This window comes from Prunus dulcis, chromosome 1, assembly GCF_902201215.1.
Source record: "Prunus dulcis chromosome 1, ALMONDv2, whole genome shotgun sequence".
In the NCBI taxonomy this organism is placed as follows: domain Eukaryota; kingdom Viridiplantae; phylum Streptophyta; class Magnoliopsida; order Rosales; family Rosaceae; genus Prunus; species Prunus dulcis.
Window position 1 is genome coordinate 9,885,593 of NC_047650.1, and position 135,231 is coordinate 10,020,823.

At 36.6% G+C, this 135,231-nt stretch overlaps 20 protein-coding genes and 1 non-coding gene across 30 annotated transcripts; 13 read left to right on the forward strand and 8 right to left on the reverse strand.

The window, feature by feature from the left end:
* Positions 1 to 5,419: 5,419 nt before the first annotated feature.
* On the forward strand, positions 5,420 to 6,151 carry LOC117614233. The gene has a single exon (XM_034342973.1). It carries the CDS (start codon positions 5,486 to 5,488, stop codon positions 5,939 to 5,941), a length of 456 nt encoding a protein of 151 aa, XP_034198864.1. The 5' UTR covers positions 5,420 to 5,485; the 3' UTR covers positions 5,942 to 6,151.
* LOC117614232 (glucan endo-1,3-beta-glucosidase, basic vacuolar isoform) lies at positions 6,124 to 7,669 on the reverse strand. Its single transcript, XM_034342972.1, has 2 exons — positions 7,498 to 7,669; positions 6,124 to 7,297 (listed from the first exon to the last, which is right to left on the reverse strand). Exons 1-2 carry the CDS (start codon positions 7,595 to 7,597, stop codon positions 6,288 to 6,290), a joined length of 1,110 nt encoding a protein of 369 aa, XP_034198863.1. The 5' UTR covers positions 7,598 to 7,669; the 3' UTR covers positions 6,124 to 6,287.
* Positions 7,670 to 14,117: 6,448 nt separating this feature from the next.
* Positions 14,118 to 27,731, forward strand: LOC117623423 (bromodomain and WD repeat-containing protein 1). The gene is made up of 24 exons (XM_034354401.1): positions 14,118 to 14,441; positions 15,182 to 15,542; positions 16,776 to 16,930; positions 17,262 to 17,501; positions 18,390 to 18,499; positions 18,573 to 18,650; positions 18,772 to 18,878; positions 19,802 to 19,896; positions 19,987 to 20,102; positions 20,320 to 20,423; positions 20,509 to 20,586; positions 20,745 to 20,823; positions 20,977 to 21,145; positions 21,300 to 21,370; positions 21,944 to 22,024; positions 22,112 to 22,182; positions 22,588 to 22,684; positions 22,843 to 22,902; positions 23,448 to 23,502; positions 23,589 to 23,989; positions 24,080 to 25,963; positions 26,277 to 26,849; positions 26,976 to 27,034; positions 27,195 to 27,731. Exons 2-24 carry the CDS (start codon positions 15,196 to 15,198, stop codon positions 27,409 to 27,411), a joined length of 5,247 nt encoding a protein of 1,748 aa, XP_034210292.1. The 5' UTR covers positions 14,118 to 14,441; positions 15,182 to 15,195; the 3' UTR covers positions 27,412 to 27,731.
* A 227-nt stretch (positions 27,732 to 27,958) lies between these two features.
* On the reverse strand, positions 27,959 to 30,304 carry LOC117623433 (DNA-directed RNA polymerases II, IV and V subunit 9A). Its single transcript, XM_034354414.1, has 4 exons — positions 30,144 to 30,304; positions 29,941 to 30,016; positions 29,191 to 29,349; positions 27,959 to 28,373 (listed from the first exon to the last, which is right to left on the reverse strand). Exons 1-4 carry the CDS (start codon positions 30,170 to 30,172, stop codon positions 28,293 to 28,295), a joined length of 345 nt encoding a protein of 114 aa, XP_034210305.1. The 5' UTR covers positions 30,173 to 30,304; the 3' UTR covers positions 27,959 to 28,292.
* Positions 30,305 to 30,979: 675 nt separating this feature from the next.
* On the reverse strand, positions 30,980 to 33,151 carry LOC117613829 (zinc finger CCHC domain-containing protein 10-like). Its single transcript, XM_034342418.1, has 2 exons — positions 32,930 to 33,151; positions 30,980 to 32,116 (listed from the first exon to the last, which is right to left on the reverse strand). Exon 2 carries the CDS (start codon positions 32,000 to 32,002, stop codon positions 31,217 to 31,219), a length of 786 nt encoding a protein of 261 aa, XP_034198309.1. The 5' UTR covers positions 32,003 to 32,116; positions 32,930 to 33,151; the 3' UTR covers positions 30,980 to 31,216.
* Positions 33,152 to 34,994: 1,843 nt separating this feature from the next.
* On the reverse strand, positions 34,995 to 37,203 carry LOC117614740 (outer envelope pore protein 16-2, chloroplastic). The gene is made up of 7 exons (XM_034343637.1): positions 36,905 to 37,203; positions 36,690 to 36,741; positions 36,319 to 36,393; positions 36,115 to 36,146; positions 35,752 to 35,785; positions 35,490 to 35,557; positions 34,995 to 35,380 (listed from the first exon to the last, which is right to left on the reverse strand). The coding sequence occupies exons 1-7, from the start codon at positions 37,043 to 37,045 to the stop codon at positions 35,237 to 35,239; spliced, it is 546 nt and encodes a 181-aa protein (XP_034199528.1). The 5' UTR covers positions 37,046 to 37,203; the 3' UTR covers positions 34,995 to 35,236.
* Positions 37,204 to 38,774: 1,571 nt separating this feature from the next.
* On the reverse strand, positions 38,775 to 49,739 carry LOC117626871 (serine/threonine-protein phosphatase 4 regulatory subunit 3). 3 transcript variants are annotated; one of them, XM_034358661.1, is made up of 24 exons: positions 49,412 to 49,739; positions 47,398 to 47,478; positions 47,156 to 47,255; positions 46,959 to 47,043; positions 46,821 to 46,870; positions 45,908 to 45,987; positions 45,678 to 45,737; positions 45,385 to 45,484; positions 45,210 to 45,287; positions 44,997 to 45,064; positions 44,795 to 44,863; positions 44,634 to 44,711; positions 44,459 to 44,554; positions 43,970 to 44,040; positions 43,729 to 43,806; positions 43,525 to 43,618; positions 42,888 to 42,986; positions 41,496 to 41,680; positions 41,292 to 41,406; positions 40,657 to 40,788; positions 40,466 to 40,573; positions 40,286 to 40,395; positions 40,082 to 40,189; positions 38,775 to 39,991 (listed from the first exon to the last, which is right to left on the reverse strand). In XM_034358661.1, the coding sequence occupies exons 1-24, from the start codon at positions 49,454 to 49,456 to the stop codon at positions 39,460 to 39,462; spliced, it is 2,622 nt and encodes an 873-aa protein (XP_034214552.1). In that variant the 5' UTR covers positions 49,457 to 49,739; the 3' UTR covers positions 38,775 to 39,459. The 3 variants fall into 3 exon arrangements, with proteins under 3 accessions (XP_034214552.1, XP_034214561.1, XP_034214568.1); XM_034358670.1 differs by lacking the exon at positions 44,795 to 44,863; XM_034358677.1 differs by lacking the exons at positions 44,459 to 44,554; positions 44,634 to 44,711; positions 44,795 to 44,863.
* A 1,642-nt stretch (positions 49,740 to 51,381) lies between these two features.
* On the forward strand, positions 51,382 to 56,175 carry LOC117616079 (dihydrolipoyl dehydrogenase 1, chloroplastic-like). The gene is made up of 15 exons (XM_034345281.1): positions 51,382 to 51,918; positions 52,531 to 52,677; positions 52,803 to 52,937; positions 53,133 to 53,241; positions 53,357 to 53,481; positions 53,782 to 53,907; positions 53,992 to 54,072; positions 54,429 to 54,491; positions 54,589 to 54,663; positions 54,744 to 54,822; positions 54,933 to 55,033; positions 55,211 to 55,324; positions 55,429 to 55,542; positions 55,644 to 55,715; positions 55,815 to 56,175. Exons 1-15 carry the CDS (start codon positions 51,616 to 51,618, stop codon positions 55,860 to 55,862), a joined length of 1,692 nt encoding a protein of 563 aa, XP_034201172.1. The 5' UTR covers positions 51,382 to 51,615; the 3' UTR covers positions 55,863 to 56,175.
* A 3,169-nt stretch (positions 56,176 to 59,344) lies between these two features.
* Positions 59,345 to 60,101, reverse strand: LOC117620561 (60S ribosomal protein L29-1-like). Its single transcript, XM_034350668.1, has 3 exons — positions 59,990 to 60,101; positions 59,766 to 59,869; positions 59,345 to 59,662 (listed from the first exon to the last, which is right to left on the reverse strand). Exons 2-3 carry the CDS (start codon positions 59,865 to 59,867, stop codon positions 59,579 to 59,581), a joined length of 186 nt encoding a protein of 61 aa, XP_034206559.1. The 5' UTR covers positions 59,868 to 59,869; positions 59,990 to 60,101; the 3' UTR covers positions 59,345 to 59,578.
* Positions 60,102 to 61,025: 924 nt separating this feature from the next.
* LOC117637831 (GTP-binding protein SAR1A) lies at positions 61,026 to 63,634 on the forward strand. The gene is made up of 3 exons (XM_034372869.1): positions 61,026 to 61,417; positions 61,516 to 61,647; positions 63,118 to 63,634. Exons 1-3 carry the CDS (start codon positions 61,289 to 61,291, stop codon positions 63,436 to 63,438), a joined length of 582 nt encoding a protein of 193 aa, XP_034228760.1. The 5' UTR covers positions 61,026 to 61,288; the 3' UTR covers positions 63,439 to 63,634.
* Positions 62,096 to 62,230, forward strand: LOC117616909. Its single transcript, XR_004584252.1, has one exon. It is a non-coding gene; the product is annotated as a small nucleolar RNA snoR83 (small nucleolar RNA).
* Positions 63,635 to 64,483: 849 nt separating the features above from the next.
* LOC117637826 (GTP-binding protein SAR1A-like) lies at positions 64,484 to 66,314 on the forward strand. The gene is made up of 3 exons (XM_034372855.1): positions 64,484 to 64,935; positions 65,037 to 65,168; positions 65,677 to 66,314. Exons 1-3 carry the CDS (start codon positions 64,807 to 64,809, stop codon positions 65,995 to 65,997), a joined length of 582 nt encoding a protein of 193 aa, XP_034228746.1. The 5' UTR covers positions 64,484 to 64,806; the 3' UTR covers positions 65,998 to 66,314.
* Positions 66,315 to 66,452: 138 nt separating this feature from the next.
* LOC117637799 (calmodulin-binding transcription activator 5) lies at positions 66,453 to 75,281 on the reverse strand. Of its 4 annotated transcripts, none has more exons than XM_034372835.1 (14): positions 74,992 to 75,281; positions 74,784 to 74,906; positions 73,914 to 74,039; positions 73,316 to 73,431; positions 72,366 to 72,454; positions 72,184 to 72,229; positions 71,633 to 71,771; positions 70,855 to 70,956; positions 70,708 to 70,757; positions 70,099 to 70,515; positions 68,597 to 69,291; positions 67,660 to 68,206; positions 66,921 to 67,229; positions 66,453 to 66,834 (listed from the first exon to the last, which is right to left on the reverse strand). In XM_034372835.1, exons 2-14 carry the CDS (start codon positions 74,833 to 74,835, stop codon positions 66,787 to 66,789), a joined length of 2,736 nt encoding a protein of 911 aa, XP_034228726.1. In that variant the 5' UTR covers positions 74,836 to 74,906; positions 74,992 to 75,281; the 3' UTR covers positions 66,453 to 66,786. The 4 variants fall into 4 exon arrangements, with proteins under 4 accessions (XP_034228726.1, XP_034228710.1, XP_034228719.1 ...); XM_034372819.1 differs by having other exon boundaries at positions 70,699 to 70,757; XM_034372828.1 differs by having other exon boundaries at positions 70,699 to 70,757; positions 71,633 to 71,765; positions 74,992 to 75,160.
* Positions 75,282 to 80,641: 5,360 nt separating this feature from the next.
* Positions 80,642 to 82,696, forward strand: LOC117615460 (chitinase-like protein 2). The gene is made up of 3 exons (XM_034344541.1): positions 80,642 to 81,085; positions 81,534 to 81,693; positions 81,922 to 82,696. Exons 1-3 carry the CDS (start codon positions 80,698 to 80,700, stop codon positions 82,346 to 82,348), a joined length of 975 nt encoding a protein of 324 aa, XP_034200432.1. The 5' UTR covers positions 80,642 to 80,697; the 3' UTR covers positions 82,349 to 82,696.
* A 3,049-nt stretch (positions 82,697 to 85,745) lies between these two features.
* Positions 85,746 to 89,625, forward strand: LOC117632361 (acetate/butyrate--CoA ligase AAE7, peroxisomal). The gene is made up of 3 exons (XM_034365816.1): positions 85,746 to 86,038; positions 87,302 to 87,892; positions 88,429 to 89,625. The coding sequence occupies exons 1-3, from the start codon at positions 85,823 to 85,825 to the stop codon at positions 89,323 to 89,325; spliced, it is 1,704 nt and encodes a 567-aa protein (XP_034221707.1). The 5' UTR covers positions 85,746 to 85,822; the 3' UTR covers positions 89,326 to 89,625.
* Positions 89,626 to 93,987: 4,362 nt separating this feature from the next.
* On the forward strand, positions 93,988 to 98,683 carry LOC117629140 (putative beta-D-xylosidase). Its single transcript, XM_034361649.1, has 6 exons — positions 93,988 to 94,671; positions 96,180 to 96,461; positions 96,559 to 96,728; positions 96,815 to 97,263; positions 97,355 to 97,768; positions 97,868 to 98,683. The coding sequence occupies exons 1-6, from the start codon at positions 94,261 to 94,263 to the stop codon at positions 98,467 to 98,469; spliced, it is 2,328 nt and encodes a 775-aa protein (XP_034217540.1). The 5' UTR covers positions 93,988 to 94,260; the 3' UTR covers positions 98,470 to 98,683.
* Positions 98,684 to 99,849: 1,166 nt separating this feature from the next.
* LOC117620821 lies at positions 99,850 to 102,779 on the forward strand. Of its 2 annotated transcripts, none has more exons than XM_034351062.1 (7): positions 99,850 to 99,985; positions 100,283 to 100,344; positions 101,840 to 101,902; positions 101,992 to 102,039; positions 102,122 to 102,184; positions 102,313 to 102,380; positions 102,491 to 102,779. In XM_034351062.1, the coding sequence occupies exons 2-6, from the start codon at positions 100,294 to 100,296 to the stop codon at positions 102,373 to 102,375; spliced, it is 288 nt and encodes a 95-aa protein (XP_034206953.1). In that variant the 5' UTR covers positions 99,850 to 99,985; positions 100,283 to 100,293; the 3' UTR covers positions 102,376 to 102,380; positions 102,491 to 102,779. The 2 variants fall into 2 exon arrangements, with proteins under 2 accessions (XP_034206953.1, XP_034206961.1); XM_034351070.1 differs by lacking the exon at positions 99,850 to 99,985 and adding an exon at positions 100,008 to 100,138.
* An 819-nt stretch (positions 102,780 to 103,598) lies between these two features.
* On the forward strand, positions 103,599 to 104,640 carry LOC117616820. Its single transcript, XM_034346249.1, has 4 exons — positions 103,599 to 103,756; positions 103,895 to 104,010; positions 104,115 to 104,340; positions 104,437 to 104,640. The coding sequence occupies exons 1-4, from the start codon at positions 103,681 to 103,683 to the stop codon at positions 104,553 to 104,555; spliced, it is 537 nt and encodes a 178-aa protein (XP_034202140.1). The 5' UTR covers positions 103,599 to 103,680; the 3' UTR covers positions 104,556 to 104,640.
* Positions 104,641 to 105,566: 926 nt separating this feature from the next.
* On the forward strand, positions 105,567 to 109,604 carry LOC117616389 (AMSH-like ubiquitin thioesterase 3). Of its 2 annotated transcripts, none has more exons than XM_034345695.1 (14): positions 105,567 to 105,837; positions 106,296 to 106,360; positions 106,457 to 106,532; positions 106,627 to 106,824; positions 107,019 to 107,116; positions 107,214 to 107,319; positions 107,399 to 107,445; positions 107,667 to 107,997; positions 108,152 to 108,241; positions 108,328 to 108,390; positions 108,656 to 108,730; positions 108,830 to 108,892; positions 109,028 to 109,080; positions 109,196 to 109,604. In XM_034345695.1, exons 1-14 carry the CDS (start codon positions 105,739 to 105,741, stop codon positions 109,368 to 109,370), a joined length of 1,539 nt encoding a protein of 512 aa, XP_034201586.1. In that variant the 5' UTR covers positions 105,567 to 105,738; the 3' UTR covers positions 109,371 to 109,604. The 2 variants fall into 2 exon arrangements, with proteins under 2 accessions (XP_034201586.1, XP_034201587.1); XM_034345696.1 differs by having other exon boundaries at positions 105,568 to 105,837; positions 107,670 to 107,997.
* A 1,711-nt stretch (positions 109,605 to 111,315) lies between these two features.
* On the forward strand, positions 111,316 to 113,691 carry LOC117637100 (transcription factor MYB111). Its single transcript, XM_034371894.1, has 3 exons — positions 111,316 to 111,505; positions 111,651 to 111,780; positions 112,577 to 113,691. Exons 1-3 carry the CDS (start codon positions 111,373 to 111,375, stop codon positions 113,445 to 113,447), a joined length of 1,134 nt encoding a protein of 377 aa, XP_034227785.1. The 5' UTR covers positions 111,316 to 111,372; the 3' UTR covers positions 113,448 to 113,691.
* Positions 113,692 to 114,243: 552 nt separating this feature from the next.
* Positions 114,244 to 119,080, reverse strand: LOC117637086. Of its 3 annotated transcripts, none has more exons than XM_034371880.1 (6): positions 118,827 to 119,080; positions 117,714 to 117,838; positions 117,539 to 117,597; positions 115,608 to 117,434; positions 115,260 to 115,413; positions 114,244 to 115,162 (listed from the first exon to the last, which is right to left on the reverse strand). In XM_034371880.1, the coding sequence occupies exons 2-6, from the start codon at positions 117,832 to 117,834 to the stop codon at positions 114,495 to 114,497; spliced, it is 2,829 nt and encodes a 942-aa protein (XP_034227771.1). In that variant the 5' UTR covers positions 117,835 to 117,838; positions 118,827 to 119,080; the 3' UTR covers positions 114,244 to 114,494. The 3 variants fall into 3 exon arrangements, with proteins under 3 accessions (XP_034227771.1, XP_034227761.1, XP_034227754.1); XM_034371870.1 differs by having other exon boundaries at positions 117,714 to 117,922; XM_034371863.1 differs by having other exon boundaries at positions 117,714 to 117,928.
* Between the last annotated feature and the right edge of the window lie 16,151 nt (positions 119,081 to 135,231).

Below are 135,231 nucleotides of genomic sequence, written 5' to 3' on the forward strand. Positions count from 1 at the left end.
CAAGAGATTCCTTCTCTTTCATCATCAATATAAAAGGGATGTGACATGCATGCTTATATATTATTCTCATCACGTTTTAAGATAAAGCTAGCGGACAAGGCAAATTATCAACCTCTGTACTTCATTTTGAGCCTCCGATTAACCTCCAAACGATTGAGACATAATGACAAATTGTTTCTGCTTTCCCAAAACTAATCCAGACGAGACTTCCGTAACCAAAAGAAATTATCGAGAGCCTGCTCCTAACATTAATTCTAATAGTCCCAAAGGAAAGGGAACCAAGGCTTTCAACTTTCGCGGAAATGATCTATGCGACAACAAAGGCGACACCGTCGGAGTATTCAACTTTGGCAACAAGAAGACCGAGGGCTGCAGCGGTACTGACAAACAGGATGGCGGCTCCAATATTAATTCTACTTTCAACTTTGAGGATAACAAAATTCAGAGGAACCAAGCCAAGAAAATTGTCGGATTTTGTGACTTCGGCAACGAGTATTGATCATTCAATATCTGGCGCTCGTAGACCTCTTTTTCTTTTTCTTTTTTTAATAATGTATCGTGCTATTTTAGTCCTTATAATATTCAACAATATTAATAAATATAAATTTTTGACTTAAATGGTCTTTGAATTTACACGCGCGTTTCAATTAGGTTCTCAATAAGACAAAAGTCCTCAATTCATTCGTTCCACATATTTTATGTGATGCCTATATGAACTCCACATATTTCTTTTATTCCTTAATTTATTGCAACTAAAAATTGGACTATCATGCTTATAGAGACACCAAGAATCTTTCGGTAGAGCATTAACCGAGTCTATTATTCTATTCACATGTATATGTTTTAAAGTATTTTGAGAATTTTGTTTGCTAAGAGGATAACGTCTGTTAGGTACCGTTTGGGCTCCTCCTTTTGGGGCCCTTAAATATTTCACTTTTGTATCTTTTCTTGTTAGAGATAATATGGAGGAAAAGAGAATCAATAATGGTTGAGGAGAAGTGGTGAGGTGGAGGAGAAATGAAGGAAAATGTATGAAACAAAAGTAGAAAAAGAAAAATTGTACAATATATGTATATTTTTCCTACATCCTTCCCACCACTCCTTTCAGATTTCGAGTCTTTACATAAACTCCACGCATTTATTGGCATTCCCCGCTATTCTTCTCTTTACCCTTTATATTTCTCTTGTAAAAACCATATAGTTACAATCAATTTGAGCTTTTTTGTTTTGGGCTTAAGACCTCATTTTACCCAAAAAAATTAAATAAAATAAAATCATCAAAAGAGAAGATATATATGTACTCACAAGATGACACGGACACGATATTCATTATTAGCTTGGATGTTAAGCTAAGACTTCATATTTATTCCTTCCACTTTCCATATATATGAACTACAATCTGCCTAGAATAGCATGCCTAAATTCGGACTGTAGGCAAACCAATCTAGTTTCAAGCCTCCAATCTGCCACAACCAAACAAACACAATTATCAAACTTGCCCATCCCACTATGTACGAGCACTGTAGTCCAGAGTCAATGTTGTACAATACCAACTGTGTTAGTAGAACTAATCCTGGACTACCTTATCCTTATCCAGGTTATCCCCCTGCACCTGCACCACATCAACATGTGGTTTATTCTCCAGTTCCTCCTGCCCCTCCATATCCATATCACGGTCAATATTATACTCTTCCAGTTCCTGGACATGGCTATCACTATCCAGCCCAGCTTGCTCCTGCTGCATATGATCCTCCTCCTAAAGCCAAGCCCAACAAAAGCAAAGCTGTCAAACAAACAATCTATAAAGTTTGCGGTAATCCAGTTACGCAAAACAAAGGGGATAACCACAGGATTTTCAACATTCGCATTAGGTGCGGTCGTCGGGATATAAGTAATGAAGAGGATGAAGAAGAAAAAGAAGAGGAAGTTGAATTCGAGTATTGTCGTCGTGACATGAAAGATGAAGAAAAAGAAGAATGATGAATCAATGGATGAATTAAGGCAATGCGTTCTATATGTTAATTTCAGCACTTCAAGTAGACCATAAAAGTATCTGTTGTTCCGTGTGTTTTTCATATGTTTTTTGGGGGGGTCAAAATGTGTTTTTCATATGCTAGATAAACGTTTATGTGAACTTGTATATATAAGTAGATTAATTATGTCATCTGACAATTAAAAAATTTAGAAATTATTGTTTCTTGATTATACCCTATGCATGAGTTGAGCTAGCATGGAAGTTGATATCTAAAATTTGACAAATATCCAGAAGGCTTAGGGATAAAGTACATAGAAGAGAACAAAAACGGTTATGCATATATGAATTGGACCAAAACAAGTGGGTTAAACAATGCCCCTTTTGCGTTAAGGATCCGACATTACATTGCCCATGCAATAAACTCAAATAATTAGCGGATGAACTCCAAGATGCTTACGAGAGGCCCAGATCGGCTCTGTTTGGTTCTAGGAAAAGAATTGATGGAAAATCAATCCCCATAAAAAAATTGATGCAATAATATACTAAATTCACACACACTACACGGATGCTAAGACTCAAACTCAAGATCTTACATGAGGAAGTAATTACTCGAAACTACTATATTAGTGGGTCATTTACTAAATATTTATTGGTCATGACCATGAAAAGAAAACATAGTTTTGCGTTGTGGCGAAAGGGCTACAATTGTAACTTTAGCATTAATTAGTGTAAAATGCATTTTTACATGCCCAAATTCTGATCTACCATGTCTATGCACTTGCACTGGCCGGCTGGATAATGATGATGAACCCACTAGCTAGTAGCTAGCACATGATTCTGTACACATGCATGATAGAAATAAATGTTAGGAATATTCAAATTCTGAGTGTATAGCTTGGGAATTAAGCGAGCCCTCTATATTCCTACTTTCTCATCAACCCATGCATGTGTATATAAAAGACTTATAAGAATGCTAATTTCACTAGAGCAAACCAAGTTTGAGCCTGCAACTGACAAAATGTCGGACTTTGCTGCTGTTAATGGTTATTCAGGTTATAATTATGGTCCTCCTCCAGTCCCTAATTATAATCCTGGATACTATAATAATAGCTATCCCTTATTAGTACAGTCTGCTCCACCTGCTCATGCTCCATATCAACTGCATGGATACCCTAATAATAACTATTATGCTCCTCAGCCTCAGCCTCAGCCTCAGCCTCCATCTAATTATGGATACTATTCAGCACCGCAGCCTCAGCCTCAGCCTCCATCTTATGGATACCATCCAGCACCGCAGCCTCAACCTCAGCCTCCATCCCCTGTTGCTCGACGTCCCAAGGCCAAGAATGGAAGAACTGGCGGCAAACCAAGCAGCAGTGAAGTTTACACCATCTCTAGGAATCGAATAAGTGGAAACAAAGGGGACCATCATGGAATTTTCAATGTTGGCAACAAGCATGGTCGTCGTGACATTGATGAAGAAGAAGAAGAACAGGAAGAAAATTGAATGCACGAGTTTAGGAAATATATATATTTATATATGTAACTTCTTCTATCTCTTCCTTGCCAAAATATATATGCGTTAAATAATAATTAAGAGATGATATACTACATGGTCCGAGGTTTATAGACCTCCTCAAACTTAAAATAAGACTACTTATCTACTGTACTTTTAACGACAAATTCTTTAACTTGGCTGAGCAGCTTCACTTACTCCACCTGAATTACGGGTACCATCACACCGAAAAATTAATCATCTCCCTCACTTAGTTAATTTATAGATTGCTAGAACGAAAATTAATTTCAATGAATTTGAATATATAAGATCAGAAATTTGAACGGGTGGATGTGGCAGAGTCTTGAAACTGACTTACTCTAAACAATCTATTTAACAACTATACGTACCCAAGAATCTTGATGTATAATCAAAATCTAAAGTCACTAAACCAATTAACAACTGCAGAGAAGTGGCGGACTTATTAAGGCGCAAGCCCTTATAGGAAAAACTATTGTAGGTGCTTTAAATTGTCCATCTGTTTAGCTGGTGGTGGTGCACTCTAGGTGTTCGACAAAATGACACAGCCTTTGAACTAGGCAAAAAAGGAAAAAAAGAGAAGGAAACTGGACTGCAATTCATGGGCTTTCAACAACATGCTTAAGCCTGAATTTCGTGGGCTTTAAAAAGACTTTAAACATGTTTTTCTTTTTTATTTAAACAAGAATTGCAAAAGGATTTTAAAAAGAAGGAAATCAATTCGTTTGTTATTGCTGCGTTTTTTTTCCTTCTTCACCAAAAGTAAGCTTGCTGTGCTGCCCTTTTTTTTCCTTCCTTCATTTCTTCTTCTTTTTTTCGTTTCTTCTTTCTTCCCCATCACCCCCCCTCTCTTTTTTTGTAATCTGCTTCTTATTTTATTTTTTCTGATTTGGCTCTTTTGATCAATATTCAATAGCAAAGTCAAGGAGGAAGAGGCTACGCGACACACAACTCAAGGTATAATTAATATAATTTTTTTCCTTGATTCAAAATTTTTTTTTTATATAAAGCTTTTAGTCTTTTCAGAATTGCACATCCGCTAAAAACTTCATGGGTCCGCCAAACTCCATGATGAAAGTCGATAGCCAAAATTATTATTGTTATGGTAAGGGGCTTATAGCTTAAGTGGTCACATGAAGTCATAGGGATGGACGGTGAGGGATTTTGGTCCTCCATGGATGGATGGTGAGGGATTTAATTTTAAATTTTCGAATAACTAATTCATTCACTATATATCTTTGAGAATTCAACTCTTACCATGTTATATAATTTTCAATTAAGTGGTATATAATTCTTACCATATTATCTGTGTACACTCTTATAGTGATTATTATTTTTTAATAAAGCATCTATTCCAAAAAAACAAAAACAAAAAAAAAACAAAAAAACCCTAAAAATTAAGTTAAAAGAGGAGGTCTAGCAAATCCACAGAATAAGTTCAAAGAAGTAATTTGAATTGAAGTTACTTTTGTAATTGACCAGCCAATTGCCTAGATCACTTGATCGTTGCTGAGTCATCAGACCCGGATCGTTCCAACTCGTCAACTTGATTATTACTATTTTTTAATATTATTTTAAAATAAATGTTTTACTCTTGTAATTGTGTTAAAAAGATCTATCATTCCTAACACACAACTTTTAGGGGTTGAAATTTGAACGAAATTTCTAGAGACATTGGTGTAATTAAGTCTAGTTATTATCAAGCTTTTGAGTGTTGCTATATATAAATCAAAATTGTGTTCTTTGATAAATGAGAAACTTATCTTTAGTTCCACCTAAAAATAAAAATAAAATAAAATAAAATAAATCTTTTGAATAACGAGGAGGGAGGAGATTGTAATTTGCATATATGTGTTTAAAATATAACCTACCATTATGGATGCTCTTAGAAATATATTCAATTGGGAATATCATAACATATAGCTTGGCAATGAAGCTGACACTTATATTCGGATTCCTTCACTGTAACCATCTCTATGCATGATGATGTGTTTAAAGTGGACCAGGCATGCGCTCTTCGGCTTCCAACAAACACAATGACATTTAGCCATATGTGGAAGGCGTTGTGCTGGCGCAACAACAACAACGACACTCCAGAGCCATCTTCCAAATACAATCCCAACCCTCCAGCTCCTGCTGCTCCTACAAAAGCAGCCCCATGTACTAATCCTGCAGCACATGATCATGATCAACCAGATGAGAGTGATGAGGGCTTAAAGCCACCACATGATAGTTCCTCCTCAGGTGCTGGGCTTGAAGATCAACCAGCTACAAGCCCCTCGGAGCCCAAGGGTGACACAAAAAAGAAAGGGAAAAAAAAGGGGACTGCTGGGAGATCAGACTGTGATACTTTCGACGTTCGTGGGAATACCATTACCGGATGCAAAGGCGGTAAGATCGGAATTTTCGACTTTGGCAACACCTATACATGAATCAATCAAGGCTGAAAGAAAAGCTGTTGATTATATGAAGACGAAGATTAATTTATTTGTAGAATTAATCATGGGAGATTAATTAGTTAATTTGGATTTGGGTCTCTCTGTAATTTTGATAATCTTGTAAGTTGGGTTGGGTGTTTGTGGATATTGATGATCTTGTAGGGGCTGCTAGTATCGATACGAATTTTCTTTCGGTATTGCTGACCACATGTTTTACATAGATAGAAGAAATAGCACTTACACATGCGATAAAATAAAATAAAATAAAGAGTTTGCTGCTCACTTCTCTTATTTTAATTTTTAAGAACAGCACTTGGGGATCGAAAGAAACCAACGGTAATTACATGTCAGTTTTAAGGGTATTTGTAGTATTATACCCAGCCGAAGTACCGAAATTGAGGTTATACTTTGGCTCTTTAGTTGGGAAGAACACCCCAAAGTGTCTCTCTGTCTCTTCACCTAGTTTGTTATTCTCATCAAACATGGCAAACAAGTAAGTCTCTATGGATCTTTTAGGTCTCTTTGGGGTACCCTCTTTCACATGCCGAATCAAATTCGAGTAATAAGTCCTAGCATTATCCGTTGATGCCCCAAACGCACCTGCCGAAGGCCACCCACTTTCCGACACAACAACCTCCAAAGAGCCTCCTCCAGCTCTCTCAACAGCAGAGTACAAAGCGTCCAGCATTGCATCAAACAGGTTTTGGTACCCTTTATCACCATCCCATGCCATAACTGATGGTGAAGTGAACAAAGCATAAGGAAGAGAAATATCTCTAGGATTTCCAATATAACTAAAATATGTATAGATGTTAGCAAGTAGTGGTGATTTGGCATAAACCAAGAACCCTATAATTGGGTCCAAATAAGCTCTCACATCGCCGCGAAAAGCGCCTTGTGACGGAGGGTAGGAGTTGCCTATCAATCCCGTCTCTATGGCAGTTGAGACCTTGATTTGGTCTTGAAGGCCAGCTGATCTGATTGCATTGTATATGTTCTTCATTGCGGGGAGGACAAACTGAGCCAGCCTAGTAGTGTCTCCATAAACCGGGCTCACTTCGTTTCCAACCGCAATGTATTTGAATCTCACGCTTTGCCGGAAGTTCAAGACATTTGTTTGTACCCATGTTTGCGCTTCGGAAGGGTTGGTTGCGAGGCGTTCAAGGTCTTGGTTTGGGACACCAAGCATGAGCTCGATGTTGGAGCCTTGAAGAGCTTGTAGAGCGGATTGGTTTGGATCGTAAATTCTCATTTGTTTGATGTTGTTTGATTTGTAAAGAGATATAACTTCTGCGTGGGATGGTAGATTGTTGCCCAGCATTCCATAACATACACCTACGGATTGTACACCTGCATATATAAATATACGTCAGGAAAATTTGTTATGTGCGTATACGTACATCAATACATTACTTATGTACACATATTATACATCAAGAAAATTTTTAATTATAGGATATATATGCATCTATTAATCAACATTGACTAGTATTTTTCTCTAATATGCCAAAGGAAATATATGGCAAATTGAATGAGGTATACGCTCAGACCTGTTATACCAAGGTTCGCCACCAGGAGCCCCAAAAGAAGCATTATAGTAGTGGTGAAGGGAATGGACGTATTGCTTGTTTTAGAGGTGGCCATGGCCATTGATAAACGAACAGCAGCAAGGCAATAATATTCAGATTTCGGGTTTCAGCTGGCTAATTTGTGTTATGTTATCTCCATTTGGGTTTTATTTATAGATATCATGATGAAGCTAGCTCTCTGTAGCTAGCTAGCTTGCCTGAATATAAAATCCATCTGCATACTTATCCTCCTCTGAATTTACTTTTCAAAATGGCCCATGGCGTCGTTTCCTTTTATTAGTTTGTGGTACACATTGACATTGTCTGCTGATAAGTCTTGGAAAGTACAAGGTTTTTCTAAGGTTTTTTTAGGTTAACCACATGACATATTTATTGACATTGTCTCCTATAAGTCTTGGAAGGTAGAAGGTTTTTCTAAGGTTTTTTAGATTAACCACATGACATACCTTATTGACATGAGATATGTTGGCTACGTAGGCAAAATTATTTTAAAATATTCAATGTTAGTTAAAATTAAAGTGATTCTCTGTGGAAGTGATAATTGACATATTCAAAATCACTCCCAAACGAGCTATCGTTTGTTTAGTGTTGAATGTTGGTGATTGGCAACATGTGCGCATGCACCTATAATACAGAAAACATTACGTGACAAAACATCTAACTATCTTTTTAGTTAATAGCTTTGTGCCTATATTAATCAATGCCATTGACTTTATCACTTTAATTAGCGCCACCATCAGGCGGCTAAACTTCAAGCCTTCAAGAAAAGGCCACTGCACCTCTTTGTTAGTACTATTGAAAGACATACAAGTGGAAGATGGCCTAAAATACCTAACAAAGTTAATTAAGTCACAGAGAGGTTCCTTGACCTAATTGACTCGTCTTTATCTCTTACAGTAATTAGTGATCAAATTGATAGAAATTCTATAGGATAAGTAGATAACACGACAAATAACAAAGAATGTCACTATGATTAAGGGTTGTTTAGAGTAGATTATGAACTTGGGCTTGGTTTTTTCAGGATATAACTCAAATTTCCATATTTCATGTGCTTGAGTTAAGGTTTTTTTGGGCTCAAATAAAGATTAATAAACAGTGCTTTTACCCAGACAACTCAAACTTTTAATTTATGTCATTTGTTAAAGTTTACAAAAGGCTTATAACTCAAGTGGTTGAGAACATTTATTCATGAACTCGAGGTTTTGATTCCTCATTCTCTGAATATCGTTTTTATAAAAATAAAAAATAAAAAATAAATAAAAAGGGATATAAAGCAGGGCTTGGTCTCTTAGTAGTGGGCTTAGTTATTTATATTCTCTTGACTTGAAGGCAAAGTTTGATCCTTTAGGCTCAGATGGGCTTGATCCATTCCCAATTTTGGCCCAAAGAACATGATTGCAAAAGGTCTCGCCACAGCATGTAGCCCAACTTAAATAAGTCGGAAATAATTTTCTCCCAAATTTGTATTGCATTAAATCCTTTCGGCATTAAAGAAGAATACTTAATGAAAACACAATAAAACACAAATAATACTACTCTTACCATATTTGTATATCACATTTTCATATCTTTTTTTTTTTTTTTTTGAGGACCTTTCCTATTGAAAGGGGCGATAGCATATTAAACTCACACACACAATACGGATGCTAGGATTCAAACCCAGAACCTTGTTTGAGAGAGTAAATACTCCAAATCACTACACTAGTGGGTCCTTTGCATTCTCATATCACTTTATGTGGCAGATGATGTGTACAACCACATCAATTAAAAAGTGCCAATAAATCATAAAAGAAAAGAAAATATTCAATTAATTTTAATTGATGTGGTTGTACACCTTATTTATCACATAAGCTGGTATATGAATGTAGTAAGAGTAGTACAACACTACGTATCCTTTTTAAGACTTCTTTTCATTGTTGTGGATAACAAATCCACCACATACACCAATACATTCATGACTTTTGAAACAAAGGTTTGCAATACTAAATCAAGCAACGAGGACAAACCAATACACCAACCTTAAAGATAAAGGGACTGACAGCTATTCGAACCAGGCATGACCAAATTTCCCCCTTATATGTTATACAAGTTATAGCAACTTAGAAAATAATTTCATTTTGCAAGAATTGTTCATCAAATTTATAAAAGTTTGTAGATAGCACAAGCATGTACCTTTAGACACTTCTGAAAGATACAAGAAGAAGCATATATGCAATTCTCATCCAACCAATTTCATTGTAGGAGATGATCTGATTACTTGCTAGTTATTAATTGTTGTAGGTTTTGATAACTCATTGATCCATATATGTTAATGTTTTGAAAAATTGGTATGACCAGGGAGGCGCCAACCAAAGCAAGACTTGGACTTTTAATGGGTTTCGCTTAGAGATGTTATGGGAAAAGTGAAGCTTCTAAGTGACAAGTTATTTCTAAATTGAGAACTTCTTACATGGTACTAGAGAGCTTAGTTCATTTTAATACGTTTATTTTAATGTAGTCATATTGTAATTTCAATACTATTTAAGTATATAATTGTGTTATTTTAAATTATTGTATATAATTGTATTATTCTAGTGGATGTATAATTTCTTATTGGTTTTATATGTATTTTTTTTAATGTTAGAGTCATTCTTTACAGCTTTTGTTGTCAAGGAACTGCATTTTTTATATTAGTGTCTTATTTCTTGACGGTTAAAATAAGTCATCAAAGAGCTTACCAATGTCAAGAAATACGTAAGTTGACAGTTAAAAAGCGTCAAGGATGACCATAAGTTGACGGTGTTTGCAATATCGTGACAGCTTTATTTGCCAGGGAAAATTTTTTCTTGATAGACAAAAAAGGTCAAGTATGTGAGTACCGCTTTCCTGACAGTGGCAATTCCAACCGCGAAGCTATTATAATTAAAGAGGAAATTGATAGGAGGGACAACGCGCTGGATTTTCCTGTTTCAAATGCAACTATGCTAGGGCGACGAGGGCCTCCATGAATTCAAAGGTATTACCAACTTCAACAACAGCTTTCATGTGGACGACGCGCGCCTTGATAAAATCAAAGCTAATTAAGGGAAACATGCACTGCGAAGGCGGCATGAGCAATTTTTTCGACAACTGGAGATGGCAAAAGGTCATCATTCGGGGCAATCAAATGAACAGGAACAGGGGCAAGCCTGACGGATTTAACAAAAATTTTAACACCTACTGAATAATAGTCTGAAAGCATTTATGTCCAAAAACAAAAAACTCAAAGCATTCTGTTGGTTTAGGATATTTGTTCTGTTCTTACAATATCATGCTTGTGTTATGTTTGAAGCTATGTTGAAAGAGCAATTTTTTTTAGTACAAGCGAGATAGTCTAAACTAAACGGGAGGGTGTTCTCACACACACACAAAACTAAGATGTCATGGGAGTTTACACTTGAGACCTATTGTCTACAAGTCAAACCACTTTTTCATTGGGTTAGACTCTGTTAGCTTAAAAATATATATATTTTTGAGTGTTAAATATCAATGTCTTTTGATATTAATTATTAATTATTAATTTTCATATTTATTAATCACCATTTATTATTAAACTATGCTTTTTGTTGTTGTTGAGAAATGATTAAAATGGACCAGCTAATTATTACTGTAAACTATGTTTTTTATGTCAAATTGTTCAAAAAATTAAATTATGAAGTTATTTAAAAAGATTAAATGAAGAAAAGTTGTCCATTTATAAGAAAAATTAGACTTAAACCATTCTTAAACAATTTAATAAAGTTGCAGACTTAATTTTACTTAAATGTTGAAAAGTAGGTGGCATTCAATTCAAAATTGGGTTTTATTTAAATGTTGAAAAGTATGTGATTCTAACACATAAGTATAAAAATAAAAAATAAAATAAAAATTGTGACACAGTAAGAAGGGCCTAGTTCTTTACTTTCGCCCTGGGCTCTCAAAAACTCAAGGCTGGCCTGATGACACTATGATTAAGTGCCTATTTGGCATTGATTATTTGGGCTAAAAAGTGATTTATGATAAAGTTTTTGAAGTTTACCTCGTTTGGTAAAAGACGAGATAATCACTTTTGAGAGAAAATATATGTCGATGACCGTGATTTTGGAAAGCAGCTCAAGGGTTGATTTTATTTCAGCTTTCGCACAAAGCAAAACACGGAACTGGTGGTGTTTAATGAATTCTAATGAAGTGCCTATAATATCCTTGTTAACTTTCATAATTTACATGATATATCCCTCATCTTCTTCCAAACCAGCACGTTCCAATATTCTTCATCTTCTTCCCACATAGACCATCTCACAACGTTTCAAAAGTGAAAACCTCTCAGACCTTACTTTCTTAACTTCCTTAAATCCTCCAATAAACATTTTGATAAAGCAACCCATTCCAACTCCTCCCATTTTCATTGACAAAACATTATTGCACACAACAAATTTAAATCTTTGAATAATTTGATAGACCAATAGAGGGTTTTTCATCAATAAACTTCAATCAGCCAAAGAGAGGCATAACTCTCTCTATCTACCACGAAGTCAAAGCACTAGGTGGAGAGTGGATTATTTTTGGATGCTATAGTCAGCTAGGGTGCGGCCATCCTGGAGCTTTTGGAGAGCCAAGATCAACATCTGCTGCTCTGGCAGAATACTCTCCTTGTATTGGATCTTGGCTTTGACATTGTAGACAGTGTGGGAGCTTAGGGTGTTGATTCTTAAGATCAAGGTGGATCTGTCTGTGGGAGGGTGGGTCAGGTGAGGCTAGGAGGGAGAGGGGTGCATATAGGGTTCTGTTTTACTTTTTTAAAAAATGTTATTGTTTTAAGGTATCTCTCAATAAAATTATTTAATAAAAGATTTGTATAATTGAAAGTGAGAATGTTTTGGCAAAAATAAAAGTGAGTTTGGTTTTTTTTTTTTTTTTTCAATATCACCAAACACTTAAATAACAAAAATAATTTCAACTTCGTATCATTTCTAATCATTATACAAAGCTCACATCACTTTCACACAAAAAATTACCAAACACTCAGAAACTGATTATTGTACCAATATCACTTTTTACAAAAAGTTTACCAAACACCAAACTGCTTTCTTTCACAGCTGATTTATCTCACAACAAATCTGACAGTGATTATTTTTACAGCACAACAATGCCAAACTAGCCCTAAGAGTGGTTTAGTGTAGATTATGAACTTGGGCTTGGTTTTTTTTGTGATATAACACAAATTTTCATCTTTGATGAGGCATAAATTAAGGGTTTTTATGGGCTTAAATTAAGTTTAATAAGAGTGATTTTACATACACGTAAACTCAAACATCTAATTTATGCCATTTGCTAAAAGATTGTATGGTGAGGGTGTTACATATGAACCATAGATGTGGACCTTCATATTAGCAACATGATTCATCTAAATAATAATTTCATTTAAGTTTAATGAAATGATCATGTGACTAATATAGAAGTTCACATAATAGGTCCATATATAACACCCTCACTAACTAATATAGAAGTTCACATAATAGGTCCATATATAACACCCTCACTATAAAATTTCGCACTAACTTGTATATTGTAGTCGACTGTCAACTAGGCTTTGTCTTCTTTTATTTTTTATTTTTTTTTCAGGTGAGATGGGGGCCAAAAAGGCCAGAACGAAAAGAACCAAACAACCGCTACTCTAGGCCTCGCCAGGCTGCAAACATCAACAAGAAGGCTATCACAAACAGAAGGAGGCGCCACCAGCTCAAACCTACGAAAGCCAGGCTTTGTCTTTTAAAAGTGGGCTTAGTTTTTATTCATTACCATTTTGAGCCCAAAGAATATGATTCCTCCTTTATAACCCATTTCACTCACGTTGGGCAAAGGTCTCACCCTAACATTTAGCCAACTTAAATAATTTATGGGAACTTCATGGAGGATTTCTTGAATAATTCGGGAATAATTTTCTCCCAAATTTGTAATGCATTAAATCCTTCGGGAATTATGGAATAATACTTAATGAAAATATCATGTCATGAAGTGCATTTTATTTCATAAATATTTGTGAATTCCCACACAAGAAATCTAATATTTGTGAATTTGCCTTCATCCTTCAGTAAATATTGTTAATACAAAGCTACCCAAAACCAACAAACATATATATATATATATATAATTTATTTAAATTATATATTTCAAATGTTCAACAAAAATTATCAATCCTGGCCAAAAAGAAAAGAAAAAATATTCCCTAAAAATAAAGAAAAAGAAGCACCCAAAGGACAACCCAGAAAACTAGACGTTGTAATAGAGAAGGCAATAGGGCATACAGATAATCCTACGTGCATGACTTGCATTATAAACTTTTGAATTATGAATATTTCTGTGTCATGCAGTAACAAAGTACGATAAATTTTAAAAAACCGTACGTGAGTAAGTTTTCGTAACGAGAAAAAGTGAAAAAAAAGTACACACGACAGGGCCAATGGAAACCTAGGGCGACAATACGACGTCGTCACACGTTGCACCGTATCACGCATGCGAAATATTTTATAATTTTTTATTTGACCGAAGCATCTACGGAAGTAGAGTGGGGCATAAAGGTTAAAAACGCCTCGTTGAACCCCTTGTATCTTCTCTCGGCTTCCCTTCGCTCTCAGAAAGAAAGAGACTGAGGAAAAAGCCCAACCAAAAACCCACAGAGCTAAGAGCTCCCTCCAAGAATCTAAAAAAATCCCCTCCTCTCGCACGTGCTGCACACACACTCTCAAATTCCCATCTTTTCTTTTTAATAGAAAAAAATTGAATTGATATTTGTTCTTGGTTCCAAATTTCTGATATTTGTAAACTCTCTCACCTTTGGATCCCCACTGCTTTTCATCAAATCCTCCGGGCGGCGCCACACTACTCTCCTGAAACATGTCATCTTGAAGGTACTCAGAGAAAGATAGTTTCTTTTTTTGAATTTATTTGGTGTAATTTGGTATTTTTGTTGCTCTCAGAATTTAGATAAGGGGTTCTGTTATTCGGTATGTTTTGGATTTTGTGCTTTTTTTTTTGCTCTCTTTGTGTATGTGTGTGTATTGAATTGTAGTGCAGTGCAAAAGAATTGAACTTTTAGGGTTTTTATTGGTTGCCACAGAGGAATGCATTATGGATTCTGGAATGTAAGGGTTTCATGAGTGTAGTATGGAGTTTTGTGTTTTCTGGGATTGCCTATCTGGTTAAATGAATTACATGACTCATTCGGCAGGTCAGTTCCCCCCCGGGTAATTTGAATTGGTTATTTCGATGAGATTTAATTTTGGAGTATTGAATAGGTATTCCAATAACTTCAGTGCTATCTAATTTAGGTATTGCATATATGGTTTCGTGTGAATGGTAAAATGGTTAGATGCAGTGGGACTTGTTTTGCATTTTACCTTCTGGTTTAGTTTAGGGTTTTGGAGTTTGAGACTTAAGAAGTGTTTGCTTAGCTAGATGTTGTTCGTTGATGCGCTAAATCTTAGTAAGACGAATGCAGAATCCATGTGTACCACTTTGTACCTTAGCCATCTTCACTTACCTTGGTTTAAAAATAAAAAAATAAAAAAGGAAAATTGCTGCTTCTTGTTAAATACATTGTGTTTGACAGTGATGATTGCATAGTAAATGGCTGATCCTTTACTTGTAGGTTTTACAGGAGCTATGGCTCTTCAAAAATTTCCTTCTCGTGATGCACCTTCTGTTACTATGAAACCTTTGAGCTTTCTCAGTAAGGTGCATGACAACAATCGATCAGAGGATCTAGAGACAAGTCCTGCTAAGGAACCTGATGTGGATATTGACCTCAGAGAAGTGTATTTTCTAATTATGCATTTTCTGTCAGCTGGACCATGTCGTAGAACTTGTGTACAGTTTTGGAACGAACTTCTTGAACATCAACTTTTACCTAGAAGATATCATGCTTGGTATTCAAGAAACGGCCTACACAGTGGGGATGAAAATGATGATGGAAAATCATTTCCATTAAATTACAACATGTTGGTCCACAGGTATGTAGCATGCTTTTTTTATAAATCTCTCTTTACAATATATATAGGCAGTTTTTAGGCAATCTTCTTTATGTTTCCCTGCAACTTATGATGCTAAATATTAGGTGGCATTAATTGATTACTTCTGGAAATAAGTAATAATCTATTATTGTTGCTCTGTTGCTAACTTGCTAGGGAGTTCTGGTGTTTTGCTTTTCAGTTGTCTGGTGTTGGGGATCTGCATGGTGTTTGTTTTTAGTACGCCTTGTAATAGCGCAGTCTGGAAGGTTATTCCTCATTGTAGTATATGGTGTTTACGAAGTCAGAGGAATACTTGGACCTTTGACTTTGCCACAATGTTTAAAATTTGATAAAATTAAGTACAGTGATATATAATATATATGTATATATATTTGTATATACAGTAGTACTTTTTTTTTTTTGGCAAATATAAGATCAATCAAGTTTCTTCATCATATATTTGTTAAATATCAAAGTAGTACTCAATGATCCTTATTGAGTCATAACTAAAACTCTTGTCTTCCATCTACTGATGAAAACATTGTTTCATTTATTAAGTAAACTATACATCTGACGTGTTTATTTATTATTCTTGTATTTAAAATATAAAGGAGGTAACTAGTTTAAAGCACACATCTGACTATCCTAAATAGAGACCTACTTCTAGCATCCGCTTAGTGGATATAGTAAATAAACATTTTGAAATACTCCTTTCATTTCATATTATTATTCACTATTTATCTTTTTTTTATAATTTTAATCATGTTGTTTTAACAAAAACAATGAGAAAATAGGCACATTATAAGTCATGTTACAATTTTGTTTCCCCCGGAGAAACAATTCACCAACAACGCAAACAACATGAGTTTTTTTAGCGCTGTTCATGACTTTTGGGATCATGTGAAACTATCCAGAAAATAAGGTCCTCTTTTCACTTCATCTCTATTCAAATGGATGCAAGTTTGGCATCTTGGTCTTCTACCGAGGATGTGTTGGTTTCTATAGATTCTAGATCTTAGTTTCTTTTGGCGGTCCTCTTTCTATAACCTCAATGTATAGGCACCCTTTTTCTTTCCCCTTATAAAACCTAATTGTGCCTTCTTGTTCTGTTACATAATTCTATTCCAGCATTCATCATGCCAGTCATCATAGTCTGTGAAGAAAATAAGCATGATTGTATTATATTTTTGTTTTTCTATATCATTTTATTGATTCCCTTTCACTGTCGTTTAGGTATCCTCACATTGAAAATGATCACTTGGTAAAGCTTTTGAAGCAATTGATTTCAAGTACAGCCCCACCATCAAGGGGTATGTCTGGAGGAAATGCTCCAAATGCAGCTGATGTACCTACTCTCTTGGGGCAGCGTTCATTTTCACTTCTGACCTGTAGGTGACATTTATTTAAGCTTTGAGCTTTTAATTCATATTCTTTGTGGTACCTTTTGTTGGATGAATTGTCTAGTAAGTGACCAATGTTTTTCTTTTTTTTTTTTTTGTTTGCAATATGTTTCTTATAATTTATTTCAAGTTTCAATACTGTTATCATGTTCAATCATCCATGCATTGGGGGTTTGAATGTGTTTTCCCTCTCCTTTTGGAAGTTCCATCTGCAACATTTGCATGTGTTTTACTGTTATCATCATCATTTTTCATTTGAACTCCTGCAAAAGGTACATTTTCCCATTGTATTTAAAAAGGAACAACTTCTCCCTTTCAGATGAAAGGGATCAAGTAAACAAAGAAATGAAACGCCCTCCTGCTCACATGCGTTGGCCTCACGCGAAAGCTCATCAGGTTCATGGGCTAAGCTTGAGAGAAATTGGAGGAGGATTCACCAGACATCACCGTGCACCATCTATCCGTGCTGCATCTTATGCCATTGCAAAGCCGTTGACCATGTTTCAGAAGATGAAAAATACTACAAGGCTAAGGGGACATCGAAACGCTGTTTATTGTGGTATGTGTTCTCATAAAAAAATCTGAGTTCAGAACTATTATCTAGGTACATTTGGAAGTTTAGCTTACATGTTTTTTTTGGAGTTTCTTTCTTAAGGGCACAATTTTTTTTGTACCTCCAACATTGGAGAGATTTCTGTCATGTTTAAATTCTTAATATTCCGATCTTGAACTATTAATGTTTCTGTCAATTTCTGTCTACTCATCTGGAGAGAAAATGAGATTTGTGCTTTGTTTACTTTTTAATATTCCAAAAATATCTTCAACTAATGATTGTTGCTTAATTTCTGTCCAGACAGCCAATAAAAAATGAGAAAGATAAAAAAAAAACACTTCTATAATCTATTCTCCTCCTCATATCCCTTCTCTTTGCTGGTCATGTTTTCTTGGTGATTCATTTCATTTTGGGAATGTGCTATATAGCTTATTTGAGAAACTGTGGCTCTATTCATCTGGTACTGTAATATTTTGGGAATGCTTAAAGATACTAAGATACTGGCAATATTCATGTCAAAGTTTTGGCTGACATCAGTAACCTCTGTTCTTATGTACATAGATTTTGGCTTGCTACATTATTCAGCTCTATATGATTTGATAGTTAATTACCAGCATAGGATGGGATAATACATTCTCAGTGTTTTTAGAATAGAAGGTTATAGTCTTGATTATGGATTTTCAATCTAAGTACACATCTTTAAATGGTGTGAATCCCATTCTTGTATGACGTTGAACTTCAGTTCTATCTTCGTATAGTTTCTTCTTTTTCCTTGTTCGATTTAACTAATATTGTGAACTTTTTTCTGCTGTTTCTCTCTATCAAATTTGTAGTGCACACCTTTAAAATGTGGTATAGTTCTCATGGTGGTTTATTTGGACATGAATGATGCAGCAACATTTGATCGCTCAGGGAGATATGTTATTACTGGTTCAGATGATCGCCTAGTGAAGATCTGGTTAATGGAAACTGCATTTTGCTTGGCCAGCTGCCGTGGACATGAAGTAAGTTGTTATTGGCCCCTCAAAGATTACTTATCCATTTTCCCCTTTAATTTTACTCATTTTATGCTTTAAGGGAGACATCACGGATCTGGCTGTGAGTTCCAACAATGTTTTAGTGGCATCCTCCTCAAATGACACTATAATTCGAGTGGTAAGGTTCATCTGTGTCTAAATATATAAGTTTTGTTCGTCGATTTTGCATTTTACGTTCTTTTTTTAAACCTTTGCTGGACACTCAGTGTTAACTTACTATAAATTTTCATGTTTACTAGTGGCGCTTGCCAGATGGGCTGCCAATATCAGTGTTGCGAGGACATACTGGAGCTGTTACTGCCATTACATTTAATCCCAGGCCAGGCTCCATGTACCAGCTTCTATCGTAAGGCCAATTCCTCTATCAATTTAAATAAATTTTCATGTAGAGTTTCTAATTAGCTTTAAGTAATTTACGCTTCTGTCTGACCTTGCTGATCCTTATGTTGATACTGGTTTTTCTTTGGGAGTCTATCTAAACTAGTGAATGCATGGGGAATTCATTTTCATAATTTTTTTTTTTTTTTGTATGTCTCCCTTTCTTCCCTTTTTTCAGTTTATCACCTTACCTACATGTTTGTGTTGTTCTCTCTGGAAATGTTTTTGGGAGTGTAGAATTTCGAAGTCTCTTATGATCAATTTTTGTTCTCTTTCATTTATTATTTATTTAGGCCTTTCAATGTATTGTCTGGTTCATAGGGTGCGAAGTGTCAGCAAAAGTGGAATGTTAGTAAATTGGACATCAGAGATTGTAACATTGCTGGGTTATTGAGATAGGGATCGTGGATTTCATTGTTCTTTGAGAATTACTATGCTTTTGGTTGAGGGAAAAAGGCGACAGTTTTGAAACATTGCTTTTTAACGGGCAATTTTTGTTTTTGTTTTGACTGACGAGGAAATGGAGAAATTCTTAGAATAAATGCAGGGTGGAGGTGGATATGTTGAGGGGTAATATCACAAGAAGGTTTCTTTGTGACATCAGTTTCTACTGTATATTAGGAAATACCTTCTTTTTTTTTGTGCTCCATGTAGGTTGGCTGGCTTCTGTACTAAAAGGTTCTTTTCCATTAGCTGTGCAGCGATGATAGTTGTTAAATTTATGCATGCATTTTAGCTGGACTGCTTATTCAATATCATCGTAGTTTTTTGTTAATGAATGTGAATATTTTATTATGCTTGTGATGTGTTTTTTGTGGACAACTATTATCTTATAAATTGTTAAGTCTTTTTCCATGTAATAACCTTGTGCTGTTCCCTTGTCTTTTGCAGTTCATCTGATGATGGAACCTGTAGGATATGGGATGCCAGGAATTCTCAAGTGAGTCCAAGGATATACATTCCAAGACCTTCAGATGCTATAGTTGGTCAGTTGTTTCTCTACTGCAGCTAAAATCAACTAACTTATTTACTGGTGAAAGAGTACTTAGTGTGGTTGTGTAATTGCTTGGCTGCAGGGAGAAACAGTGGTCCATTCTCCAGCACTGTCTCACAGAGCCATCAAATCTTTTGTTGTGCATTTAATGCTAATGGAACATTCTTTGTCACCGGTAGCTCAGACACTCTTGCAAGGGTATACTAAACCTCTATGCTCCTTGTTATTATTTCTGCAACCTTCTGTTTAGTCGCTATCCTCACTTTTGCATTCAGTAAAATGCAAATATTGCGCCTCTAGGAGTAATGAATAAACTCATGAATTGTATCTGAAAATTTTCAGTGTGGTTCAGATATGAATCAGAAATAAAGCTATCATCTATATATTTCTACTAATAATAGCTAGCTGGTTGTAGGTGTGGACTGCTTCTAAGCCAGGCTCAGATGAATCAGACCAACCAAATCATGAGATTGATGTGTTATCTGGCCACGAGAATGATGTCAATTATGTACAATTTAGGTTAGATTGTACTGGTAGTTTGCCAATGATATATATGCATATATCAATCTTTGCATGCTGATTTATGTTGCTTCATACATTGCAGTGGTTGTGCTGTAGTATCTAGATTCATGGCAGCTGACACCTCAAAGGAAGAGAACATTCCGAAGTTTAAAAATTCGTGGTTTGTTTTCTCTTCTTTTTGATTGTGATGTTAAATATGCCTTGATGAGTTCGAATGTTTTCCCCTATCCTGGTGCCCTTTTAGCTATCTGTTCTATATTTTGCCTTGGGGAAATAATATCACTACCAGTAATGCGCACAATAAATTTAATTTTCCAGGTTCAATCATGACAATATAGTTACTTGTTCTCGCGATGGCAGTGCAATTATCTGGATTCCTAGATCAAGAAGATCACATGTAAGTTTTTGGAAAGATAACTTGTAACTTCCTGTTCTTCTAGCCTGCCCTTTTTCTCAGAAAGTTTTCAAATGAAACAATTGTAGCCACCTTCTTTCTCTTGAATTTTTCTGCTTTAAATAGAAAAATCATATAGCTAATTTTATGTTCCAGGGAAAAGCTGGTCGTTGGACGCGGGCATATCATCTGAAAGTTCCCCCTCCACCAATGCCTCCTCAGCCTCCACGAGGAGGCCCTCGCCAGAGAATTCTTCCAACTCCTCGCGGTGTTAATATGATTACCTGGAGTCTTGACAATCGCTTTGTCCTTGCTGCTATTATGGGTAATTACTTTGTTGTTTCTTACTTATTGTCTATTTATTAGTATATTACTGATATGCATTAGGTAGTATTTTTCTAATGCCTATACAAACTAGGATTAAGTTAAAGGCCTTAAATTCTTTAGTTTAAGAAATACATATTCTTCTTGTGGTGCAGATTGCAGAATATGTGTATGGAATGCATCTGATGGTAGCTTGGTGCATTCACTGACAGGTCACAGTGAATCTGTATGTGGCTCATTCTCTTTGTTCTCGATTGCCCTTTTTTCCCCTCTCTTTTCCAGTATTTTGTTATTTGACCTTGCAAAGAGAAGCATGGTGAATAGACTGAGTTCAGTAGTGTGTGTTTCCACAAGTGGAACAAATATATATCTGGTACCATATTAGTTTTTTTTTTTTAAACATGACACAGAATTGTTGTGGATACTGTCTTTGGTGTTGGTTAGTCTTTGATCCTAGTGCACACTGTAGTAATTAAACCTGTTTATTTATTATTGCGTTACCTACAATGTCTTAGTGCTGCAGAACAACTGTGGCCTTTTTACATAGGGGACTGGTTTTGCTGTTTATTGTTTGCCCAATATCCTGCTTTAGTATTCTAGTCTTCTAGCTGGTGTTCATGAATTGGTTACTTATGCTAATATTGCCTACCTCTACCTCCATTACACACATGTTCATCAATTGGTTACTTCTGCCACTCCTCTTTTGAAGATATCTTTAGCTGGTTTGTTGTTTGGGTACTTTACCTATCGAACAAGTAAAACTTAAATATCTGATATTATTAACTTGTGTTCTTGATAGACATATGTTCTGGATGTTCATCCTTTCAACCCCAGGATAGCAATGAGTGCTGGCTATGACGGAAAAACAATTGTCTGGGATGTGAGTTTCCAGTTTCCTTATCATACTTGCAATTTTTATTTATTTATGTTCTATGGTTTTGAATGCTTTGTGGACTTTCAATTACAGATATGGGAAGGCATGCCTATCCGGATATTTGAAACGTCACAGTTCAGATTGGTAGATGGAAAGTTTTCACCGTAAGTGAAGATTGATTTTGGAAATTTTATACCCAACTTATTGTATTGACATTAAAATGTTATCTATTTTCTATCTAATTATAATTGAATGGAATCCTGTTTCATTGGTACTCAAATTGGCTATATGATATCTTGCTCTTGCTCATCAGAATATTATTGAAACTGCCTCCAGTTTTCTGTAGTATTTTCTGCCTTAGCTTTCCATAGTCCTATGTAGCTTTCAACCTTGTGACGCGTTGAATCCTCACTGCCATGCTGATTAGTCGTTTTTGCTTCTCATTTGCATGGCAAATCCTATCATTTCCCCTATCTCTCTTTTCTTTCGAGCTTGTATTTCTTGCAATATGCTTTTGCCTTCCTAACTATTTTCCTGTAGTTACAAAGGGTTCTTTCTCTGTAATATAGGGATGGGACATCAATTATCCTCTCTGATGATGTTGGCCAACTATACATATTGGACAGTGGCCAGGGGGAGTCGCACAATGATGCAAAATATGACCAGGTATGGTTGTCCCCTCCTTTTTAAAAATTTAAAATTTAAAAAAAAAAAAAAAAAACTTAATACTGAATATTTGGTTATAATTTTACTCAATGAGTTGGGGGATTTCTTTTACAATTTTTTCCCAAGTGGTACTTATTGCTGGTGCGCTTCTTTGGCAGTTTTTTCTTGGTGATTATCGCCCAATCATTCATGATAGCTTTGGAAATGTTCTTGACCAGGTTAGTTGGCCACTTTCACTGTCGTTCTTAATTGGTTTTCTGTTTCTGGTTAGTTCAAGGAGATGAATAAACTACATAAGCAATAATTCAATGGTAGGGAGTGTTAAATGAATTGTGCTGCACTTTACCTCACTAGTACCATAATAAACTCAGGTGAACCTGTCGTGTCTGTTCCTTTTCATGTCTTATTGATCCATACATAAAGGCCCTCATTTAGCCGCATTCCATGCATGACAAAGGCTCTTTGGATTCTTTATTTTTCTCTCTTAGTTATGCATTCACTCTGTGTGTGGTCTCAGTGGTGGTTTTGATGGATTGGTAACTGCATGCAGAGGACTGGCTGAGAGAAATTAGTTTAACTGTTCGGGATAGTAGGACCAACTTTCAAATTTCTTAGAGACTTGATAGTTTAAGTGAGCCAAAACCCAGTGCCTGCCGTTCTATAATAATATAGATGTATATGCATGATTGACCTACCATAACTTCGTTCCAAATATATATTTGCAATGCTTGTTAGTTTGAATTATCTGCAACATTTGATTCAGGAAACTCAGCTTTCAGCATACCGGCGGAATATGCAGGATCTACTTTGCGATTCAGGTTTCTCTCTACTCCTTTTCCTGTATGAAATTTATCTCTTCTGGAAAGTTTATTTTCTCAAGCACTGGTTTATGGTGAAAACCTAGGCATGATACCATATGAAGAACCCTACCAGAGTGCATACCAGAAAAGGCGATTAGGAGCTTTGGGTTCTGAGTGGCGTCCTTCCTCTCTAAGACTTGCTGTTGGGCCTGACTTCAGTGTAGATCCGGATTTCCAAATGCTACCTATTGCAGACTTGGATATGTTGGCTGAGCCTATGCCAGAGTTTGTAGATGCCATGGATTGGGAACCACAAAATGAAATGCAAAGTGATGATACTGATTCAGAGTACAATATTACTGAAGATTATTCTACTGGAGGGGAGCAAGGAAGTTTAAGTTCAAATCCCTCTATTGATCCAGAGTGCAGTGAAGAAGACAGCGAGGCTGAGGATGCTCAAATGGATGGACTTCGTAGGTCTAAAAGGAAAAAACAAAAGGCTGATGTAAGTTCTCTGTCAATAACAAATTATAGTTTAGTTTTGGTTAGGACCTGCTTGAATCTGCTTTAATGTTCTCCCTTTCTGTTTCCTCAGGTTGAAGTCATGAGTTCTTCTGGAAGGTGTGTCAAAAGAAAGAATTTGGATGAGTGTGCTGGCAATCCATTCAGAAATAATAGAATGAGGAAATCTAGACATGGCCGAAAAGCTTCAAGAAAGAAATCTTCCACATCAAAGTCATTGAGACCTCAAAGAGCTGCTGCACTCAACGCTCTTACTCTATTTTCTAAGATTACTGGAAGATCTGCAGATGGAGAAGATGAAGATGGATCAGAAGATGATATGTCAGGAAGTGAATCCACCCTGCAAGATTCAAACATTGAGAGTGATGGATCTGATAAACAAAATCAGCCAACCAAACATTCAAAAGGAAAAGAGGTTTCACTGGATGAGTCTGAGGACATGGTTAAACCTAATGAACGTCCTGAATTTCCAATAAATGCTGGGAACAGGAGGAGATTGGTGCTTAAATTGCCAAGACGGGACTCAAATAAGCTTGTGTCTAGAGAAAGCACAGTACATAATTGTGGTAATCAGGATGATTTGGTTGACCAATCATGTAGAGTACCTCAAGAAGCAACTGAAGCAAACAACAATATAAGCTCTAAGGATCCAGGGTCCTCACCTGGTGATGAAAAATGCAGCATATTTGGAACAGCAGTGGGTGGGCAATTATACAAAGTAGAAAATCATGTAGATTTGACTGAGAATTACAAAAATGGGAGAATTAGTTGGGGAGGGTCCAGAGTGCGAACATCTAAGCGTCTGAGGTCAGGAGAATCCATGTCATTGGATGCACTTGCCAGAGCCAGTGCAACCGTCGTTGGTAACGAAAAAGAGTACACAAAACCTGAAAATGGTTTTGGAACCATGTCACCTCAATCAGAAAGCCAAATGTATGGAGATACAATGGCTGTAGGGAATGAGGAAACCATTGGAGCTAGTACCTCTGGGGGCCTTAATGGTGAAACCAATGCCAAAGAGCAATCAGGTTTTAGTGAATGCAAGGATCATGATCAATCACCTAAATCTGTTCACATGGCTCCTTGGGATGCAAGCACTTCCTCATGCCTTGATAAGGACAGGACTATTTTCTCTCCTGAACAAAATGAGAAGCTCACAACTGTCTCAACAAAATTGAGGTTGAGGAGGATTTCAAGGGATCCTAGTCCTTGCAAACAGGAAATGTTCTCTGTGGTAGAGAACTTGGAAAATGGTAGATTTAACACATTACATGAAAGCCTTTCAAGCATGGAACAGGATCCAGTTGTGCCGGAGGATGATGGAACCCCTAATTTTATTCCAGATGATAGATACAATGGCTCGCGAGAATCAGACAATCAATCTGATAAGAATGTCATTTCTGGTATACATGAATCAGTCGAGTCCCATTTAAATAAAAACAAAATGTTCAGTGCTGTTTATAGAAGGGTGAAACCACATAGGGGTAGAATTAATTTAGAAGGTGATAGTGGCGTCAAGGAAGAAGGCTGTTTATATGCTTCAAATACAAGCAACCACAATCTCATTGCTGGAGTGGACTTTAATGATGACTCAGTTGATGGAGGTCGCAGGACACGGTCCATGGGGTTGAAGGCATCTGCACGTGATCCAAGTAGTGTAGATCATGATGATAAGATGGGCCAAGGACATGAGCCAGGTTATACATTTAGAAGTAACCAGAAAAGTTCCATGGACAAGTTTCAACTTCGGAATGAAGAACAAGGATCAAGTTCAAGGACAACAGTCGGATTGAGGTCTACTAGAAACAGAAGAAGCAGTTACCGTGACATGAATCCAATGGATAGAAGGAAGTCGCATCAGTCAGCAAGGAAAGTATCATGGTTAATGTTGTCAACACATGAGGAAAGCTCACGATATATTCCCCAGTTAGGGGATGAAGTTGTTTATTTGAGACAGGTTTCTTTATAAATTGCTGCTGGTCTTTTTCCCATTTTATTTTTCCTTTTCAGGGAGCGGGTAGGTTGGTTTTGACATGAGATTGTGCCTCATTGCAAACCTATGGCTTACACTAAGCGACCTACACAAGTCGCATAAACAGCATCTCTGGAAACAGGGATATAGCTGTGTATGCTTTACCGTCCCAGGGCCCTACATTTGCCAGAGCTTGTACTGGAGTGCCCTTTTTTGTTTTGGTTTTGGTTGTCATGTGAATGTTGATTATATCGCATAGCTTGGTAAACTCCTTTTTTTCTTTTTCCTTTCTTACCAGGGGCATCAGGAGTATTTCGAACTTGGTGGATTGAGAGAAAACCCACCGTGGACATTTATAAAGGGGAGAATAAGAGCTGTAGAATTTTGCAAAGTTGAAGACCTGGAGTATTCTTCACTTGCAGGGTCTGGGGATAGCTGCTGCAAATTGACACTTCAATTTGTAGATCCTACTTCTGATGTGTATGGTAAATATTTCAAAATGACTCTGCCTGAAGTTACTGGTTTCCCAGACTTCATTGTCGAAAGAACTCGCTATGTCTCTTCTATAGAGAGAAATTGGGCATGTAGGGATCATTGCAAAGTCTGGTGGAAAAATGAGGGTGAGGATGATGGTAAGTGGTGGGAGGGGAGGATTAAGCTGAAACAGTCTAAATCTACCAACTTCCCCGACAGTCCATGGGAGATGTATACTGTTCAGTACAAGTGTGACCCTAGTGATGCACAGCTACATAGTCCTTGGGAGCTTTTTGACTCCAATACTCAATGGGAGGAGCCTCGCATTGATGATAAGAGCAAAATGAAGCTGCTTTCTGCCTTTGCCAAACTAGAGCGATCTGCTGATAGTCGCCAGGTATTAAGGAGAAAAAAACACCCTTTACTTTTTATAGTTGGAAAATTAATTTTGTTAAATGCTGCATTTGGCTAACTTTTTGAAGACTTACTAGGATTTTTCTCAATTTCGTTGTGTACAATTCAGGATTCTTTTGGGGTTGATAAACTGAAGCAACTTCAACAGAAGCCAAAGTTTACAAACTGGTATATCTTCATTATATTATAGCATTCCCGTTATGTTGCGTTCGATTTCAATGTCATGCATGCTAACACTTGCGTGTCTGTTGTAACTGCCGTGATGGAATTTCTCTCTCAAGTGCTATCTGAGATTTTGAAATGTGGTTGTGTTTTGGAATTTTCTCAGGTGTGCAGTTCCAATATCTCTTGAAGTGATCCAGTCTAGGTTAGAGAACAACTACTATCGAAATTTGGAAGCACTAAAGCATGACTTTAAAGTCATGTTGTTAAATGCTGAAACCTATCTTGAAAGCAATGCGGTCAAGCGCACATCAGATAAAGAGCTTTTAGCTAAATTGAAATGCGTATCAGACTGGTTCACACAGACAATATCATCCTTGTAGCACCTATAGTTACGTAAAGAAATTGATTCATTAATGAGTTGAAGCAGACCATCTGGGTTTTTGCCCCTTGATGTTCTTTTTCTTCTTTTTTTACTTTTTGTAGATATTTTACTTACCTTAAAAGAGGCTTTTCCATTGTACCATAGGTTCAATTTTGGAAATGCGTTAACCTTTTGGATATTCTTTTTAGAAGGCAAAAAAGATCGCAGAGGCTATTACTTGGTGGTCTTGTAAATTTTCCACCAGAGAATTCATTCTTGTACATACTCGGTTTTTATCATTAATTATAACAAAGGAAAAAAAGGAGAGATTTCAGTCAATAGTCTCGCATGCATCGGTGTTATTTTTCATTTCAATGCATGACTTGTATCTTCCTTATTCTTGGTTGCCTTATAGCTTCCTACCTAATCCCTCGCCCACAATACAAATAGAGACTAGAATTGAGCAATGGGGCAGGCGGTGCTTCAAAGAAAACCACTCTAGAGACTATTTTCACGGACTAAATGTCCAACTATGAAGAAAGTAATTGTTTAATCCACTCCCAATCAAAAAGAAAAAAAGGGCAACTGATATATTGAGCGATAGTCCAAGCAAATGCAAGTGCATGCTGGACTGCCTGTGTTTTTTTAATACTAAACATTTTACAATTAACTCAACAAGTCTTTAGAAACTCCATGTCAGTGTCTCCTTCCTAAAGTTACGTTTTTTGGGAACAATACATCTTTTTGATAGGACCACACAAAAGGAACGCGTAAATATTAGTCTCTCCACCTATGGCCACAGCTGGGGTTGCAGCAAACAAAGAACAATGTCATATTTTGGGGGAACAATACATCTTTTGATAGGATGAAATCCGAACACACAATGGGAGGGCGTAAATATTAGTCTCTCCACCTATGGCCACAGCTGGGGTTGCAGCAAACAAAGAACAATGTCATACCTTCCTCTCCTCTAGCAGTTGCCTGCACATGCATAATAAACTTATAGCATTAGAAGCACCGTAAACCAGACAAAGTTGTTCAGAGATTACTAGGAGTTTTTGGTTCGGCCGTTCAAGGAGTGCAATTAAATAGAGTAAACAAACAACTACGGAGTGCAGTGACTTCAATCTGATTTTTCAAAATGGTATCTCTGTATAATACAGATGTATAGACTCCATATGCCCCAAATAAAATAAAGAAGACAAAAGAAAAGCTGCCCTATGCCATGGTGGTGGATTTTTGACTGAAAGACGGACACAGATGTTGCAGTACACGTGGCCCACCAATCTCTAGGATAACACAAAACTAGGGATCAATACTAGTGAAAAGCAATGAATACATGAAAATCGATAGCTGAGACGAAAGGCAAGCGATGATTGAAGTCTAAAAAGGTCATAATAACTTATAATTACTAAAGTAGAAAGCAATGAATACATGAAAATCTTTTCACTGATGCATTAGTAAAGTAGCTAAGCTATGATAGTATCCCGACGTTTTTTTTTTTCTCTCTTTTCTTGGTTCCCTGATGGTAAGTATTCAATAAGATAGATACTAGATTCCAAGTTGTCATGAAAATCCAACCGTTAAATGATAGAGACTTAATTATTAACAGTTGGTATTTCATCAAACTGGCAAAGGGTAATTTTAAAGTCACTTTGTTAGACACCTCTCTCTCGCTTACTCTCTCTCTATATATGTGTGTGTGCACGTGCACGCACCTGTGTAATCGAAAAAGTTAAATGAAAAGGCAAAACTAGCAATAAAATTCAATGCAACATATAGAGGATTGGTTATTAACCTGAAAGAAGACAGCTTCTCCATGCTTGCACTCTGAACAGCGCACTGCTTTGGTTCGAGGGAGAGTTGGATCTGCAGCTACATCTTGCAATATTTGAGTGCGTTCCCCAACAGCATGGTGTATCTCATTTCTGTAGACACAGTTGTTGTCAGCAACCTCCTGCAAACAAAACCAAAAAACAAAACATCTAATAAGTAAACAATTATATAAAATGAAGGAGGAACCACGAAGAGACCTTTAACCAGAAGTGATAAAACCCTACAGTACAGCAAAGTGATTAGAGCACAGAGCAACCCGAAGACTCAAGCTAGACTCTAGAAAGTAACTTCATAAAAGACCATACAGAGAAGGCCTGAATAATCAGATACCTCTGCCGGGTACAAATTTTTAGCGTGACCCATAAAGAAAGAAGTAAGAGCTAACGGGAACTCTCCAATAAAAAGGTGGTTATCAGAATAAGACAGTTCTAAAAAGATATATAATTTTTAATGCACTACACCCCAAAAAATTAAATTAAATAAAATCCCCTCATTGAGAAAATCTTCAGATGTTAATCCTAATTACATAAATGAGATTATGATGCATTTGGGCAAGTGTAGTAGTAAGTACTGAGCAGAAGAACAAAGTTTACTGAGAACCCACATTACATGGAGGCATGTGGGTTTCGCATTGAAATTGCAGACCTTTGAAAACATAGTTTAAAAAATTTTTAAATTAAAATCCAAGGAGACATAGAAAAGAATGAGCTACCTGGTGATCGCAGTTGCGGCACGCATAGAGGAGGATCTTCTGGTCCTTGTCCTCTTTTGGGTACAGGATATTGTTGCTACAAAAACAGAAATCGAAACCCAATCAGAGACCAAAAATAAAATTCCCAAACAAGTTTTAAAAATCAGGGTTTGTTGTGCATGTGTATGTGAATGAGGAAGACGATAAATGCTGAGTTTACTGACCATTCGCGGCAAAATTTCATGGTACTCATTTTGAAAAAGCACGAGGTTTTGGGGTTTGGAGAGATCTCTGTGTTTTGGGTTCTTTGCTTTTGGCGAAGGGCGGGTTCTCAGCTCTCCCTCTTTGTAGCTCCTCCCAGATGTTTCTTCTGGCAGCACCACACTGATTCACTGAGTTCTTCTAAAGAAATTTTAAGGGTATTTTCGGTAAACTGAAAACTTTGAGGCCTAAAGGCCCAAAGTATTTGTAGGAGTTATGTTGGAGGCCCAAAGCTTTAGCAGCTATGTTTTCCAGTTTTCTTCCTCTGATAACTTTGCTCCAATTTAATAGTCTTTTTTCTATTTTCAGTGGGGTTACATTCTGTATTACTTTATTTATTTATTTTTATTTATTTATATAAACAATATTTTATTTAATATAATCTAAATTATGGAGAGAGGTATTCGAACTCAGGTGTAGAGTGGTGAACACATCTACTCTAGCCAACTTGACTAAACCCATCTCTACTACATTCTTTATTACTTTGGTTGCATAAATTAATCTCTTAATAAGCTAATTTCTTTTTTCTATTATAACAAAATATCATATTTGGCTTTGATGTCTTCATGAACTGTAAGCCCTTCAGAGCTTTAGCCCCCAAGCATGATGATTGATGACATAACACAAAATCAATGGAGTTCAATAAACTGTAATCTCTTCCCCTTCAAGCCCGGCAAATACCTGAAGGAGTTGCAACAATTAAGGCAGAGGGCCTATCCTTGGATCAATGCAAAATCGCAGCTTCATTTGTATATAACCAACTTAAAAGTTCAAAAAAAAAAAACAAAAACAATGGAAATTTACCAAATAAAAACGATCTATAAAAACAGTACCCCAAGTACAGTGCAAGTTCAAATAAAGCAAAGGTCACAAAGTAAGACATCACAAGAAACACCTACAAAGATTATTTTGCTTCAGATTGGCAACATGGATAATCCTTTATCTAGGAAGCCCCAAAATCACAACTGAACTAATTTGAAACGTAACATATCTTGAACCATACACAAGCGCTCTCCTTTAGGCTCCATCACCTCAATTAACACTTTCTGCTGTGTGTCCTGCTCTTCCTCCGGCTCCTCCTATCATCAGAATCAGATTCAGAAACTGACTCTGTCTCAGAAGATTCAGATGATGAACTGTTCCTTCTCCACCGCCTTCCCATCTTTTGCTTCTTTTTCTTCCTTCTGTGCCTCCTTTCCTCCTCTGAATCAGAAGATGAACTGTAATCTGAACTACTCTCCTCTGAAGAATAATCAGATCCTGTAATTGATGATGCCCCACTATCAGTGTCAAAAACCGAAGCCTCACTATCACTGCCAGAATCAGAAGCCGCTCGATGCTTCCTCTTGCTTTTCTTTGACTGCTGTTCACCCTTCTCTTCCTTAATATCTGGAATATCCAAATCGTAAGATACTGAGACCTTCATCTTCAGTTTAGGATTCTTGAGTTGTTGGGTCCTAGACGGTCGCGAGATGTAAACACGTTCATTCTTGCATTCGTATGTCCAATGCCCGGGCTGGAAACACTTCTGGCATTGTGAAGCTGCACCACTAATGGTAATTACATTCGACTTAAGGTCTTTTCGTTCACCCAATCTTACTGCCTTTTCAGTACTCATCAAATACATCTGTCTCTTCGCTTCCCTTTTCTCCTGCCATCTGCTGGGTCCTTCTTCCTTCTGCCCATAAGCATTAACGTTGCGTGCAGCAGAAGCAGCTGCCCTTTCAGCCTGAGCTCGACTAAGACCTTTTGCAGCACTCAAGGCTGCAGCCTTGATCCTTTCAGCAGCAGCCTGAGCTTTCTCTTCTTTTTTACCCGACATGTTCAAAATCACAATGTTCAAATATGAATACGGACAATTGCCTACTCCGCAAAGGCCAACTGCCTGAAGTTCCAAGAAAATATCAATATCACAATTCCCAGATGCTCTAACACCCTGCATGTAAACATCAATTAGGTTATTCACATTCATCGAATATCAGTGTGCGGGTCAACCATGTCAAAAAATCTCAGAATTAAACAAGTAGTTTTTAAGTGTATCAAGAACGAAACCGGAGAAGGGCCAAAAGATAAACATTTCAATAAACTATTAAAACCAACAACAATGACCAACATTGCATAGCAGAAAGAAGTTTCAAACTGCCAAATCGATCAACAATGACCAACATTGACTAAAATCTAATATAATATAGAACTAAAACTTATTAGACGATAATTTATCTGTGATAAACAAATGTTATACAAGATCTCCCTCTAAAAAGTTAGGCAATTTCTATAAGAATCATTATACTATACATTATCTTGGAGCATCAAAACTTTTCTTCGTTCCATCTTTTCAACTTAATCATTCCAATGCATTACGCATTTCTTGAACAATAATATCAACCTCAGCTTTTTTTAAGTCAGGGAAACTGCAACCTAAATGATTTGCCCCTCAAACTGCTAAGGCCGACACGTTCAAGCAACATCAACATTACACTAATTTTTTCAGAAAATAAAAAAAGACCCAAGATTTTCCACATTCACACACAATCGAACCCAAACTATTAAAAGGAAAAGATAAAGGCTTCTTCCCTACCGATCTAGCAGAAACTGTTGCAGAGAGAGAGAGAGAGATTAGGGCAATTCAAGGAAGCACCTTTTGCAACAATAAATTTCGTACAAAAACCCTAACCAACATATAACAATTATATAAAGAAAAAAAAAACCCAAAAGTTCTATAAAAATAAAAAAAATAAAAAAAGGTTACCTTCTTGCGGTTGGATTTCGCTTCGGGAGCTTGAATAAGGAACAACGCTGTTGATTTCGGTTTGGGGAAAATGGGTTTGGTTGCCTTTCTTTTAGTATAAGGATTTAGGCGGCTCAACAGAGAAAAGCAGTCGTTTTTTGAATTTATATTGACACGCAAAAATTAATTTTGGCACGGCATGAATCAATATTTGATTGGTTTCGTTCATCTTCGAAAAAAAAGAATATGAACGGTATCTATAAACTTTCAAATAACTCAAGCACTCATTTAAATAAAAATTTCAAACACAAGAACAAATATATAAATTAATAGTTTATATTCAAGATAAACTAGAAAGTTTGTCAATTGGAATTTTTTTTTTTGTTCTTTTTAATCTTTAAAATCTGAGTTTTATAACCTTTTTTTTAATTTAAAGAAAATTCAAAATGACTCAATTTCCCGCACTATAGAAATTGTAAAATGACCCCTATTTTGGTGGAAATTAAACTCGGAAATTTGATACTCCAATTTTCACGATTTTTTTCACACGTCATTTAATAAATTTCACGTTTAAGTTGTCAAACAAGGGAATTTTCAATTTGTCGTCTTAAATTCCCGACTTTTAGCTAAATTTGAATTATTTTTCTTTATCCAAACAGAGGGTTAAAGTTTTGGAGGCGGTTGCCTCCTAATTTTATAGCAACTGCAGAACATGTTTTTTTTTTTTTAAATTAGTTTAAATAGAATGTACTAATTTATCTTTATTTAATTAAGAGCATTTGCTTTGAACATGGTCATTAACCAAAGACAATTTGTGAGATTTTAAATGTTTCACCTCCAAGGTTTTCTGTGATATATAAAGATATTGGCACAAGCTTTAGCAAAATGAAGTGGCTAGTTATAACATAAAAGGGTTTATTCAATAGTGACATTTTTGTTTTGACTGTAACACCATTGTAATAACAAAAACAAGAGATGGGCAACACTTTATCTCTTTTTGGTTGTTCAGAGGTTACACTTTTTGTTGGGATGCATATGCTAGAATTTCTTCGATCATGTGTGATCATTAGTGGAGGAGCCCCATATTGTCTTAATTTTGTTATTAGATCATTCCGTTATTGTAATGACTCTTTGTGGCTAATTTTTATGGCTCTTTGTAGCTAACGGTTTTTTTTGGCTAAATTATGATTGCAATTCCAAAATTTCATACCCAAAAAAAAGAAGTACATATACTAATAAATATGCATGTGTTATGATATGAGTCAATTGTTTACACAACCTTATGTTCACTTTGAAAATTTTCAATATGGTAGCTAAATTGGGTCATACTTGATAGTAATGAATTTGTATAAAGACCATATTTTAATGTGCGGAGGTTATAGGTCTTTAGCACCATTCACATTTCAGATTGAGGTTTGAGATGTGGATTTTGATGTTTTGGAGTTCAAGATTTGATTTTTTGTATTGAGTTTAAAAGAGAATCTAATTACATAACTACATTCCAATCCAAAACTACCTTTACTAAAACCCAAATTGAAAGTATAATATTCATGAAAAAGTGAAATTAACTTATAAAAAGGTAGAATTCTAATAGAGACTATCTTTGAGATTTCAAGTGTAGATTCAACATTTTGAAGTATGGATTTTAGGATTTCCCCAAGACCCCCAAAATGTCAAATCCACACCCAATACTCCAAAATGTCAATCCACAATCAAAAGCCAGGATTTCAAGGCTCACACCCAAATTGTAAGAATGCCAATACTAGTCTAAAATGTTATAAGTTTTTGAATGTGGGAAGTGAGATATTTTCAGATCATAGAATGCACGCAGCTGGTTTTTTTTATTTATAGAAGTCCTTAAATTTGGTTATGTTCCTAAAAGTCCTTAAAAACTGTTGAAGGTATTTGTTCTGCTTGGAAAGACCAAAATCATTGTTCTCTGGGTTTACCTTGTAAAATGAACCTGTAAGAAAGTTCTCATCTATGTAATTTTCTGTGATCCAAGTGATTCTATCATATTGTGAAATGATCTTAACATCTCAAGGTTGTATTAGAATTAAGACTTAAAAATCTTGTAGGATTAACCTAAAAAACAGAACTTCAATAACCCAACATTTAAACCATCTGGATATTAAACCAGTGAAGTTTAACCAAAAACCATACAAGGAAAAAAGGTCTAGTAGACCCTGAAAATTCTTGATGGTGATGATTAACCGATCCAAAAGCAAAAATCCTAACCAGAAGTTTTCTTAAACAAGAGATGGAGCAAATCACATCTCCACATTATCAAAGAAAAGCTCTCTGCGGGACTAGGCCCCAGTCAGCAGCCTAAAATATTCCAGAGAGAAGATTTGCAGCAGTGGATATGGCAGCTCCAGTTATAGCACCTTGCACAATCTGCTCGTGGGACGACCCCTCCGATGTGAGTGCCAGAGCCACCCCCGTAATCGCTCCGGCAACTGCACTGTTTTTCTGCATCAAATTTTAAGCACGCACCATAAAAGTAGCGATTCTTAGCATGCCTAATGCTGAAGTGTTTCATCATAGAATTAGAGACCAAAAAATATTATATAACCATTACCCAATCATGCGCCCCACGAGCCTCTGTCAGTCCATATGTGAGACCTGAATACACCCCTGCAGCCAGCCCTGATATGAAAACAAATTGTTAGCTCCCTTCTTTCGAGTTGCTACTGTGCTACACGCGATTATAAGGAGGAGGAACTGAAACCTAGAGCTTTATTTCAACGGGGGAAACGAATTACACTCAAGTCATTAGCATTGGCTACTGTGTAAAGCTGATGCAATTTCAGGCTTGTAATTCAAATATAAAATCTACTAACCCCATTGCAAAGATTCCTTTCCAGTATGCTTCACCTGAAAAACAGTATGACAACTAATCAGCAACTACTAACTACATCATCAGTCATGACCAGAGGCCAGAGAAGTGAATTTTGCAGAGCATGGTGATTTGTTAATAAAAGGATCGACACCGGAGCTCCTTATCGTTTATTAAACTGATTGGTGTCGGATGCAGGAGAATAAATTTGAGTTCCAAATGATCAAGTAGAGAACATAAGGCGAAATTTAGGTGGGCATATACGAGGCACGGCTTAGCTGAATCAATCGTTGTCCTGTTGCAGAGGGCAAAAGTCCTAATTACAGTGAAAATACATGGTTGAATTGAATGTTAACTTTAAACTCACCATAGCCTCGAGAGATTTTGTATTGTTTTCACCTGCAAAGGGCACATAAAACAATCACTTGAGACGATCGTGCAATGCATAGCAATAACTGAGCCCCCACCAACTAATTTGGAAGGACAAATTAGAATGAATGGTTTGATAAGAAAAGGTGAGAGGAGATGACCAGATTCAATAAAACAACGAAGAAATGAACATAACATATACCTCTGAGGTCAGGGAAGCGATGCTTTTTGTTGCCTGAGATTTCCGGCGGGATACCGCCACCGCTTGAATCAAGCCCTGCACCTTATAAGAATAATGGTGAACATCCCAAGCCAAAACCAAAAGAGACAATATACATCAATTACACGCGCGCACGAGGATTATCAAATCTTAAACAATTGTTTTGTCCCTCCCTCGAGACAGAGGCTTCAACTCATTCAAAAGAGAGAACAGAAATAATACCAAGAAAAGAAACTCAAAGTAGAAGGAAATATATGAGAATATATAGGGAAATGAAGAAGCAACATATATATATATATATATATATATATATATATATATATAAGAAGTTGGAAGAGGACAAATTAAGGCACCTTCAGTGGCTGTGAAATAAGCCTCACGTGACACAGCCTGAATAGCTCCTATCTGTCGATTGCAGCAACCAACAGAACCAGCCTTATTAACACAATGCTCATCTCACATATTCTACGTACGTACATACACATGAAGATATATATATATACACACACATGTACATACAACAAGGAGAGAGAGAGAGAGAGAGAGAGAGAGAGAGAGAGAAGAGGACCCCAGCAGCTTTGAGAAAGCTCTCAGCGATGCGGTTGAGGAGAGGGTGGCCGAAGTCGAAGAAGCCACCTTTCTCGAAGCTACGCAGCTCCTGAAGCAAGGAAGGCCTTGTTTCCAAATTACTGCTGCTCGTGTTCATCATTCAATTCAATACTTGTTTATTTCTTTGATGATTTGTTTTTTCTCTCTACACTCCTTCCTCCCAGATAATATATATATATATATAGGTATGTATCAAAAGAAAGAATTAAGGATATGAGGTTATCTCTGTACGATGGAACTGATGATGCAGTGAAGATAGATTTTTGGTCCAAGAGTGAAGATAGATAGTACATGGTACTTGTGAACAAGAGAACAGAACAAAGCAAGTCAGAGTGGACACGTCTACCTGCCACGTACCCACCTACGTGTCTTTCTTCTGCGAACTTGGAGGCGTCTTCTTTGCAACTGCTTCGCCACCTGTCCCCCTTCCCCTGCAACCAGTTTCTCACTTCGCTTAACCCTCCCCCAGTGGAGAAAATACATGATTAGTTTGTTGAAAAACTGAGTTAATTAAACAGCTGCATTAGATTAAGAGGCACATCTAGGTTCTAACTGAGACTCGTTCGTTAATTTTGGGATGGGTGCTGATTTTTCCACCATCATTTTGTCTTATACTCTTTTATAATTTCCAATATAGTGAGTGTAAGTGGACAAAATATGAGTGGGAAAATATACTTCCTTAGGTTCCGTCTAGTTCACGGAATGAATTTGAGGGAAAATCATTTCTCATGTCATTTCCCAAGGGATGAGAAATTGAAGATTCTTTTCCCATGTTTGGTAATGCTGGGAAAGTAATCGGGGAATAACACTTTATTTCCTTTCCCATGTTTATTTTGAGTAGGAATGGAAAATAAAGTTTGTATAAATTTTCTATTATACTCATATTAAATAAAAAAAAGAATGCATTTAATGATATATTGTAATTCTAAATTGTTAATGGGGGACAAAATAGTCATGAAAAATGTGTACTTAATGTTGGTTCATTTCCTCCAAACTTTCCCATGATTAGGGAAAACAAAACCCAAGTTGAGAGGATAACTTCACTTTCCTCCTCACTTTGTCATGGGTCAGGCAACGATTTCTCATGCCTGGACTTACCAAACATGGAAAAGTAATTGATTTCTCATGCCCAAGTCTCATTTCCCATGAACCAAAATGTGCCTTAGAGCATCTCCAAGGGAGATGTCAACTGCAAAATGTTAAATTTGAATTTGATGGCTAATGTGGCAATTTGACACATTGGAATAAATTTAACTCCACCTGAAATGCTAAATATTATATTATTTTATTATATTTTTAAAAGCAAATGAAGCCCATATGATGCATCAAGTTTTAGAAAAGAGTAAATGATAGTGGGGTTCATGACTAAAAAAATATTAAAATCACATTTGACATCAAGCTTTTTAATATGTTATTTTTGACATATCTCTTCCGGCCTTCAAATCTATGTAGGATTTGACTACGGTTAGTTTAACCTTCAACTTTTGTCATTTCATGTCCATGTGACAATTTGACATATCAATTAAAGATGGTCTAAATACTTACTAAAACATTTTACCATAAGCACCCAAAAAGTATTTAGATTCTACGTTAAAATTCATAATTAAATACTTTTAAAATTAAAAAATGGAACCAACCAAGTAGAGTAGTTAATCTAATTCCAATTCCAATTCCTTAATTCCCTTACCTAACTTCCTCTACTCATAGCTTCTTTCATTCTATGCCTCAATTGTTTCTAAACATTTCCTTGCGGAACGGAGCTGCCTACAAATTACCAATTACTGTGCACTTGTGGTTTTTGGGGTTGCAGGCTAATAAGGCAGACTGAAAACCTTCAAAAGCTTTCTTGGATAATTATAAAGTCAATAACTAATTTACAGTGAGCTACAAATTGAAAATTTCCACTCATACTACTACATTTGAAGAAAATTGGCCTCTAAACCCACTCCCTACACACACACACACACACACACACACACACACTCTCTCTCTCTCTCTATTACAACCACTCACCCACCACTAAAACTTTTTTAACATCAGAGGTATACCCACCACCATACAGGGCACGTATTGGTGCCCTATCTATCACAAGCCAAAAAAGAGCCAACATGAAGAAACACAAACTTGTGAACAAAAGGGGGAACCTCAAAAACCAAAAGCAAAAAAGATAAAATTGGATATAGAAAATCAAATGCTGATTGAATGTTTTACAAAAGCAAATACTTCAAAGCCCCAAAAAGGCCAAGTGAAGATGAGAAGACAGGCCCCACATTGTGAGAGTATGACTTTCTTTTTTCCGCGTCGCAATGGCACACTATACAGTATTCGCTCCTACCATCGATGGAAGCCAGCCATAGACCAAAATTCATCCTCTTCTGCAGGTTCACTTCCTCTCTTTCAAAGTATGTTGTTCATCTGTTGCCTAGGACCTCTTTCTGGCACCAAGCACACATTCACAAGTTGCATCAAGAACACAAAGTAGTAACTGCACTGGCTATGGTTCTAAAATACAACTCAGGATCCATTTACAGCCATTTCTGGTGAGGATTTCGGTGGTATCAATGGGCAGTCCTCTCCACCCAACTGTCTATTCTCCGAAGTGCCATGCAAGCGATCGCAGCAGCCTCTAGAAGTGGCAGGCTCCTTCTCTCTATTATCCTCATCCTCTGAATTGTTGCTATCAGCACAGCTCCTAGAAACAGCATGCTCATTTTCTTGATTTTTCCCTTCACCTGAGTTGCTGATCCCATCAGCTGTGTGAGTTGTATGCATGTTGCTTGCAGTTTTCTTATTCGGTAGCACTGCCTGGCTTAGAGTTGTACACAAAGCAGCAAACACACTTTCTTTTGGCTTGGAGTTTTTACCTAACCGTTGCCTCTTTGCAAGCTCGGGCTCCCTATCCTTAGAAGCCAATTTCCGCTTCAACCTAAGGGACTCCATTGTTCCTTCATCTTCATCGGAGGTTTCGGGATGTTTCCTGGGCGGTGGCTTGTAGTCTTCGTCATCCTCATCATCATCATAATCTACCAGCCCGACAGACCTTGGACTACAAAATTCAAGATGAAAGTATGGGTTATATAGCAAAAATATTCTGAAAATGCACTCTGTGATAAACTAAATACGAACAGTACAATACCTGGATGGTGGATGGTTTGCAGCAACACCATTGGATAATACAGGCTGAGGTTGTGCCTGTACTTTCTGGGTGTTTGGCATGGATGCAGATGCTGTATCTTCTTCATCACTGATTACCAAGTTCCATATTCAGTGGCTATGGGTAGCAAAACTTAGCAGCAAAGAGCGCTGTCAATCTCAATAGACGTTCAGCACAAAAACATACCTGTCTTCATTAAAATAATCTTCTTCTTCTTTCTCCAAAGCACGCTCATCAGTTCGTTTTCTAGGGTCTGACACATTGGTGCTTCCTTTTGGTCCAAAACTTTCTAGGCACTGCAAAAGCACTTGTCAATACAAAAGCTCTAAATCTAGGAGTGGAAGAACTCTAGGAGGAGCATAGTACCTGCTCATATTTTACTTTTAGTGCTTGAACGGATGCGAAAAACTCAAATTTGACCAACTGATCCCAGAATGAATCAACCAAGTATTTGACCAATGCTTTCAGATTTTCCTGCAAAAACAAAAGCATGGATTAGACGATAACTTCAAGACATGCTTTATCTCCAAATAATAAGGTCTAAAAGAGAGTGGAACCTTCCGAATGAACTCAAAAAGTTCTAAAACAGCAGAGTTGAGCAGGTTATATCGATTTCCATTACCAACAAATGCACCTACAATCGGCTTGAGAAGGTTGTTCTTAACAATATGATTTATCAGATGCTCATCCTGCAGATTTATATTCCAATAGTTACATGAATAACCTAGGCCACCAAAAAATAATGTATCATGGGGGGGAAGGGAGAGAGAGAGAGAGAGAGAGAGAGAGAGAGATGTATAACAGGAACATAGATAATCCTTAATTTTCTTATACGGTACAATTAGTTGACAACTTGTTACACGGCAATTTTTTTTTTTTTTTTGGGTCTATAAACTTGTCCACAGCATTGTCAATTGCATAAGATCCTCTCAAACAGCTAAACTGCCCTTTGTAGCCAACATGACGCACTAACAAGAACCATTTTGTATTACAACTACTATCATATGGAAAATAAATAAATTCAATGCAACTGCTATGCTCAAATCAAAACAATCCATACCATGCATTCACCTCTAGTCTTGTATGGAAATTCACTCATCTTAACTTCCCTTGAAGACCATTTGGGTCTATTTCAAATCCTAACTGAACTAAAGGACGAATGAAACTTTTTTTACAATCAACACAAACTCACATGACGGGATAGAATAGTGCGAACAAATCGAACTGCAGCAACAACTAGATACTTTTCCCTTCTTTGTGTTACCAACAAAACTTTATCTATGACGTTATTAAGAAGAAAGTTACACCTGCAAATGACAAAACCCAAACATTAAAATGTCACAGGTCAGCAGCAGAAATCCATTTATGAAAATTGAAGAAGAATCCAAGATGTTACTTTATTCTGTATGGATGGTGAAGAACACAAAAGCAGAGCAATTCACATATGTTTGACAGTATTTCAGGCTTCGCGACATTTTGATCAATTGATTGAGCATTGCCTTCCAAAGGACATGACACTGTTATAACATCAATTAACTGACCCAGATGCTTCTCATAGAAAATCTCGATAATTGCATCTCTCTGTAGGAAAAGCAAACGAGTTAAAAATACTCAATAACCAACTCATCCAGATACAAGCATAAAAACAAGGTTGAAAAAGAAATTATTCCTTACATGCAAGTTTTACTGACATGATTTTCCAACAATTCAGCAGAAATATAATAAACTACAATTCAACATTCAAAATGTTACACCTGCATAAATAAATTCATACGTATTGTAGACTCCAAATGCAGCTTCTCTATATATGAAGCTTCTACAATTGTGAATTTGTGCTAATAAAAAATTAACTCTAAATAAAAGAGCAATCCAGCGATTTACGAGATGCAACAGAGCAAAATTGGTCATGAAAAGTAACAGCCAACAGAGATTTGAATACAGTGAATATGAAAAAAGCACAACTAGAACTTCGCCAAAATGAAAATGGATGCAAAATCATTGTATATAAAACAAAACAATGACCTCGCCCGAATGAGCTGAAAACACAACAATAAAAAGTAGATCATATCAACGAAATCTACAATTAACCAGACACCTGAAGGTATAGTGAATGAATTAGATAGTAGTAAAGGTAATCTCCTATTCGAAGGTTCAATAACCAAATTCATAAAGCCTCTCATTATGTTTCTAATATTATACATTTAATATGTAAGTGAAGATGACTATACAAGTTCTAGTGAATATAGCAACAAGAAAGTTATGTTATTCAGGAAATAGAAGCTCCTAAAACAAAAAAGGTAATTATTCATATCCTCCAAATAGTGCTAACATGTTCACTAAAAAATTATGCTGCAAATGTTACATGCACACATTTGACCACATGCACAAAGATACATGAACACTGACATGCATATATACAAATACACTATGCCCCTCTAACCTAGGTGGACCTGCTGATAAAGTTACTGGTACGGCATTAGTTGATTGTGATGGAGAAGTTGGAATTTAAGAATGAAAAAGAGTGTATAAGAAAGGACATGAGAGGAGACAAAAGATGAAATCCACTGTAAGCTATTAATACATAGGGAGACAACAGGTGAGTTCTCCTAGAGAGTGACAGTAATATAGTGGCATCTTGATGATTTTCCGGGCACAATTCATGGCTAAGAAAAAGTAGTACACAAAAGATAGAAGAATAGCCAAAACTACAAATTTCTTGACATACTCATGTATAAGCTTAATCATTCAAAAATATATTTATTGAACAAAAATTTACTAGAGCAAATACCTGAGCTCCTGACAATGTGTATGAATCTAGTAGACTACGAAGAATTTCAAGAAACTGACAGTGCATGTCTTCCCCAAAATCTGTAATCATTCCTTTAACCTGTAAGTAGACCATTAAATATCAATATTCATAGAGGTAACACAAACGCTTGCATTGGCATTTATAAATTTCAAATATGGATCTCAAAAAAGATTCTATGCCCGCTCCCATGCAGTTTATCAAACTCGGATGCAAGCACATCTCAAATTATACAAATTAAGGGGGGGAAAATAGAATCCTTTTAGATATGGTTGCTATGATCATTGAATACGCGTATGGAAACATTCCATCAGAAGCTAAGTATCAAAGCTAAACCATTACTTTTCATCTTTTCATTTCCAAAAAACAAAAACAAAAAACCTAATCCCAGTTTTAAATTTGCAGTGCATACAATCCTCAAAACAATGCTTCACAAATATAACCTGTGTTCTTGCTTAATTAGGTCCATAAAACAGGGTTTAGGCCCATTGAAATTTGAATAATTCACTAGGTTTAACACAGTTCAACTATAAGATTTCTTTCGAGCTCAACTAACACAGGTTATTGTCTGGTGCACGTGTCATTTCGTACACAAACACTAAATTAAAAAAGTGCATACCAAGAGTCCTAGAAGTGGTATTCCTTCCTGACGAACAACATATGAACGAAGAAGGTTTGGATCCTGATTCATGAAAAGATTGAGGATATCTGTCCTGCATCCATTTAATCACCAATTTTCAGGACTATGACACAACGAAAGAAACAGATAACAGAATGACAAGTATCAGACTACAGAGAACAGATACTTTAAGTTCATGATTACCCAGTTAGTACAAGCTTTTTATCTTGACTCTGCAAAGCATCGGTTACAATGTCAAAGATTCCTTCATTCATGAGATCCCTACAGGAATTTAGGTTTTCACTCTTAGAAACACAGGCATTATATAAGATAAAAGAATATTAGCCGACCCCCGTAAAGATAAGCAGCCAAAATATGAAAAAGGCAACAGAGAGCTGCAAAACATAATGGAGGTTCAAGAAATATAACTTCAGGAATTGTTTACCTAAACAGGCGGAGCTGCTGGACCATTGGCAGGCTTTTGCTTAAACTACAAAACTCATGCAAGAAATATACCTACAATATGAAGGGGAAAAAATGATAACCATGATCCACATTGAGGTACATCAAGAAAATTATCCACACTGCACTAACAAATTCTAAGGTCACTATCATTGCTATGGCTAGAGTCTCTTTCACGACATCAAAATCCTAATGATTATATCAAAATTCAGTAAAGTTTATGGTAATGATATTAAAAAAGTAACCATGTTACTAGCAAGATAGTGTTTAAATTTGCGACATTAATATATACTAAACCTTTATTTTCATTTCTAATTAAATTGTCGGAGGGAGAAGAAAATCAAATGAAACAGAAAGATAAGTTACACAATCTAAACAATCAATTACATATTCATGTACTATCCCTTCGGGAAGTGCACTGCATCATGCCTCAGATAAACAATGGAAGAGCGCTTATGGAAATCAAAATTACCAAGTTCCTTTTAGATTCTGCAGAGGTGGATGGTGACCTTAACCTAGCAAACAATTCCTGAATAAAGGTACTGTCGTCCTTTAGCAAAGAAACAACCTACAACAGATTAGGAACATTAGGATTATTGTAACACACAGCCCTCCACGTGTTTAAAGAATGAGTAGTAAAATCTTACAATAGCATTGTTTGCATGAATTATGGAATTGAGATTTCCAACCGTGGCCTCATCCAGTACTCTAGCCAAAACAACATCCTAAAGAAGTAGTCGAAAGTAAGATTTTTTTACTACCAAAGAAGTAGGTAAAATGAAAAAGTTAAACGGAACAAAAGACGAACCTTTAAATATCCAACTTTATACGTCTGGTGTATCTTTGACAGAACCATATGATCTTTAATCGGTATGGCCTGTGCAAAGTAAATTTATAAATACGGATACATGAGATAAAAAGAAACAACTCCCATATGCATTAAGATGCTCTCCAACATTTCTAGTCCTTACCCCCAAATCCCAACCACACAACCTAAAGAAAATTATTACCTCCTTAAAAACAACATGCTCTTTTAGAAAGTTACGATGGTGTTGGACATGAGGTACTTCAGGGTCATCTGCAATCCAAAATTCAAGTATTTCAACATATCAAAATAATACTGAATCATAATGAACTGAGAACCGAAGTACCAGGCGACAACTAAATTGAATTCCAATACAGAAGGTTATCATGAAAGAACACAAACCAATAACAGAACTCACACTCAAGGGAACCAATGACATCCATGATTAAATCATCACCAAATATTTTCTCAAAGATCTGAGGACTATTCAGCAGAACTGCAGGTAGGAAAACACATATCAGTCATTAATAAAAGGAAATACATACATTTATGTGGCATATTTTGAGGGTAAAATACCATAAAGGAATACTTACTGATCCCCCTTACTATTTTGTATATCATGTGTAGACCATCAACATTTTCCAAGTCTTCACAGATTCTAAATAGGCCCATGAGCTTTCGGAAAAACTCTTGCTGCGTTGAGATTAAAAGACTCATTAGAAAAAACCAACAAGCTGTAAATGAAGGTTACAATACGACAAATTTTATGATTAAAATAACTAAATTCGACCTACTACAACAATTGTTTTTTATTGAAATGAAATAACCTTGCTAACTAATCCACTATCCATTTCTTCGGAGATCCACAAAGGTATACAAAGCTTACATCAGTCAATATCAGTTCTGTCAATCGCATCTGATCAGCAATGCCACTCTCAGCTACAGTCTGCATCACATATGCACATGCATTGTCATCACTACGCATGTAACTTGCATAAATATAAGACATTCCACAAGGGAAAAACGAAAGATAAGAAAAGCTTGAACATAAAGTGAAAAATGTGGAAAGCAAGAAAGATAAAACCAATAATATGAGATGCAAAAGAACTGTCCCACCTTCAGGATTAAAGGAAGTGTCGATAGCTCAACCACAGGTAGCTCCCTTAACTCACTGTTTGCACTGTGAAATGTCTCATCTACAGATATCACAGAAGATGAACAATTCATGCTCCGAATTTGAAACAAATAAATTTAAAGAGTGCGCGCACACACAATGTGACCAAAAATCAACGACAAAGAAATATGAAGGAATTTAGAAAAGAATGAGTGTAATGTCCCTCCACATTTGTTCCCCATTTCTTCAAGATATTTCTACCTTTCTATGCTACACATGGTCATCATTTGAATTTCAACAGAACTTTATTGCTATTCATATTACTTGAAACAATTCCACTCCTTCGCACAACAGAAAAATCTATGATTGTTAGAACACTATTCATTCTCAGCACATAAAAGTTGAAATATTAATCAACCAATGTGTGTTGACTTAACCCAGAATGGCTAGAACTTGCCTAACTTCAATTGCTTAAGGCGATGCCCAAATTCATTATTCGGGCATTTTACAGGGATAAGCCTGCTGAATGGTACCTTAACAGTTTCATCATGCATTCTTGTATTAAATATCTTGTTTTCTGGAGCAACTTGTTAGTCTTATAATATAGAGATTACAGAAAACTCTGTAGGGTTCCACTTCCACAAACAAGGAAAAATAATTCTTTAATCAATTACTCATGACAGAGAATTCTTTCATCAAGAAAAAATATCCTCATGCACTTTAGTTAAAAAATAAATGAAAAACACAGTATGTAGTAATAGTATTCAATAAAAATAAGATTAAAAATACAAATATCCGACCTCTGTAGATATTAATCACTTCTCTCTGACAAGCTTCAATATCTACAGAGGTCAGTTATTTCAAAAGAAGAAAAAGAAAAGGGAATACATTTTGAATCATTTTGCAAACACTTACTGTTAAGAGAATTAAAATGTAAATTCCTTTGGACACTGCATATGTGGTCCCTGAATAGAGCACGGAAAATAATTAGTAGAATCAGAAGATCAAGGACCATGTTAAAAGGAAGAACAAGGGAAAAAATTTGGTAGTTACCATATGTAAGAGCAGCCAGTAGACTCCTGAAAGCTGAGAGCTAATTCCGTAGAATATTCTGGATCCCTCCATGAGATAATTGTATCTTAACAAGAAATATTCCAAACTCCACAATTCAGTATCAATTCTAGCCACTTGAGGACACCATATAATAGCAAATTAACATTATATTATCCATCCATTAAAAGATAAAATACCTTCTTGCTTTCTGTAGATATCATCCGAACTGATACGATGCAGAAGTAATGTCTCATTATCTTCTTCATCAATAACAAATAAACCCAGCTCTTCTGATCTCTGTGTCACAACAGTTGCATTCAATCATAATGCATATCAAGAAATCATTTCTAAGGAAACTTGACTCAAACAACTCATTTCTCACAAATTTACTATGTCCCTATCAGATTAGCATAGCGTTAAACCAATGAGATTAACAAACCTCCATATAGTCAACCGTAACATGGCCTGTTCCCTGATCATCCCATTTTCCATCTTCATTCAGACGGTAGACCTTAACACGCTGAGATACATAAAAGAAAAATTAGACCAAAAACTTCTACTGCATTCTATATACCAATATTACAACTGCAAAAACTATAAGATGCTACCCGGAGCAGATACAAGTCGGACATCAACATGGCACTAGCACTCCATAGATAATTTATATATCATGTGACATGTCAACATCTTTTCTCCACCGAACACTTCTCCAAAAAGGCTGAACCTGACTTGGAGGTTGTGATGTTTTTCAAAAAGGACAGCAACGATAATGAGGATAATGAGGATTGTTAGCCCAGTGAAGTTCTTTATTGTTCTGGGAGGGTCTTTTCTTGTATTTTGATTTAACTAGATGTAATGGTTTGATTAAGTTATAACTACTGCTTTGCATACTTGAATGAAATCATTTACCATATAAGTTTAGATAAATTAGTTGCATCTAGCCATGTAACGTCATAATCTTTTTGAGATTCTACAACCAACCGTGTTCATATTGTGTTGGTTCTTCGAAGCACATAAACAAGTAAAAGTGTAAATTCACAATCAATTGAGTCACTATAATACCATAAAGAGATAATTACCAAAGACAACAGTTTTATATGCATATGCAAAATTCTAAGAACTCACAAATACATACAAAATATAAAAAATGAGGATAAAATAGAAATAAATATCTTTAAAATATGTGATGGAAAAGTGTCCTTAAGAAAAATTTAAATTAATGGCATTGCTTTCCATTTTCTTAACATGATAAATAGTGTTAAGGCAATAAATTTCAGTAATGTCACAAAATGTGTCACTTGTTCAACGCAGTTCCTTAAGATTATTAAATTTAACATCATTCAGCTCAGAAATCTAGTTGTTATTATGGGACAATATACCGGTCCAAAAGCTAGTAATCTAGTACAATGAAATTGGTATTATAGAGATCACCAACTTAAAAGAAAATAATAGATGCCATCAAAAGGTTGTAAAGTCAATCTACGTCATCAACATGTCATCTGATGAGGAAATTTTCTAAGGAAGACCAATACTGCAGCACAAACAAAACGACAACGACGACAGCAATCCTCCAAATTCTTCGGTTTCCAAGTTAGAGAAAACAGAAATATCCAAAAAACCACAACCAAATTAAGCTGGGGCCCACATTTCAAGGTCCAGAACCTAACTAAATTAGGCATGAGAAAAGTTATAAATATTTGCATGGAGCTCAAACAAGCTGTGCATAACGAAAGAATTCAAATATACCGCTCAGCCTACCCAACAAAAAACTACCAATGAACTCTTTCCCATGACAAATCAACTATAATCCTCCTCCTTCAACTTACACGGAAGTAGTATCAACCACAGAGACCAAGAGCTTTAACAATTCCCAATTACAAAAATAAACTCTATCACATCCTTCAACCTAAAGCAGTGCCTTTGTCAATACTTCAATACTACAACTTCCCTCAACAGATCAAAAGATACTTTTAGAAAGTTCCTTACCAGCACATGGAAACGGCAATTATAGTAACCTTTCCAGTGAAGAACAGTATCCTTTCTATTAATAGAACAGAAGACAAGTAACACTGTGTACCTATTGACTCTCTTGTTAAACGGTGCCACACACTTCACTGCAACACCTCTTAGAGCTCAACCAGCTGATATGATATGAACACTACTTTTAAAACTTAGAGACGCCTCGGAGAACACAAGCAAGATTTAGTTTTGCATCGAAATCCTAACGGAATAGAATTTGAAATGTTATCATTCCCCAAACACATATAGCCAGCTCCGCCCAAATGGAATTAAATTAGCTAACAAAATTAACAGAAAGCAAAACCAAATATCCAATTGAGAGTGAACAAAATCAACCCCGAGCTTCAAAATTCGAAAATAAAAAAAAGACTGTATACACTGCGATTCTAGGTCAAAGTATTGAGCTTCCTAATTTTGTAGAAAAGCACACTCACCTGCATCGAATTGGTATTGGCCTGTGATTTCTCCGGCGCACCCATCGGAGCTCCCTACTCTGCGATTCAAGTTTCGTAGCTAAAATTGGGTAATTGGGTAAGAGTCTGAATCGAACAGGAGAATTTGACAAAACTTTCAATTAGGGTTTTGAGGGCGGGCAAAAGAGAGAAGACGAGGGCAGAGGCAGGTGATTAGGGTTCCCGGAGATCAGTAGAAAACCCTAACCGCCATTAACGTAGCAGTGTGAACCTACGAATTTTCTCGCGCTTTCTCTCTCTCTCACACTCTCTCTCCGCTTTTTATTCTTTTCTGTGCAAGTGTCTGAGCCCCGACCTTCACCTTCGATAATTAGAAGAAAAGTGGAAAACTATTACGCATGTTAGAAATTGTCATATGCCCGTTATGCCCCTTGTTTTCATGTGAAATTACGGTGAAGCCAATGACCATAGAGTCCACGCACTATCCACGCGCTTTCTTTTGCGATCAAATCACGAGAGAGTTGGTATATCATTTGCGTTGCTCTGCCCTGAAAAGCGGGTCCCTTACCTGCCTGTAGCTGAAAGACGCACACGTTCGCTTCTGATTGGCTGCTCAAGAGTATATCACGTGTAGCTTCTAGTAACTAGCTGTGACAGAACGGAACTTCGCAACTCCTTCCGGTCGCCAAAGAACAACCGCGCAGGTTGCACCAAAATTTGTGCAACCCAGATGTATGATTAGTCTGGGACCTTTTGCTAGTTCATTTGTGTTTGTGAGGACTTGGAAAACTAAAATCTAGTTGAGATGTGACGTGGCTTATGGTGAGTGGATGGATGAGATTATACGGTTAGGATGGCAAAATGAGTGAACCTAGAGTTTGCCTTTCTCATAAAATTTCTTTATAATCATGCACTCCACCAAAAAAAACACATAATATTATTTTATAATAAAAATAAAAATGTTTCTCAAGTATTTTCTGGTATTTTCATCAAAGGAATAAGGATCCAAATAACATTTTTGTTCTTATATGCTACCAAATCTATGGGACAACATGCACTAAATTTTAGTGAGTTGCAATGTCTGTTTGGCATTACTTATTTAGAGCAAAAAGTATTTTTTTGAAAAAATTTCTTCCGCCTACAAGTTTGGTAAATTAAAAAAAGAATCTAATTTTCAATTACATGCAATGGATAATTTGCTATGTTGAATTTTGATGGTTGAATTGCATTCAACATAAGTCAATTGCAGGTTTGAGTATGAAATATGGTTTTAATGGTGTTGGTTGGTGATTGTGGTTGAGGTGAAGAAGCTGCTCTCTCTAGACTCCAGCTTGTGTTAGAGGAAGGTGCTAATTGGCAATTAACAATGAATTTTTGTGACTTTATTGTAACTTATTCTTAGAATCAATCAAATTATATGCTGTACATATAAGAAAATTCGATGAAGATAAATATCGGTGGTCCAATTAAAATGAAGATAAAGTATACTACTATTTTTTAAATTTAAAAAAAAATTGTGATCATGATTTATTTTGCAGACATTAGAGCTCAACCCGTTCAAACTAGTTAAATCAAATCAATTCGAGCGGGTTGATTAATTTTATGCTAATATAGTGTAAACTTGGACTAATATGAAGTAAATTGCAATTAGTTTGGTTTAATAAAACTTTTTATGTGCTTTTAGTAAAAACACTTCCTCAATAACTAATCTAAACAGACCAAATAAGTACAATTGAAAGTATTCCTTAAATCAAATCATACTATATAAATTATGAGAAGTTGCATCAGTTTGTTATTTTGAGAAATAAAATTCACTGGCACATTAGCTCAAAAGGAGTAATTTTGATAAGGAATTTATATTTTTTCACATTTTTACCCGTAGTCGTCACACCAGTTACCGTTATGTTGCTAATTAATTTTGACTGCGAAATGCAGGCCCAATGCGCATTTTAGCAAGCAGAGGAGAGGACAATTAACAAAAAGATAGTAGAGCCCAGAAAGACAGTGAGTTGTTCATCAGCCGCACTTTGATATATCCGCCTGCTCCTACTGCCTCTTAAGTCCTCAACGGACAATTCGAGGCTGCCTTCTCATCTCTCTTTCTTCATCCCCCCATAATTATAATAACAAACTTCCCTCTCTCTCTCTCTCTCTCTCTCTCTCATTTCCTTTCATTTGATTTCTCTCTCTTCAGATCTCTCTCTCCTCTTTCTCACATTCCCAAAATGCAGGCCTCGCTCTCTCTCCCTACCCTCTCTCCCACCATTCCCAGATCAAACTACGTCGTTCAATCAAAGCCTATCAATCTCCGCTTCTGCGGCCTCAGAAGGGAGGCCTTCGGCTTCTCGTCTCTCAGCCACTCCGATTCGCACCGAGTACGAGTCTCTGCTCCTTTGCGCTCTGCAACCGTCTCGGTCTCGGCCTCGTCATCCGCTAATGGAAGCCCTCCCAAGTCGTTCGACTACGACTTGCTCATCATCGGCGCCGGCGTCGGTGGCCACGGTGCTGCTCTTCACGCCGTCGAGAAGGTACGGAAACTGCTCACTCACCCTCCTTTATAATTTACTGAGAAATTGCGGCTCTGAGCTTTGGATTTAGCTCAATTGTCACTTTATTGGTTTTTCTTCTAGCTTAACTTCTGTTCTAGTAGCTTCGATCGTCTTTGCTTTTTGCTTAAATAGACTGTACTAGCTAGCTAGAAATGGCTGATTTCTTTCTGTCTTCGGCTGCGGTAAGTTGTTCACTCGATCAAAGGTAATGAAAATGTGCGTGGCGTGAATCTGTGTATATCTGATATCATGGCAAGAAATGCCTTAGCTACAAGCTTACAATCCATTTTAGTTTGATACTTCAAAATTAATACATAAGACTTAGAATATCTATGTGCATGTGTGTTGGTATGTAAATAAATACTGAATTTATATAACAAACTTTGCAACTATCGTGGTTGCCTTCACACAGTAACAGACAATACTGGAGTTAGAATATAAATTGAAAAATAACTACCAACATAAGACGCGGTGGGTTGTTTTTGTTAAAAATATATATAGTGCATATTCTCCTGTGTGGGGGTTTTTGGAAAAGAAAGGCTCTTGAGTTGGTATTTATTGATTTTTCTTTTCTTAACACAACAATTGCAGGGTCTGAAAACTGCCATCGTAGAAGGAGACGTGGTGGGTGGAACATGTGTTAACAGAGGATGCGTTCCGTCTAAAGCTCTTTTGGCAGTGAGTGGTCGGATGCGTGAGCTTCAGAATGAACATCACCTTAAGGCTTTAGGTTTGCAGGTAAAACATGATTCAGTGATATCAATTGTATGTACATTTATATGTATGTGCAGATACAAGACTTTATTGGTTAGTTGTGAAAACTTATGTATCTTACAGTACTGCTTTATTGTGACTTATGATAGGTTTCAGCAGCTGGGTATGACAGACAGGGAGTAGCTGATCATGCGAATAATCTTGCAACAAAAATTCGTAATAGTTTGACCAATTCAATGAATTCTCTTGGAGTGGATATACTGACAGGTGTTGGTACAATTCTGGTAAGTCATGCATTCTTTCACATTGATTTGGTATCAACACAATCAAATGTTCGCTTGCCCAGTTAAGAAATAAAGTTTGCTTTGTTACAATGCTGAGCTTGTTAGGGCATGGCTATGATTAAGTTTGAGATCTCATACAGCGCAAGTGCTGGCAAGTTTTCCTAACTTTGGTACTCTTAATACGAAACTATTCAGGGCCCACAAAAGGTGCAAATTGGATCTTCTGACAAAGTAGTAACTGCAAAAAATATAATCATCGCCACTGGTTCTGTTCCTTTTGTTCCTAAGGGTGTTGAAGTCGATGGTAAAATTTATATGTTTCCTCCTTGTTGTTATTGAATAGTTGATGAAAGCATTTTGGTCTTAGTACCATGCTTAAGGGATACCTAGTGGTGACTGACTATATGATGGATCTGCAGGGAAGACTGTAATTACAAGTGACCATGCCCTCAAATTGGAGTTTGTTCCAGAGTGGATTGCTATTGTTGGAAGTGGTTACATTGGTCTCGAGTTCAGTGATGTGTATACTGCACTTGGGAGTGAGGTAGTTCCTTTCTTTTTATTTATTTTATTTTTGTTTTTATAAATTACCTTTCATCTGGTGAATTTTTACAATTATTTTATGTTAAACTAATGAGCCAAGTCTTCCATTTGAGGAAAACGAGTTTCTATTAATTGTAGTTTTAAGGCCTTATAGCATTAAACTATGGAGACCTTGTATGGATCAATCAGTAACTTCTCCTTGTGTCTACCAATGCAATAAGACACCTTTTTATTTATTTTTGGATGATCTAGGAGTTCTTATCTCATGAGGCAGTCTAGATTAATCTTAAGTCTTTTGCAGGTTACTTTTATTGAAGCTTTAGATCAGCTTATGCCTGGTTTTGATCCAGAGATCGGGAAGTTAGCTCAGAGGGTTCTAATAAATCCACGAAAGATTGATTATCAAACTGGAGTGTTTGCATCGAAGGTCAGCTGATGTTTATTCTCTGAATTTTATACCAAGTGTTTTCAGGGTTTCTGTTTCCGTTTTTCATTCTTTGGTTTTTAATAGATCACACCAGCAAAGGATGGGAAACCAGTCACCATTGAACTAATTGATGCCAAGACCAAGGAACCAAAAGATACTCTTGAGGTAATTAATTGGATCTGTTTAAACTTATGTAACGTATCCAGAGGATATATTTTCCTGCCATTAATGGAATTTGTCATATGAATTTGATAGCAACAGCCACATACTTAGCTAGTTGAATAATACCTTTGTCAAGGAACATGTTCTCATCTGTGGAGCTTTAATTAGCTATTTATAAATTAACCTGCTGTAATTTTGTTTCTGAACTCAGGCATATGCGTGTTTTAGACTTCCCAATTGGTTCCTGAGTAGCTTGACTGGTTGCCTTATAATTACTGTAGGCATTGTTATTCCAGTTCATATGCATATAGGTTATTCAGAGGCATTTATCTGGACCTTTGTACATCCTCTTCTAACAGGTAGATGCAGCATTAATTGCAACTGGAAGGGCCCCATTCACACAAGGTCTTGGATTGGAGAATGTATGACCTCGCACTTTATATGCATCTAATTTTAGAATGTTATATATAATTATTCAGCAAACGAATAGCAATAGTTTCTGACATTGCTTTTCTACAGATTGATGTAGTAACACAACGTGGTTTTATTCCTGTTGATGAGTGCATGCGAGTAATAGATGCAAATGGCAACTTGGTACGTTGCAAATTTCCTTACGAGCATGAACCCTAGCATTAACATTATAAATTGTTTCTGATGTGAATTTTGAACATCAGGTTCCTCACCTATTTTGCATTGGTGATGCTAATGGCAAGATGATGCTTGCTCATGCAGCCAGTGCCCAAGGAATTTCAGGTTAGTGTAACCAACCTGTTTTTATTTGAACCCCTCTCTCTCTCTCTCTCTCTCTCTCTCTCTCTCTCTCACATGCACAAATAAGTGATTATCTTCAAAACCTTGTTCAGTGGTTGAACAAGTCACGGGAAGAGACCATGTACTCAATCATTTAAGCATCCCCGCAGCATGTTTCACTCATCCCGAAATCAGTATGGTCGGATTGACAGAGGTGAGTAATTTGCTAATTGACATATTCATTATTCATCATCTATGTATCACTCACAAGGTTATTCATTATTCATCATCTATGCTTTTATTTATCAGTGTTTAACATATTCGACCTTGAATTAGAGATCTTCTAGGTGTCATCATATTGGCAGTTTAACTAATCAATTACAATTTTCAGCCTCAAGCAAGGGAGAAAGCTGAAAAGGAGGGATTTGAAGTAAGTATTGCCAAGACAAGTTTCAAGGCCAACACAAAGGCCCTAGCAGAAAATGAAGGAGAGGGACTTGCTAAGGTGAAAAATATGTACTGAGTACTTGTGTCGTCAATGAATTCTCCTTTATGGTTGCTATGTACTGTGGATATTGACGATCCTGTTTCTGCTTTGTTTTAATGCAGTTGATATACAGACCAGATAACGGAGAGATACTTGGAGTCCATATATTTGGGTTACATGCTGCAGACCTCATACATGAAGCATCAAATGCAATAGCACTGGGGACACGTATTCAAGTAAATAAAGCCCGTACACTGCAAATTATGATGCGCCCCTTGTAATCTACCACTCCCAACTTTCAGTTTACTTATATTCTACTGTCTATTCGACCTTGCAGGATATCAAATTCGCAGTCCATGCACATCCAACTTTGTCTGAAGTGCTAGATGAACTTTTCAAGTCAGCAAAGGTGAGCTGCTGACTTTAACTTCTTACGTCATGCTGTGTGGCTGCACTTCTTCTTCCTGATATGTGTTTACCCACATATCTTTTTTAATTGTTGGGGCAGGTTAAAGAGCATGTTTCTAGCCCAGTAAGTGAACCAGTTGCAGTCTAAGCTTCTCAATACTCGAATATAAATTTTGAAGATATTTGCTTGTAATAGGGAGTTTCAGGAAGTTTTGTATCACAAGACAAAAGAGATCATCAACACCAGGAGAAAAGAAGCAACTTAAGGGAATCAAGGATGACTTGGCCCAAAATATTTTTCGCCTTTGTATCTTGGCTTTTTAGTTTTTTTAATGGCTTCAAGAAATACTTGCATTCGTAATTGTTTTCACATGGAAGCATTGTTTCTGTAGTTTTAGACAGCAGCTTTTATAAATAATAGAAAGTTTGCTTTTAATACGAAACCCTATTGTAATTGTCAATAGTACCATTTCCTTTTTAATATTCAAATTTAATATATTTAAAATTAAAATTTTATTTATTTTGTCAATTATTTAAAATTAAAATTAACAATCGTTTTCTAATTTGGGGAAGAAATGTGACATTATAAGTGAATCTGATTTAAATTGAAAGATACTACTTACTAAATTCTTCTGAACTCCCAAAATTCTAACATCCCTAATTAAAACAAAAATAGAAGGAAAAAGAGAAGATGAACCAATTTTATTTATTTATTTTTTTTTGGTATCGTGGGGTATAGGCTGAGTGAATCTTTGGGGTACAGGCTTAGCGCAAAGTTAAATGCAAGGTATGATTCCTACACCTGTTCTCTCACAACACACCTTACGTCCTGATCATCCAAATATTAGGTTATTGACAAAAAGAGAAAAGACCTTACTGACTAAGAGACAGGTGGATTGGGTCATAACCCAGCTAAAGAGCCCATGATGGTATTGCACCCAACAATCTTGGTCTAGCCTAGTACCTAATTTTATTTTTTTTCTTCTAAAATTTTGCTAACTGTACCGAGATGGGGCTGGATTGGTTGAACTATTGTTTTACTTAAATAGGGCCGGGTCTGTGACGTGTCCTCCTCCAGATCATTTTGGTTACCTCGAACATCTCAAGATGAAACAGAACCCACAGAATTGTACTCTCTCCCTCTCTTCCCCGGTTAGGAAAAGATCTCGTCTGAATTTTAAACTCCGAGTATGAAACATGGCTATATATAATACTAATAGCACCGTCGGTTTTGTTAAAATCATCTCATGAGCATGATGACTCATTGGAATGAGATTGACATACAATCTGAGCACCTGCTGACTCATTGAAATGAGATTACCATGAAATCATTCTATGGTTTGATTGACAAAAAATATCAACAGGATAAAAGACATTATTTGATACAAAATTTAATCCAGTAAATCCATCAATGCTAGCAATACTAGAGAGTATTGCAAAAATTGAACTCAACGAAACCCCATGAACAACAATCTTCACAAAAACCCATATGTATGATCCTACCAACCTTAACAAAAATTTATGCTTACCTAAAATGCTCGTGAAATATCAGAGAAGCTAGCATGAGCACGGACAGCCTAAACAATATCATCAACCACATAACTATACAAGCAAACTAACTTTGTGCTGATAATATAGGAAAACTCATCTATTCCAATCAAATAAAAATATTAAGAAACCATAAAGAGCAATGGAATTAAGTCAAATATTTATTGTAGTTACCTCTCACCCGAGGTACTGCATTCAAGTTCTTCATCCTCTAAGATCGCTTGTATAAAATATATAAAAAACCACTAAAAGTCTTTACATTCTCCTCTTTTAACACATGCTCACATCATTGTCACAGACACAACATCCGATTTTGATCAACTAGATAATACTATGTTAGGTATTTTATTGTAGTTACATCGATTTTTTCATATATATATTTTTGGCAAATTTATTGAGGTGATATTTATAATCACTCAAATGTTGAATTTGGTCAACTTCTTGTTGAGATTATAAAAATTCGACAATATCTCGGAGAAGGTATTTAAAATTTTCCAATTTTTGTCGTATGTAGAAGGTCATCAACAAGGGTCTAAAAATTCCAACATTTTAACATAAGCTGAAGGTTTTTCTGTGGCATATATGACATCCCTTTTTCACGCATCTATCATATCAGTAACGGTCTACAAATAAGGATACTGAGTTCTGATTAATTATTATGTATGCATTTGTATAAGGTCAAGACTCAACTAACGGTATGTTAACACAAACTCGTAGCATTGTTCTAGTTGGGTAAGATTTCGTGTTAATGCTATGCTTTAGCTGACATTAGTTACTTTGCATGTAAATGTTTGAGTTGAAAATTAGTAATTTGTGGTAGGAAAAAGCAAAGTGGACAGTGCGGTGTAAAATTTTGTTTTGTTGTCTAAGGTCGATGGTGCATCTGGTAATAGGTATTTTTCTCCTTTTCTTTTGTAAGGATGGATGGTGTAATGAGAACATTTAAACTTTGGTAAGTTACAAAAATATAAACTCCCTAAAATATAATTACATATATTACAAATTATTCTACAATTGAAAGGAAAAGATTTTTGGCGAATAACTAATTTTAATTCTTTCGGTGCGCTGCCTTCCTCGTCATAATTCTTAATTTTAATTCTTTCGGTGCGCTGCCTTCCTCGTCATAGAGAATTACCATTTTGGTTACCTCCAACATCTCAAGATGAAACAGGCCGAACTGGAGACACTAGTGGGATCACTCTTGAGAGAGAGACTAGTGGCATCCACTCGAGGGGCATTTGAAACTAGAACAAAGGGAAAAGCTGAAAAGCTATGTATAACACCATGATGAAAGGAATAGCCGTTCATCACAAAAGAGATATAGACACAAAAAATACGGTTTAAAAAAAAAAAAAATCATCTCAGGAGGATGATGACTCACTAGAATGAGATTGGCATGCAGTCTGAGCTCCTGCTGCCTAATTGAAATGAGATAGGCGTGCAATCTAAGCTCCTGCTGCCTCGTTGCAATGAGAGTGGCATGAAATCAAGAGCATGATGAATGGGGGTATACAAACTACATTCCTCAGATATTTGATCAAACTCTTTGGTTGCATTCATTTCAATCCGTTCAATTCTAACAACCAAAACTACCATAAGCATCCATGATGATTATTCTAACCCGAAAATCAACCCCATAAACAAAAACAAACAAAAAACAATTCATCATATCTTAACCGCAACTACAATCTCCGTTTATATCTTAGTAAGTCTGCAGAAAAACGTATCTACAACAGTCCAAAGAATCAAATCGGACTAAGGAACCTAGCAAGGCTACAAATTAAAGTTGTGAACCCAAATTTTAATCTGGAAAACAAATCAATGCATACTAGACAATATCCCAAAAATTAAACTCAACGAAACCCCGGATGAACAACAATCTTCACAAAAACCCAGATAAGTGATCCTAACATCATTCATAAACATTTCTGCTTACCTAAAATGCTAGTAGCATGAGCATAGACAACCTAAAACATATATCAACCACATAACTATATAAGCAACAGCGGGAAATTGAAATTCCCATGTCATTCTAATAAATGAACTTCTTGTGCTGAAATATAGGAAAACTCTTCCATTCCAATGAAAGAAAGAAACCATAAAAGAGCAATAGAATTAAGTCAAAAACTTATATCCATAACAAAAGTAGCATTTCAGGACTGCTGCTCGTACATGTAAATTGAAATGAAATCCACTAAAGTAACATCAAACTACTATGTTACTAATGACAAATTAAGCATAAAATGACATCAAAACCAAAATAACCCTAATCAGGGAAACCCCAAAAAGAGCCATGATTTGAGGTCCGCTCCCACTCTATTCTTCCTCGGTGGCTGATTCGTTCTTGGTGTTGTTGTGCTTCCTGGCGTACCTTTGGTTCCGCAGGAACTTGGGGTCCATCTAAACCCAAAATCCAATTGTTAGGGAAATAAAAACCCCAAATACAAAGCAAAATCAAAATCAAAATCAAAATTACTTAAGGGATGGAAGTTGAAATCAGTACCCCTTTGGTTGAAGTGTGGCGATGCCTCTGAGGCTTCTTGATGCCGTTCCTGTGAGCCTTGCGGGACTGGTTGTGAGCGGTGTGGTTCTTCGACTTGGCCATCTCTGCAATCACAAACCCAAATACAAACACAAGTAATTAGTAGCAGAAATGGAGCTGAGAATCAGGATAGAGCGATTGAAGTAAGAGCTTTTCTAGTTCAGAGAAGGAGAGACGGCACCAACCAGAAAGAAAACGAGGGATCTATCAGAGACGTCGATTGGGTGTTAGGGTTCTCTTTGAAGCAGCAAAATGAGAAGTTGGGCTTTATATGTGAGCTACTGGAAAAACCCTAGCTTCTGGCTCTTGTATTTTTATAATGACGAAAGTACCCTTCCATTGCCAATTGGAAAAAAAGTTCGGCTTGTGATTGGTTGGGCTGCTCGCTTAAGAGCCCAATCGTGATAAGATTGGGCTTTGTTGGTATCATCGAAAACCCAATTCCTCTTACCTTCTTTTTTTTGAGGTACTATTTTTCTTTCCCTTGTGACTTGCAGATTTTCCACAAGGTCTTGCTAAAAATTTTAAAAAAAAAAAATTGGAGAAGTTGTGGAGAGAAATTAAAGAACTATGAATAAAATCTAATTGAGAAAAAAAAAAAAAAAAGGATTGTTAACAATTATTAATCAAATCAAGTTGTGTAGTGTTTTGTTTGATTAAAGGGTTATATAATATATAAAGTTATGGCGTCTATTCACTCAAGCCCAGAAACCACATGTAATCTACATAGGGTTTTTTTTTTTTTTTTTTCGGTGGTGGTTTTGGGTTGGTATTTCAGTCGACTAATGAAAGGTAGATGCATTTTAGAAAAAATTTAAAAAAAACAAAACGATAATATAAACTACAGAGAAAAAATGTTTAGATTAAATTAAAGTAATGGATGTGCTTTCCACTATGCACTCTAGTTCGAATCTCATTCCCGTAATTTAGATTAAATTAAACTATAATTTTTTTATAAAAAAATTCTAAATAAAAGATATTTCTTACAAACGCTATCAAAGTATCATCATTTCCTTTCTATATTGCTAAAAAGGGATGTATTTCATCTTATTTTGTAAAGAGGAAAAGTAAATTAATGGTCCAAAGTCAAAACGACAGGGAGGCAAATGCAATTACAAAACAACAAGACAAGCCAATCAGATTTAGGTAAGCACATAAAAATTATTTTCCAAATTACATAATATTTCCCATACATATTTAATCAGAGTTAGGTGAGTATTTATATCAACCTCAATAGGGTGAAAATTAATCTCACATAATTCATCAAAATCACCACCATCACTTGCTTGCAGAGCCCAGAAATCCACCGGCTCCAGTTGTAACGCTGAACTGGCACACAAACGACAACACTTTACAGCCATTTAAATAAAATTTCTTTATTTCGTCATTATTTCATTAGTCTGTTTCGATCTCTGCGCTTGATTTGTTGTGGGTATTTAGTATTTCTCTCGCTAACCCACCGATCTGGTCCTTGAAAAGAAGCCATGTTCCTGGTCGACTGGTTCTATGGCGTCCTTGCCTCTCTGGGCCTGTGGCAGAAGGAGGCCAAGATTCTGTTTTTGGGCCTCGACAACGCCGGCAAGACCACGCTCCTCCACATGTTGAAGGATGAGGTTTCTCTCTTTCTCTTTTTGCATTATCATGGCTTATTTTTGTTGGGTTTTTCTTGATTTTGATAAATATGTATGTATGTGGTGATGGGTTGTTGCAGAGACTAGTGCAGCATCAGCCGACCCAGCACCCAACTTCGGAGGAATTGAGCATTGGGAAGATTAAATTCAAGGCTTTTGATTTGGGTGGCCACCAGATCGCTCGCAGAGTCTGGAAGGATTACTATGCTAAGGTGTTTAGACTCTCACCCAGTATTAGATTTGTAATACTAAGTTGTTCTAAGATTTGATTGATTATAGTTTTCAGCTGAAACATGATCTGCACATTGCTTGCTATGAATTTCGTGCTTGCACTATAAGGATGGCTGCTACCAATACGTGAATCATAATCTCTTGTTTTACTTGGGTGGTAAATTATGTTTCTGGGTTAAAAATCTCATACAATGGTACAGTTTATCAGATTTGGGAAGGATTCCTACGCAGTACAGATTGTTTCTAACTTTCATTTATTTATATATTTCGATGTCTTTCTTTGTTTTCAAATTTTTTTGGATGATTGTAGCTTTTGTTGCTTGTCTACATCATGTTTTAATGCAACTATTGGGTTTATCTCAGTAGATGGGAAAGCTGAAAGTAGGCTGATTTGTTTGCTATTGCTGGTTCGCATGTTTTGCCTTCATAATCCCAGCTAAAATTCCCTTTTGGTTATCCGATTCATGGGAGGCAAACATTTACAATGGAGATTTTGCTGAGAGCACGTTTTTTTTTTTTTTGGGTCTTTCTGGAGGTGTTTTACTTGTGTCTTTCCATACACGGTGTCCTATGAAAGCTATCATGATTCATGACTGTGGTTTGGGCTAGAGTTGATGATCTATTCTTCCATTAAGAAAACCTGGGTCTCAACGTTTTATTCTGTGGATTAACTTGACACTAATTATTTCGTAGTTTTAGAAAACAACATAGAGTATGGTTCAACACCCTAAACCATGCTTTTCTGTTTTTCTTTTCCTGTTTATTGCTGACGTATGGGAAAATGTTTTAAGTCAATTTTATATGTTTGAGACCTTTAATTCGCAAAAAGTGTAACTTATTCTTGCCATTCTGTCCTAGCTTTTCAAAATCACGCATCAACTTACATGTATTCACGCACATGCTTCCTAGTTCTTTTTCCCTTTCTAATAAATAACTTTGTAGACCTACTCCATATTTCCTAGTGGAGAAGTCAGAAGAGTGAAAAAGAGAAGACAACCGTAAGAGACTTATGAAAAGTGGAAAGTGGGTTTATGACTTATGAGCTATTCCAGACATTTGAAGATTTAGTTGAGGTTGCTTCTCTTCACAGGGGTGCCAATTTGTGTGGTGATTATATTTTGAATTAGACTTGAGGACCTCCCAAAGTAAATGCTTAGTATTTACCTTCATGCATTCAGTTTGGTTTCCCTTACACATAACAAGTACAGTCTTTATATCATCTCTGCCCTCTCACGGTTTTCATGATTGCATATGAAATTCTTATTTTTTTCCTGCACTAAGCTCTACTTTATCAAATATATAAAGTGCTATAATTCCTTTATTGCTCGAGTTTGTGATTCCTTCATTCCTGTTAGTGAATTTGAGTTATCTAGTACTTATTTGAATTGTGCCAAAGTAAATAAATGGTGCAAGTTTTTAATTCAACTTTTTATCTTCTCTGTTGTGAACAGGTGGATGCAGTGGTTTACCTGGTTGATGCATACGACAAGGATCGTTTTGCAGAATCAAAGAAGGAGCTGGATGCACTCCTTTCAGATGAGAGCCTGGCAACTGTTCCATTTCTTGTGCTGGGCAACAAGATTGACATACCCTATGCTGCTTCAGAAGAGGAGCTGCGATATCATCTAGGACTGACTAACTTCACTACTGGGAAGGGAAAAGTGAATCTTACGGACACCACTGTCCGCCCCCTAGAGGTTTTCATGTGCAGTATCGTCCGCAAGATGGGGTACGGGGATGGCTTCAAGTGGGTCTCCCAATATATCAAATAGAGAGTAGAGTAGGGGGATCCTTTTGGCGTAGTATTTGTTTGGTACTTTTTTCCTGCGAATTTGTAGTATCTGACCACAATTATAATGGAAGAGGATTTTCTTATTTGATTTTTATCAGATTGAAGGATTAAACACTCTCATCATAATATATCAATTTGTTGCAATGTTCGATTTTAAATATGTGCTTCTTGAACCAGATTCAGTGTGATTCATTTCTGATAAACTATTTACTATTTTTAAGCATTGTTTTTGGTTGAGTAGTTTCATATTCCTTTTTTCTTTTGAATTTCTTAATTGTTTGAACTATGTTTCCCTTCTAGTGATGTGTTGTACTCTACGCTTTTGTAGTACTGATTTTTTCTCTGGTTGTGCTCGTTTTGGCATGTTCTTTCTAATGAGCAAAACACCAGCCTCTTCCTAGCAGCCTCTACCCCAACCCCCTCCTCCCCACACATCCGCAGCAGTCAACCACCCACTTCTCCAGCACACACAACACCATCGATGTCTCTTTGTGTATGTCTCTCTGGAACTGACTGTGAAAAGAATACCCTGAAACTTTTATTTCCTAACAAATCTGTAAGATTTAACACGAAGAGCTGTTGAGTTGGGGGAACGCGAGGTTGTGTGGTGTATGGGTTCTCTCAAATCTCGTAGAAGCAAAGGTAATTAAAAAGAAACTCTTAAGCCAGTAGGATATAACTTTGTTGGTTGGGCTCTTTCACACTTTCACACTCACACTTTCACATTCATCTATGTAAGAAGAGGTTTGAAATCCCGAATACCCAATAAAAATTTTGTGTAAATCCTAACACAAAAATTTTGTCATTTTATAGAAAAGTGATTGACAAACACAACTTTAAAATTTTAGGGAAATAAAAAAGTGATGATCTGGCACTGGCGTTGTACCAGATAATCACCCTCAGCTCAGCATGCCCTGAGATGACTCCACGCACGCATTTTTGTCGAGGCTCCTTCCCTCCACTGACTCTACCAGTTTCCAACTCGATGGCTGACACAAAACACAACGCAATGACGCGTACCACCCAATCACATCGCTCCACGTAGGATCCGCACTCCCCAAACCGGCATTTTACGGTCACCATACGTATCCACCGGCTCCACGTCATCACCCTTCTCTCACCAAACCTCTCCGCTTACCCACCAAAGCAGTCAACACTGTCCAGCTTACGCACTCTTTGACTGTCCATAAAAATATATAATTTCCCGGAAAATCTTTCAAAATACCAACCAAAACAGAAAATTAGGATATTCCGTCACTTTTCCCTCACCTTCTTCTTTCAGAATCTGAGTTAAATTTTGTTTTCAGTGGAATTTGAAAATCTCTGTGCTTTGAATTTCTCTTCGGATATGTTTCTGGTGGATTGGTTCTATGGGGTTCTGGCGTCGCTAGGGCTATGGCAGAAAGAGGCGAAGATCTTGTTCTTAGGGCTTGATAATGCCGGAAAGACCACCTTGCTTCACATGCTCAAAGATGAGGTGCCGAGTCTCTCTCGTTCTCTGTCTTTATTTGAATTTCTTATTTGGGACGATTGCTGTTTCGTTTTGGGTTGAACAAGTTAGGGTTTTTTTGGTTGCAGAGATTAGTTCAACACCAACCGACCCAGTATCCGACCTCGGAGGAACTGAGTATAGGGCAGATTAAGTTCAAGGCCTTTGATTTGGGCGGCCATCAGATCGCTCGCAGAGTCTGGAAGGACTATTACGCCAAGGTTTAGATTTTACCCAAAATACTAATTCAAGTTCTTTGATTTTTGATATGGTAATTTAGAGTTTGATTTGATTCGTTCTTAGAAATTGTGGTTGCATGTTGGATAAAAAATGAAAAGTTTAGCATATACATGCGTGTGTATGGTATGTTTACATATGCAATGGAATGGAACCCAGTTGGAATAAAGAAATAATGGAACCCTTGGTAGTGACTAAATGAATTTTTAAGCCATCCCTTGTGTTTGTAGTCACATCCATGGGTGTGAGTGACATGCAGTGGATTTCATGTTATTTTATTCCTATTCCTAGTCCTTGAACTTGAAGTTATAGGTGCAGGGTTGCAGTCAAGAGTTTGGTTGGTTGTGATTATTATAAGCCAATTGATGGTTTTTGTCAAATTAATTTTGGGTTCTAATGGGTGATTTTCTCATAATGGGGCTTAGCCCATGATTTGTCTTTATGTGATGAGCATATATTCATAGATGATGTGCGACCTTTTTGATTGTTTAGGTGGATGCTGTAGTCTACCTGGTTGATGCTTATGACAAGGAGAGATTTGCAGAGTCAAAGAAGGAGCTCGATGCTCTTCTCTCCGACGAGTCACTTGCAAATGTCCCATTTCTCATATTGGGAAACAAGATTGACATACCTTATGCTGCCTCAGAGGATGAGCTGCGTCACCATATGGGCCTGACAAACTTCACCACAGGTAAAGGGAAGGTGAATCTGGCCGATTCCAATGTTCGCCCCCTTGAGGTGTTCATGTGCAGCATTGTCCGTAAGATGGGATACGGCGAAGGCTTCAAGTGGCTCTCTCAATACATCAATTAGGCGGAACAATGGAGAAGCAGCTGTGCCACAGGAGATGGTAGTTTTGCTGCCGCTTTTGGACTCTCCATTAGATTTGATGTTGTCTATTTCAAAGCATAGATGCTTATGTAAAGTGGATGTGTTATCTTTAGATGCATAGCAGGTTTTTGCTCTTCAATTTTAGCTTCGAAACCCAGTGTGCATTTTCTTACTGTTTCTTCTATAATGTTTTTTTATGTTCAGGATAGGTTAGTTGTGTTAGTTTTCTTACCATGTATTGGTAATTAGATTGCAGAACCAATGAATATTTACAGAATGCCTACTCTGCCTTCATGCCTCCTGTTTTTCTACCTTGCCAAGTAGTATTATCTCACAAGTGACAAGCTACCATTCAATAAGTAGGGTCTCCCACTTTCCACTGTTCAGTGTTTTTCTATGACCTGCAAGTGATCAAATGTGGACCTAACCACCAAGGCTACAACTTCAACTACCAAAAGGTAGTGCTAAGGTTCTTCATTGATTAGAACATTGACCAAATAGTATGGTGGGGAAACAGATTACACACATAAATATGAACAAGATGTGGTACTTCCACAAGAACACTAAAAACCAATAAGCACATTACGACTGACCCATTATGATACGGTCACTGAAACTAGAACCCTCCTCCCAACAATCCTAAAACGGTCTGAAAGCGTCAAAATCGCAAAACTATTTGTTCTAGGCATTTACAAGTTATACAGGCTACACAACTACACAGAGCTCCACCCGGAGTTTTTTCATTTGCCTGTCTAGACCTCAGGAATTTCTTCAACTATCCATGTTAGAGTCAGGATCCAGAAGCTCTTCGAATTCCAGCTGCAGAAGATAAAGATTTGATTGGTTAATGTATCGGCAGAATTGTACTGTAACATTGAAGGAAGAATTCTAACCAGATCACTCACCTTTGCTTCATTGTGGGTCAACTTCATCCGACTATATTCTTCTTGTGCTTTCTTTGAGCGGAACATGGCCTGAACCCGTATAACAGATCTCTCAACGCGCTCTTCAGCTTGTTTCCGGCTGGCCCGGTAGAAGTCTTCTTCTGTATCACTTTCCTGCTTCTGATCTACATCGACTTCAACTGGGGCCACATTAAGCCCACGAAGCCCTCTTCTTTTCATACGCCACCGCAAAACAGCTTTCTCAAGCACTCCAACTGACCAAAGAACTTTACGGTACTGCCTCCGCACTTGGAATCCCCGAAATGCAGCCTGCATAAAATGAAAATGCAATCAACCAATTTTTCCTGGACACTCAAGAGTTAATCCACCACTGTTACTGCATGTATTAATCACCAATTTTTAAAAAAATATATAATTCATTAACAGCCACAATGATATCATGCACCAAGAATTCACGACCAAACAAAAATCACACACCAAGAATTAGAATGGAGCGCCTTTGGGGTGGGTGGGAATCCAGTAGTACGCTCTAGTCATGGCTAATAAACCAAGTTACCTAATACAAATGAAGGTTGCTATTTGACCAATCAAATGTAAAACTGATTGACCCTATGTGAATTGACTCAAAAATGTCCTATTTAAATTTGATTTTCCAAAAGGATTTGTTTATGTCACTGTGTGGTACATACTAGCCATAATCACTTGTCAATTATGCCAGAAAGAAGGGAAGAGGCTTTACTTGAATTTTGATAGCTTGACGGCGCAAACTAAGGAATTCTTGGCGCATCTTCCAGGTACGAAACCTATATTGAATGCGGGCAGCAGCTTTGATCTTTTTTCGTGTATCATAGTTGCGAAAGGCATGTTGAATTTTCAATGCTGCAATTATACCACGTGCTTCAGCCTCTGGAGTGGAATACTGAACTGCTTTTGCCTTTAATTTTAGTGAGTTCTCCCTGAAGGCAGCCTGTATTCGCGCCGCAGCATCAGCAGCTGTCCGATAAGCTGCCAGAGTATCCTTCAGATGTATCTCGTCCTCACTGAGGTTCTCAGAGTTCCCTCCATAGTTTGAGCTAGTTTGAAGGGAACCACTAGCATTTCCAGCTACGCTCATATCCTTGAATTGTTCTACCAAAGCCTTCTCTGACAGATAAGCTGCTAAGCCATCATACCCCTTCATGGCTGCAAGATCAGCAGCAGTGCATCCACCAGGGTTTTCTGAACTGGGGTCAGTGACCAAGTTTGGCTTTGCCCCCGCAGATAAAAGAACTGCAACCATTTTCTCCCTACACATGGAGACTTTTAGCATTAAGAAAATCTCAGAAGATATAATTCCAATCTCGTCACAGAATGCATTTAAACCATTTTACTCCACGTAAATCAATTTCAGATGCATGTAAAACAAACATTCACAAAATCAATACGAGCAAGAAGATAAAAATTGTTGACATAAAGCTCAAGCTATCCTGCATGAGCAGAGGATATAGAGTTGGAAAAGTTCTACCATACAAGTATTAAAAGTTAAACAGAACACAGCAAACCTAAGTAGTGATGTAGAAGATATTTTTGAGAAAAATACAATTTAAAATAATAAGTGAGCGATAAAACCATACCTTCCACAATAATTAGAATGAAAGGTTATAAATAAAAAATATTAAAAAGAAATAATGTCATACCTTCCACAATATGCTGCCCAATGAAGGGCTGTCCATCCACGTCTATCACGAAAGTCTAATGACAAGCCTGACCACAAAAACAAGCGAACAGCCCATGTATATTCTAGAATAGCACATAAATGGATTACTCCTTGGCCATAAGCATCATATTCTTTGGTTGTAGAGCTGTCAACAACTTTCTCCAACAGCCAATCCTTTAATCTGTTCTTCAAAATGAGTTCGAACAGACCATCCTTTGCCAGTGGTAAGGGACTTTTTTTGTCTTCAACTGCCTTCATCAAACATGCCCAGCTATTAGATATGTGCGAGGTTCTGTGGGAAAACTTCTTGGCTTCTTTCAGGGCATTCAGTGATACTTTATTAGATACAATGTTAAGGCTCTTAGATGAAGAGAAAAGCAAATAAGCAAGCCGCATCTGGGCTTGGAACTCTTCCCATTTGTTCTCTTCCGAAGAAATAATTGGATCACTCAAAACAGGAGCACGATATTCGAAGTTTAGTACTAGGCTGATGGGTTTATGGCCATCAATACTCATAAAAAGGTTTACTACTCTGGGTAAATGTGGTGGTACAAAACAGCGATACACCCCAGCCTGAACAATTTCTGCATGAAGACATACGTCGCCACAAATACAGAGTAGATCGGACTTTGCAAGATGTAAATACTCTTGGTGAAAGAAGCCAGTGATTAGAATCTGCAAAAGGATTAGTTAGATGATGAAATTTATGTTGAGCAGTACAACCAGAATATTCAGGTTAATTAAAACATATAAAAGAAGGGTCATTCAAAATCAGGACAGATCAACATTTGTCATGCCAAGCTAGAGGCCTGAGAAACAGTTATGAGGGCCACCTTTTTCAACTTCGAAAAATGAAAAACAGAAGTTCATCTTCCACCAAAAGTCAAGATCCAGTTTCATGTATTTGCCTATTGACTTTATAATATTTCCTTTTTTTTTTTTTTCTTTACAGAAGGACTAGAACCTACGATATAATCCTTACCCTGCCCACCCAATCCCAATGTCACCCGAGCCAAGGCCCAAGGGCTTTATTTGTTCTTATTGATGCACTAAATAAAATATGTAGCCCATTTGGATTTAGTTCTAAAAGCACAATACTTCTGAATATTCCTGTACTAATGAACATGCACATTGATCAGATTCCAAATAATTCAATTTACCTGCCACATAAGAATCATTTATTTTGTTAAAATTTGCTTTGATATTTTAATATTTCAATATGTCACCGTGATGTTAGGTATATCACATGATTTGATATGCTTGAATATTTTTTTTTTCAACTAATATGAAATAACTTATCATTGTCAGCACAATCAAAGGATGAATATCTCTTCTTAAATACTTAAATATGAGTCGTTAAAGATTTCCTATTGGAATTTGAAGAACAAGATTTCAACTTTATTCATGAAGAACAAAAGGTGGCCATCAACAGTCAACGAATAACATAAACAATAATAAGGGGTGTAAAGCAAAGAGGAAAACCTTTGTTTTTTCGTTTGAAAAGGCCCATGCAGGTGACAGATCAGTTATATTAAATATTTGGTGAGGAACAGAAGATTGAAGATGATCAGCTGAAGGAGAAGCAAATGAATTTTGAGCAGCTATAGATGAGGATTCAAGTGCTGGGTCTTCCACTGAGCCTGGAGGGTCTGCCATGACCTGGTTTATCCACCTTCCAAAACTGTCCTGACTATGTAATCCATCATTAACCAAAACGTCCAAGGAATCACAGGTGGTCTTGGCAATAGAATCCCTTATCTGGACATTTGAATTCACATCATACTCCACTGTCGGAACATACGGACTGTCTGGAAGATTGAATTGAACGTCATCACTTCTCGAAGTTGGATTGGTTAAATCACCAAAAGCAGACATTTCAGCTGATATAACGCTGGCTCCCTGCAAATACAAACCATTTATGCAAATGAGTTGCAGCAGAACAATATGCAACGACATACAACACATGAATAATATAAGAACTAATAAAATGCCAAATGAGTATAAGAAAGAATAAATTGAAAATGTGGAAGGACTAAAATAGATAGAGAGCATAGATTTAGAATTATGAATGATTCTACTTACACCACTTACGAAGCCATTTCCTACGACTTGATTCTGCTGGTCATAGCATGAGACTATGTCTGGCACCCCAAAAGCCCACCACAGAGAGAGAATAATGGTTAATACTTTCATCATTTTGGGTTCTGCTCTAGTAATAACTGTTATCTGGTCACTTACCTCCTTTAGAATCATCTGTAATCAGAAGTTCCTCCCATTCAAGTGTATTGATATCATGGAGCCTCTTTTCATGATTCTTAACAGTCAAACCATCACCAGGCTCTGTTGATCATAAAAGAACCAAGGGTAAGAACCTTGTATATCCGTTTTCACTAAAAATAGCAAAAGGAAGTAGCAACTTAACTAAACAAGGAAAAAAAAATTAGTAAAACATCAAGAAGAATGAAAAAACAATTCTTATCATGATAAGTAATTTATCTTCTAACATCACCAAGCTCCAAATTCTGTTGTGGTTTGCCGAAATGACAGAGACTATTCCCAAAACAAATATATATCATGATAATTGGGGTATCCCTCAAATAATTTTATTTGAGGGACACCCTTTAGGGTCCCCTACAATTGTTTTTTCAACGATCCAAACCGTCTATTTTTCAAATCTTCATTCATAGACCTTCCTTGCAAAAAAATCTTGCAAATTGAAAATCATTAAGGCATCTAATTGGGACCAAAATAGATGAACACGATGCTTTAAGAAAAGACTATAATAATAACCATCTAATTGGGTGGTCAAATGGTTTCGGATTGAAATGATTTTTTGCAAAGATGATCTTTGATGGAATATCTAAAAACTAGATGGTTCAGATTATTGAAATACAATGCATGGTGGAGCCTACAAGGGTGTCCCTCAAACAAGCTTATTTGGTGGGGCCTACAAGGGTGTTTCTATATATAATATAATTTATATAAGTCATCTTGCAGAAAGTTCATATGCAGTCACCTGAAAGTTCATTTTCACCAGCACAAAATGCCGTGTTAGCCCCAGAATCAAGTTCTTCTGATAAAAGCCAAGGAGCAGATGGGTCAGAGACAGAACTAGAATTATTTGAATTCACAGGTGTGACTGGAGAACCCTGCAACTGCATGGTAAGCAAACAACAGCACAATACAAGGTTAGAAGATCTAGTTGGTTATTGAAAAAATGGCACAAAGAATTGGTTCCAGATATTGCCAAGTTCTACCACTTATGCGTGAAGGTATTACCAAGCTCTTTGTTTTATCATAAAAATAAGAAATCAAAGAGTGCCTCATGCAATTTGACAGAAGCCACAGAGTGTACAGTGTATAAAATTAGGATTAAATGTTTGCATCACACCTAATTGCTTTTCGAACAAGTTTAAATTGAAAATTGCTGAAAATTAAGAAAACAATATGCATTTCAATATTCTAAGACTGCAAACTCAATAATTCATGCGATGAAAAGGAGCGTCAACATTCTGATTGTGCTTAATCTCGAAGCACATTTAATTAAAAGAGTTATAGAAAAACCACCTCTTGTGTTTCACGGTAATGAACAAGGACTATATGTTCTAGACTCCTGCAACACGAATACAACAAAACTTTCAGTAAGACTACTCTTATGCAACAACACTTTCAGGAGTTGATTTTAGGAGATACAGGTATAAAACAATAGGGTCATCAATGGATCCAGATAAACTGTAATTATTACATACTTATCAAGCAGCCAATAACACCTCCGGACAAAGGTTGGGCTATCTTCGCCATGTGCATAGTATACATGAATCCTTTCTTCATTACCAACCTGCACCATAAAAAAATTGACAAAATTTGATGAACTGAGTCAACTGAAAATAATAATTCCATAACAAAATAAGCTATAACAATCATGGTGAAAACAAAGAATATGTTGAAACAGACAGCATCATTTGGTACATATAGGACAAAGACACCTTTTCCTTACACCCTGCCACTTTGTTACTTTTGTCTCTCAATCAAAACAGTGACCATTTTAGCAGCAAATTAACCACACACACCAAAAAAAACAAAACAAAAAAAAAAAACAGTACTTACAATAAAGGAAAAAAAATCCATAGACATGAGGCCATTTGTAGGAGGTTGGAGTATGGTGCCAAAAAAAGGGGAACTTTCAACCAAGTTTTGATTAATGAGATTTTGCAGTTGATAAAACTACTTTCAATTTTTAAACCATCAAGCACCTCATGGTCCGAGTGGGGATAGCATTTCTCTTCTGCATGTCCATGGAAAAGGAAAATTTCCATCAGACAAGTTTCAATGTAACCTTTTCAATAATCAATCTCAATCCCAACTTTGTGGGCTAGTTAAAACAATACTGATATTCAAATTCTTCAATTCTTCGAGTCCTGTCTTCTATTAATAACTTGGGGAATCCCAAACATTATGCGGGGCCATCTCTTTTATTTAGTCAGGACATATTATGTCTCCAAGAATTATAAGTTCCAGTCTAGTATAGTCACAGAAAACATTTGATGTTATCATGACAATTACAAAACTTAGAAGATAAGGCTGGAAGTGTTGGGAAAACACCATAAATTCACTGAGAAAAAATTAGTCACGGAAATATAGTTGATGCCACAAATAACACCTTAGAGAAGGGAAAAAAAAATGAACAGGGAACACTCACTTTCAAGTGTTCATGGGCTTCTTTAACTGTCTTCCCATCCTTTTTCTTCTTCCAGTTATGACCATCTTTCCTGAAGTTTCTAAGCATCTTACGGTCAAACAATACAATAGTGCCACCTGTGACATTTAGAAAAATTACCAAAATGTACAACACAACAGTTTCAGTATTTACATATCTCCTGTCAAAGTTAACACTGGCAGAAGCTGTATACTGTGTGCAAAACTGCCTTAGGCAGTGGAAGTATATTTCATGATAATGATTGTGTCTTGACTAAATAACAGTTTAATATATGTCTGACCTCATATGCAAATTGTTTTCATCTCATCACACACACATAAATGGTGAATTCTCAATTCATCAAGCTTCACGAGGACAGCATTTAATACTCACACTTATAAGAAAACTTATACCATAAGTTATCTGTAGAAACATTTTCAAGTGAATACAAGAAAGCTACTGCAAATAAAGTTGTAAGTTTCATCATGAGTTAACAATAGGAATAGTTGGTGAAATCGGATGGGGATGAAGTTGTGGTGGGGGAAAAATAATTCAACCACATGATATAATTTTCTTACAACTAACTGTAACAGATATTTACTTTTGGGCAAGTTCACTGGCTTGACATAAATGGTGAAATACTTGTAATTGTAGAGTATTGCATGAATTTCATTTGGGCGGAGCCATCTTGATTTGGCTTCCTCCATAATAGTCCCAACATCCAAATCTGTGCGTGAAACAGAACCCCCAATAAGAAAAATAACCATGTGAAATTTTACAATCTGATCAACAATCCACAGTCATAATTAGAATAGCAATAAGAACCAATACAGGCACGTAGTGACTAGAAAAATTTAACACAGGAAAACAAAGTCCGATCCAACCATCTGAACTGTACCGATATGATACCTTATCTATGTCATTTTATCTGTCCTCGTCTTATCCTTTGTTCCCAGGGCAACGTCACTCTTAAGCCTTTAAACTATCACAACTTTGCAATAGTAAAATCTAGTTTCACATTATTATTTGGCATCACAAGGCTGGCGACTTGGGAACAAATCATCCTGAGCTTTCATTCTACAAGCTCAACCAGCAACTTTGCAATTGTTACTACTACTTATCAATAAAGACAAGAAAGGAGGTTCTGTCCTTCTTGGCATTTTACATGCGTCGTTTCCTGCTCGCTTAAAATTAGCACATAAAACTACTTTTGATACCTCTTACTCATGCCAAATTCGCTTCTGGATTCACTAAAAGCACTTCCTAAATGAAAATCCAAGCTCGATGTTCTTGTTTGCTTCCATTGAACGCGTAAATTAGTTTTGAAAAAAAATGATCATCCAAAGCCAAAATTCACTTTCTTCAACAAGCAAACCAAAAAACTTTCCATTACAGGCCAAATTATACATACACAAAACCAAATAACAATTTATCTTTTAACATATAAAAAAAAAAGGGACTTCGTCCGTACCTTGCATTGTATGGAATCCATGAATCTCTGAACCCCCGAGCTGCTTTTCCATGGTCAATAAAACCACCAAGAAACCCCCAGAATGAAGAATTCTCTCACTCAAAAGCTTAAACCCATGAAAACCTAAACCCAACAGAAAATTAAGCAATAATTTCTCAAAATCAAAACAAAAACGATCAAAATCAAAACAATAACAAACTGAAATTACCTCAACAAAATCCAAGTGAAGGAGAAACGTCGGGAGCTCTAAACAGTCTTCTTCTAGCCCAGAAGCCTTCTATGATTCTCAGTTTTTTAATAACATTAAAGGCACCAGACGAAAGCAGCTGACTAATAAACAATTCTAAAAGGCAGGTCTTTTCGGCTTTTGCTGATTTAGAAAATGAAACTGGTAAATAAAAGAAAAATGTACAGGACAGGTCAGCTGCTCATCAATGCGGGTGGGTTTCTTCTGCTGGGGGTCGCAGGATAACAATTCTGCCAAGGTGGATATCGGCCGTCCATTTATTCATATGCGTCAGATCTTTACCTCTGATTTAGACAATTGTTCCATGCATGGTTTTTTTTTCCCTGAACTAGATTTATTTTTCGTTGATTAAAGTAGTTTAGAATGTGACATTCAAAAGAAAAAAGTCACCGAGGTATTTGAAATGTGCTATGACAGTCCCCCAAATACGCAACTGATTTCTAACCGTCAAGTCATATGAAATTCAACATGCTAAATTCCTGATTTTTAACGTAGGGGTGGGTGCTGCTGAAGTTAGTCCTCCTTTTTTGTTTTTGTTTTTTGTTTTTTTATATATGGATGCTGGTAAAATCCGATATCCGATGTCTGTCGGAACACTACCATGTATATGTCTTGTCTTAACACAACGTACCAACCTTTAGTGCCAAATTGCTGGTGGCGCCGTAGCCTTTTCAAACCAAAGCACACGATCACACCATAATCATAATAATTGTTAGAACTATGTAAAACTACTGACTGAATTATCTCCTCCATCATATTAGTCCCCACACTTGCCCCACCGACAGTGCATCTCATCTCATTAGAAGGGCACGTACTAGGTTTAGGTCAAATACGTGTCACACTCACAAGGCAATGGCTGGATAGATATGATTTAGGTGATTGTTCCATTCCATGCATGGTTTTCCGAGTAGAGGTGGGTTCGAACCTCTATAACTCCAACCAAACCCAAACCTAAGAGCACATTGTAGTCTTGCATAAGAAATAGATGACAAAGAACTATTAGTTTATTTAAGCGAAATAGATTTAGAGTTCACAAGGTTGGGTTTGGCTGAATTCGGACTATGACAAATAAGGACGGAATAAGGAATTTTTCAACGGATAAGCTAGTAAAAGTTAATAACTTTATATAAGAATTTTTGTAAAAATATTACTTGAACTTATACATCAATTTCAATTTATCATCTTAAAGCAAAATTTAAGAGAAATATCACTTTAATTTTTCAAAATTCATGATTTGTCATATGACTTTAACATTATTCAATTTTTCATCCATTTTCAAGGATATTTTAGTCTTCCAATATGTAAACCCTTTGTGAAGCTCCTTTTTCGAACAAAAAAATTCAGAGAAGACGAGCAATACTTTTACGCCTGAAAACACTTAGAGTTTAGGGTTTCGAATTTGTTTTGGTTGAGGAATCTCTGTGAGTTGTCCAGTTCTAGTGACTTTGGCATTGATGGCGACTCTACGCTAGAGTCACAAGGACCCTCCAAACTACGGTACAACTTTGCTTTCTACTTGGAACCCTCCAAATTAGGATTATGTTTTGAAGTGCTGTACCTTGTAAACGGGTCGTGCTAACGGGTTTTGGGTCGTATTCATGTCAATCCGTTAACTCAACTCATTAAGTTAACGGGTGACAAATACTAGATCCAAACACAACCTGTTATAATTCGCGAATATCTGACACGACTCGTTAAGAATAAAGCAGGAAGGAAAAAAAACACACCGAGATTAGCCATCAACCCCTTATCTCTGTCCTCTCCCCAAAATATCCATCTCATAAACACCACAACCACCACTCAAAACCCCAACCCACATGGACGGACAGTGAAGACTTCTTCACTGGTTCTCTCAACTTTTACATCCAAAGAAAAGAAATTTGGATTCTAAAAAGAGAGAGAAGGACATGTACTCGTGAGAAGGAAACATGGAGAGAAGAGAGAATGAAATAAATATAAATAAAGAAGACGAAAACTTGGGAAATAGTAAGAAGAAGAAAAAAAAAATAGAGAGGAAGAAGAAACTGTGCCACGGAAAGAAGAAGAAGAAAACAAGAAGAGTAAAGATAGAGAGAGGATGAAAAAAATAAATAAATAAACAAAAACAAAAAGCAAAGTGAAGACAGAGAGATTCAGTGAGAGAGAAGAAGAATAATTTTAAAAAAACAAAGTGGAGCTAGGTGGGTGTTTTAAAAAAAAAATGAATTGTGATACAAAATTACCCTTCTTAACTGGTGGATAGTGAATATTCGTGAATGGACGGCTAATGGGTTCATCCGTTTTCAACCAGACCTATTAAGCTCAACCTAAATACTGATAATTTCGTGCGAATTCGTGTCGTGTTAACGGTTCGTGTGCAACATTGCGAGGTCTAGTGCTGTAGCTTTGTGGCCTTGGTACAAATTGTAGACTTGGTCATGTTTTGAACCTATTTTGTGAACTCATTTTGCCTATTTTTGTTTTGTATATCATTTTCGAGATGATGTCTTTTGTCAATTTCTTTCTCAAATTTGAATTAGTGCCTTTGATTATTTCCCTTTAAAAAAAATTGAGACCATAAAGTTTGAGTGTTGTTCTGGAGTAAAAGTCTTGCTTCATGGGGTTTTAACTCCTTTTTCTTCACCAAAAATAGCTTAAAAGAGGGTTTACATAACTTATATATTTATATATATTGTTTTCATATTGGAAAGACTAAATACCCTTGAAAATAGATGGAAAATTGAATGGTGTTAAAGTTAGATGACAAATCATGGATTTTGAAAAATTAAGGTGACATTTCTCTTAAATTTTTCTTTGAAGTAACAAATTGAAACTTGTCAGGTGACATTTCTTAAAAAATCCCTAAAATCTAATGATCAATTTTTTTGGTACTTACAATTTCTATAGTCTTTCTAGAAATAAAAGTAAACATTAAATCATATAAACCACGTTAGTTCATACCTCCATTGACTAATTTCCAAAAAGCATCATCATAAATCAAATACATATTAAATGTAACTGAAAAACACATATAATCAAAATGAAAATATGTTCAACAGAATTAAAAGTGTATTTTTATTGCTTGCCTGCAACTAAATTCATAAAGAATTAGACTTTTAAGGCTTTAATAAGTTAACATATGTTAGGCTAATATTCAAAACAAGTTAAATATATAGGTTTGATTTTTTTTCCCCCCTCAAAAACCACACTATCCCTTTAGTGTGATTCCGTTGGTTGTGACAAAATGTGTTACGCCTAGTTGGCTAGAGCATTGTGTGCATTGCTACAATGACTTGTTCATGAGTACGTAAGTAATTTCTTATTGTTGATGTATATGGAGCATGACATCTTATCAATCGTTAAAAACTGATCAAGACAACCATATATGTCTTAATTCAACGTACCGACGTGTGGTGCTAAATTGTCGGTGACGCCATACCTTGTGTATTTTTTTGACCACTTTATAGCTTAGTCTGAAGACACAACTTTTTTCTCGTTGTCCTTTGAAACCAAAGCTCACGACCGCCACATAATAATAAGAATAGTTAGAACAGTGGCCCAACTTATTGATGTCTCCTTCATAGTTCCCACGCTTGTCCCACCGGTGTTGCATATTAGACAAGCTTCGTACTAGGTTTAGATAGATATCCCTCATTCACAAATATGTGTCACGAGGCAATGGCTGCAGGTACATGTATATTTGATGGAAAAGCCTCACAATTGATGCAACATTTTGACATGAAAAAGCGAAAATTCCTCAAAAATCAACTGTATGAATTAACCTGATGTTTAGCTTTTGTAAAGAATTATAGAAAATCTATTAAATTCGAATCCGCACCCCTTTGATAATAATAAATAAATAAATAAGCACTCAAATAAAACACGTATAAACGTGGATTCATTCTTTTGTCAACACGCGTGCTGAATCTGAATTTACTAGTCATGAGTTTATTCATCTTTCGCATCATCCTTGTTACCAGTTTGCTCAGCAGTTGTTGTGTAATTTTGTGTAGAAGATGTTGATGTATCATGTCATCACGATTCATGAACCAACTATTTGAAAAATAGGACAATGCCATTTATAGCATTGAATAGGTCCAAAAATTAGGTTGTTTTCATTTGTCCGATTACTAAAGAAAATCTCATGAAGATTAATCAAAATCAAGTAGCAAGATGGACTGATGGCTCTCAATTATTATGCATTTTCATTACACCCAACACAATCATGGAATTATTTTATTTTACATAGACATTTCTAACCGATACCTTTAGATATCATTCTTTAAGCAATATGCTAACCACTAGAATTATATAATATGCTTTAAGAAATGCTAGCCTCCTAGCAAATCCCCTTACTCCATATACATGGCGGTGGTGGCTCAGGCAATGTGTTTGTGTTGTCAGGTTGGGTTTCAGAGTAGTGAGGTTTGTAGGAATTATCAGTGCACAAATAGGTTCTACAGATTTTACAGACCTTTGAATTTATAGCATGGTTTTTTCTTTTTTTGGGGTTAAATTCTTTTATGTGGTTTCTACCAGTCACAAACTGTTTGATATGGATTTGTATTGTAAACTTGTGAAGATGGAGGTGGGGTTGTTAGTGTTGATGATGGATGAAGAAGGCGGAGTTGGGATCAATGATGTATAAAGAACCCGAAAGGATGCTTTTACCCTCTCACTTTGACAGATAAATTGACAGAGTTGGACGGTATGACCCAATTGGAACTATTTATCGAGTTAATGGATGTAATTGCCTCAAAAAAGGTTCACGGACCTAATTGCAACTATGAGCCAAGTTCAGGGACATCTAAAGTAGATAACCCTTCAAAATAAAACTAAAAAACCTTCTTCCTATTCTCGCCATCACAGAGAGGGTGGGTATGATTTGGATGGTTGGCTCGGTGTAGGGTGGAGGTTGTCCATAGCTTTGTTGGCTTTGTTGGAATATTTAGATGTTGGAAATTAAAAATAATATAATAATACCATTTTGCCTCTACATTTAACATAAAAAGTTGACAAAACTAATGATAGGACCATTTGTCCTAACGAAACTAACATTGAAAGATCACAAAAACGATTTTAAAAATTGAAAAATAAAAATGCAAATTTAATCAAAATTCATGGACCATTAAACTTAAAAACCATAATAGTTGGATTGATTTGAACTTCATAGAATCTAGACCTTATTTGGATCCTTCGACAGAAAAACAATAGACCTTATTTGGATCCTTTTAGGCCACAAATAAACAAGGCGGACCCCTTTCAAACAGTGAATTCCATTCCTAAGGTCCAAGCTAAACCAGGCCCAAAAGAATGTCCAAGTTTGATGACACCCCAGCGAAGTTTTGAAATTCATACCCAAAGCCCGTATGGTCTCAAACCAGTATGTGAATATGGGCAGGGTAGGCAAAAGCTGAAACTGTGGTCAAGTTTTTGCTTCCCTTGCACTCAAAGAAGGAATAAAATAGAAGCAAAGAAGGTGGTGGGTGGTTTACACATTGAGTTTTAAATAAGTTGCACCTTCAATTTCTCTGACAGTTCCCTCCGAACCTCATTTGTTGCACCTTCATTTTCTTTCCCTTTCACTCCCTCAAAGCTTTGATCTCTAATTTTCTAAACCATCCATATAAAAATTCATTCCAACACAAACACAAAGCATTCCCCATTGTTCTGTAAATCAAAGCAAAAATGGAGGCAAAATGGTTGGTGTTTTTCTCAATGGCAGCTACAATGCTGGCCCTTCATGTTGTGGATGGTCAAGAAGAGTCGTCTGTGAAGCCATTGGTGAAGATAGTGAAGGGCAAGAAGCTGTGTGACAAGGGGTGGGAGTGTAAGGGATGGTCTGTATATTGTTGTAACCAGACCATTTCTGATTATTTTCAATCTTACCAATTTGAGACCCTCTTCTCTAAGCGTAACGCGCCCGTGGCGCATGCAGTGGGCTTCTGGGACTACCATTCTTTCATTACTGCAGCCGCTGAGCACCAGCCTCATGGCTTTGGTACTACAGGAGGCAAGCTCCAAGGAATGAAGGAAGTTGCTGCTTTTTTCGGCCATGTTGGCAGCAAAACTTCATGTAAGTCTAAAGTTTTTCTATCTTGGGTTTTGTGGGTTGATTTGGTTGGACTTCTTTTAGGATATATGACAGTGATTGGCTGGTTGCGAGTACCAATTCATAGATATGTTGTCGATATTTGATTGATATTGTCAAATATTGAACTAAAAATATCAACAACATTTGGTATTCGGTACCAAACAATCTTTTCCAGCTCTGAATTAGTACTTGTTTTTAAATGGATTTTGATTAGCTCCTCAGGACTCCAAGGAAAAAGAACGTACAAATCTAGGAATGTTGTGCATTTTATTGTTTCTGTTTGATCTTATGGATTCCATGATTTCATCCACAATGCTTTTCCTTGAAGGGTTTTGAGTAAAATTGCTTTTCAAGCTAGGTTTTAAAAATGATTGTTTGCAGTCTTGTACATGAAGAAACAATGGATGATGGTTTTTGTTTGAATTTTCAGGTGGGTATGGGGTAGCCACAGGAGGACCATTGGCTTGGGGTCTATGCTACAACAAGGAAGAGAGCCCTAGCCAGTTCTACTGTGATGATTATTACAAATACACTTATCCCTGCGCTCCTGGAGCTTCATACCATGGCCGTGGTGCCTTGCCACTCTACTGGTACAAAACAACACATTTTAAATCCATTTCCAATTCTATTTTTCTTTTTCTTATGCAAAATTTCATTTGGGTTTCTTTTTTTTCTTTTTTTTAAACAAGCGGTAGTCTAAATTAATCTAATCTACAGTGAGGGGGACTTGAATTTGAGTGCGCACAGGGATGGACTCCAATGCCCTCCCAACTGACCTAACCCCACATCTGCTTATTTTGGGTGTCTTTGATTTGCAGGAACTATAACTATGGAGAAACAGGGGATGCCCTGAAAGTGGACTTGTTGAACCATCCAGAATACATAGAACAAAATGCAACCCTAGCCTTCCAGGCTGCAATCTGGAGATGGATGAACCCAGTGAAGAAGCACCTTCCTTCAGCCCATGATGTCTTTGTTGGGAAATGGAAGCCATCTAAGAACGACACTTTAGCCAAGCGAACTCCTGGGTTTGGCACCACCATCAATCTGCTTTATGGGGACCAAGTTTGTGGTCAAGGTGACGTTGACTCCATGGACAACATTGTCTCCCATTACTTGTATTATCTTGATCTTATTGGAGTTGGCAGAGAAGAGGCAGGCCCTCATGAAGTGCTTAGCTGTGCTGAGCAGAAAGCTTTTGATCCTTCATCTTCTTCTTCTTCCTCTTCATCTTCATCTTCTTGAACTTGGTTTGGTGGCGATAGGGCCTGTCAAATTGTCAATTTGTTGAGCTAATTAGTATACCTTAAAAAAAAATATATGTATTAATAAGGAAGGAACGTAATTTGTTTTGAGAATATATGCATTGAAGAGGAAGGAAGGAAGGGGAAGCAAAATGAAGACAGATTATATTCAACTTCTTTTATCTTTTGTGTGAAGTTGCAGCAAAAGCCTGCATATTGTGTGTAAATTTTGTGATTTATGGGTTTACAAGTTCTAAATATTGTACGCAATTATGCAATTTGATTTGTATGAACCATGTTACTGTTGTGTAATGTATATATATCAAACACGTCAATCCCATTTTTGTAACAGCATCTTTTTTCTTTTTCTTTCTTTTTATTTTTTATTATTTTTATTTTTATATAAATAAAAACGATAGATTGTATTTATAATTCAAGCACAAAGGTCATTAGCCACAAAAGCCTCTTCTTAACGCTTCATATTTCTCATCACGCATGCTTGGGTTTTTGCAATTATTGAATAAGATTGTTCTACATTTTTTTTTTTTTTTGTGGCCAAAGTTATGCGCCCATAAAGTTCAAACCTGAAACAACTAATTTGCAAGTCAATGTCATATTTCACTTGACTAAACCAGTTAGTATTTTTTTATTCTTTAACTTCATGTTTTTTATATGTTTTTTATATCAATTTGGTGGGCAAGGACGGACCCATAGTGGGGAAAATGGAATCAAATGACCCGATAGACTCAATGAAAGCAAAGTAGAAGTTCCCCTTAAATGGCTGTGTGACCCCATGAATGGCTGAAGGAGGAGGTTGCAGATCTGAGGAAGAAGAAGCTGAACAACGATTCTGTTTTTTGTTTTTTAAAACAAGCTGGCCAAGCCCCATTTCTCCCAAAAATCACTCTTAGAGCCTTTTCCACTTTGAGGGGGGATGAAGCCATTGTTCTTCCCCCCTCTCCCCTCTTCTCTTCCTCCTTTCACCTCTTCCCCTATTTTCAAAGACAAAGGGTTTTCCCTATTTGTCTTAGTTTTGTTATGATTTTCATCCAACCATTATAGGCGGCTATGGCTCAGCGTCGGATCTTCACCTGCATTTCGGCTTCGGATCTTCACCGCCATCTTTTTTGCAATTTCTTTATGTTTGGAATAAGTTGTAGAGACTCTTTGGGTTCTTTGTGTAGTTTTCACATATCCTTTTGTGAGAGTTTTTCATCTCTCCTTTGTGAGAGCTTTTCATCTCTCCTTTGTAAGAGTTTTATTTATATTGTTATGGCTTAGTTTTTTCAAGCTTTTTCTATTTTTTATTATTCTAAATTTGCAATCTTAGTTGGGATGCCTATGCCAGAGTTTCTTCGATCCTGCCTGATTATTAGTGGAGACACACCAGATTGTATTAATTTTGATATTAGACCACTCCGTTATAGTAATGACCCTTTTGTGGCTAGTGACTTTTTTGGCTGAATTATAAATGCAATCATAGAATTTCTCAACAAAACAAAAAAACAAACTGGCCAAAATGGCATCGTTTTGGCCCAGCTTCTAATTTTTTTATTTTATTTTTAAAACAGGCTAGCCAAAAAGGCGTCATTTTGGATCAACCCAACGATTTTTTTTAAAAAAACGTGCTAGCTAAAACGTCATCGTTTTGGCCCAGCTTTTAATTTAATTTTAAAAAAATAGGCTGGCCCAAAACGACAGTGAATTTTTTTTTCAAAACGTGCTGGCCAAAACGCCGTTGTTTTGGATCAGCATCAACGAAATTTTTTTTTAAAGACATGGCCAAAACGACGTTGTTTTGGTCCAAGTCTTTAAAGAAAAAAAAAATTGTATAATTGAAACAAAACCTCCCTCCCGAGTTGAGAACTCCAAAACCCCTATTTCCTAAACCCTCAAACCTAAATCCCCAATCTCCACCCCCCACAAACCTTTAACCTTTTCCCCCACCAAACATTTAAAAAAAAAATTTTAACTTTTACACTATGATCCAACGATATAAGATTCCTGAATCCGTCCTGATGATGGGTGTGCATATAACGCTGAAAATTAGTCAAGGCACCGGAGCTTTCTCGAAAGCCATGTCCAATGTGAAATCTTCTGCGTCCAATTCTTCGAGTAGCCCAAGAACTAGACCTGGGCCACATTAGCAACCAAACCGAAGAAACAAAACAACGCAGTCAATGAGATAGCACGCCATCCCCTTGAAATTATAAATCCTTAAATAAAAAAAATATTTTTACAGCACCTTATAATATTATATTTTGATTGCCATATAAGATGATTTGATACATTGTATTTTGGTTTGTAAAAGTTTAGGGTACTACTAAATATATCAATCACCATAGTGCTCTCATATATATAATACAGTCCAAAAGGCGTTCTAATTGGAAAGATTTTGAACTCTAAATGCTAGAGACTCCCCGGAGCTGTTCACAAATGTGTGGATTCGGATGCAGCCCTTTGAACTTGAGTGGGCCCTACATTTCGCTCCACCAATCGCCAAGGACGCACAGCTGCCATATATTAAAATAAAATAAGTTATTTAAAAAAATACATAAATCAAATTACATCTTAAAAAAATATAAATAGAGTCTCAAATTGTGGGCGAGATGCCTTAGAGCCCAAAAGATTCTATTGGAACTTTAAATAAGGCTTTATCAATCTCTTTTACAGCCCCAACAATTGAGCATGGCCTAATCTATTGAATATTTTCAAAAAGCAATTACATGAATATGTTTATATTTTGCAATACAAATTTTTTTTTCATAAAAGACACGCTTCTTTGGAGTTGTCTTTCAATTTCTTTATCTTATATAGCATGTGTGAAGAATCTCTATTCAAGTATTCATGGACTTTGGATGGCGATCCTTCCCTAATAGTTCCTTTATGGAATATAATTGCCTTAAATATATTTGATGGCATGGTTCAAACAAAGCATCCTAAACATCTTATTAGTAGAATAAGGGTTGCAGGAAGTCATAAAATGCTTTGGGGAATTGAAAATAAATAAAAATGTTGAAATTGTCATACAGATTAATATTTTCGAACTTAGCAAACTGAAACAATAAGAAAGAAAGCAAAAACGATGCTCGTAGTAGCAACAAGCAAGAAAAATAAAAGCAGTCTAAACCTTGAACACATGGTTATAAAGAGTGTTGCAATAAGAAATAAAGGATGATGCTACAGATACCACAAAACTTTAATATTTTATCTTTTGGTAACTAAATACCAAATTCAATACGTCCTTGAATAAGCTAAGCCTGCCCAAAAGGAAACGAAAGCAACTGACACGTGTCGTGTATTTAGAAAGGCTTGGAATTAGATGAGCAATGACGAAAGTCGTGTAAAATATGTATATCTGTATATATAGCTCCCCAGTTTCACTCTCAACCTCTTGTCAGCTTCTTTCTCATAACTCTGAATTTCTGAGAGAGAGAGAGAGAGAGAGAGCGAGATTAGAGGAGGTGCAGGAGAGATGGTGGTGGAGCGAGACATAGACGATCTGCCGAAGAACGACGCGAACTACACGGCATTAACGCCGCTGTGGTTTTTGGAGAGAGCAGCTGTGGTGCATCCCACCAGAAAATCGGTGGTCCACGGATCTCTTCACTACACGTGGCAGCAGACTTACCAGCGTTGCCGCCGTTTGGCCTCCGCTCTTTCCAAGCGCTCCATCGGCCTCGGCACCACGGTACTTCATTAGCTTACCTTAATTTTCTGTCATCGACGACGTTAGCTGAATTTGTTTTATTATTTTAAATCATTTTTATTTTTATGTCATCAAATATTATATTTTAGTTTTGTTCATGGTGAAGATGGATATGTATGTATCACCAGAGAAGGAAAAAAAAAGGGAAAATAAAGGCAAGCTCTTTTGCATGTTTAATTGAAATTTATGGAAATGAAATTACATTTAAATGCTAGATTTCTTTGTAGGTTGCTTTGGATTTTATCCCTTTCTGCTTCGTGTTTGTAAAGGACTTTGCTTTTAGTTTAGTTTTCTACTGGTTTATGCTTCTTCTCATTCAATACCCAATGGTACAGAGAAGAAATTTATACAGACTTTGGAAAATATTTTGCATTATGGATTTCAAGCAATTTAATTGAAACAAAAACGAGCCTTCCAAATGCAATTGGCTTTCCTTAGAAAGTAAGGGAAAAAAAAGAGGCTCCCATATAGATACATACAGTTGGGAAAGAAAGAAAAACTAGTTACAATTATGTCACCTCGATCTAGGTCCCGAATTCGGCTAATATTGTCTGTCTTCAACTTCAATTAGACACTTTGAAGATGCAATAACTCACCAGTGTTCCTGTAGAAAAACACCTATTTCTACTCTATATGCATGCAAAGAACCATGCTATGAAACAATTGCAGCATGACACTGGTGAATTGCTTCAGTGACATCTCCTTTTTCCTCCAAAATGCAGATGGGTATTATTTTCACCAAAAAATGTTCTTTTTAATTTGGTCATTCCTGTTTTACGCTCAATTTTGTTGAGATAATGGCCTTTTTTATTTATTGTCTTGCTTCCGTTTTTCTTTTCACTTCCTTTGCTGATAACTATTGTCTCTGCACCATGCTTGTTTTGGGGGATTTTTGAAGTTCTTTTCTAGTTGTCTATATGCTATCAACAGATAGTTTATGCTTGAGTATTCATAATGTCATTCTTTTAATGGACATATTTCCTTTCTACTGGCATGGGAAAATGTTTTTTTGTTTCTTTGTTTTTGTTTTGGCTACTGGTTGTTTGTATTCATTGTACTGCAATACCTGGATCCTTGTTCTTAAGAATTCATAATAATCTCTGAAACCATAATGCGCACCTCTTTAAAATCTCGGATCAATTTTAAGATACCAGTGTGGGGTCTCATAATCACCTTTTGTATATGCTTCTTTTGTTGTGTTGGAGCTTGTTTACTGACATATTGCTTCTCTGATATTGACAACAGGTGTCAATAATTGCACCAAATATCCCAGCCATCTATGAAGCTCATTTTGGAGTTCCGATGGCAGGAGCTGTGTTAAATACTGTCAATGTCCGTCTAAATGCACCAACAATTGCTTTCCTTCTTGGTCATTCATCGTCTGTAGTTGTCATGGTGGATCAAGAATATTTTCCCTTGGCAGAGAAAGCTTTGAAAATTTGGGAAGAGCAAAGCAAAGGCCATTACAAGCCTCCACTCTTAATTGTTATAGGTGACGAAAATTGTGATCCTGGGGCACTAAAAAGTGCTTTGGGAAGAGGCGCCATTGAATATGAGAAATTCTTGGAAAGTGGTGACCCTGAGTATGCTTGGAAACCACCAGAGGATGAGTGGCAGAGCATTTCTCTGGGTTATACTTCTGGCACAACAGCCAGTCCTAAGGGGGTGGTTTTGCATCACCGTGGGGCTTATCTGATGGCTTTGAGTGGTCCTCTTGTATGGGGGATGACTGAAGGAGCTGTATATCTCTGGACTCTACCCATGTTCCATTGCAATGGTTGGTGTTTCCCTTGGTCAGTTGCAGCTCTTTGCGGGACAAACATATGCCTTCGACAGGTAAATAATATTTTGTAATTTTCAATGATTGATGTTTAATTCAGCATATGAATTCATCTTTCTGATCTTGTGTGATTTTGTCATAGTGTTGTAGCTTATATTTGATGTAGATAGAATGGTGCAATTTGATCAGTCTTTCTAGTCAACCTATTATCCCAAGTGTGATAGTAAACCCTGATTCCCTGATTGAATGTTCAGAAACCAATATAAAAATGCTCCTTGGAGCTTGTAGTGGATTTTCTGCGCTGTGGCAACCTGCTGCACTTACAGTAGTGCCAAATTTTTACATGTGCCATCGATCTATAATGTTCAGGCAGCATTTCATGTTTGGTTGTAAACCTTTTAAGCTTTGGGACTGAGCTTCAAATTTTATTTTTCAAGTTCTTCTGTTTCTCTGTTTACGTGGATGCTGGGCACATTTGGAGGTTAATCATTTTAGTATACAGGGCAGATGTTTGCCATTTTTTCCATTTAGTTTTCTATGGTAGCTTGGTTTAGATGTTCATGTCCACACTCTCCTTTTGGCATTTTCATAGGTTACAGCAAAGGCAGTTTATTCAGCTATAGCCGAGTATGGCGCGACTCACTTTTGTGCTGCACCTGTGGTACTGAACACCATAGTGAATGCTCCACCAGATGAGACTATCCTGCCGCTCCCTCATGTTGTACACGTAATGACAGCTGGTGCTGCCCCTCCACCCTCTGTTCTCCTTGCAATGTCCCAAAAGGGCTTCCGAGTCACTCATACTTATGGTCTGTCTGAAACTTATGGCCCCTCCACAGTATGTGCTTGGAAGCCTGAGTGGGACTCACTTTCCCCTGTAACCCAAGCACGACTTAACGCACGTCAAGGTGTTCGGTACATTGGTTTGGAGGGCTTAGATGTTTTCAACCCTCAGACTATGCAACCTGTTCCCGCAGATGGAGCTACCATGGGAGAGATAATGATGCGGGGAAACCTTGTAATGAAGGGGTATTTAAAGAACCCAAAGGCGAATGAGGAAGTTTTTGCCAATGGATGGTATCATACTGGGGATCTTGCTGTGAAGCATCCAGATGGGTACATAGAAATTAAAGACAGATCAAAGGACATTATCATCTCTGGAGGTGAGAACATCAGTAGTGTTGAGGTAGAGAATACTCTATATCAACACCCGGCCATATTTGACGTATCAGTGGTTGCAAGGCCACATGAGAAGTGGGGAGAAACTCCTTGTGCTTTTGTGACATTGAAGTCGGGTGTCGATAAGTCTGACGAAAAACGTCTGGCAGAAGATATAATTAACTTCTGCCGGTCCAAGCTACCTGCTTATTGGGTTCCCAGATCAGTGATATTTGGACCATTGCCAAAGACAGCTACCGGAAAGATACAGAAGCATTTGCTGAGGGCCAAGGCCAAAGAGCTGGGACCTCTCAAGATGAGTAAGTTATAAAACTGTATGATGTTGGTCATTGTACAAAAGCGCTAATAAAAGATTGCACTATAATTAGTGCCGAGCTAGGATTGTTACTTTTCTGTCCTTATTGGCATTAATGATGTGACTGAAACTTGTCTTATACAGACTATAAACTAGGAAATTAGATTGAGATTTCTCTCCAAGTTTGATTTGTGGTTGGCTTATCCAGTTATTAGTCGTCTATATTGACAAACTCCCAGGTTAATCCCCTTTTTTCTAATGTCTTATTCATTGAAAATAAACGTTTGTGATTGTATAACTCGTGCAATTTTAATATTTGTTAATTGGGCCACTATTGCCGTTGTTGGATGAGGACATTGTTAAACAAAAGCATTACCACAAAGCATTTTTCAGACGTGTGGACAGTGGAACTTAATTACTAAATGATATGATGTGAAGTTTGGCAGGTCAATTCCTTTTTAAGGGCCATAATTAGGTTTCATCTTGAGCATATTAAGATAACTGCTGAGTCGCTGTTAAAAAGACACTCCAAATTAAAAATAGATAGAAAACCATCTTCAAGAAATACATAATGGGGTATAACAGTTAACCGTCATTATTTTAACAGAATTCAAATTCTATGCATTATTAGGAGATGTCTCAAGTTCAAATGTTCCGTCTCTTGATTTGGTCATTAATTTTAACAAAATTCAAACTCCATACATTATTAAGAAGAGATGTCTCAAATTCAAATATTCTGTTTTTTTAGATTCCGTCTTATACCAAGAGTGGAAGGAAAGCTTTGAAGAAAAAAAAAGAAAAAAACAAGAAACCTATATCTCTATGTGGCCCACCAAGTTTGTTGCCTTTTGCTTTGATCCAACCCTCTAATCAAATTGACCGTTACTTAGCAGCCTTGGTTTTGTTTTTTTTTTCCCCCAAGCATGCGGCTTTTTGCTTTTCTTTTTTTTTCTTTTCTTTTGTTGGCAAAGTCAATAATCGGTTTTCCCCCAAAATAAAAAGGGAACGCTTCTGTGAGCAGGATGTTGCTGCTGATGCTTTATCTGCTAGAAGCATCGATTTTGGTCTTGGGATTCATCTCTTTGAGACGGCTCCTAACTTCCTGAAGGATATTTTGTATGCTGATGTCATAGGTGTGTCCAGGCATCGTTTTTTTGCTGCTTAAGTGTTGCTGTGCTGGGCTTTTAGCCCCCATGTTACCAAAAAAAAAAGAAAAAGGAAAGCTTCTTAATATTGTACTCAATAAAAGCCCTCACAAGTCCTTCAACCCATAATTACAGATGGCAGTAGGTAATTAAAACTCACAGGTGGGAAGAGACTTTCAAAAATAGAACATTAACCTAATTATATTCTTCTTGTGTTACAACTAATATATATATGAAACTTAATTATTTATATTGTATTTGTCTTATTCAGTTGATGTTAAGAAACAAGAAATTTAAATAGATACACTTTCAATTATATTATTGAACACATTAATTTTGATAATGTGTTATTTTTTGTTACATTTAATATGCATTTGTCTTATAAAGTTTATTGCAAATTAGGCAATGAAAAAAAATATATCATTACAGTTTAAGTTAAAATATTTAGCTAGCCAACCCATCGAAAAATTCCTAATTCTGGTCTTGCTTATACCATTAGCATTTTTCTAAAATTATCGATCGAATGCTTGGAGTGAAGTCCAAGATTTCCCCTGAAATAATGTGGGCAAGAGCCAGACGCTTTCATTACAACTTACCAGAGAAACAAGAGCAAACCAACCAACTTTGAGCCACTAAGGCTTGGATCTTGCGGCGCACAACAGTTTACAGTGAACACACATTTATGAAGATTATAAATAAATAAAAATATTTGACAAAGACAACGGAGATTCTCCAAACCAGTAGGGAAGTAAAACTAAGAGGATAAGCAGGAGGAGGAGGAGAAGGAAGAAGAAAGCATCTCATTCTGAGCTTCATATGGAGAGCTAGTTGGCAAAGCTATCTCTTTGCGTTTGCACTGATTGATGGGAATTTTTAAGGATAAGAATGTAATGGGCAATCACTATCCACACCCATGCTACTGTTTTAGCATAAAGCTCGGCTTTGTCATCCATGATCCATCCACGAAGGATGGTCTCATCCATGCATGAACATGAACTATTTCTTTCAACTTTTTTATTTATTTATTATTCATTGAAGGGTCTATTTTCCTTCTCATCTAGAAACTATAAGTAGTCAAAAATCCAGAGATAGATAGGGAGGAGAAGTTGGGTTGGGTGGGTCCATGTGTTTAGATTTATGATCAAGTTAGGTTTTCTTACGCCCTCTAATTTTCTTGGCCACATCTCTAACCGATGATATTGTCTTTCTCAACTTCTCATTTATGGTCATATTCTTTGTCTCCTCCAATGGCCAATCCTTAGCCAACCAACCAATCATGCAAGCAATGCAAGCCACATTCAAAGCCAGCGATTAGATAAGGAAAACAAAGAGTGTTAATTAAGCTAGCAACAATTAAAGATGAGGAAAAAGCCTCAGGCCCCAGTTGGTTGGTTGAGAACAAAGCTGTTAGAAATATCCAAATTCATCAAACAAATGAAGAAGAAAAAATACATTGACTTGCATTTCATAGGTCTCATGTTTGAACTCCCGTGACATTTTAGTTGTGTGCGTATGTGTATGAAAAATCTCCCCTCCTTTGTAGTTGAGATTATTCCGTCTACTTAAAAAAAGAAGAGGTTAGTGTAAAAAGGGTTTTTGATGAATTCAAAGGCATTTGCATATATAGCAAGCCAACTAGCCAATTGGCTCTAAACTGCGTCATTTCACGTGGCCTAAGAGGCTTTCAAGCCCTAAAAGAAATACATACAAAGATGAAATGTAAAACCATATATAAAAGCTCTAACCAAATTAAAGCATGGTGTGACATCAAATCAAATCCACCACCATAATGTTTCTGTTGAAATGTTGAGGTCCCACAGAATATACATGCATCGATCGAGTTTTATCTCTGAAAAACATTGTAATGTTCGTTTTCGTTACATATTCTCTACTGCCTGCATTGAAAGCTTGTTTTGTTCCTTCGTTATTTGGACATTCTTTTTTCCCCTTGGTGGGGTAGGGTTTGATGCACAACGATTTTTTTCTTCTTTTTTAACTAAATCATTGGCTTTATTAATTGCTTTTACGCATGCATGATGCATCTGTGCAACTAATTTAATATCCCGAAGCAAAAAATATATGTGTAATTAGCTGGTTATATTCGATGGATTATTGTATGAATTAATGTATTTATAATATTCGCATATCTTGAGGGACGTATCAGTAGAAAGAGGAGGGAGAAACTCACGCACTCGGGTATTATGAGGATTTGAATTCATGACCACTTGAAAGATATATAAGCGTGAATTTAGTATATCAAACAAAATCTTGGACAAAGTCTGTGACAATATTGGGAGGATTTTAATTTTGGAAAATGAAAGATCAAAAAGAAGAAATTAATTAAGAAAATAAAGCAATTGACTAAACTGAAGGATAAGGTTGTAACATAAAGATTGGCAATAGCGTATGAAGCTCACTCTCTTATATATATGGGCCTATCTGGAAGCTAGCTAGTTCCATTTCCTTCTCCTTCATCTCATACTTGGGTCCTCACAAATAAATAATTCTCATTCTACACAGCACGCCACAGAATAATCTTCAGCTTATCTGTCAGCTTTCACATCCTAATATTATATCATATTATATACATATACATATATATATATGTATATATATCAGATACGTTTCGAAAAATTTATCCGAAAAAAATTGTAAGTATTTGATACATTGTCGATATTTCTAGTCGAAATACTTAGTGATATCGAACGAGCTTTTTTTATAAAACGCATATACATTGTAAAATTTTGCTCTTGGTGGAGTAAGTAACTATATACTTCACATGATCAAAATAAAGATACAAGAGGACAAATGTTTTTGTTTCATCGCTGGTAGAAATTTGAAGCCACAGTCACGAGATTGACTTTCTAATTTCTCCCGTGTAGTCTGCGTACAGGTAAAAAAGTCACGAGCATGAAAAACTTCTGCCTCCTCCTCCCTTTTTGTGAAATAATTATAAACCAAAGTCAGTTTCCAATGGTGGGAGAGGACGACGCAGACTAAACACTGCATTATTAACACAGAAAAGTTTCCACGCAAACAAAATATATGTCCTTTTTAATCAATATATTTGAAATTATTCCATGTTTGTTTCTGCAAAAATTATACATATACTGAGTCAAGTAACTGACCCAAGATTTTAGTCACCACCATGTGTCCTTTCATTTGGCAATAATTTCTGGGAGAGTTATCTGATATTCTGTTGAAAAAATTGCATAACCATTCTCTCTCCCTCTCTCTCCACAATCCCTGTAAATTTTTGTTTTCTTTTTATCAAACTATGCTTCGATTTTATTTAAACATTTTAAAGACCAATGTGACAGAGAATGTACCAAAAGAGAAATTAGATTCTCCAGTCCGTGATCCCAATATTTCTTAATTTTTATGACCTAATCTGATGTATGTCCTTTATTGCCCATTTTGCTATATGGTTGGTCATGGCTCATATACTTTTTTAACTATAGCTATAGCCCCTTAGCCTAAGTGACCATCCATTGCCAACTGCGTGTTGCACTGACACACTCTCTCACCTCTCTCTCTCTCTCTCTCTCATACACGCTCTTTTTCTTTCTTTTTTCTGTTTTGGTTAGCTTCAAAGTTATAATCGCATCATCTACGTGGAAATAACTCAATCATGAAAAACCTCTCCGCTCATTTTTCCCACATCATAGCCATCCTGCTAACGCAACCTTCTAAATTCTCTCTGTATAAATACCTATGCCAAGCTTTCGCCTAAACACACAAAACCCAATAGAGCAAAACAAAAGAAAAAGAACAAAAAAAACTCCCCACATTATTCCATTTTAATATGGCATACAATATTACTAAGCTTCTCTCACTTGTTTCTCTTCTTCTGTGTCTTTCTTTTTGCACCATTGGAGTTGTCCATGCTCGTCCACCCTTTGCTTGTGACCCTCACAACCCAATAACCAGAGGCCTGAAGTTCTGCAGGGTGACGGTGCCAATCCATGTTAGGGTTCAGGACTTGATCGGACGGTTGACATTGCAGGAGAAGATCAGGCTGCTGGTGAACAATGCTATTGCTGTGCCCAGGCTTGGCATTCAGGGCTACGAGTGGTGGTCTGAGGCACTTCATGGTGTATCCAATGTGGGCCCTGGAACCAGGTTTGGTGGGGCCTTCCCTGGGGCCACCAGCTTCCCTCAAGTCATCACCACCGCTGCTTCCTTCAACGAATCTCTCTGGCAGGAAATCGGACGGGTGAGGATTATTCTTGCTCCTTTTATCTTTTCTGATTAGTATAAAATTTAGAATTACAAAAAGAAGAGGAGGTAATAAAGTCTTTAAATAAAAATATATATTTACCATCATTTTTGGGTTCCGCAGCCCATAACTCTTTTATCTCAACCACGTGATCAAAATTGTCATATATTTTACACTATAATATTAAATTAATGGGGTGTAGACGAGTATTGGTATATTATACATATTAGATTTGATATGTTATGTTATAATTTGACATGACTTACTAATTCGTAGTTTTAATTAACTGTGTCATAATATGATATGTCACACTGTTGGTGAAAACTACTTCATCGCTTAATTTGGATTAGTCATACTAAAGATAGAAGTACAATTTGCATGGATACTTGGGTGATAGTGGTTGCATTGGAAGTTCCGTGAGCTACCTAAATTCAACATCTCTTCATGATTTGGATAGCGGCGGCAATGATAATGACCTTTGACTAGCTAGCAATAGCAAAGCTAGATTTTAGTCCTTAAAACCCACGATGCCATGAACAAACAAAATAAACGACATTTTCAGTAGGTTAATTATTGTGGTTGTTGCTCTTGTTTATTTAGTTCTTTTCAAGATATTATTGAAAATGGTCCACCCACCTTCTTGGTCTATACATATAGAAAGGGTACCTATCAAAATTATACGTATATAGATGCTTCGGATTAAATAATGATAAGACGATCATTTCGAAGTTAATCCTTAATTATAAGTAGGGAGATTTACTATTATACCCAATATAGGAGCCCAAATTCTGAAGAAGAAAAACCCTATATGAAATGGACTTTATAAACACACCCAAAACTCATTTACAACATAACAAAAAGACTTTTAACTTCTTTTAAATTACAAAATTGTCATTGATTTCTTAAAACAAACTCAACCCGAAAACCTCATAAAAAAGCTCAAAACACTCAATAGGGCATCAAAGTAATTTAATAATCAAAGTTAAATTCAATAGGGCCAGCTTTCATTTTTTGAGTTTTTTTGTTGTTTGTTTATAGAAATTAAATAGTGTAGGGTTTATTTATAATTTTAGTACTAAGAATGAATATATATGACTAAATATCTCTTATAGCTATCGTGATTAAGAGTACGTTGATCCGTTATAAAAGTTTTTATTTTATTTTATAAAATATCATATTGCTTGTAAAGAAAAATCATGATCATGAGCCAAGCGAGCCAAAACAATCTTGACATCCTCATGAGCCCAACTTGGCAAGTTGCAATCCCTAATTTGGTGCAAATATTTACTTTCGGTTCTTTGGGTCCCATGTGAGCCTGTCGAATCTTTATCTTGGATTTATATACAATTACATGTACTAAAACTGGACCATTTTCGATTTATGGCAACTACAGGAAAATAATGTCCCAGTCTCGATCACTGGGAAAAAGAAAAAGAAAGAAGGGAAATTAATTTATGATAATTGAATTAATATTTTTTATTTTAAAATATTTGGTTTCTGGGCAGGTGGTGTCTGATGAGGCAAGGGCAATGTACAATGGAGGGATGGCTGGCTTGACATATTGGAGCCCAAATGTGAACATCTTTCGTGACCCAAGATGGGGCAGAGGCCAAGAGACTCCTGGTGAAGACCCTGTCTTGGCTGCTAAGTATGCTGCTAGGTACGTCAAGGGGCTCCAAGGTGATGGAGCTGGCAATAGGCTTAAGGTTGCTGCATGCTGCAAACATTACACTGCCTATGATCTCGACAACTGGAACGGTGTCAATCGCTTCCATTTCAATGCCAGGGTAACATGATCTTTAACTCTCTAATCCGTCTTGTCATATATTATGTTATCAGACTGTCAATATTTCAGAGTGATGATTTTGCGTGTGACATGTGCAGGTTAGCAAGCAGGACTTAGTGGACACATATGATGTGCCTTTCAAAGCCTGTGTGGTGGAAGGGAATGTTGCTAGTGTTATGTGCTCCTACAACCAGGTGAATGGAAAGCCTACTTGTGCTGACCCTGACCTCCTCAAGGGCACAATCCGTGGCCAATGGAGACTTAATGGGTGAGTCTTTTTGATTCATACAGCTAGGAACACTTTTCTCTTTGTTTTTTTTAGCCTCTTTCTAATTAACTTTTTGGGTCCAATAGGTATATTGTCTCGGACTGTGATTCAGTTGGTGTTCTATATGACGAGCAACATTACACCAGGACACCAGAAGAAGCAGCCGCTGACGCAATTAAAGCAGGTTTGGACTTGGACTGTGGGCCGTTCCTCGCAATCCATACTGAGGCCGCCGTAAGAAGGGGACTCGTTAGCCAGCTTGAAATTAACTGGGCCTTAGCAAACACGATGACGGTCCAGATGAGGTTGGGTATGTTCGACGGCGAACCATCGGCCCACCAATACGGAAATCTAGGCCCAAGAGACGTGTGCACCCCGGCCCACCAACAGCTAGCCCTTGAAGCTGCTAGGCAAGGCATTGTTCTATTGGAGAACCGTGGGCGTTCACTTCCTCTCTCAACCAGACGCCATAGGACAGTAGCAGTAATTGGGCCCAATTCTGATGTTACTGTCACAATGATTGGAAATTATGCCGGTAAGTCTAGTAATTTGTTTTTTTCTAGCTTAATTTCTTTAACATTGATCTAAATTTTAAACCATTTGGATATTTTTGTAATTGTATGCAGGTGTTGCATGTGGTTACACTACACCCCTACAAGGAATTGGGAGGTACACAAGGACCATACACCAAGCTGGGTGCACAGATGTTCATTGCAATGGAAACCAACTATTTGGTGCTGCTGAGGCCGCAGCAAGACAGGCTGATGCAACTGTCTTGGTAATGGGCCTTGACCAATCCATTGAAGCCGAATTCGTAGACCGAGCCGGTCTCCTTTTGCCAGGACACCAACAAGAGCTAGTGTCCAGAGTGGCCAGGGCCTCTAGAGGCCCAACCATCTTGGTCTTGATGTCTGGTGGCCCAATTGATGTCACGTTCGCAAAGAACGATCCGCGCATTAGCGCTATTATTTGGGTTGGGTACCCTGGCCAAGCCGGAGGAACTGCCATAGCCGATGTTCTATTCGGGACCACAAACCCAGGTAATAACGACAGTACAACAAACTCTTGTTCACATATTTTTATCTTTTCCAACAAAGTGAACTAATGTCGTCCGACTAATTATTATATGTTTTGTACAGGAGGAAAGCTTCCCATGACATGGTACCCCCAAAACTATGTAACCCATTTGCCAATGACAGATATGGCCATGAGGGCAGACCCAGCAAGAGGCTACCCTGGCAGGACCTACAGGTTCTACAGAGGTCCAGTTGTCTTCCCATTTGGTCTGGGCTTAAGCTACACAACTTTTGCCCACAATCTGGCACATGGGCCCACATTGGTCTCCGTGCCTCTCACCAGCCTAAAAGCCACCGCAAACTCAACCATGCTGAGCAAAGCTGTGAGAGTGAGCCACGCGGACTGCAATGCACTCTCCCCCCTGGACGTACACGTGGATGTTAAAAACACTGGGTCCATGGATGGGACCCACACTCTTCTGGTGTTCACAAGCCCACCAGATGGCAAATGGGCCGCCAGCAAGCAGCTGGTGGGCTTTCACAAGATCCATATAGCAGCCGGCTCGGAGAAACGGGTCAGGATTGCTGTTCATGTGTGCAAGCACCTCAGCGTTGTGGACCGGTTTGGGATCCGAAGAATTCCATTGGGTGAACACAAGCTTCAAATCGGTGACCTCAGCCATAACGTCTCCCTTCAAACCAATTTGGGAGAAATTAAGGTTTAGGGGCTATCAAAAAAACAAAGAAAAAAAGAAAATTGATAGTGACACCCAATATTATATGGCTAGCATTTTAGTCCCTAGTCTTTCTTTTTTCAAAATTACAGAATAGGAAATAGAAAAGAAAATTTCCACTGTACAAATAAAGGAAAGACGGTCCAAGAAAGAAATATTTATTAATGAGCCGTAAGGTTTTAATAAAAATAGTCATTTTGAATCATATGTTAATTGTTGCCAAATGCAAGTTTAATTATAAATTTACACAGGACTATGGCTATTTTTGCATATAAAGTCATGAGTTCGAATCCCCGTCCCTCAATATCATTTAAAATTAAAAAGCAAAGTGCTTTGTTTTTATTACAAATAATTGCTTAATATATACCAACAACAATGCAGGGTAGTTGCGGTTACAATCAAAATTAGGTAAACATGATTTTTTTTCCTTCTTAAGAAATTAAGGCATTGGGTTGACTGGTTTAGCTTCATTTTCAAACCGTAATTCTAATGAATTGCAATAAATAAATAAACTGTAAACTTATGAGGGTTTTGACTTTCCCATGAGTTCATAACTTCCACAAGTTTTATTTATTTTATTTTATTTTATTATTCTGGAAATAAAGATTTATACTCATTCTTTCTTTCTTGTGTGTGAACATTGTACTTTTTCTTCAAGCGTAAGGATTAAAGCAATTTGAGCTTAGAGTTTAATTATTTATCATTTACATATGTCCAAATAACGTAGTTTTAGACATAAACGCAAATTCAATAAAGATCTGATCGAACTACCGTAATATTAATTAAATTTAAAATACAACTTGTGATATCTAAAATATTGAAATTTCTTGAAGAAACTGATGCTTATTTTTTTGGGCTATGGACTTTTGATAATGAATAATAATTTGCATTAAAACAAAAAATGCACAAAAACTCATAAAATATAAGAGTGGTTGTCGGTAAGTAAAGTTTGTGTGTGTGTTAGAAATTTAGAAAGGACCAACCGATGGTGATATCCCAACAAGCCCAATAGTTATCCATATCTATATTTTTCATTTTGGTTATTTTCTAAATTTTATGATGATATTTTAGTATACAAAATTTCCAGTCTCCTAATCTCTCCTACCCCATTTGAATTTGTCCACCTTCCATGAACTTCAACCCCAACCACGCTATCTTGTATGACCTTATTGGAGAGATATAGTTTCTAATTTTTATCTACTTACCATATATTTTAAGTTTTTATTAGCGTTTAAAAATGTCTCCAGTTCGTATCCCCCTCTTGGTCGATAAACTTTATTGGTTTGAAAAATTCATCTCTAAATCAAAATTAAATACTAAGACACAACTTACAGGGATAAATACAAATACATTCTTATCTTACCTGCTCACTCAACCCCCATTCTCTCTCTCTCTCTCTCTCTCTCTCTCTCTCTCTCTCTCTCTCTCTCTTTCCCTCCTTGGGTTCCTTTTCGCATCGCAACTTGTCCTTATTTCTGTTGCAGCTCTCACTTTGCTCTTCCACAAGGTAATGTCAAGATCCCTTTCTATCCTTCTCCAATAGTCTCTTTTCTCTTTTTGGGCTTTATATAAAGCCATTCACAAACCATATACATTATTAACCCACTCTAAACTCCTCCTGCCCCATTTTTGGTTTCTGCAATCTTTCTGCATTGTTCTTGTTAGCCCCCCCGCTCCTCTGTTTCTGTTTCTAATTTTCATGTCTTAATTGTCATTATGATGTCAAATTTTGTTTACCCTTTTGTTTTGCTAGTTCTTAATTTTGGTCCCATGATTTTGATTTGTGTGATTGATGATCTTGCAGGAGAGCCAAAGATGGCGGATTGCAACAGAGGAGAAGACTATTTCTCTGCCCAAGACCATGAGGTGCTCTGTTCTTAACACTCCCTTAATTATTCTTTTTAATTTATTGTTTTGTTAAAATATTGAGTTTTGACAAATTAAGCTCATAAATAAAATAAAACAAATAAATTCAGAGAGTATATATATATATATATACATGTTGTTAACAACCATAGACTACTTCCAATTTCCATGGTGTCGGTTCAAACTTCAAATGTATAATTAAGAAGAGCTTCGATGGCCATATCCGGCTGTCCTTGCTGCATGAATCAATGGCCATACATACACTTGGCAGGCAGTTGCAAACTTTACTTTTAATTAAATTCAGTTGGTGGCAGATATTTTATTAATTATGTTTTTACTACATTTCCTTTTCTTTTCTTTAATACCCCCAAAAAAAATTTCTTTCTTAGTCAAGGAAAAAATAATTAGTTCAGCTTCCTCTGTTTTCTCGTTATGAAACAGGAGAATGAGTAAGGTTGAAACTCACGTTATGTGTCGGCTTTTTACTTTTTATGGCGAATTCGAATTTGAAATCCCTTTTACTATTGAGAAGATAAATCATTAGACTGAATATAGAGATTATTAGTCATAGTATTTGAAAAAGAAAAACATTGATGATGAGTAAAGATGTCAAACGGAATAGCTCGACACATCATGACACAAGCTCAACTCGTTTAAATGGAACACAGTACAGTACAAACAGGAATATTAATGGGCTGTGCATGAATATTGTCGAGGCTATTAGAAATTCACTTACCATTTTATTTTTTGGTTAATCCCATTAAGCATAAAATTAGATGCTCTTGTGTTGTGCCAAAAGCAAATACGAGGGTTGTAATTGTGATCCCAAAATATCTGTGATTTCTAATCAAACCGTTTTGGAACCAAAGATGCAATTTAAATTTGGGTGTGTGTGGATGCATAGGATAGAAAAAATAAAAGGGGACCCACATTTAGGATATTAGTAAAGGATTGTTTTGACAAGTAACGGCTAGTGTTGTGACACGACAGGAGAATATGTCTATCCGCCAACGTACGTCTTACTTTTTTTCGAAATGTCGGCAGCAGCAACGGTAGTTACAAGTATGAACATGACCGTAGACTACCACAGCTCTAGCTGCTGCTCCTGCTGACTTTTTGTGTTGACCAGCCACAGCCAAAGAGTTGGGCTGTTTCGATTGTTGATTGAGGCCTGCCCCTAAGGACCGTTGATTTGCTAACCGCAAAACATGGCCCATCAAACCATATTTATAAGTTATGGGCAATCTTTTTTGTTTGTTCAAAGGCCATGACTCATGATCCATAGGGTTTTCTGTTAAACATATATTCTAAAAGGATTTTCAAGTGAACAAAAAAAATAAAAAAATTTATAATTAAGAGTATTTATCCACACACCCGAGAAAAAAAAGTCCGATGACCCATAATGATAACACTCAAATATTTTATTCGGATGATTGATCATTTAACCACTAATCTCTATTGACTATAGCAGTTTTATTTTTCGTTTTAATTGCAGGCGTCAACAGTTGTCCAGAAATATGGGGGACTTGCGCCAAAGAAGAAGCCTTTAATTTCGAAGGTAAATTAATTAACATTTCAAAGTTCAGTCACTTCATGTGTTATTGCATTAAAATGTAAAGAACAAAACTCTCAATTTCTTGTGTGTAGGATCATGAACGTGCCTTCTTTGATTCAGCAGATTGGGCACTATGCAAGGTATTAATAATCCCCACAAAAATGAAAATAACTCTTCTTTTACCCTATTTTTTTAATAAAAAAATTCATGGATGTGGAACAGCAAGGTGCAGGGGTGAATCCAAAATCAACAGCAGCCGTGGAGACCTTACAGCCAAAACTGCAGGTACAAAAATTTTAACTACTAGACTATGAGCTAGTTGGTTTATAACTGCGCGTTGGATCAATAGATCGATACATTTTGAGTTTTTTTCAAAAAAATTGAACAATAAAGAAAGTAATTTTGATTTGCAGAGAACGCCGCACCAGCAGCTCCCTCCAAGGAGACCTGCCTGTACATCTGATCATGATATATAGCCCCAGTAAGTTCCGAAATGCAGTCTTCATTAGTATGTTATACTGGTTATAGTATTAATTGATCTCCTTTTAATGGTTATTAATTCTTTTTTTCTTTTGGTTTATGATGTTGCAGGGAGCATACAGATTCATTTGTTGTGTTCAGAGGCATTGAGGGCTCAAAGTAGTTTGTTGTGTTCAGAGGATTCATGTTCATGACAAAGTTATAATATAAGCATTAGAATTGGCTGATCAGTGTAATAATTTTCAATTAGCTTTTAATAAGAATAGTGTTCCTCTCAAACATCCATAACCAAAAGTAAATATGAACTTATGCAGATGTTGGTGGGAAACCATGAATGCTTCAAGGGCATTTTGTACAAACTTTTTGTTTACGACAATATTTGCCCCCATAACTAGTTTAATCAATGTGCAAAAGATGCATATATATATATCTCTAAAATACAATGAAACCTGGTTTAATCCATTTTTGTTTTTGTTTTATCAATCGGAAATAGGGTTTTGAGTTTAGACATCATACAACATTGAGATGAGAAATACTACCAGACCAATATTCTACAGTTACGAGAAATTTATATCTTCACGCTAAAAGAAAAGAGAAAAGAAAGTGGAAGAATGTGGATCAATTTTCCACATTTTGCCTTGAGGTTTGGTTAATCCTTATGTGCCTAATCACTAATACCATTACACTAGCAGTAACTCATTGCCAATTTTTGCCATATGTCTCAATACCAATATAATGCCTTTGTTTATGGAATTGATTAGGCCGTGAATTAAACATTAAACTAATTAATCTCTCATGGAACGCAATCTTTACTTGTAGGACAAGGTACAGAGCCAAGGAACATTTTTAGGTTTGATTTCTAACACTCCAGGAGAAAGTCCTCAGCTAGTGAAAGTTGGTGACTTGTACGCCAACCGCTCTCTCCCTTCCAGTCCTCTGCATTCCTCCAAATTTTTTACCCATTATAGACACCAAACTCATCAATCGGTTTTCCTTTTCCATTTAAACTCACCAACTTTTTTCATCACATTTTCCACACATTTATGCCATGCTCAATCAGTCAAAACTGTAAATGAGAATGAAAGATGGTATATATATATATATATATATATATATATATATATTTTTTTTTTTTTTTTTTTTAAATTTAGTAAAGAAAAAGTACCATGGTAGGCACCAGGTTGGTCATATATTAAAATGGGCGTTTAGCAGCTGCCATTATATTGCTCTGGACATTTCAATTTTGCTCGGTAGCGAAATTCTCATCCAAGAGAGTTTGCTGGAGTTTGCAAGCTTCTGTCATGGCATTAACAATAAGCCAACTCTCAGTTTTAGCTGCAGCTTTCATCTACCTCTCTGCTTTCTGCTGCAAAATAGGTATATGTATATATATATATATATATATATATATATGTTAATGTAACAGAGAAACATATATTAGTTTCCTGCCTCTTTTCTTTTCCCACAAAAATGAAAAATATAACTTAAATTATTTTTTGGCATAAAATCTGACAGGGATGGCAGATGATTTTACACCTGAAAGAGGTGATGTGCCAGATCAAACAGGCTCTGCAGAGCAGGATCCAGCTCAAATTGTTGCCAAAGCCTTGCTGTGTTTCAATGATAAATATGTAAGTCAGAAGAACATATTTATAATACTAAATTGGTCATTAAAAATGCTAGAAAATTCGTCATTTGTTTTCGGTTATCTCCATATTTGGGAAAATTGTTTCAGGTCTACAGCAGCTGTGAAGAGTCTTACAGATTGAATGAGAGTGGAGATCTCAAAGTGCCAGCAGCAAAAACTGACGAGTACTGCAACGGTCCATGTCTGCAAGAAACACACCTTGTGCTCGACTGTGTTGATAACATTTTGAGCAACTTCCTGTTCTACAACAAGGCCACGGTGCAAGATGTTAGAGATACGATTCGGGCCGGATGTGGCTACGGCGAAGAAAGAGGTAGCCTTTTTGCAGCAAGAGATTATACTTTTTTGTTCTGGTTTATTGTCAGATATGTTACATATTTATAATCTGCCATTGATTTGCATGGTGCAGGAAAATTCGATGTGCCTGAGCACATCAAAGCTGAGGGAAGCAAGGCATACAAGGCTGCAAATTACCAGATTCTAATTGGGCTTGTGGTGATGATCATGGGGAATGGATTGCTGTTCTAGGATGTATAATGCTATAATTTCCCCCTAACACCATAACATAATAGTGTTGTCAATGTTACCCTAATACCATATGCATTATAATAAAAGGTATATACTAATTAATGTGCGCACTTTTGCCTTTTTCTCCCATTTGTTGAAACTAAACAACATTTACATATACTATATAGATGCAGGCGTAAAGTGTTCTCAAAATTAATAGACGATTACACTTTGATTTGTTAATGTATAAAAAAAAGAGAATTTAAAAAAAAAAAAAAAAGACTCCGCTAAACATTGTGTTAATAGCAGAGTTGTATAGTCCAATGTACTAGACTTATAGCGTTCGTAAAAGCTGTTTAAGAGCATCCACAATGATGCTCTATATTTCTTAGCTCCTAAAATTTAGCTAAAAATACAAGAAAGCTATTTTAGGAGCTCTCTAAAAAATTTCAACTCCAACCATACTCCATAATTTGGAGAGTCATAAATGTTATAACTCTTTTTTGATTGATCCATCTCTATTAAAAAATAAAATAAAAAATAGTTAGCATTAAATAAAGGTTTGAAATACTCATTAAATAAAGCAACATTAAATTATAGGGAGCCACTAGGAGTCTTTTCTTTCTCCTTAGATTTAGAAGCTTCTAAAGGACTCCATATTTTAGAATGTGGATAGAGAGTACGGTTGGTGTTGCATTTGAGACGGTTTTTCAAACAAGTTATCCTATAGACACCCCAATCACTACCCTTGTGATAAATTATCCTTAAATTTATAGTTCGAACAAGTTATTCTATAGAATCAAACGTAGTTACCAAATTTGATATTTGGCTATTTTCTTCCAAATTTCATGTTTATCGTTCTTGATTAAGCTCCAATTAAATGATATTTTTCTTTCAAATTCCAACAAAAAAAGAAAAGTACAAATTACTCGTACACAAACATTGATTTAAAAAAGAAAACGAAAATATATTAAGACTGGTTGGTCGCAAAAATTCCTTAGTCAGAGCGGTGCACTTGACCGAAACCTTTATGTACCTCAGTAAGTAACCTCACCATGTCGACATAGACAAACAAAAAGCTTCTCCATCCAAAACGACCGAGTTTTGACTTGACGCACACGCTCAGAACATTGATCCTTCCTTTCCCTCCCTGAAACTCTGTGCGCGATACCGTGAGAGTTGCTGGCATTCGTCACCGGAGACGATGAAGATCAACATCAATTCAATGGCTCGGAAAGTTGAGATCGATAATCGCTACCCTCTCCGATTTTACTTTCGAATCGCCGATAATCTCCTCAAACAGGTTCCATTTTTTCTCTTTCTATCTTTCTCTTGATTCTATGTCGCTTTGTTTGTAATAAATTTTAGAGTAATTGAAGTTTAAATTTGATCGTGAAACGCTAATTTACCTTCGGAGAACTTCATTAGGGTGTCAAATGATGCACTTTTATTGAAATCAACTATTTAAGGGTTTTTATTTTGTTTTATTTTTATGTTCTAAGACTCCCCATTTACCCTGAATTTTGAGCCTGAATTTCACATTGAAGCTGAGTTCTGTATGCAATTTGGAAAGAAATAGGTTTTGTGATTTCAATTGGGATAGTGAGAAAAAATAAGTAATTTTCTGTTCATTCCTAACTAATTAGGTTATATGGTAATGGTATGTATTAGGGTAGTCATTGTACGAGTATCCTGCAGCTAATGTTGTGTTTAAATTTTCTGGTTTACTTTCTTACCTAAATATACTTCTCAAATGCTCAGGCTAGTATATACCGGGAGGAGAAAAACATTGTAGATTTGTATGTCATACTTCTCCGATTTTCAAGGTACGTAGAAATGGTCATTAGATGATTTTCCATGTTATAGAATTGATAGCATGCAAAATTATTTAGTTGTGGAACCTTATTGTTAACATTTTACAGTTTGGTGTCTGAAACTATACCGTGTCATCGAGACTACCAGACATTTCCTCCTAAAGAGAGAAGTATGTATAGGAAGGTAAACTATGCTAATCCTTTTAGGAAGTTACTATTTCTTGCATGTTTAATATACAAGAACCTGTTCTGACTTGGCTTTCGTATCATCATTGCAGAAACTGTTAAATGTACTAGATGAGCTTGAATCTTTAAAGCCAGAAGCCCAACACCTAGTCAACAAACTTAACGAGGCCCAAGCAGTTTCTCAACTACCTCAACTTGAATGCCTAGAAGGCACTTCATATGGTTTGGGAACACCTTCTTTAGAATGGCCTCCTGTGAACAATAATTCATTGAGCATAAACATTAGGCAGGTACTGAATGCTCCATTGATACTATGGGATTGGTTCTGTTGGTCCTCATTCTGGTCATTGATTCGTTTGGGTTGTAAAGCACTTAAGATGATTTGTCATAATCTTGTTGTGTCTCCATGTAACATTTCTAGTTTATTTGAAGTTTGTTGGAAGACTATCAAAATACTGAATTAATTTGTTCTTTTCATGTGCAGCCTTCTAGCTTGACATCTCAGTCTTCATGGAAGTATAATAATGATTATTCACGGGTATCAACAAATACTACACAAATTGACAAGCAGTTCCAGAAGCTGTGAGTAAATTTCTTCTGGCCGTATAAACTATACTGATACCCATAATTTGTAGATTTGAGATATGGGAATCATGACAACAATTCCTTGAATTTTCAGATCTCTTAATATGCCTCTTCCGAATAAAGAGACTTTGTCTAGACACTCATTTTTGGGTCCAAATGGTCTTCAGGGTCAGTGGCTAGGACCCACTGCAAAGGTTAAGGTAAATTTTCAAGTGTGTGGTTTCAAAAATTTTATTATTTCTGACCTTGTAAAACTCCATTAACCTATCTACCATGCAGGTTCAATATCCAAGCAGTACCGACCTAATCCCTACTGAAAATTCAGGGTGTGTTCTTCCTGCAATACTTCACGTCTTGTCTAAACCTTTTAACTGTGCTTCTTTTCCACATATCTATTCCATGTTTTGCTTCTTTCTCAGTATAAATTTAAAGATCATAGGTTGCTTGACATTCTTCAGTTGAAAACGTCTGCTTGATCTTCTTTGAAGAATTTCCCTAATAATTTTGGCTGTTTCTAACATGCTTATTTTCGTGTCATCCATGGTAGTAGCCTGAATCAGGTTGTACAAACTGATGTTGTGGCTGTAAAAGATGGTGATCAAGGAGGAATTAAATCTACAATGGAGTCGGTGCTCTCCTTGGATGATGGTGTATGGCCACGCCCTGCTCAGGAATTTGGTCCTTCATTGATTAATGAAATAAGGGAAGATCCTTTCGAATTGGTCATCAATCAGCCTTCTCCTCCTCCTGTACTTGCTCGAGTGCAGCCAGAATATACTCCAATTCCTCCATCAAAAGTGGCAGATCCAAGACCAGGACCTGCCAAACCTTCTGTGGATGGGATGCCAAGTTCTAATTTATATCAACATTTACACGTTGTAAGCTTCCTATGCTGAGCCTTCTTGTATAAAGTAATACTTGATCTTTCTCTTGTTGATTTACAATCTTAAGGAATTCTTTTTGTAGCTTCTAATGATGAATGCCCCATATTATTTTGAATGTGATGCCAATGTCATTTAATTTACCTTGCAGCCAGTAAAATTGATGGACGATTTCTTGAGATTGGCTAGGGCGAATACAGAAAAAAATTTAGAGACGTGCGGTATTCTTGCTGGTTCATTGGTGAGAAAATAACAGTCTCTTTTATGAGGAAATTAAAATAAGTTGATGCTTTTGGTTCTTATCCTTTCAGTTTCTTGTGGCTGCAGAAAAATAAGGTTTTCCATATCACCACGCTAATAGTCCCAAAGCAAGAGTCAACCTCTGATTCGGTAGGATAAATCGCATGCTAACTTATGAATTTCCTTTCCATATGCTGTTTTAAGGTTGATTATGGCTTATATCCCAATTTTTCTTTTGATGATGACATCATTAGATTTTTACTAATACGTTATTATTTGGAATCCAAGAAGCATTTTTATCTAAGCTCAGTGTCTTGAGTATTTTGACTGTCATCTCTCAATTTTACATGTGCATTGTTTTAGAGTGCTTTTGTCTATTTTCCATTGACAATATTGATCTCTGTTTTATGCTCAGTGTCAAACATTGAATGAGGAAGAAGTATTTGAGGTTCAAGACAGATTATCTCTTTTTTCTCTTGGGTGGATTCATGTAAGTGTCTCAATAGCCTTAGTGGGCGTTAATTGTTTGTTATTCTTTTTCTTGTACATATAATCATTATTTTCATTTCATATCTGTGTGATGTGCCAGACACACCCATCGCAGACCTGTTTCATGTCATCAGTTGATCTGCATACTCATTACTCATATCAGGTAAAGCGCAATGCCACTTTTTTTTCCGTCCAATTCTAGGCTTGCATATCCGTTGCTTATTTGTTCTATTTCTCCAAGGTTCTATTGCACTCTATATAAAGGGTTGCTATGTTTTTTTTCTTCGTTTTTTTTCAGATTATGTTACCAGAAGCAATAGCAATCGTTATGGCGCCAACAGATACATCCAGGTAGGGTTTTTATTATTTTTTCTTTTTCTTTAACTTTTGATGAAAATCAATTGATAATGTATTATTTGAGATATAAATTAATCAGCGTGCTAACTTGTCTCCCATGTAATTGCAGTCCACACGGCATTTTTCATCTATCGGACCCAGGTGGTGTATCCGTAATTCGAAATTGTGACCAGCGTGGGTTTCATCCCCATGAAGAGCCTTTGGATGGAACCCCAATTTACGAGCATTGTTCTCATGTCTTTATAAACTCCAACTTAAGGATCGATGTTGTTGATCTGCGGTAAGAATTTTGGATTTTGCCCCCCTAAGTGGCGGCCAGTTGAGATTATCTTTGGTAAATATGTAAAACACGACAGTAATTATCTCTTCATCCAACACCGATATTGTAAATTCAAGTGGTCTCTATCAGATGGAAATATTATCCTTGAGCCCAAGTTGGACCAGTGGGTCAAGGCAGTGAGTCCACCTCCCTGCACCCAAGTTTGAATCCCACTTCTCGTAAGTTAGATTAATTTAAACTTCGCATGTATTATTTTAAAATAAACACGAGTTTAGCATTGACGGAGAACGATTGGTTATCCTTCAAGAACCGAGCCAGAGCCAGAGCTTCACTGGTAAAACGTATCTCATCTTATCATTCAATGAGAACTCTTCAATTCCACCATCCTACAATTCTGGCCAGTTCATTGACCCAAAAAGTTAAAATTCTGGACAGACGGAAAATATAGCATGAAGGACAATTACTTATTAGTTATTACTATACTATGATAGGGTTGCTGCTGGTGGACCTTCTCCCTCCTCTCCCTCATTGAAGAAGAAGAAATTTGAGACTGGTATATGGTAACTTTAATGGCTTTGCCTGCTTGAATATTGATCAACAGTGCATGTGATCCAATTTAATTTTTGCTACGAATGACATTGACATTCTGAGGTGATGGTCCCTAAAATCTATTAATGTGTTGAGATTCAACCTCGCCATTTGCCAAATTACAAAAATCCTATTTATTAGGTTAGCTGTCACAGTTAAATCTGTACCCCAAATCTGTGAAAACGGCCTAAAGCCTCTATCTCTACACATTTCCAGATCATAGGGCAAAAAAATCATGAGTCTTTTCATGCATGGGGTCAGAAAATATGAATAAGACCAAACCAAGCCTTGAAAACTCTATGGTGCTAGGCCTTCAAAAGCTTCTATATTTATGCAATTGAGGGCCATGAACGTACCTGCATGCTGCGTTTTGTGTTTTCATGGGGGAGAAATATAAAGAAGAAGAAGAAGAAATAAAACCTATAGTATCTAGCAAGCTAAGCATATGTATATATATAGGGATCCATTGTTTGGCCAAACCTATGCAATAAATAATAATGTATTGGACCACTGAAATTGTCAAAACGTATTGTAGACGGAATTTTTTTAGCTTCCAAGGGTCTGCTAGCTAAAAGTTTAGAAGAGAAAATGAAGGGCCTGTGTGTGCGCTTTATATCGGCTACAAGGCTAAGAACAATTGAATGAATTGTGTGGGATTTTTTTATAGCCCACCCTCCTTTAGGTGCAACGTCTTTATCATTGTGCATTTACCAAATTTATAGCCTATTTAAATCCTACAATGCGTTTGGACGAGGAAAATAAACTTGGAATTTTGACAAAAGTTAGAATTTATAAATTGACATGAACCAATTCCCGTGTTTGGATAAAAAAAAGTAGAAATTAAGAAATTCCGCGTGGGAAAAAACATAGAATTTTGATATCATAAATCCCAACTTTAAATTCTATCTAAAAGTCGTCATTTCTAAAATCCCAAGAGAGATTGAGTTTTTAAAAAAGATAGCTTTACAAATAAAGGTTAAATTCGTGTTTTAAATCCGCCGCCCAAACAAGAAACTTTTACAAATTCTATAACATTAATATTCGTCATTTTAAATTCCGTCATTTATGAAATCTCTTGTACTTTGAAATTTCCTCATCTAAACGCACTGTTAGGTACTCAGAACTGCAGAAATTACCTAAAATGTTGTACCGCTTAGCACTGCCGGAATCGGGTTAAGCCCTACATAAGCTTTTCTCCTTAAGCATAGAGTTTGATCACTAATTAACTAGTACTTGTGGCCCGACAAATCAACCTAGTGAGGACACGAACAACACTTAGCCACCGCACGTACGTCTACATTAACTCCTCCTATGCTATGCAAAGATTAATATTATTAATACTACACGAGAGAAGCGTCACGCGCACAACTATAACTGCTGTATATGTGCCTTGCCTCTCTTTCAATTCTCATAGAGAGATGGGAAGAGCACCATGCTGTGAGAAACTTGGGCTCAAAAGAGGAAGATGGACAGCTGAAGAGGACGAAATCTTGACCAACTACATTCAACTTCGTGGAGAAGGCTCTTGGAGATCTTTACCCAATAATGCAGGTCTAAATATTCATATATATATAGATATAGTAGCTATCTCGGCTTGAAAGATTTTTACAATAAAGGATACTTTATATATATTCCCAGTGTGTCTTCATTTGGTTGTAAATATACACAACTCAATGTGTTTGTGTGTGATATGAAGGATTGCTGAGGTGTGGGAAGAGTTGCAGACTGAGGTGGATAAATTATCTGAGGGCTGACTTAAAGAGAGGGAACATCAGTGCTGAGGAGGAAGAAACCATTGTTAAGTTACACACTGCTTTGGGTAATAGGTATTCATTTTTTAATTATATAAATATCTTTTTATATAGTTCTCTTTGGCCAGCTTTTCTATCTGTATAATATATCTATGCTCAGAAAATATGAATGTAACCATCCTCAATTCGTTCTTAATTAGTTTGTGAGTTCTGATTTTATTAAAATCCCTCTTTGAACAGGAGAGATCCGGCAGCCTGATACTTTATAGAACCATTTTTCAACTTGGTTATGCTAAGCTAGATTCAAGCTCTCTAGAGACTCTAATATTTGTGTTAATTGGAACAACTCTTATCACTGTCCATCGATCTACAATTCTGCTAACATTGCTAATTAATTTGATTAATTACTGGATTATGGCTGCATTGTGATATTGCCGATGTCGAAAAGGATTTATATTTGAGGGATGTTAATCAAGTTCTTAATTTCTTTTTGGGATCCCTCCTCTAGAGAACTGCTAATTTTAGTAAGGATGGTTAGGAACACAACCAACTGAGAGGAGCTCAAAGAAGCATTATGTTTTTTTTTTTTCTTTTTTGGGGCAGTCCGGCAACATAACATGTTTGTGTTGTTAAACTATGAACTGGAGACCATATTGCTACATTTATAGGATCTTGTGATTGCCAAAATCACTGGCACTGGTATTTCTGGCCATTGGATATTATTGAATAAATTGCTGAGTCAAATTTTTAATGCTCACTTCCTCCTTTTTAACTATTCAAGAAAAGAAACCAATGATCAAGTAGTTGTTACATATTGAGATATAATTCAATTGAATCATTATATTACTAAAATTTGAGCAAACTGTTGCAGGTGGTCATTCATAGCCGCTCATTTACCAGGAAGAACAGACAACGAGATAAAGAACTACTGGAACTCTCATTTGAGTAGAAAAATTTACACCTTTACCAATCTGGGAAACGATTATCTGCCCACCATTACGAATGTTGGGAAGAAGACAGCTGCTTCATTCAAGGACCGTAGAGCTGCTGCTCGAGCAAACAGATCATCTATCATGAACAAGAACAAGAATGTATTGGCCCCATCTCCCCAAAGATCACAAGCAAAGCCTCAGCAGAGTGGTACCAATATTGCTGATCATGTAGTGCTTCAACTTGAGCCATCAGCCAGGGAAAACCAGAAAGGAGATGAGGCAATAAGAATGTTGGGTTTGAAAGGTTCTTGTTTGGACAGTACAGAAAGGATTAATTTGGACCATTGTGGTGATCAGAAAGAGGGTGCAGAATTATGCCTTGGGAATAAAGTAAACATTACTAGTTCAACTGTTTTAAGTGGAGATAATAATGGAGAAAAGGAGGTCTTGGGTCTATGTGAATGTGTAGAAAGTGAAATTAGGGGGCTTGAGAGTGGGGTTGTGGATCCAAGTGGGAATGTTGGATTTAAGGAGCAGAGGGAAGATGGGATCATCATGGAGGGTAGTATTACCGATGAAGTGACCAAGAGTGAGAGTAGGAAGAGTACAAGTCTCTGGAGCTCAAATGCAGAAAGTGGCAGTGGAGAGTTGTACTCTTTCTCATCATCAATGAATTCAACCTTTGATGATGAATGGCTCAGTTGGGGTTGGGCAGGTGGCTTTGAGTGTCACAATGAATTGGAATTATGGGATGAAGGGGAGAGGATAGCTTGGTTATGGGAAAGTGGAAGTACTGGTGAAGGACACTAATGTTGCTGATACAAAAATGTGGAGAGCAAAATTTTATGTCTGAATCTTGATTCTTCTACAAACTATCTTCATACAAAATTGTTCTGGTAGTTGATTTTGTGCATAAGAAAAGAAAGATTGTACAAGAATCATTATTCAAATGTTCAAGGTGAGTTGAGTTAGAAATTACTTTCAAAAACTGTCAAAAACAAAAATGCTGGAATCATTTGCAATAATAAGATTATAGTCTTGTTTACTATTTGAATAATTGAGTTTTCCAGTTCTTCATAAACTTCTGTTGGGGGTTTCAGAGTGTCCCTATAGTTCACACACTGTCAATTATATAATATATGGGCATGCATACATATAATAATGCTTTTGTCCTCATCTCTTTGATGGAATAATTTAGCTGGTGCCACTTTCCACCTTGTCGTCGTATACTTGGAGAGACCAACCCCCACTTCGAGAGAAATTTCAGATCAATTTTATGTTTTTTGTCCATCTTAAAAGCTTACCAACTTTGCCATTATGAGAAGAAGAAGAATGCTCTTTGTTAAATATGATTGTTCCATACTAACCATCCATATTGCTTTACTTGTCTATTCTTGTGACCAACTTGTTATAATAACAGCCCATCCACATCACTTTTAATTTGCTCCAAAGGACACAGCTCCTTGTTATTATTACAAGTCACTATCTTTTGCTCAACTTCATATATGATTGAAGGAAAAAATTAACATCCGGAGATCTTCCTGCAACTGCAGAAACTCTTTTTGCCATTTGATTTTCGAGATATGATCAAACTTACAATCACATCTCTCGATCTTAAGTTCGAAGTTCAAACACACCAAGAGGGGTATGCCAACTTAATTGTTTCCACACAGAACATACATGGAAGCTCAACTTGATGAAAAACAACATGGCAATTGCTTAGTTTGAATCACAAAGCTTGATGAATCAAATGCAATAAATAAACCAATAACTTGAACACTAACAAGTATCCAAATACTACAAGATCATCTGCACGAGAATTTTAGGTGGAGCTGATATATAGACATGTTTCAGGCATTACAATTCCAGGATATCAGCAACCACTTCATCTACCAAAGAATTAAATATTTGATCCTCAACCTCTACTCCTAGCTCAAATGCATCGGTTTCAAAGTCCAGCCATCTGCCATAGGGGTTGCTCATGTCTTTGTCCACAAGCTCATCCACCATGCAATCCCACAAGCCTCTCCAACATGAGAATTCCTTGTACACTTCTTCTGCTAAAGTCCCCTTTCTTTTCACCATTGCTACTCCTTTCACCCATGATCTGTATCCGCCACCCACATAACGCCTGCATCTCAAGTCCAAGCATTCACTTGTACAATCGAATAATTCCTTTCGCCTTAGCCTGGACTCACCACCGTCGCCTTCCAACTGTCCTCTTCGACTCTCCAACAGGTTGAAGAGATGAGGATTTATGATCTCTCGGGCTCGGCCCAACGAGAAGTCTCTAAACATCAATTCCACATTACATAGTGTCCCCTTTATATATTCCAATTCCCACTCATTTGATCTCAAAGGTTCTGGCATGTAAACTGTAGCTGCATGGTTTCTTGCCACAGTTCCTGTAGATGTTGAAGAAGCAGAATCTAACAACTCGGTGTCAGCTTCTACTGAATGGAACTTCTTTGAAGAACTGAAAACATGAACTTCCTGAGCTTGAACGGATGAACACAATCTGCTTGCTGAAGAAACCGAAAAAAAGTGTTCAGACATTCTGAAATCAGATACATTTTCAAAGAGCGGGAACACAATAACAAAAAACACACGCATCTTATATACCTTCTGTACTGTTACTATCAGTGCTAATTGAAGAGTCGTAACTTTCATTTGAAAAAGAAGGTTCCAGAACAGAGACTGGACTAGGATGTCGGCCACTGAGCAAGAGTCCAGCTTCACCATGACTGCTGCTATATTCGTCCGTCTTATTGACTCCCTGAAAATGTTAAAGTTGTGTCAGCTACAGTCAGGTGCAGTAGTGCCAAGTTATGCCACCGGTAATTTTTTAACTTTAAGGGAAAAGGGATAAAAAGAAGTGGAAAAAGAAAAAAGAAAAACCCAAGCCCGGGGGGCCATAAGCTGACCAGCATTGTAAAAAAATTAGCCAATAATGGTGAAAGCCAGTGATACCTGAAAGTTCTGTTTCAATCTGAACGCAGGAGAGTCAGCGAATGAAAAGTCAGCTTCATATCGGCCACCCAATTTCTCTGTAACCAATTGTTGGTTTCTCTGGTCATTTAACCTTTGCATGGAACTAACTGCATTAAATTTGGGTTTTAAATCAAAAGTTGAAGCAGTTGAAGCTGAGCCTTCTTTCATGGAGTCATGACTAGAAGATTTAGTCCCATAAGATAATTCCCTTAACTTTTGTTCCAAAAGCATACTCAAAGCATCACCCCCTATTACATTATAACCCAGTGAAGATAGCTTCATACTGTCTTTGTCAAGCAACAATCTTTTACCCCCGTGATCCATGCAAAGACTAGTATTCTTCTGTGCAACCTGAGCTGAGATTTCAGTCCCAGGCAGTGAACGTGTAAGTGGGGCTGTGAACGTAAACGAAACAACATCCATGCCTTTCTTTCTGCTATCTTCAGCCCAACTGTAGTTCCTGTCAGTAATTGGATTAGATTGAACTGGCTTCTGATTTTTTTCACTCAACATATCACCAACAGCCTGATTTTTGTTATATTGAAAGTTCCCATCTATTGATCGTTTCTTCCTAGGATAATTCCTTGCATTTGAATAGGACACTTCTTTATCACTATCCATCGCCTCTGAGCCCAACTTCCTCGATCCAATTTTGGAATTTCCACTACTTCGAATTGAGCTTCTGTGACGTCCAGAAGAAGAATCCCCAGACAGCACTTTTCTACCTTGCGAGTTGGAAACCAGAGGCTTTGAAGGTAATTTCTCTTTATCAACTAGGCAATTTTGTTTCTGATTGTTCTGCCTAAGAGCACCAGAAGCATTATATGTAGAAGGTTTCTTATGCAAATTCTTCTGAACATTTGGTTGGCTCCTGAAGGACTGGTTTGAGCTTACCTCACTCTGTTCTTTCTGACCCACCAAGCTTCTATTTCTACTTAAATTCTGACCTCTTTTCTGAACATTGACCTTTGCTTGGATTGCAAGAGAAATGGACTTTCCTCTAGTTTCTTCCGTATCAGAAGAAGCCCCGAATGACAAATCGACAGATCCATTCCAGCTCTTATTCAAAGACTGGCCCCTAAGATACTTAGCAGCATTTGACTCAACAGGCTTTCGTGACACCTCAGAAGGCCTCGGTATCTTATAACCAGCTTCAACTTTATCTTTTAAATCTCGACCTTTCAAGGTTTCTGAAGCAGACCCAACCAGTGGCACTTTTCGGGAAGCCTCCACCTTTTCTTTGAGAGCCTGAACCTTCAAGGGTACTGAAGAGCACCCTACTAGAGGCATTTTGGCCTTGGCAGTAGCTTGAGGTCCTGGCTCCATAATTTTTGCAGCAGCTTCCATTATGTGAGCAGCATTCTTAGTGGGAACAAAGCTAGGATTCTTTATAGGCGACAAGAGTTTATGGTGTGTGATTGGGATAGACTTAGCTGATCTAGGAGGCAATGTTTCAGTTTGGAACCTCTCAATTGGCCTGAGCTTCTGGGGCTTTGCCTCCAAAGGATTCCGGGTAGGCCCTTCCATATTTTTTAGCAGATTACCAGAATACCTTAACTGATCGTCATGATAACAGTCAATGTTTCTCCTGTGGTAAGGAGCATCTTGGAGAGATTGAGTGTCAAAAAATGGGGTAGAGTAGGGCTCCAAAGAATTGGATGTGGGTAAGGAGTCTAATCCCATAAGCCTGGCTACTACACTAGGGGCTTTTGTTCCAAATCCTTCTTCATCTGTAACCGATGAAGCACAACTATAATCACTGCTACCTTTGACACTTGGCGCTACCCCAGTTTCATCCTCATCTACCTATAAATATAACAAGAATTGTAAATAGTATTAGATTCAAACACCATACCAAAATGGTCCAAAGAAATAAGCACTGCAAGAACACTGAAAAACTGAATTCCCACCAGATGCTGTCGCGTCATTGGCAAGTTCCCATAGCTTTTCTTTCCCTGTTTTGAACTTTCTAAAAAACAAAGAAGAAAAAAAAGAAATCAAAATTCAAAACAACCAACCATGAAATAGGAGAATGATACAAGACCATAAGAGATAAACATAGTATGCCTTATGCAGATACAATACCTGGTAAATCTGACTTGCTAGAGAATAATTTTTTTCGAGATTTTGCAGTCCAGTCAAACAGCTGAAAGAAACCACCCACATGACCTGCTCCACTTTTCGAACCTTCTTTCTCAACCCCCATTTTTCTGATGCAAAAATTAGGAATACTTCAACAATTAAGTAAAAGAAACATGGAGAACAGCAATTTGCGCTCCACTACCGAACTCCCTCTGCAACTTGAGCAAAACAAAATAATTTTATAAATATACAACCAGTGGAACACATCCATAAACAATTATTTGCATCTAGTACCAAAAACAGAATGTTGTGCATCTCTCTATATGTCCTTAAGGGAAGATTATTCCTATGGTAATGGATACTGGTTAACTATTGTTCTAGCTTTCAAGATCAAGGCAGTGTGAACCTCACCAAGCACATCAATTATAAAGCTGAAACTATAGTTAATATCTCTTCACTTGTGATCATACTTGGTATCTTCTAGCATAGCGTAGTCTATGACATTCAAGAAGCTGAATCAAGGCAAGAAAAGCACTCCACATGATTAGCTACATTTTCTCAGTTTACTCATACTACTATAATAAAGGCTGCAATCTCTGACCTGTCTGCTTCACTTAAGACATGAAACTTGCATTTACCCTCTATCGTATACACTTCAAGCATCTAATTTTCTAAATCAAATAGGACCAACAAATTTCACAACCCATTTTAGATTATCAAACACCCAAAATCCACTGGTGCCTAATTTAAGCATGAAGTGAAGCGTTGCCCCATTATTTGGCTGTTGAGAAAACAAAAGTGAAAACAAATGAAAAGAAGCTTTCGCATCTCTATGCACCCAACCAAGGGGGGAAAAATGAACTTTATGCACATAAAATTAAAATAAAAAGTCAACATTCAGTGCAGTAGGCTTCCATGTTCCAACAACCACATCATTAAAGTAAATTACATAAATGTAGTATTGTACAGAAACCAATCCACCCATTCCCCACAAATCCTCAGCAACCAATCACTCCCCCACGACAAGATGCAAAACAAATCTAAACCCAAATCACAAACCCAGAAACCAAAAACAAAGATTCCAACTTTACACTGAAATTCAAAGTAAAAACTTACAATAAAACAATGGGCAGGATCAGCTAAGCAAAGCCTCTCTCTCTCTGTGTTCCTGGAGATGGTGGTGGGGAACAAACAAAGTGAAGCCAGCAATGAAAGATTCAGCAGAGATGGTAAGGAACACAATCAAATGGGAAATCTTTTAATTTCTCTGAGGTCAGAGTCTTCATTCAGAAACTCACTCTCACTGTCTCAACAGCATTAGAGAGAGAGGCCCCCTGTGTAGTTCAAAGCAATAAATGGGGGATAGAATGGGACTTTGGTGTTTTGTAAAATAATGATTAATAATAAAATCTGTTTTCAAAAAAATAAAAAACAGAGACAAAGTTATAAGTTTGTAACGTCTCTTTGGAGAGGGTCTTCATTTCAAATTCCAAATGGGTGTGTTGGAGTGGCCCTCAGATGGTAAGGGGACACGATAAAGTTACGGATCAGTGCATGTGGGGAATGTGTGCTCAGTGACGTGGCCAGGGCAACTGGGGGTACGTGTCAGGTGAAGGAGGAGAGAGTATGTGATTCTTTTTGCACCGCAGAGTGACGTTAGTAGTTTTTAAAAAGTCAAATAGTAGAAGACGAATGAAACATCCAGTGCATATTGGGTTGGGCCACAGCTTCGTTTTTCCTTTGGGCCTTGGGTCCCGCGTTATGAGATTCAAGGGTTTCAAAAATTAAAGTGTGAATGTTGTTTTGTCTGGCCGTTTAGTTGCGTCGAGCTCAACTTTCATGAGTCATTTTGTTCCAGTTCTGTGTGTTTTGCTTTTATTATCCAATCCTTCATTATAGTGTAGAATGACTATTTAGAAAGCCAACATTTTTATTTTGTTTTGACTGATTCCTTTTTATCATTAGTAGGCCGGGTACGGGTCGGTTCGGAATAGTAGAGGATTCTTTCATTAACCATATCAAAATTTTTGGTAGGCCAATTTCTCTTCCGTTAACCGAATATTATGAACTTTAATCGTTTGAATCAGTTAACCTAATAATCGGTTCATGTTAGTTCGGTAGGCCAGTGGTATTGGTTTAAAAAAAATATTAATTATGTAATAAAAATATAATTTTTAATCATTTCACAGAATAAATATTCCAAATTACTCATGGAAAGATAAAAGATCAATAGTTTAATTCAATCAAAGAACTTAAATTAAAGTCACAAGCGAACATGAAAAGTACATAAGAAAATAGCAAATAATGTTACAAATCAACCATGTAATTATTTTAAAAGAGCCAAAAACTACAGCATAGAGGCTTAATAATCTTCAATCCAAATCTGATTCGTGTACTGCAACCAAAGAAAAACAAAGTCAAGATGGTGGTGGTGCGGCTGATTTGAGCTGACAAAAAGATGAGATCAATCGAATGCTTCGAGGTTAGAGCAACTCCAGCAACAAACCCAAGTTCGGGCAGGACAGGGCCTGAGCTTAGGCAGCACGTTCCAGCGGGCCAAGATAGCCCTGGCAAGGCCCGAGTTCCACGTGACAGGGCCAGCCCACGGGGGGAAACAGCCCGAGATCCAACCTGATGCGGGGTGACATCAGTGCTGACGTCGACCAGCGGTAACTTGACAGGGGTCGCGTTCTGGTCATGCCGATGCTTTTGTCTTTTTTTTTTTTTCAAATCCAATGGTGGGGCTTTTTTTGGGCAAAAAATTCTGAAGTTTGTTTTCCTATAAATACCTACCATTCTTCTTCACTTTCAACACCAAATCCTCATACAATTTCATAAATTATATTATTTTTCACTTTCTACACAAAATTTTCATCACTTCCAATTTGAAATTTAAAACCGAAAATTTTATCTGATTATGAGATATGAATTTTATAATAAATATTGACACGTACGAACCCAAAAATCTTATCCAAATTAATTATTTAGGTTTTTTTTTTTAAAACGAAAAATGAATAGTATTTGCCTTTTGCCATGGCAACGGGTGGAAACACACATTGTTTTTTGTAAGGGCAGCCACTATTCACATGAATAGTAACTGCCCTAGTCCTCCTTACCCTTTGCCATGGCTTAGAGATGGGGTGCTTGAGGTTTGAGGGTGCGGCTGAATGAAAAACTAAAAGAGGCATTGTTAATTTAGAGTTAATGTGTGATATGTTCTAGTGTTTCACAACCTAGAATAACCTTCATATCCAACCACTAATAAGTTGACATATATATAAATAATAAATGAATTATAAATATCAATTTGGTATAAATTTTCGTCAGATTAGGGATATTGTTACCTAGTCTTTTAACTACGGTAGCTTTTTAAGAGGTTGTTTTCATTTTCAGATAACAAAAATGAGGCAAAAACACGTTTGGTGGCCCAAAAACAGAAAACACTGAGAATGTTTTCATAAAATGAAAATAAATTCATGTGTACTTGTAGAAAACAGAAAAAAAAAGTTGTTTTCATTCTCATGGGAAACGTTTTCATAAAAATAACTCAAATATTATTATTTCAAATTGTACTACCAGACACGTTTTCATTGTTTTTGTTTTCTGAAGATGTTTTCTAATTAATCTACCTGACACATTTTCATTTCATGAAAATGCAAATTCGTTTTCTTGTTTTCATTCATTGAAAATATTTGAAGAAAACATCCTCTGAAAATGTTACCGAACAGGCCCTAAATATTTCGGTGCAGATCCGATCAGAAGAATTGATAATAAAAAATAATAATTTAACCAAATTAATTTGTCGGTTCAGTATAGTTGATATGCGCATTTTTCGGATGAGATGCCCACCCCTAATCAATAGATCTTCTAAATCTTGATGATAACTCGTGTTGTTCAAGATTTAGGAGCTTGAGAATAGATATGGAATTGCATTCTCATGTTTGTAAGTATACTTGTGGTGTGGGAATGTAATATTTGACTCGTTGGTATGAACTTCCTATATAAATGAAATTTCATACTAAATTTTAATAAATAAAAGAAAACAATAATATTATTAGAAAACTCAACAACTTTTTATTCTACAAGCCAAAACGTTTTTGGTTCTATGACATACGCTTGTAGATTTATGTCATCTAATAAGTCGAGAGAAAGCTCTCCAACCAACACATTCATAAGAGTTCAAACGTAAACATTCTTCTTTGCTTATTTTTGGGTAACCGATTTCTTTATGGCTTGCAGTTATTTTTCCTGTTTGGTAAATATACATTCTCTTGTTAAACAAATTAATATGCTATACTCTCACAAACCTTAAGCTGATCTAGATTATATACCAAGATCAATCATCTTTTCGCTCTTTGTAAATCCCATATATCATAAGAAGGAATTCATGAGCCAATGTCTAGCTTAAACATTTCAGATTCGACAAATTATCAAAGAAGAAGAAGAATTGGCCATAATACTACCTTGATTGACATTTATCACATTGATCCCAGAAAGCCTTTTGAATGATTCTCATGTTAATAATCCATAACATAAATTGAACAAAAAGTGTTGGCTGGAAAATATGAATGACAGATCACACTAAATTGAAAGAATTAATTAAACAACCTTAATTGAAGGCTAATTAACACCCCAAATGCATGCAAATCTAGCTAGCTAGAATTTACATGCAAAATGTTTTGGCATATCTGAGATAGATTCCTTTACATTCTCTCAATCTACGCATATACAAGCGCAGAATACTTGTTCTTGAACCAACGTACCCCATTCTTTAAAGCGGATTTAAATTTGGCTTCAACGACATAGGACTTGTATTTGGCTACTCGACGTTGTCTCTTAAGCTCTGATTGGCTGAAACTGTAGATTGACGAAGATTTATGTGATGAATTTTTCTTACTCTCCCACGCATAACCCTCATTGTCAAAGCTCCGGTCACCACTGGGCCCATAGGGTGACACATAAGTTGACCGCATCTCGTCCATCTCTCTCATCTTTCTCGCCGGCCGATCAAGGTTGACGAGCAAAGAGAGAGAGCGTGAGAAAGAGATAGACGGAAACTATTATGGGAGAGCAAGAGACTTTATAGAGAGACTTGCGGTGCCCTCATTTGTCAAATGAGGTTTGATTAAATAGGAAGGGCTGAAAAATAACCATTGTCTTAATTTGTGAGGATGTGACGAGGATCTGTGTTCCATTATCTATGTGCAAGCAAAACCACTCAAAATAATTAAGACAATTAAAACGGGGTTTCTTTGTCAAATTAATGAGCATCTTGAAATAGTATTGGTGAATATATATATATATATATATATATATATAATTGTTAAATTTAATAATCATTGAAATTAACATGCTCCTCTAATATTTAAATAATGCTGTGACTTTGTCACATTGTTGTTTAGATTCTGCATATATTTTGGGCTCGAAATGAAAGCGAATTTTTATGGGGGGCCAAAAACTGTACGTACAATAATCTATCGTTTTCTTTTGGAAGCTGCACCGTGAAGTGTCGGATGGTCTTTACTACCTTCCAGTTCGGTACACGTGGATCTCCCAATAATTTAGGGTTGACTTGGTCTTAGAAAACTATTGATTTGTCAAACTGGTCCACGTGCTACGTAGTTTGCCATAAGAAAATAATAGCATTATTGTTGATTAATTAGTCGTGGATTGGTTTCTTAGCCCCTTTGGTATCCTAGGTATTTGGATTCAATTTTATCAATTTAAAAACAGATTTTAAGTTTAAAGTCACAAAAATCTGTTTGATAGGTTCATTTTTAAAAACTCAAAAACATCCTCAATTATTTATTAAAAAAAAGAAAAGAGGTTTTATATTTTTTTTTTCCTCTTTCTCATGTCTTTCTCTCTCCTTCCTCCCTCGTCTCGTCTCTCTCTCTATGTCTCTCTCCTTCCTCTCTCGTCTCATTTCGTCTCTCTCTTCTCGCTCTCTTCTTTTCTTTTGTTAATTTCAATTAGAGAATCTAGGGTTTTTGGTTTTCTGATTTTAATTTCAATTTTTTTAGACCTTAAAAATAGTTTGGAGTTCAATACCAAACAAGTTTTTAAATATTAAAATCACTATTTGAAAACTCATGTTTTAAAAAAAGAATCATTGTTTTTAAATTTACTTTTTTGAATAGGATATACCAAATAGGGCCTTATTTTCTTTAAACCACGTAAAAATTTGCAAAGAGAAGAGAGGTTGAAGAGGCATGCATCAACAATGCAATGCAAACGCCCACGACTTCAAGAAAACGTATTATGTTGAGAATTCTTGCAATCTTGTCATACTTGAGAAAACGATCTCTAAATTTGAAATAGCTTTCGTCACATTATTTTTGCTTAAATTTGAACCGTCCAAATATGTTCCACATACACATTGTTTGTTACATTGTAAAGCAAACATTGCTCATTAATTAACTCGAACACTGAAAGATCATAAGTAGTGTGAAGTTGTATAAGGACCATCTGTGCTCTCCTAATTTCTTTTGCTCATTTGATATTGTTGTATGTTGTTTTGTTTTCAAAAGAAGAACAATATTAATATTGTGTATAATGTAAATTATCCGGAAAGTCAGCGGCAACAGAGTAGAGCTAGGGCAAACTGAGCTCTCGTTCTTAAATTTTTCTTTTTCTTAATTAACTCGAAGATTCAAATTTTCTTTTCTGGTAAATGGGATTGAACCCATGAAAGATGCAAGTTAATTTCAATAGAAAATTTGGGATAAGTCCAAATTAAATAAAAAAGAAATTGGGTGCAATTCATGTATTTGTTGTTGATTTAAGTCTTTTGTCATGTAGGATTACATTTTTTTTTTGTTTATCTTTTGATGTTTGCATATTATTATTTTTTTCATTTTTGGTTATATTTTTGTTCCAATTATGCCCCTATAAAGCATAAATTAGGTAAATTTTTGTCATGATAATTATGATATATTTAGAACATATTCCATTTAATACAAATGGAAAATACACCATACACATCTCAAAAATCACCTATCCACCTACAAATCACACAAAATTATACCCAAAACTATGAACATATGCCCTCTTTTCTAGGTATACCTACCTCAAAACTTGTAATTGGAATTACTAGAAACTTCATACCTTAATAATAGATAAAGTACCTATATATACATACACCAGGTAATTAAATCCATAAATCACCTCTAGTTTAGATAATTAAATCCATAAGTTACCTTAGTCGAGGTAATTAAACTCAAAAGCCACCTCCAATACAGGTATAGAAAAACGAAAAAAGACCCAATTCGACAATGGAAAAAGTACCATAAGAAACGAACTCAATTTTCAGACCTCCGACACAAGCATAGAAAAAAGAAAAAATACTCACACGTCCACAAGAGGTAGACTCACACATAAGTATATTGCGATAAAACTCCATTAAAAGATCTTTGGAAACCCAAGAAAAAAACTATTACCTGCAAAGTGGGTTACTGACTATATATATATACAAAGAATAACTCATCAGATAAGGACAAACTACTATACCACCTTGTTTTTCTACCCGCAACGAAAGCTAAAATCTGCCAAAAGCTAAAGTTATGATCCAAAGGGGCATAGATCCTGATGTATTTACTTAGAACACTTTGATGGATGGCTTCTGTTAATTAGCGGGTAGGCTTAATAAAGCAAGAGGGTTGTTTCTTTCTATCCCAAGTAGGGGGTGTGAACCTGATGCTATTAGCTGCAATGTGTTATATATATGATATAAGGAAAACAAAAATGTTGAATTTATTAAGTGTCAAAGTGTCAAAGATTTGTTTCACACTAATATGATTGTAAGGGACGCCTTAATTTTAGGGAGACGTTTTCAAAGACTTTCATTTCTGATAGTGACATATACTGTAAATTCATTAAAATTTGTAGACATATTAATTACTTACTTGACGGGACACATGATTACTGGACTATAATTAAAAAGAGAGAGTATGTTAACTGCATCCATTACATCTTCATGAAAATTGACCTATATTTAACAAGCCCTAATTTCAACACACACAATGGAAAGAAAGCTTACCAAAGCTTTGTCATCTTTTATACATGTTTTCAAATAAACCTGGACTGGGAATATTAGAACTAAGTCAAGGGTGTTGGAGTGTGCATGACTCAAAGTCTCAAACGCAGATCGACGACGTCGTTTTCTTCATCCACTTTCGGAACTGCCTCTTGTTTTGTGATCTGTTTCAAGTACAAGCCATGAGGATCTTTGGGTGCTACCACTGCACCACCAGCAGTATCATAACCAGCACAACCATCAACGGTTGTGGACCTACTAGAGGAAACGAACATTGGATCATTGATGATGGGGACACCTGTTGCTGACCGTTGATACTGATCATGATCATGATGAGGAGGAGGAGGAGGAGGAGGAGGAGGAGGAGGAGGATGGTGGTGGTGATGTTGCTGGACATGTTCTAATATGGCCATCCTTTCGAGCTGCCTTTCTCTTTTGTGTGCGTTTTGATGTCCACCCAATGCTTGAGAGTTTTCGAACTTCCGGCCACAGTAGTGGCACTCAAACTTCACCATGGGCACTATGTCACGGTGGTCCGTCACCGAAAACCCGAAGAGCTTCATAGATAGTAATTTTCAGCTGAATATTCAGATGATGAAGAAGATGGTTGTATTAATTCCTTCGCTAATATGTTATATATAAACATTGTTACCTCTTGGGAGGACTGGAGGGGTAAATCATGCATTATCCAAACCTACAGAAATACAGTGCTAATGCACAGTAAAAATATGGGCCTTGCTGGCTACCTTCATGCTATAACGCCTTCACACGCGATCTCGGGTCCTTTCCAACCCACCCATATAACCTAAGTGGACTAGTGCTTTTCTACTATATATTATTTGTCTATATTTATGTATACACAGAGGATAAGAAAAAGAATGCTCATGTGATTTAAAATGACACTATCTATTCTTTTAGAGTCGTGTGGTCTTATAATTCAAACATTGCAAAAAGAATGCCCATTTCCTCCAACAACGAAAAATATCAGTCAAAGTTGCAAAAATTATTATCATAAAGCCCGTTAGTTACTATTTCAGTTTTCAATAATTAGTTTGTAAAAAAAAATTATTTAAAAGTTGTTTGGTAACTATTTTTAATTTTCCGTGGAACTTGGAAATGAAAATTTTCTTAGCGTCAAATTTTGAATTTAAGGTGATAGACTGAAAGTGTATGTTTCAAAGAGTCCATTGCATTTTTCCTTCGAATTTATGATTTTTTTTATATAGCGAATTTTAGATCTTGAGTTCTCAAGGTTTAGACTGGGTCTGCAGCTGAACGTACGTAGTCGGGAGATCCCAAATGTCGAGTTTTGAGACTAAAGTACAATGTATATGTGGTGATGTAAGATATGTGAATTAAAAAAAGGAGGGTAATAAAAAATGAAACAAAAACTGAAAACACTTTAAAGTTGTTTTAAAAAATAAAAGTCATTTTGAAAACATAAATTCTATTACGTTTAACTGCAGACTCAGAGTCTAATCCTTGGGGCCTCCATATCTAAATTTTACAACAACCAAAAAAAATCATCCTAACTTCAAAGAATTCACCGAAATATACTACAAACTTTGTAATATGCACTTTCATTCTGTGATCTTAAATTCACAATTTGTCCTGAAAAAACCCACTTCCGAGTTTCACATAAAACTGAAATAAGTTACCAAACAACTTTTAAAAAGATTTCAGTTTTGTTGAAAACTAAAATTATTGTTACCAAACAAGTCTTCTATTTTCAATTTCTTAAAATGAAAAATGAAAACTAGAAACTAAAATGATTATCAAGTGAGCTCTTATTAAACAAGTTTTCAATTTTTTCAGTTTTCAAAAGAAGTGCAAACGAAAACTGAAAAATGAAAACGAAATGGTTGCCCTTATATGATATACTCAAGTGTTTTTTTTCCTTTGTCATAGAAAGATTATTACTGTTTTTACTTTTAAGAGTTGCCCTTATATAAGACTTCAAACAATTGGAAGATTTTTAAAGTATGTTTAAAAAAAGGTTGCAATAATAATCTTTCTTTTAGGATATTGAAGTGGTTTGTTTTTTGTTTAGGAATTTTTTATTTTTTTTTATTTTTTATAGTTTTGGCTTTCGATACAGATTGGTTGTTTCTACTGTTGCTCGCAAATCTTTATTGTATGATGTGTTTCTAGTTGCTAATTCAGGGATTTTAATCACTTTTTGGGTTGTGCGTATTCTTTCCATATCAATTCAACTTGTTATTGTGTTTGATCACTGTTGCAGTTACATCCATATTCAGCACCTTAGTTGCTTTGTACTTGTTTTTGTTTATATTATTAATAAAATATTATTGCTTTTTATAAAATAAAATAAGAAAGTATTGACGACGTATATAATATATAAATCTGAGCATAAAGATTTCTCATTAATGACATGGACAATGAATTCAATTAATTAGCCTTAGGCTAAATCTTGACCTAAGCCTAATCCTAAAAGTCTTCAAATACTTCATAAAAGTTACATTAATGTGAGTTTTGCACATAATATGATCTTCAATGAATCGTTACATTAATTATATATGTGAATCATATGATTAATTCCAAGATGGATTAGTTATATTATTCTCCCTTGCTCTCTCTTAGTGTTGTCTCCTTATTTTTCCCAAGAAATGTACCAATAGTATTACTATGTAAACACTATGGATTGAAGTCGAGGAATGCCAATATAGACACGAATAATAGGAGGACTGTCAAATTTATTCACTAAATGATATCGTGTTTTCCTTTATTAGAAATAAACTAGAGCTAAAGCTCGGAGTAAGTGCAAATTAGAAGAAATGAAACACCAAGTTAAACACAATAGAGAAGGATTCTCGTCTCTTCCACAAAGCATATCCATCGACATGGATGGATGGATGGATGGTACATTTTGATCGATCAAATCAAGTAGCAAGAGGCTAGAGCTAATAAGCTATATAGCTCTTATGTGAATGCAGTACAAAATTATTCCTGCCTTGTTTATTGGGCAGCCCTCGATAAAAGCGTTGAAAGCAATTGCCTAAAAGACGACAAAACACCAAAAAGGCAAAAAGATACGATTGCTGCAGCTGCTGCCTGTGCAGGTAGGGGCCGGAGGGTTGAAGCCATAGATTTGTCCCAAACTTTCCCCCTCTTAAAATTAAATCAAATCACTCATTATCTGATTCTGCTCTTACATATGATCATAGTACACCAATTGCTGTGCATGGCCTAACTTTCTATAAATTTCCCAACAAATTATGCATATAGATACGAGGTAATTTACTTCTAGTTTTCGTATGTATGCAAGTTGCAACAAGCCAGGTTTATTTCGACAGCCTTCTGTCGGCAAACCACGTGGCCGGGAAAGGCATGAAATGAAGGCCCTAGCTAGCCAAGATGAACACGCATGCATCATAACGAATATTTGGCATGTAACATCCGAGAAGAAGATTCCACATAATATAAATATAAATGGTGGTCCACCGAACTCATCATCTCCTCCACAATTGGTGGTGAGGCTAGGCGGGCCTAAACAATATAGGTAGGTTGGTTTGCTTTTTTTGTTTGTTATGGTAAATTATTGGCCAAGATCAAATCAAATCATATATACATCATATACGTGCCACTGCCACTGACTTTATTTTCTTCTCGCGGCGGTAGCTTTAGCTTATGCGCTTCCTGTTGATTCCTACTATTTACTAAATTTGGTTCTCGGGGACTTCTTTTGAAGCTTCTAGTTTTGTGGAAACAATGGTTGCTTGCTGTACTTACTGATCGCATATCCATGGGGCTGATCTTGTCGTCTTTAGTCAAGTTTTCACTGCAAAAACCCTTTATCATATAAAAAAGCATAGTACAAACGCCTACAAATTCTTTTCTTTTTTTATCTTGCTTGTAAGTTGTATGTGATATATATACAAAGATATGTAACGTGTAATTTTATAGCCCATTAGCATATGTAGGCCTCATCATTTGGCCCGCTGGCTCATGGCCAATGGGGGCCCGCCCAGTCCATTTAAAAAAAGTTCGGCCCGATTCGTTATAGGCTTTGAAATGGCCTAGCCCACCTTGGGCCGGGCTAGGCTTGGGCTTAGGTATCTGAAGCCCGGCCTGATTAAGCCCAAGAAAGCCCGGCCCGTTAGTCCTATATATATATAATTATGTATAAATAAGAGTTTAGGTTTATGATTATATCACTTAAATCACATATATAATTTGTTTCATTTCATTTACTTTTCTTTACTCCTTCCTAGTTTATAATTGGATGATTAGCACATTAATTTGTGTCAATTATTAATTCAACAATTATATATATATATATATATCAATTTCGATCTCTTGGACCACATGAGTTCAAGATATTGTGGTCGCCTACTGTTGGATATTAATCCAATGATTAGAAAAGGTTTCTTAAAAGGAGTGCAAGAGTGAGTGAACTGTTGAATTTACATCCAATGGTGAGTGACCACAAATCTCTTGGACCCCTGTAGTCCAAGAGATCGGGACTTATATATATATATATAAATAAGATGAACAACATATCACATCACCAAATATAATCATATTACGAAACATAATCGTACCACCAAATATAATCATGCTTTTCTTGAACACATCACCAAATATTTGCATATTTATTCATACCATCCTTTAATTTTATTTTTATTTTTTATACTTAGTATTTTTTAAAATGATTTCTTAAAACGTATTATGATCTAATTATGTAATAACCTCAAAAATAATACTTGGTTTTATTATTTTTGTGGAAAATCTTATAAGTTGTGTGACTTTATTGGGTGTTTTATGAATTTGATTTGAAGTGAAAATATTGGAATTAAGTGAGTTTAATCTCAAATTTGGAATAAAATGCCTTTATGATTAAGTTAATGATTTTTTTTAATGAAGTAGGGCCCGTTTAGGCCCAGCCTGGTCCGATAGGCTTTTTCAAGCCCGGCTCATGGGTCGGGTTTGGGCTTTGAATTTTCTAAAAAAACCCAGCCCAACCCGATATTTTCTCTCTGCTCTTTAAAGCTCGGCCCGACCCGACCTAAGCCCATTAAATTTGTTTTTTTATCTTCAAAATTTGAGTTTTAAAAATTGTTTTTTATATATTTATATCCGAATTCTTTACAATTTTGAAGGTGGTTGTCTCCTAGTTTTATGGGCAACTTCTTTCTTTTATTTTCTTTTTTATTTAATTCAATTTAAACATATAAAACAAAATACAGAGAATGGTGAAACATTTTAAAATATCATAAAATACTCTTGATTAATATGCAAACATTAAGAATTGAAATTATTAATTAAATGAGGATAATATGATAAATTCACACTTTTTCATATTAAAAAAAATTAAAAATTAAAAACAAAAATAAGATAATAGATCCTATTTTTATGGAACACAACTACCCATTATCTTTTTTAATTCAAAAAGAAAAACAAATTATCAATTGTCACTAGTTCAATTTAAACATATTATGAATGTACTATAGGTAAGTTTTGAGAGTAGTTGTCTCCTATTTTATGGATAACTAACTTCTCCTATTTTCATGAACAATTGCAGTATAGGTTTTTTTTTTTTGTTTTTTTCTAATTTAAATAAATTGTGTATGTAGTATTTTATTCCTAAGGCTTATTTGTTGAAATGTCCCCTATGGTTTTCAAATAGTCTCAAATTGTCCTGACGTTTCAAATGACTCAATCTTCCCCTTGAACTTACATTCTGTGATCAAAGTTGCCCCATTCCGTTAGTTTTCAAATAAAAGCTGTTAAATCAGCTGAAGTGGCATGGGTATTTTGGTAAAGTTATTAAAAATAAAAATTTTCAAATAAAAAATAAAGATAAAAAAGTCCCCATTTGGTTTTTTTTTTTCTCCTTAATTGTCAACCCCTACCACCTTCTCCCTCATCTCAACCAGCCCCATCGCCTAACCAACCCACACCCAACCAAAACCCACCCTACCTTCTCCCTTATCTCTCTCCCGTGAACCCCCTCCCCCCAATTGTCAAAAAGGCTCAAACCCACAAACAAAATCACTAAATTGGCTTCAGATTTCGCATATGTGGCATTCCAAATATCCTTCAATGGCTGCCAAAGAAAGAGAGAGAATTGGAAGGAGAGAGATAGAGGGTGAATTGTTGGTTAGGATTTGACGACATTGAAGAGAGGAGGAGAGGGTGGAGGTCGAGTTGGGTATTTGGCTGCCAAAAAGAGCGAGGGGGAAAGGGAGAGAGAAGGAGGAAGGGTTACTGGGTTTTTTTTGGTACCTTTGTTTTGACAGAGGAATGGGGAGGAGGAAGGTGATTACTGGGGTTGGTTTGGGCGGTGGGGCTAGTTGAGATGAGGGAAAATGTGGTAGGAGCTGACGATTGAGGGAGAAAAAGAAAAAGGGAGATATTTTTATCTTAATTTTTTTACCCATTTTAAATAATTTCAAGCAATTTTTATATTTAATTTGAATTCTTAATTTTTAATAGTTAAATTTACCAAAATACCCATGTCATGTCAGCTGATTTAATGGTTTTTATATGAAACTAACGAAATTGGGCAACTTTGGTCATGTAATGGAAGTTCAGGGGGTAAATAGAGTCATTTGAAACTTCAGGAGACAAACTAAGACTATTTGAAAACTAAGGGGAGGGAGGGGACATTTCAACAAATAAGCCTATCCCTAATTAATAAAGTATGTTATGTTTTAGTATTTTACATATGCATCCTTTTCTATTGTATTTTCTTTTTTATAAAAACGATATTGGGGGAGGGGGAATATTATCTAGGGCATTGTGTGCAGGGATAAATGCACTAACCACTTGAGCCACAAGTACCATGCAGAACTATATATTCTTTAGGTTGCTACTTAGTGGCATCTCTCAAAAAAAAAAAAAAAAAAGAAGTCAATAAATGGTTGGTCACCTAAAGTTTGCATGCAAATATAGTTAGTTATATAAAAATAAAATCATTTGTGTGTAAAAAAGTTCTCTTATCAATGGAATCTAGTCTAGTGGAAAAATGCCTTGACTTGCTGACTAGTGATCTCATATTCAAACCCCCAAAGCATTGTGATAGTGTGTGTGTAATAACCCAAACCAAAATATCTAAAAAGAAAGAAAATATCTAAAAAGTAAAGAAAATATCTTCTAGCGAAAAGACTATTTTGCCCTCGCATTATTTAATAAGGAAAAAATTGACTTTTTGATCGAGAAAGAATTTGGGAATGCCGCTTGCGCCATTGCGTAGAGCGCGGCGAAACGAGTTCGTGGAAACGGAGTAGACCCGGATCGGAGCTGTAACGAAGAAGATATGGTCTAAAAACCGCGAAGGGCAAAACGGTAATTTGGTCAAAAGTCAGATTTTTATATCTTTCTCTCTCCTCTCCCCCGTCAGTTCTCTCTCGCTCCTCCCGAAGCAAGCTCGTCCGCGACCTCTCCTCCTTCCAGTCACCCTAGCGGCCGCCACCGACCAAACCGATCTCCGGCACCGGTGCCAATCGAACCGCAGCTCGCCCGCCGTCCTTCCCCGACCAACACCAGCCGCGGGGGCGCCGGAATCTGGCCGGAATCGGCCATTCTTGCCGACTGTCGTGTTCAATCTTCCAGTTTGAATTTCTCTCTCATTTCTTCACCAAATCCTTCGAGTAAGGTATGGTTTCTCAGCTATTTTTCGTGTTCTAGCTGATGGGTATATGGGTTTCGATCGATTTTAGCTCTAAGGGGTTCGATTTTCGACTTGAAATCTGGCCGAAACTTCGGCCCCTTGAAACTACTATTTCTGGTCACTTTTTGGGGGTTTTGCAAGAACAAAAGTGACTCCAAATGGGGTGTTTTACCTAAGGTAGGAGTTTGGAGTCTTGGTTCTGAGATTTTTCGGCCACCCGAAATCGCTTAAGACACCCAAATCTGACCGCGCGTGCTGGGACGCGTGGACGAGGGTGGTGAAGTAATTCTGTATAGTTTTGCGATCCTCGTATTGTCAGAAGCGCGTGGGATTTTGCGGATCTCGATTCGGAGTCCGTTTGAGCCCCGAACGGATTTTCCATATCGCGCGATCCGTGTGTGCAGTGTCGTCAAATAATCGGATCGCATTGGATTTCGGATATGTCGGTCTACATGATGTCAGGATCGTGTAGAATTCGACGGATTACAAATCGGAGTCCCGGATACTGCGGAATCGCGAACCCTGGGGCTAGGGTTTGGATTTTAAGCGATAACGCGATTTTGGCTAATCCGACCGTCCGTTTCGGACCAAAATCGCAGAACATGGTTCCTTCTCTGTAAGGAACCTTCAGAGGAGCCCAGATTGGCCATCAGAGACCGTGGACCCAAGGAGTCCCGGATCGGCCGATCTGGCAGCTTACCGCTTATTGAGGTTTCGGGTCTCTTAAGGCCGGTCTAACTGTCCAAAAAGCTAAGGTGGGCATAGGAGTAACCTGAAATGAGTGCACGTATTTCTAGGAGCAGGGGGCAGGGGGCAGGGTGTTTAGTTGAAATTCTTTTTATTCAGCAGTCTGTTAATTTAATCTTTATGGTAATCAGGCACCAGGAGCCCGACAGGATTGCAAAAGAGACCTTCGAAGGGTCAAAGTAGCTCGGACCATCTGTGAGTGGACTTTCTTTCATGAATTATTTTATATAAATGAGTTATATAGAGGTTTTCCATAAATAAGATTTTATAAGTGATTTTATATTGATTTTATATAAAAGAGTTTTTATAAACGAGTTTATTTGACTAAATTCCTTATTTGATCTTAAGTAAGCTTTATTGTGTTTCCGAGCATGATTAATACAGAAATAGTTCTATAAGTTGTGTGCTGCTTACTTTTACACATGCTTTTGAGGCTTATGAAGAAATAGCAGCACAACTTGAGATTTCAGTTGTTATTCAGATTTTTCTAAAGGATTTTATTTTAAAACCACCTCGTACCCATTAATTTTTGGTGATTACCCAGAGTTGGACCGATGTCTACGGACATCCAGTCCGATTTCAGTTTATGTCAGTGCACTTGACTTTGCCTCACGAGTTTCGGGGACGCTCGGACCGTGAGTGCCAGGATTTGCGGCTCGGCAGACTTGGTGTCCCGAGACCTGCCAGGATTGCGGCTCGGCTGACTCTGTGTCCCCGAGACCTGCCAGGATTGCGGATCAGGCTGACTACGGTCCCCTGCATCCTGCCAGAGCGACTCGAGCTGACTTGGTGTCATCGAGGAATCTGCCGGCGGGACAGGCTGATCATAGTCCCCTGATTTCGCCAGTTTGCGGCTCGGGTAGCCTGCGTGACGCCCGAGACCTGCCAGGGAATTGACGGATAAGACAGGGGTACAATTAGGTGGTAATTTTAAAGAATTTTAAGCTCTTTTATACAGTTATGACTTTCAGCTATTTTATACTAGCTTCTCTGATTTTTCAGGCATTGATACATTTATATAGTTTTGTTCAGTTATACAAGGTTTGAGTACAGTACTTTTACACAAGTTTGGTTTCAGTGTTTTATACAAGCTTTGATTTCAGTGC

What these genes read in the sequence shown, in the direction of transcription:
- LOC117614233 (XM_034342973.1), top strand. Translation starts at nt 5,486, where the DNA reads ATGCATGATGATGTGTTTAAAGTGGACCAGGCATGCGCTCTTCGGCTT.
- LOC117614232 (XM_034342972.1), bottom strand. Translation starts at nt 7,597, where the DNA reads ATGGCCATGGCCACCTCTAAAACAAGCAATACGTCCATTCCCTTCACC. An exon ending in GGCGAACCTTGGTATAACAG is followed by an intron (nt 7,298 to 7,497) that starts GTCTGAGCGTAT and finishes TTATATATGCAG; the next exon opens with GTGTACAATCCGTAGGTGTA.
- LOC117623423 (XM_034354401.1), top strand. Translation starts at nt 15,196, where the DNA reads ATGGCTCTTCAAAAATTTCCTTCTCGTGATGCACCTTCTGTTACTATG. An exon ending in ATGACACTATAATTCGAGTG is followed by an intron (nt 18,651 to 18,771) that starts GTAAGGTTCATC and finishes CATGTTTACTAG; the next exon opens with TGGCGCTTGCCAGATGGGCT. An exon ending in TTGGAAATGTTCTTGACCAG is followed by an intron (nt 22,903 to 23,447) that starts GTTAGTTGGCCA and finishes CATTTGATTCAG; the next exon opens with GAAACTCAGCTTTCAGCATA.
- LOC117623433 (XM_034354414.1), bottom strand. Translation starts at nt 30,172, where the DNA reads ATGAGTACCATGAAATTTTGCCGCGAATG. An exon ending in ATGAAATTTTGCCGCGAATG is followed by an intron (nt 30,017 to 30,143) that starts GTCAGTAAACTC and finishes CTGTTTTTGTAG; the next exon opens with CAACAATATCCTGTACCCAA. An exon ending in GAGAAGCTGTCTTCTTTCAG is followed by an intron (nt 28,374 to 29,190) that starts GTTAATAACCAA and finishes ATGCATGTGCAG; the next exon opens with GCAACTGCTAGAGGAGAGGA.
- LOC117613829 (XM_034342418.1), bottom strand. Translation starts at nt 32,002, where the DNA reads ATGTCGGGTAAAAAAGAAGAGAAAGCTCAGGCTGCTGCTGAAAGGATC.
- LOC117614740 (XM_034343637.1), bottom strand. Translation starts at nt 37,045, where the DNA reads ATGATGAACACGAGCAGCAGTAATTTGGAAACAAGGCCTTCCTTGCTT. An exon ending in TCGCTTCCCTGACCTCAGAG is followed by an intron (nt 36,147 to 36,318) that starts GTATATGTTATG and finishes TGCCCTTTGCAG; the next exon opens with GTGAAAACAATACAAAATCT. An exon ending in CTCGTGGGGCGCATGATTGG is followed by an intron (nt 35,381 to 35,489) that starts GTAATGGTTATA and finishes AATTTGATGCAG; the next exon opens with AAAAACAGTGCAGTTGCCGG.
- LOC117626871 (XM_034358661.1), bottom strand. Translation starts at nt 49,456, where the DNA reads ATGGGTGCGCCGGAGAAATCACAGGCCAATACCAATTCGATGCAG. An exon ending in ACTGGCTGCTCTTACATATG is followed by an intron (nt 46,871 to 46,958) that starts GTAACTACCAAA and finishes TGCTCTATTCAG; the next exon opens with GGACCACATATGCAGTGTCC. An exon ending in CACCATCCATACAGAATAAA is followed by an intron (nt 41,407 to 41,495) that starts GTAACATCTTGG and finishes TGTCATTTGCAG; the next exon opens with GTGTAACTTTCTTCTTAATA.
- LOC117616079 (XM_034345281.1), top strand. Translation starts at nt 51,616, where the DNA reads ATGCAGGCCTCGCTCTCTCTCCCTACCCTCTCTCCCACCATTCCCAGA. An exon ending in AAGGTCTTGGATTGGAGAAT is followed by an intron (nt 54,492 to 54,588) that starts GTATGACCTCGC and finishes GCTTTTCTACAG; the next exon opens with ATTGATGTAGTAACACAACG. An exon ending in CAGTGCCCAAGGAATTTCAG is followed by an intron (nt 54,823 to 54,932) that starts GTTAGTGTAACC and finishes AACCTTGTTCAG; the next exon opens with TGGTTGAACAAGTCACGGGA.
- LOC117620561 (XM_034350668.1), bottom strand. Translation starts at nt 59,867, where the DNA reads ATGGCCAAGTCGAAGAACCACACCGCTCACAACCAGTCCCGCAAGGCT. An exon ending in GCCACACTTCAACCAAAGGG is followed by an intron (nt 59,663 to 59,765) that starts GTACTGATTTCA and finishes TTTTGGGTTTAG; the next exon opens with ATGGACCCCAAGTTCCTGCG.
- LOC117637831 (XM_034372869.1), top strand. Translation starts at nt 61,289, where the DNA reads ATGTTCCTGGTCGACTGGTTCTATGGCGTCCTTGCCTCTCTGGGCCTG. An exon ending in TCCACATGTTGAAGGATGAG is followed by an intron (nt 61,418 to 61,515) that starts GTTTCTCTCTTT and finishes GGGTTGTTGCAG; the next exon opens with AGACTAGTGCAGCATCAGCC. An exon ending in GGAAGGATTACTATGCTAAG is followed by an intron (nt 61,648 to 63,117) that starts GTGTTTAGACTC and finishes TGTTGTGAACAG; the next exon opens with GTGGATGCAGTGGTTTACCT.
- LOC117637826 (XM_034372855.1), top strand. Translation starts at nt 64,807, where the DNA reads ATGTTTCTGGTGGATTGGTTCTATGGGGTTCTGGCGTCGCTAGGGCTA. An exon ending in TTCACATGCTCAAAGATGAG is followed by an intron (nt 64,936 to 65,036) that starts GTGCCGAGTCTC and finishes TTTTGGTTGCAG; the next exon opens with AGATTAGTTCAACACCAACC. An exon ending in GGAAGGACTATTACGCCAAG is followed by an intron (nt 65,169 to 65,676) that starts GTTTAGATTTTA and finishes TTGATTGTTTAG; the next exon opens with GTGGATGCTGTAGTCTACCT.
- LOC117637799 (XM_034372819.1), bottom strand. Translation starts at nt 74,835, where the DNA reads ATGGAAAAGCAGCTCGGGGGTTCAGAGATTCATGGATTCCATACAATG. An exon ending in AAGCCCATGAACACTTGAAA is followed by an intron (nt 72,455 to 73,315) that starts GTGAGTGTTCCC and finishes TTTATGGTGCAG; the next exon opens with GTTGGTAATGAAGAAAGGAT. An exon ending in TGGTGAAAATGAACTTTCAG is followed by an intron (nt 70,957 to 71,632) that starts GTGACTGCATAT and finishes TATGATCAACAG; the next exon opens with AGCCTGGTGATGGTTTGACT.
- LOC117615460 (XM_034344541.1), top strand. Translation starts at nt 80,698, where the DNA reads ATGGAGGCAAAATGGTTGGTGTTTTTCTCAATGGCAGCTACAATGCTG. An exon ending in TGTTGGCAGCAAAACTTCAT is followed by an intron (nt 81,086 to 81,533) that starts GTAAGTCTAAAG and finishes TTGAATTTTCAG; the next exon opens with GTGGGTATGGGGTAGCCACA. An exon ending in GGTGCCTTGCCACTCTACTG is followed by an intron (nt 81,694 to 81,921) that starts GTACAAAACAAC and finishes TTTGATTTGCAG; the next exon opens with GAACTATAACTATGGAGAAA.
- LOC117632361 (XM_034365816.1), top strand. Translation starts at nt 85,823, where the DNA reads ATGGTGGTGGAGCGAGACATAGACGATCTGCCGAAGAACGACGCGAAC. An exon ending in CCATCGGCCTCGGCACCACG is followed by an intron (nt 86,039 to 87,301) that starts GTACTTCATTAG and finishes TATTGACAACAG; the next exon opens with GTGTCAATAATTGCACCAAA. An exon ending in CAAACATATGCCTTCGACAG is followed by an intron (nt 87,893 to 88,428) that starts GTAAATAATATT and finishes GCATTTTCATAG; the next exon opens with GTTACAGCAAAGGCAGTTTA.
- LOC117629140 (XM_034361649.1), top strand. Translation starts at nt 94,261, where the DNA reads ATGGCATACAATATTACTAAGCTTCTCTCACTTGTTTCTCTTCTTCTG. An exon ending in GCTTCCATTTCAATGCCAGG is followed by an intron (nt 96,462 to 96,558) that starts GTAACATGATCT and finishes TGACATGTGCAG; the next exon opens with GTTAGCAAGCAGGACTTAGT. An exon ending in AATGATTGGAAATTATGCCG is followed by an intron (nt 97,264 to 97,354) that starts GTAAGTCTAGTA and finishes AATTGTATGCAG; the next exon opens with GTGTTGCATGTGGTTACACT.
- LOC117620821 (XM_034351062.1), top strand. Translation starts at nt 100,294, where the DNA reads ATGGCGGATTGCAACAGAGGAGAAGACTATTTCTCTGCCCAAGACCAT. An exon ending in TCTCTGCCCAAGACCATGAG is followed by an intron (nt 100,345 to 101,839) that starts GTGCTCTGTTCT and finishes TTTTAATTGCAG; the next exon opens with GCGTCAACAGTTGTCCAGAA. An exon ending in CAGATTGGGCACTATGCAAG is followed by an intron (nt 102,040 to 102,121) that starts GTATTAATAATC and finishes GATGTGGAACAG; the next exon opens with CAAGGTGCAGGGGTGAATCC.
- LOC117616820 (XM_034346249.1), top strand. Translation starts at nt 103,681, where the DNA reads ATGGCATTAACAATAAGCCAACTCTCAGTTTTAGCTGCAGCTTTCATC. An exon ending in TGTGTTTCAATGATAAATAT is followed by an intron (nt 104,011 to 104,114) that starts GTAAGTCAGAAG and finishes AAATTGTTTCAG; the next exon opens with GTCTACAGCAGCTGTGAAGA. An exon ending in TGGCTACGGCGAAGAAAGAG is followed by an intron (nt 104,341 to 104,436) that starts GTAGCCTTTTTG and finishes TGCATGGTGCAG; the next exon opens with GAAAATTCGATGTGCCTGAG.
- LOC117616389 (XM_034345695.1), top strand. Translation starts at nt 105,739, where the DNA reads ATGAAGATCAACATCAATTCAATGGCTCGGAAAGTTGAGATCGATAAT. An exon ending in GACAAGCAGTTCCAGAAGCT is followed by an intron (nt 107,117 to 107,213) that starts GTGAGTAAATTT and finishes TTGAATTTTCAG; the next exon opens with ATCTCTTAATATGCCTCTTC. An exon ending in GCGCCAACAGATACATCCAG is followed by an intron (nt 109,081 to 109,195) that starts GTAGGGTTTTTA and finishes ATGTAATTGCAG; the next exon opens with TCCACACGGCATTTTTCATC.
- LOC117637100 (XM_034371894.1), top strand. Translation starts at nt 111,373, where the DNA reads ATGGGAAGAGCACCATGCTGTGAGAAACTTGGGCTCAAAAGAGGAAGA. An exon ending in ATCTTTACCCAATAATGCAG is followed by an intron (nt 111,506 to 111,650) that starts GTCTAAATATTC and finishes TGTGATATGAAG; the next exon opens with GATTGCTGAGGTGTGGGAAG. An exon ending in CACACTGCTTTGGGTAATAG is followed by an intron (nt 111,781 to 112,576) that starts GTATTCATTTTT and finishes AAACTGTTGCAG; the next exon opens with GTGGTCATTCATAGCCGCTC.
- LOC117637086 (XM_034371880.1), bottom strand. Translation starts at nt 117,834, where the DNA reads ATGGGGGTTGAGAAAGAAGGTTCGAAAAGTGGAGCAGGTCATGTGGGT. An exon ending in TAGCAAGTCAGATTTACCAG is followed by an intron (nt 117,598 to 117,713) that starts GTATTGTATCTG and finishes TTTGTTTTTTAG; the next exon opens with AAAGTTCAAAACAGGGAAAG. An exon ending in TGATAGTAACAGTACAGAAG is followed by an intron (nt 115,163 to 115,259) that starts GTATATAAGATG and finishes CGGTTTCTTCAG; the next exon opens with CAAGCAGATTGTGTTCATCC.